Source organism: Clytia hemisphaerica, unplaced genomic scaffold, assembly GCF_902728285.1.
Source record: "Clytia hemisphaerica strain Z4C2 unplaced genomic scaffold, Clytia hemisphaerica genome assembly, whole genome shotgun sequence".
Taxonomy (NCBI): Eukaryota; Metazoa; Cnidaria; class Hydrozoa; order Leptothecata; family Clytiidae; genus Clytia; species Clytia hemisphaerica.
The window spans coordinates 1,103,169-1,247,347 of record NW_027103553.1 but is presented as its reverse complement, the minus strand read 5'-3'; the positions used below and the strand labels follow the sequence as shown (position 1 = coordinate 1,247,347).

At 36.4% G+C, this 144,179-nt stretch overlaps 5 protein-coding genes across 5 annotated transcripts; 2 read left to right on the top strand and 3 right to left on the bottom strand.

The window, feature by feature from the left end:
* Nucleotides 1–10,710: 10,710 nt before the first annotated feature.
* Nucleotides 10,711–13,827, bottom strand: LOC136800420 (52 kDa repressor of the inhibitor of the protein kinase-like). The gene has a single exon (XM_067057080.1). The coding sequence runs from the start codon at nt 13,825–13,827 to the stop codon at nt 10,711–10,713; it is 3,117 nt and encodes a 1,038-aa protein (XP_066913181.1).
* Nucleotides 13,828–38,395: 24,568 nt separating this feature from the next.
* Nucleotides 38,396–40,240, top strand: LOC136800419 (uncharacterized). The gene has a single exon (XM_067057079.1). It carries the CDS (start codon nt 38,396–38,398, stop codon nt 40,238–40,240), a length of 1,845 nt encoding a protein of 614 aa, XP_066913180.1.
* Nucleotides 40,241–54,144: 13,904 nt separating this feature from the next.
* LOC136800402 (uncharacterized) lies at nt 54,145–54,892 on the top strand. The gene has a single exon (XM_067057061.1). The coding sequence runs from the start codon at nt 54,208–54,210 to the stop codon at nt 54,877–54,879; it is 672 nt and encodes a 223-aa protein (XP_066913162.1). The 5' UTR covers nt 54,145–54,207; the 3' UTR covers nt 54,880–54,892.
* A 9,144-nt stretch (nt 54,893–64,036) lies between these two features.
* LOC136800418 (uncharacterized) lies at nt 64,037–64,909 on the bottom strand. The gene has a single exon (XM_067057078.1). It carries the CDS (start codon nt 64,907–64,909, stop codon nt 64,037–64,039), a length of 873 nt encoding a protein of 290 aa, XP_066913179.1.
* A 19,927-nt stretch (nt 64,910–84,836) lies between these two features.
* On the bottom strand, nt 84,837–88,589 carry LOC136800417 (uncharacterized). The gene has a single exon (XM_067057075.1). It carries the CDS (start codon nt 88,587–88,589, stop codon nt 84,837–84,839), a length of 3,753 nt encoding a protein of 1,250 aa, XP_066913176.1.
* Nucleotides 88,590–144,179: the final 55,590 nt, after the last annotated feature.

The window sequence follows — 144,179 nt, the reverse complement described above, 5'->3', positions numbered from 1 at the left end:
TATTTACCAGCACCATTGATTCCATCATTACATTGACCAGCACCATTGATTCCATCATTGCATTGACCAACACCATTGATTCCATCATTGCATTGACCAGCATCATTGATTCCAGCATTGTAATGACCAGCATCATTGATTCCAGCATTGTATTGACCAGCACCATTGATTCCATCATTGCATTGACCAGCACTATTTATTTTATCATTGCATTGACCAACACCATTGATTCACCAAAGCCGTCAAATCTTTCAGTTTATTCACAAACACCAATTTACAATAAAAACGATTGGATTTATTATCTCCACAGTCATATTCACCAGAACGATCAGATCCTGCTGTACAATCATCAGATTTCCAAAATTCTTGAATAGATTAACCAGAGTCGTTAGGTTCTCTCAAAATCACCGAAACCATTAGCTCTGGCGCAGAAATTTACAAATTTTGATAGTTTGACACCTCAGGGCCACCATTTTCAGCTTTTTCCCCATCGTTACTTCGTTACTTTTTCGTTACCCCTCGTTACTTGCGTTACTTCATCGTTACCGACCGTTACTTCATCGTTACATGTCGTTACCTATCGTTACTTGTCGTTACCTACCGTTACCACTTTTAGTAACAACGAAATTGCAACCGTTATAATTAGAAAACAAAAAGGGAGCCAAAACAAAGTTCGGCAATAATAAGACAATAGTCGTTTTCGAAGACTTTAAAATCAATAAACTTAAATTATGACAATGCATGGTAGAGGAAAATATCAATGGATAATAAATTTGTTTATTTAAGGTCGATCATTTGACTAGTAACTGGAAATACGAATTGACAAAAAATAAGGGTTCACTTAAAGTGAAAATAATCTGTTTAAATGTATTGAAAGTTTTTTTCATTTTCTTTCAATTCTTTGTTATCACGGTTAAAGTTATATATTAAATAAACTGATAAACTATATCAGAAAGTGTATTTAGCACAGTGTCCCTGATAGGTAAGGTGATACTGCCTAATATATTCTATCTCGATTCAAGTAAAACATAACTTAGAAAAAATATGTACATTATATGAAGCAGAAATAATAAACTTAATTAAAAAAAAACATTGCAAACTTTTATTGAAATAATACTTCTTTGGGAAAGCAATTCAAGAGAAAAACCAATGTGTAAGCTACGACATTGGTGTAAGGGAAAAACGGGGCGAAAGTGAAGTACATTGGAGTAATAAATACCTTAAAAAACGTTTAGTCTTGTTCAAATTATTCGACATAATACTTTGGAAAAATCATACAGAAGCAGCCGCCGGCGGAATTTTTCGATTTTATATCTGTTCTTTTTTTCCAGAAGAGAAAATTTAACAAATAAATCTAGGAACCATGTCCTTTCGGAACACCTGCTTAGAATCCAGGAGTCGGCTACAAAATATCTGTTCTCAAAATCCAGGATCATGTTCCAGAAAAACCAGCTCAAATTTTCCAGCACTCCCTCGAAAATCCAGGAGCAAGTAATCAAATAACACATCAAATTTTCCAGGAGCCTCAAAATACCGATTTTGTAAAAATTTCGCGGATTGGTAATTTTGGTGGGAACTTAATTTCGCATTTTTAGGTCCAGATCTACCTTAGGAGAAGAAATTTTGGCGAATTGCCTGAAAAATTCGCCAAAATTAGATAATTTTGTCATTCACCAAATTTGATTTACCTTCGGTAAAATAAAGTCTTTATTTTTCCTAAAAGTGCTATGTATTTACCCTTTTTCAGCTAAAATATTAAACAAAGTCATTCGCCCAAATTATTTCTCGCCAAATTTAGAAATATTCTTGAATCGCCAAAATAAATTCCGCTAAAATTTCTTTTCTCAAGCTAATACAGATTCAAGACTCGCGAATCTATCAAATCATGGACATATCAAATTGAAAGTTCCTGTCCTGGGCAGAAACTTTTTGCTTTATTCGGATTAAATTACGCGAGCCAAAAAAGTCGTGAAAGCTTTTGGTTTTAATTTCGCGAGTCAAGATTTTTTGAAAATTTTAGCGAATAAGCCTGAAGTGAAACTTAAAATGGCCATTTTTTGTCCCGTACGGACACTTTCATGGATTTTCTGCCGAAAATTACCCAAATTTAGCGGAAGTGCGAAAAAAGGTTAACTTAAACAGATTTTTTTAGTACGAAGAGCACTCGAAATACCGTAGAAAATAATCTTCAAATACCGTCACCGACAATATTTAGGTTTTATTTTAGGCCTATTTCGCATTATAATTCCTTTGAGAGTCCCTAGAAACCAGAATGCATTGCATTTATCTAAATCCGATATCGTCTATTGTTGATGAAATAAGGAGCAAGGAATACCCTGTTGAAAATTTCATTTTTCAACTGTTATTATTATCTCATTTTATCAGATGAACGTTCTAATTTCGATGTGCAATTAACATAGAGGAGGTGAAGTTTAGTGACTGAGGAGGGGCAACAATGGTTTGTGCCAACGGGAGCATGATAAAGAGATTTGACTGAACATTCAAAATTGGATAAAAACAGAGAACTGCCTTCTCTTCAAAGGCACAACACCTAAAAACTTCAAAGAAACCGAATACTTTTTTGAGAAGACCCCACTCACAGGGGTGGAGGGAATAAAGACAGAAAAGTACACATTGAGTTTTAATTATTTTTTCTTTTCCTTGAATTATTATTTGGGCGAGGTCGGGGTTTGGACAAACCAATCCCACGAACCCAGCAACCCAACGACTGGTCCGAGTTATCATTGGTCCCATGCTCCCTGACCTCATATAAGAATTCGCGATACGTACGTTCTGTAATAAAAAAAAGAGTATGATTAATCTAAATTTAGATCTCCAAAACCAGACATGTTCATATTTAGACCAATTCATTTTAGCACACATTCATGATATGTTAATACAAGTTATAAACCGTTTAGTGCAGGGGCTTATGTATCAAAAAAGCTTCTCGTGTGCACAGGTTTGTTACAAGCAAACTAACTTTTGATCTGATGCACTGACCCCTCAAGGATTAAAAAAATCTTGGGCTACAAAATTCTAACACCCCTGTTGCCATGGGAAATGACGTCATTGGTTACCTTAGCAACAAAAAATAAAAGTCGTCAAATTCAAAATTTTTTTTGTTCCATTCGAAAGAACATGAAAAACTGGTAAAGAAAAAGGTCACAACCTAAATGCATATACCGGGTGCGCCACAAAAAAGTTTCTCTCTTTAAAACTGATTTTTTCGAAATCTAAGAATTAAGAAACAACCATTCCTATTCCATCAGAAAGAAGAAAGATAAACTTAAATTTTGATGGGTCATTTAATAAAGTCGATTCATTAGACCAAAAGTTATGCTCAATCGAATAAAAAAGTTACTTTCAGAAAGTGCCCGAAACGTTAAAAATCGACCTGTCAAATTGGTAATCGCAAGTGGCTTTAAATGATTAAGACCATTTTTCAGTAATTAAACACATAAATTTTGAAACTGATGGAACGAAAGGGTTTAAAAGGTTCATCAAAATCATTTCAATTTACTTTCAAGGAAATTTTCCTCAGATTTTTGGTTCTAGACTGGATAAAGTATATACAAGGCTGGATGTACCTCGAAACCCGTATTTGATGTATTTTTATGAATTTTACCAGATTTTTTGGCTTTTTTCGACGAATTTTCTGCCTTTTATTGAAATTCAATCTTCCTTTATATAACAAACGGTCATTTAGACAGCTAATTATCATTTTTAATGACTGAAACGAAAATACTGATGCATTATGTTATTATTTTTCTGTTTAATTTGATAGGTCGATTTTTAACGTTTTTGAGCACTTTCAAAAAGTAACTTTTTTATTCAATAGAGCATAACTCTCGATCTAATCAACCGAATTTAATAAATGACCCATCAAAATTTAAGTTTATCTTTCTTCTTTCCAATGGAATAGGAATGGTTCTTTTAAAATTTTTAGATTTTGGGAAAATTAGTTTTAAAGAGAGAAACTTTTTTGTGGCGCACCCGGTACATGTTTTTTTTATAAGCATAACGCTTATAAGCATATGAAGGCTCAGATTTGCAGAATTCCTACGCGTAACATGAGCATATATGTCAGCCTAAAATATTTTTCAAGTGGTCATTTTTATCTGTTTAAAAAAGGTAGAGGTCAAGTAAAAAATAAGTCATTCCACGGCTAGCTACATTCCACTGCTCCCAAAATCTGAACAAATTTTTACAAAATTTCTGAAATTTCATCAAAAACTTGGCTCGGGGGTGAATCATAAGCATGATTCTTAAGCATATAATAAGCATAAACTATGCCTGGATGCTTGGAGAACTTAAGCATACACGAGCCTGACCAAGGAGCATACACTTGTTTATAAAAAAAAAACATGTATCTCGCGATGTTAAGAAAATAAGACAAAATGACGTCATAAATAATGACGTCATCGAAATATGAAAAAGGGTCCAAATTCAATTTTTTTCGCTCATTCGAGAGAAAACCTTCCAGGGAACAAAATTTATTACTACGAAAAAGCTTGAAAATCATTTGAAGAAGCCAAAATTGATTGACTTTTGCCTGTGAAAGGTTGGAGCTGGTTGGGCACGACCAGCCAGCAGATAACAGGCAAAAATTAAAAATATCAATATCAATTTTGGCTAATAGCCTCTTTTAAAATGATTTTGGAATGGTCCCTTAGCTTACGTAATTTTGAAAAACGAAATGTCCTGGAGCTTCCATATTTTCCTGTCATATTGGAGTATAAGTTTCACTTACCGATGCATTGCTCCACGGAATGAATCCTTGTTTTCTTTGCTTTCAACTCTGAAAAATAAAAACAAATTAAATTATCCTTTCTGTAGAGATGCAAATGTTTCAAATAATATTGGAAAAAGATTTCACTTGCAGAAGAAATTGTAAAATTTAGTTGATTGCAAATCTTGCAAAAATCTTCTTTTGACTTGCACAGCCGTAAATAAAAATACTCACCGGCTAATTGACCCTTTAGGCTTGAAATCTCTGCTTCCTGAGCCTCGATCGTCTCTTGGTCGGTGAGTTCGGCAGACATTTTTAATTTATTAGGAGATAAATCTAGACGAGAAAGAAAACAATTTCAATATTGGAACTCCGAGTGGTTTACAACAAACTTTCCCTTGATCTATCCGCAAAATATATTAACATGATTGCAATTCTCACGAAAGCTAATTCGGCGAAAAATTCTGAAAAGCTGATTCGCGAAAGTTCCTTCCCCTATAGCAATTGGATATATAGATAAACTACAGTTGACGCTCTCTAATTCGATTTTCAAGGGAGATTTATTTTCATCGAATAGGGGGGGGCTTATCGAATAATAGAGCGTCGTTTGAAAGTGACTTTTAATTTTATCGAAAAAGGGAACGTATCAAATAGTAGAACGTCGAATTAGAGAGCATCAACTGTAAAGTGAACAGCAGGAAAGGGGAGGCCCGGAGAACCCGAGTTACAAAAACCCAAGTTACGACGAATGTGAGGTCACAAGTCTCAAATCATGACGTCATTCGTCGTAACTCGGGTTTTTGTAACTCGTGTTTTCCGGGTCTCAGGAAAAGGAATTGACAACTGTAATATCTCATTCGCTACAACAATAAGGCTATCCAATAGACTACAATAGACTTTATAAAACATCCAATCTTCTGTGACATCTGATCTTTCTACCTGGAAAATCAGATTAAATAGTAAAACCAATATCAAATACATAAAACTTTACACAATACACAATCTTTCTTACTGTATCCTTACTGGTAATGAAAACTATGTGATACGCTAAGAGTAATGAAGGTTTGACAAGATTCCAGCCATTTTCATTTGGATAATAACTTTTTACGAGCTTTACTTGTGCGCTGTCCACTGTCAAAGCGCACACAATAATTTCATGAGAGGATTTGTTATAAATATATTTGTTATGATATATTATATAAAAATGCGTTCTGTTTCATGACCTTTATAACGTATCTGATAAAAATCGTCAACGATTATTCCAAATGAAAATGGACGGACTTTAAGACAAAACAGGAAGAATTCAATCAAAAAAAATACAAACCATCCCTTACATTGAAATAGGTTATGTGAAGTCTTGAATTTTCGATCCATTTGAGGTTACTTGAAGGGTAACAACCTGAAATAAAAAATAAAACCAAGAAGGAAAAAGGCACACAGAACCCAACAGCGTTACACTTGAGGCTGCGAAAGTGCTGGAAACATAGAACAGACCCCCCTGCTTAAAATTTGCTTCCATTTGCTGCTCTGGTTGTACCTTAAGTGGATTAATTTGCGTGAAGATTAGAGTTTTCCTCAAAATTCGCGAAATATAATCCTCGCGAAAAACTAATCGTAACTTTTGTCGAAACCCTTAGGAAAGAAAATAAAAGAAATTAGTTCAAAAAGGGGCCGATTCGCGAAATGTTATCCTCGCGTAAATATTTTTTGTGCTCGTGAAAACAAGTCCTTATTTATGAAAGAAATTGGCTCGCGAAAATCAATACAAAATTGGTGAAAACTTACATTCAATTTTCTCCATATCCGAGCCTGGAATATGCTAAGTGTTATGCTTATAAAAGCATAAAGAGTCTGGTCCACCCAACCACCCTTTCACATTGTGTTAAATTTCAAATGTATAGCAAGAACATGTAAAAAATCAAGGCGTAAAAGTAGTTTATATTTTAAAAAAATTTTCCGAAACAAGCCGTATATGTATAAAAGTTGCGAAGCGATCCAGAGCCACCTCGATTCGCAAGTTGCAAGCAAAACATTTAGTTCCAAATAATAGGAAAATTTCATATTTTCAAAAAAACAGAATAACTGAAAATGTTTAAAAGGAAAAAAACTTTCAAAACAAGAAGCAATTTCATATTATACTTAAGTTCAACAGATTAAAAGGAAGGAAAAATGTCTTGTATATTTGGAAAAAAAGTTTTTTATCTGAAAGAATGCCCTAAGGGAAAAAATTTTCTGAACACTGTAATACAGTAGCTATTTATTCAAAATTTTCGTTGGATTTGATTTCTGCCCAACACATAGTTTGAAAATCCAATTTTTCTGACGTTTCATCTGCCGACCAAACAATCAATTAATTTCTTAACCTAAAAACGACGCAAACCAGCGCAAAAACCAGTTATTAGTGATGGTGACCTATTTTCAGAAAGTATATCAAAAAGGTAAAAAAAAAAATTCATACTGTACCAGGAATTATATCCTTATTTTCAATTAGTACGTAAAAAAATTGCAATTGTAATCAACAAAAGTTTGTCACATTTTAAACGTGGAAGACAGTATTATATAGTTGACGACAAAGGTTTTCCATGTTTTAGATGCATATCAAAAAAAAAATTCTAAGCTCAGGCGAAAATTTAAAAACTGTAGTTTTACCGGAAACCGGTCCAGTGACAAAACTTTTTTTCTGACCCGGTCGCAAAAATATATACTTAAATGCGATAAACTTTTGTGGAGATTAAATTTTGCGGATTTCACGGATTTGCGTGTCATCCCCAAAAATCTGCATAATCAAATCCCATTGAAAATTTGAGTAGGCCTTATCAGCAAAATATTTCTAAACAAAACTCAAAAAATGTTAAATAAATACTTTTTGAATGTTTAATGGCATCAAAGAAGTGCTAATAATACGCATTTAAACGACCAATGTGATTTGACAGTACAGGCAAAAAAATTGTAAGAATATTGTTACACAATAGTGCCATCCACGAAATTAAGTCCCAGCGAAATGTTTCAATTTTGGGGATTGGCCAACCGCCCAACCGCGAAATTTAATTCCGCAAAAGTTTATCGCATTAAAGTACTATAAATATGAACCATCATAAAGAAAATCAAGTTGACCGTTCAAGGTATCAAACGTCGTTTTCTTACAGTAGATATTCTCACCCAGTTGTAATTAAAAGTTTGTGCATTAGTACTTGATACATACAGATTACTTCATACTGTTTGTGTACATAAAAGTTGTCTTTAAAGTTCTATTTCAATGATCTTAAGTTATCAAAAATAGCAAAACAAATTTTTTCCAGCAAGCTGCATGTTCTCATGACAAAAGTTTTCAAAATTTTGAACGCATGCAATGAAAAGTTCATGGTTCGCTACAAAAGTTTTCCATATTTTAAACCCATTCCGAAGCGAGGATAATTTCATATTTCACGACACGTTTTCCACATTATAATCAAAACGGAAGATAATTTCAAAGTTCAATGAAAGGTGATTTCCATTTGTTTACATCCATATTCAATGTCTTTACGATTAGCTTACTTTTTCAGAGGTTGACATAACATTATTATTCATCAGGCCGCCTGGGCTGCTGGCTGTGCATATATAAATCATGCAATGCACGAGGGACAAGCTCGAAATGCATATATAAATCATGCAATGCACGAGCGACAAGCTCAAAATGCATATATAAATCATACAATACACTTGGTTTGATTTTAAGTAAAGGGAACGACGAAACATTTTTGTCCAGATTGCCTCCCTGATGTAAAAATTTAAAAGCAAATTGCTCGATGTAGTTTTCTAAATTGTCATCCAATGAAGGGAATCTATGTAGAAACTGACATTGCTCAGTCAGCTACAGAAAATACAAAAGTGGGTACTTTTAATGGCATAAAATTTTGCGGATTTTGCAGAATTAAGTTGGAAAAGCCTTATCCCCAAAATACTTTAAAACAAAACATAAAAAATGTCATATAAACTACTTTTTAAATGTTTACTGGCATAAAAGAAGCGCTATTAATGTGTATTTCAACAGCCAACATGCATGATTTGGCTGTAAAAGATATAAAATATCGTGAAATATTGTCTCTCAATAGTGCCATCCGTGAAATTAAAAAAAACAGATTCTTTCTTTAAGGGTTGGAAAATTCACAATTGTGAGGAACCTAGTACCCACATGCTTTATCATCAATTTCAGCAAGTATAAGTTGCAAGTAGAAGCTGTTCGGTATAAAGTTTTAATTGGTAATAGAACTCCTACTTTTACTAAATCTGGTTTCAAAATGAAATATAGTGCTGTTTATAGCACCTGGTTGAAAATAAAGTAAAAAGTACATAAATGGATAAAAAATAGATAAGGGAAAATACTGATTAAAATGCTTAAAACGGTTTAAAAAATGAGGAATAAACCAACTTCACTCTAAAGGGATAAGACAGACTCTTTAAACAAGGCTCAAGGCTTAAGTATTTTGTAGATCTGACAAAAAACAAAGTTTAACACACTCAAAGTAGGTCCAAACCCTTCAAGACCCTTATTAACAAACTAAACAAAACTTTTAGACAAATTTCTTTTGGTTCTTCTTGAAACAGCAATCAAGAGCTTAACGATCTTTTACAGTTGTGACATTCAAACATTTCGTCATTGACATTAATATTATCAATATTTTTAAGGCACTCATAATGATATCTTTCATTATAAAAAAACATTTTATCATTTTATCAGTAGCTAGGCATTGACAATCACAAAAGACAGGGATTTTCTCTGTCGATTCTGCCTTAAATACAGAGTCTACAATATCAATATTATTTCTAGGAAACCTCTGTAAGTCATATGAATCAAGACAAGCTTCCATATGTTCTCTGAATTTATTTTGGATGTAACACTCGTTGTCTGGTAGTACCCCATTAGCAATATCAACTGCATAAGCTATGCAAAAATAACCACAGTCATTAGTTCTGTGTTGCTTCAAAACTTTAGGAAAATAAACATTGAGATAGCCATCTTCAACAAAAAACTTGTAAATTTGGCACAACTGCTTTTGTAATTTTATATCAGCTTTTGAGTAGATGCTATCATAAACATAGACCTTCCCAGGGGCGGATTTAGGATATTTCCGGACCATATGAAAGATCCGATTTTCCCGATTCGGATAACAAAAACCCCGATAATTTCCCCGAAAAAAAAAGAATGCTCCGTAGGAGCATTATCACGTCGAAGGCGTGAAAAAAGAGCAGGGGGTTAGGGGGCGCTCTAAGCCCCCCTACGGGTCCAGGGCTGGCCCTGGTGGGGGTTCAGGGGGCGAAGCCCCCGAGAGCTCTACGTTTTTTCAAGTTTCAAGTCCTTAAAATAGCTTAAAATCAAACCCTCGAACTAAATTTTTTAGCGTAAAATAAAACCCTCGAACTAAATGTTTTATCGGCTAGACTTTTTGTAAATTGTATCGATTTACCCGATGACTCAAAATATGTTTTACTTTGCTTTTATTCAGGGTAAAAAACAAAAATCTAGCAGTCAGCAGTAAAGATATTGACCTAAGTCATATGAAGCAAGATCAGGAATGCCAGGGCGAAGAAAATTGTTTTTTATAAAAAATCTTTCATTATATTGTAGAATATGGAAGTGTTAAATTTACTAGAAATAGAATATTTGGTTAAATTTTATATATAAACTATTATCTTAACTGTAATAAACACAGACTAAAAGGCAATAGATAATACCAATCTCAAATGCAAGATTTCCCACTTGAAAACTCAATTAAATAATAAAGCATGATTAGATTAGAATCATCGAGCAGATTAATTTTGAAAACAAATGTTAAGAAAATAGGTTAAGTCGAAATGGATAAAGACGAGTAGCAACGAGTGAGTGATTCTCAACCAACTTTTATAGTTCATTAAATTACTTGCCTTGAGAAAAATCAACAGTTTAATGATAAGAAAAATCAAACTGGAGTTTTCGGAGCAAAACTCTAAATAGCAAAAAAATGTCAATCTTCAGCGTCAACAAGAATATCACGGAATTCCATCCGATGTCGATTGTTTTTTGCAAATTCATCGACCACTTCCTCAGGGTCGAGTTCAATCTCACGATGAATGTACACAAGTGCAAGGGACGTTAACCTATCCTGTAGCATTCTAGAACGTAAGTAAGTTTTCAACAGTCTTAAGCGGGAAATCGAACGCTCACACGAGTTTGACGTCGCTGGAACGACAGCTATCAAACAGAGAATGCGATAGATATTTGGAAACCACTTTTTGACAGGATCGATACTCTTTAACGTTGATACGATTGTGTCAGGGAGGCGTGTTTGTTCCTTTTTGTTCTGTTGCCAATAATGCTCCCATTGCTCCATTTCCATTTCAATGTTCATTGGCTCTGGTAGATCTTTGCGATATTTCATGGCGAAAGCACGAATCTTGGTTTTCCAAATATCACCTTTGAGAACCGTCGTTGGGAGAATGTAATGACCTTCATAATGAATGCGATGCTCCTGACTGAAGCGGGATTCGAGCTCGGTAGAGACACGATCCAAGAGTGGGATTGTCAAGGAATTTCTGTAATATGTTTTGATATCATCGGTAGAGTAATTTTCACGGAAAGTCGATTGTCCAGCCACTCTCTTCACAGAGGGCTGAACATCAAACTTAGCAGCAAATTCTACAGCTTCGTCATACCATTCAGAGTGCTTTTCCTGGACATTTTTTCGACAGTTTTTCAATGTACCCAGAACAGTGTCTACAGCCTTGTAAACTTTGACAACATCCAGCTTTTTGTTTTGCAGCTCGTGCGTTAATGAATGAGTGTATGACATAACATATCTAACAACAATTAAGTGAAGAATAAAGTGAAACGACTTGAAAGTCCAGTATATACCTTGTGCGATGCTCCTGGCTTCTTTATTATAAGAGCCATCATGATTGCCTGCAATCAGATCGAGGGTTTCCAAAATGGGCACCATCATTTCATGAACACGTTCTAGTCCATCTATCCGCCTCAGCCATCTGGTTTTGCAGACATCTATGAGAGTGTCTCTCTGATCTTCTGGCATCAACTCTTGTATTTTTTCCTTCAGCAATTCCGTCTTCTTAGGTGAGAAATGAAATACCTCACTACACTTTCTGATCGAATCCATCATATTCCTGACTCCACGAATATTAGTTGACGCAGCCACAGCGAGATTGAGCCTGTGAGAGGCGCAATGAAAGTATAACGCTAATGGATAGAGCGATTTAATTCTTGCACTCAAGCCAGACTTCGCACCAGACATGTTGCCAGCGCCATCATATCCTTGACCACGTAAGCTGTTCATGTCGACATTTAGTCCTTTCAACGCTTCTGTAATTCGATCAGCAAGATACTCTGCTTTAGTGGAAGTGCAATCAAGAAAATCTATGAACTCTTCCCTCACTTCACTTTGTTTATCAATGAAGCGAATTACGAGTGCCATTTGTTCTGTGTTGCTCGTGTCAGACGCTTCGTCTGCCATCACTGCATAGAAGGGGGCATCCTTGATTTCTTCTGCGAGAGTTCTCCGGACAATGTTGCCTGCAGCCACAATAATTTGGTTTTGTATAGTTTTCGAGCGATAAGTTGCATTTTTATGACAGGTTTGAAAATGTGATTCAAGAACTTTATCCCCACTGTCAATTCTGAACTTAAGAAGTTCTTGAAAGTTACCAGGATTGTTAGTTTTAACGTCTAGATGTTTTCCATCATCTCTGTGTCCTCTAAATGGTATATTTTGCCGAGCACATAACAATGCTGTTTTCACGATTGGAATTAACTTTTCCCTGTTTTCGGCGACTTGCTTGGAAACTTGCTGATTAAGGATGGATTCGATCGGTTGCTGTTGCTTTGACTGTTGGTTCAAGAGGTTCTGCATGACAGAGATAGCCATTTTATGCACTGGGCTTTTTGATTGATGATCTCGGAACTTTGCAGCCATAGCATTCCACCGAGTAAGTGGCTCAGTAAGCAGTAATTTCATTTTTGTTTGGTCCTTTCTTCCAAATAGAACACACGGTAAACAGTAAACACCATCATGATGAGCGGAATATGCAAGCCAATTGAAATACTTTGATGAGTTGGAATCAAGATAATTGTTACTAAATCGCCATCGTCTTCCAAATTCCGAGCGAAAGGGGAAAGTAAAGTTAGAAGGTGGTTTCCACACATCATTTAAGAATGCTAACCTTTCACTGTCACTCATGTGATCTATTCTGGAAATAATAAGACCAATATCATTAGGGTGGCATTCAATTGCTGATTTGACAGGCTGACTTACCCCTGGAGTAGCTTTGGTTGACTGGGTAGGATTAATTGAAGTCCTGGTTGTCGAAAGGATGGACTGAACTGGTTTGGTAGCAGAGCTGGTAGGAGTGTGGGTTATCAAAAGGGTGGATTGAACTGGTGTTGTAGCAGAGCAGATCGGAGTGTGGGTTGTCGAAAGGGTGGACTGAACTGGTTTGGAATCAGAGCTGGTATTAGTGTGGGTTGTCGAAAGTGTGGACTGAACTGGTTTGGTAGCAGAGCTGGTTGGAGGGTGGGTTGTCAAAAGAGTGGACTGAACTGGTTTGGTAGCAGAGCTGGTTGGAGTGTGGGTTGACGAAAGGGTGGATTGAACTGGTTTGGTAGAAGAGCTGGTTGGCAAAAGAGTGGACTGAACTGGTTTGGTGGCAGAGTTGGTCAAATGGCTGGATGATACTGGAAGCATCTTTTGCTTTTTCTCTGGAACAGAAAAGCTAATTGTTGATTGCTTTCTCCTTTTACGACATTCCATGGTATCAATCTTAATTGACTGACTAAGAGCGCTGATTGATGTCAGTGAGGTTAAGTAATTGATATCAGTAGTACAAAAGACAAAATGGTTTGGTTTTGTATATTCAGGTTTTGTGTTAGACCACAATAGTTGTATAGTGTTTTTGTTAGGATGATGAGTGCCAACAACACGTGTATAGAGCGAAAATAAATTTGAATTTCTTGGAGTGTATACAGTTTTTATTTGACATCCTATCACATTACTGAGGGCAAATATAGCAGCCATGGAAGACAAGGCACCAGGTTTAGTGATAACTATTGCCTCTGCAGCAAATAAATTGATCATTTCGGTATCAATGTCTGCATCCTTAACAACAAAAAGTGTAGCATCATGGCAATGAAATCAATATCGGTCTTAAATCTTTCTTTGAAATTGTTTGCCAAGGAACGAAAGGTTTTCAAGTATTCCTCAAAGTTAAAGAATATCTCAATTGCTGTGAGAAGACGCAAAACAAGATTCAAGGCTTCATCTCCATGCAAGCTCAGTGAAATTGCGTTGAATAAACAATTACCATCAGCAGTTGTCCTGAATTAAGAGAAAAAAAAATTAGTAAATTTATGGTTAAAAATAGGAAAATCTTTCAAATAACAATTCCCTTTTGTTATGAATTTATAGAAAATAAAAGCTTAAAATAGAGCTGAATGAATTACTGTAAGATGCTCTAATGCTGTTGGATGAAAGCTTGTTGATAATTATTTTCTTCTTATTATTTTGTAATTGCTCATATTTTGAAATTTCTACTTCATGCTTCGAATTTCAAAATATATATTATTTGTAAAAATTTACAAAAAATTATCAGCATTCAGATTTAGAGCAGAGGGATCGGTATAGGGAAATCTTACGGTACTTAAAATACACTACCTAGTTAGATGCTGCCAGCAGTCATGTCCTGTCATGTCGTGTCAAAGTCAAGTACTGTCAGTTTTATCTGTCAATCAATAAAAAAAGCAAAACTAGCATTGTAAGTTAGGAAGTAGAATAGTAAATATACAGAAATGATCTGTTCAAAATTTTTTACATCCTTCACAATTGATGAAAGAAGTTACCTTATGGCCTTAATGGGCTGTAGTCCTTCGAGGAAAATCTGCTTCAAGTTGTTATCAGCTATAATTCTCGTTGCAACATGGTCGATTGTCACAGCTGTCAAAACCTTTTTCTTCCTTGCCTTTGATAAGACATTTTCATACCTTCAAAAAAAAAAAGTTGTCGACAATCATAATTTGACTTTACTTTTCATTTCAGGGTCAAAGATAATATAAGGAAGGAATTGAGGAATTGAGGAAGTTAAAAAAACAGTTTTACTATACGTGTTAGTTTGTTTCATTAGCCGTTAGTGCTCTTTCAACATATATAGGGCTATAATAGTTTGTTTTTTTGGTCTATTGTTAATGGGCAGTATTTTTCAGTAACGTATATTTTTAATCAAAAACGAAAGCTGTAAATATATATATATATTTTTAGATGTGTTTATATATACTCATAAAGAGTGATTAAAGAGACGGAAATAAAAAATAAAGTTGACGCTGACAACCCTTAAATCCATGTCAACTAACCAGACAGACTGGAAAATGATTCAATTTTACAAAATTTGCTCTTAGCTCCTCAATGAAAGCGATGGTATTGACATGAAGTTTGGAACCAAAGTAGTATTTAGGTTTAAATGAGGAAACTGTTATTAAAAGCAGTATTTTTTGAGAAATTTAGCCCAATTACCAGAAAAACGTGAAATCGTGACGAGGCCCACCCTGGAAAATGAGGTCAAAACTAAAGGAATTATGGGAATTTTTTTAATGTAGTCTTATTTTATTTGTAAAACTGAATTCTTGTCCTAAATTTCATGAGATTTACTGAAGTGGCTTTTACTTTTATGGCATTTTCAGTGTTTTAAAATCTTATGTGTTTTGACCGATACTAACTGCAGACAGCCACTTTTGTCTGTTGTCATAATAATAACATTTTTTGAAAAAACGATATATTAAAAAATAAATTGGTAGAGTCAAAAGAATTTGCAGTGAGATTGGGTAACTTGCATCAGTGGAGGCTAACATGCATAGCCCTCAAATGAAAGACCTGGCTGGTCATTAAAATACAACTACGCAGCTCTGCTCGCAGCTCTATACCCTACCATTTTTGCTTCGGTTTAACTTTGTATTTTAATGACCAGCCAGGTCTTTCATTTGAGGGCTATGCATGTTAGCCTCCACTGATGCAAGTTACCCAATCTTACGGTAGGTTAAAGATGATTTGGAAAACTCTGTGGGCGGGCGGGCTGGCTGCCGGGATTCCAGACTTAAAATTCCAGACTTAATGCGAGTGTGACTTAAGTTTTGAAAAAGAAAATTTATTCTTTGCTCAACTCAAAAAAGTAAACCAAACAACTAAACAGGTCTTGCTCGTACAAGAATTACAACGAACCTTCTAAAAATACATTGCTTATTGTGTTTAATTTTTGTTTGATGGCGACTATGGTTAGTCTCAATCCCCAGCTCAATCCCGAAAGCAAAAAAATAAAAAAAATCAAGGATAGTGTATAGTATGTACCTTTCCTTCAAGCGAAGTATCGATGAACAACTAGTGTTTTTGTCTTCGAGCAATAGTTCTAAACGATGCAAAATAGTTCTGACATCAATGTCACTTGGAATCAGTCTTTGATGTTTTTTCTTTTTAGTTGCAGTGGATTTCTTCAATGTGAAAGAAGCCATGTTTTTATTTGCGATTTGATACTCTACTGTTTTGATTTCATGTAAACATTCTCAAGCCTGTCTTCCTAGCAATTTTTGTAAACATTATGCCAGTACACGAAATTCCTCATGCATGAAAAGCTCTTTCATCGTTTGAAAAGATTACAATTCGTGAAAAGTATGCAAATCAAGTTAAGAAATCAAGACTGCAAACTCCTCCTTCTGTATTTTGTAAACAAAAAACAAACAGTTTCCAGAGAAAGCACCAACGGCGAAGAGCTGAGAACTGTGAATTTCCGCAGAGCGAAATCTTTGAAAGCAGAGAGAACGCTACCATTTTGGCGAAACGGCGAAACGCACTAACAACGCGCGCGATTGTGCGTACCCACCGCGCGTGCAAGTTTTGGGCGCTCAGTATCTCTCTCGCTCTGATTCTGGATGCATGAGAGACGGAATTCCTTGAGAGATTGTTGGACAAAGAATTATGAGATTCTCTCTAGGTCTAGCGCTCTAAAAATGATTATTTTGAAAACGTGTAATGTAAAGAAATATGTTACTCAAGAAAATCTGACCATATGAATTCATAACTTTCATATAGTATTCATCCGCCCCTGCTTCCCATTTCGACCAGTCGACAACACCCAATGGTTATTTCTGACATGGTGAATTTGAATACTTTCATCATAAATGTTGACTGGCATCAGGTTGTTCTTATCATTTTTAGAAATTTTAGCACCTTTAATAGGATCTTGAAGACCCTTAAGGGCTGGGTAACTTCTTTCTAACAATGTCATTACCTCTTTCAAGAAGTTATCATTTAGCCAATTAGTTTGACTCGAGGTGTAATTGAATTTATTCAAAATTGAAACAGTTTTAACTTTTGCTTTCTTATTTGAAGAGCTTGCTGGGTTTTGCTTCTTCGCAGGTTTAGTCAAGTCAATGGTTTCAGTGGAGGACTTGTTGCCTGTGCTTGTTCCAATGCAAGCTTCGCCGGCCCTCTTACGTTTTTTTATTTTCAATTTTTCATTCTGGGGAGTTTTGTCCTTTTCATCTTTTATTTTAGGAATTTTTTCAGGCCTATCAAGATATGCAACAACAGAAGCTTGTCTTTTCTTAGTTGAACACTTAGATACAGAATTTTCTTTCACTTCATTATCCATTTTAGAAACATCAGCAAATAGAGGGGTTGTTAGTCCAACTCGTCTACTGTAGCGGAAAGGGCGATCAAAGCATGAATAATTCAACCAAGCTGTTTCTTCTTTTCTGTTTTTGAATTTGACAAGATACAAGAATTCATGACTTTTCAGGTCTACTTTTCTTTCAACTATGCTTTCCACTTCTTGAAATTCTAGAGGAAGCAATGATTTGGAAACTTTTTTGACGATTTTTTTATTTTTTTCATCATTTAAGTCGCGACCGTAGTACAGTGGTAGAGCATCCGGCTACGGTTCGCAAGGTTGTGGGTTCAACCCCCAGCCGGGTCATACCAAAGATTCCCAAAATGGTACTTGATGCCTCTCTGCTTGATGCTCAGCAACTAAGAGAAGGATCAAGGGTAAGTGGAGAAATCCAGGGAGAAAGAGTGGCGCCCTCCCCTACCTTCGGGTAGATAGCTATCGAAAGAGGAGCCTTCGGGTCGCCTCCGACTGCGGTCGCAGACTTACTTAAGTCATTTCTACGATCAGTCAGATTTTTAAATGGGGCAAAATCGTAAAGTATGTTTTAGAATCATCTTCTGGCTTCATAGCAATCTCTTCAAGGATGCGAGATGCTTTTAATTCTTTTGTCATTGTAAGAGATTCAGGAAAAACAAAGATAAAAGTGCTCATTCCTGTTTCCTTTAAAGGAATAAGTCTGCATCGAATAGATTCATCTTCACTGGAAGCACTAGGAATGGAAGTTTCATTTCGAGTGATGGATGCTACTTTGTAAACAACCATTTCATCTGCCAAATTAGCAAGCACAAAACGAAAGGCTATAATATTGTGTGTTTTATCGATAGTACCTCTGCCCGGAAGAAAATTGCTAGCAATATGACGACGAGATCGATCACGTGACACATGCTCACGAGGTGTTAGAATCTTCAGAGCAGCTCTTAAATGAATTTTTTCTATTTTACCTCTCTGCTTTCGCGTTAAGTTCCACTTGGCAGAATCGGGCTACTTACTGGTACTAGAATATTCAGAGCCTGGAGTTTTATCAAGAAGGTGAGTTTCAGTATCATTTGCCTGCTCTTTCTTTTGCTGTCCCTCTTCTAGCGTGTCGAGGAGTACAGAACCATTCTCGTCTTTTTGGGCAACAAAGAATTCTGATATTTTCTTTTCCTTTTCAGTTGTTTTGTCAGACAGATATTCTGATGATTTTATTTCTTTCAAAACCCTAATACTGTAATGATCACTAACAAAACCCTCAAATTGATTTTCCTTTGGAACTTTTTCATCACAATAAAGGAAAGAAAACTTTTTATACTTTTCATTTGATTCTAGAAAGGCAATTCCTTTTGAACACAATTGCCTGTACATTTCAATCCCTGCTTTTTCGACTTCTTTGTGCGCTGAGATTAAGGAATCTCGAAATTCGTTAAACGTGGCAGGATATTTGTAAGACCCCAAGACAACTTTTGACAATTTTTCTTGGAATCTCCTACGATAAGTTGTATTTTGTTTTGAAGCTCCCGCCGCCTTTAACCTATCTTCAGTAATATGATTGCTTTGTACTTTTGAAAGCTTATCAACAAGATCTGATAACACAGGCTGGGCATCCAAGGATTGAAGTGCATTGGTTTTACCTTGTATATCACTAATCAGGCGTTCAGTTGTTTTTGTGCTAGATTTGAATGGAGACAAAACTGATGGACCTAGGTCCTTGAAATGAGCAAACATAGTAAGCATGTAGTTTGTTGCTGCAGCAAAAAGAATTTCTGCGGTTTGATTACAACCATAAGTCAGAAACATCCCCGTTTACTTGGATCAATTGCAGCAGAGCGCACTGCGTGCACCCTTTTGCCCTTCACTTGTAGAATCTTTTTCCATATTTGAAGGACTGTAATACCCTTACTTATACTGAATTGCATCTCAATGGGATTTGAGCTAGGCTCTAAGTAAGGTTGGAATAATGCAGCTACAGAACGTATATACAATTCAGTTCCTTTTGAAACCAGTACATGTTCATGTAGTTGATCAGCAACAGATAGTTTGAAAATTTTTAGTGCAGCATCGACATTTTGGTCAAAGTAAGCAGAAAACAAAAGATCATTATTGGAAAATCCTAATTTATGACCAGATCCGTCACAAATTTCTTTCAACTCTTTTAAATGGTCAATAGAAGCTCTACCTGAAGAATTGGTAGATGGAAAGAAATCTATGTCCAATGTATGATATTTCAAACATTTTAAAAAGAGTCTAAGACAATGATCGTAATCCAAAAACGAAATCGAAGGTAAAGGACCAAAATAGGGTGCAGCAAATCTAGTTGTCCCAATGCCAAGAGTCAAATACTTTATCTTTAAGTCCAACAACTTTGAGTTAGGAGACATAAGAGCAACTGACGCTGCAAGTTGAAAACCTGCAGAGTCAGTTGCATGACCAATCAATTGGACAGGACGATCTTTAAGATTTCCTGTGTCTTCGTCAAAAAAACAATTTGACCTAACAATGTCCCATAATTTTAACAAATGTTTTCCTTGATAACCTTTATTAGGAGTAGGCCAAACAAGGTAGACAAGATGTTTGCTGTAAACCCCAGATAAGGCAGATAGATTATGTACGGCACAATCTTTTGCCAAACGATTAGAGGCTATTGCATTTTTAACATAAGCCTCTAAAGCTGAAAATTCATCTTGAAAAGATTCATTTGAAACAATGTTTTCAAGAAGAACTATACTTTCACTCCATTTGGTATAATCAGGGTCAAAACCTTCCCCTACAAGTTCAATTTTGTTGTCCTTATTCAAGACTGGTGTAATGAATCTCAGAATACAAGTTTCATCTGTTGAGTCAATCACTGGACCTCCTTCATAAAGTAGTTCAGCACTATCAAAAAAATCATTAAAGCCAATTTTCAAAGCATTTCCTTTAACATGCCCCTTTGCACATGTTTTTCCAGGAAGTCCAAAAATGCTTTGAAAAAGGCTATACTGATTTTGGCCAACATGGTTTATCAAATTTGAGCCAAGATCTTTCACTATGTCAGAAAATTTGTGATTATTTTTGGATTTTAACTTCCCAATCAAATTTTTGCAAACATGATACTGAATTGAAAATTTTGCATCATGTTGTTGAAAAAGACTAACCATATCTACAGATAATTTGGTTATATCATTATCGTCACAGGCCTGAAACAAAATATCCTCCCATGACTTTTTTTCAAAATTTGTTCTTTTGTTCATGGCTTTAATTCGCTACCTTAATTCAAAAGGGGCCTAAGTCCTTATAGGCTTAATTCAAAATGGGCCTAAGTCCTTGGAGGCTTAATTCAAAAGGGGCCTAAGTCCATTTTGGTCATTTTGAGAAAAATGAGTTTAAAGCTTTTTCTCGATTCCGAAGATAATCTCCATGTATGAGTGTTGAAGTAAACTTTTTCTGATAGCCACAACTATTGCTTAGTTAGTAGTAAGAATGAATTCTATTTGGAAAATAGATATTTGACTGGGGGGTTGATAGAACCACCTGAAAGGACTTAGGCCCCTTTTGAATTTAATGCTTTTTTTCTTTATGGACTTAGCACCAATGTTAAATTTTCGTGCAAAGGGCCTAAGTCCATCATTTTCAAATTATTTTTGATAAAAAAGGCCTAAGTCCATACTACAGGTTGTTTTTAGAAAAACAGTTTAAAAAATGAACATTCTGAAATTGCAGGGAAAACGTAATAATGGACTTAGGCCCTTTAGACTAAGTAATCATGATTTATGGTAAATTAGAGGAAAGGTCATTATTTTAAGGGGTAAAAATACTCAATAAAGATGAGACTTAACAATGGAAAGAACATTCTTACAATCGTTAACATATTCATTCATACCTATGAAAACAAGCATTTTTAAATAATAATGGAAAACATGAAAGTGAAATTATCATTGAAATGTAATAGAAAAAAATTCAATCGATCAATACTATCAACCTTATTATAATAACAATAATGATAATAATAATATCAAAATGTCATCTCTTAGACACAAAATTGAAAAAAATGATGCAAAACGACTCTTATGATTCATTAGTGACAACAGAATTGGAATTTGGAGAGCTGAAAAAGCTTTGATGCCTATTCTGATTTTGTTCCTTTGGATAGGATTTGTCTAAAGAAGTATTATTATTGAAATACGATACTGATAAGATTAAACATAGCTAAATTTTGACAAATCTTAGCTGTTATGTGCCTTTATGTCATTAGTCACTTAATCAGGCATGCTTAGAGTTTTATAACATAGCCTTGAAAGTGAGTGGTATGTAACTAGTGTCTAAAGACAGATCCGTATTGACATTTAGCTAGGCTAATGCAAGTTACTGCAACCTAGAGGCTACTCTAAGGCAACGTAGATTTACATGAATTAAGATTGTTTAGATCGTCAATGGTAAGTTTATGGAAGTTGATATTATTTTACTCGTAATGTCTATCAAAAACTATTTGAAGTTTGTTTTAGTAAAAAAATACCTAAATAAAGATGCAAGACGCGTTTTAGACGTTAACTGGAAATTTTGAATGAGAAAAAAAATAGAAAATTCCCTTCATAAAGGTGATTTGTAAAATTGAATAAAAATATTGAAAATATAATATGAAAATACAACATAAAACTTTTAACAAAATTATTTTGGACATCTTATTCTATTGAAACTCTTTACAAGTTTTTTTCATTTTTATTCGTTTTACATTGATCGTGAGCTTCAAAAAGATTTGAAATGTCAATTAAAAATTTTTAAAAATATTTTTGAAAGTCTAACTGAAAACTCGATGAAATTTGAAAATTAAATTTTATGTCTACCAAAAATTAATTGAAAAATTAAGTAAATTAGATTGAATTGAATTAAATATATAAAATATGAAGAGTGTACTTTCTAGTTTAGTCTAACAAGTTTTCAATAAGATCTGAGTTATGAGCTCTCAATGTGTTTGTTGTTTGGATCAGATTCACCTGAAAATTCTTAGCAAAACATGTAACTAATTCTAAAAGCTTTTCACAGGTTTGAAAGGTCTGAAATTTACGGAGAATAATCAAAAATTATTTAAAAATGAAGTTTTTCCAAACAATCATTAATCTAACATTTTATTATCATCAAAACATACCACTGAACATTCTTAATAATATGAAAATTTTAACAAAACTCTTCCATAAAACCTTTCTCTTAAAATCATTTTGGAAAATATTACTGGAAACTCTATGAAGATTGAAATTGTAACAAATTCACTTTGTAATCCCTACTAATAATGAAAATAGACTTGGGTACCTAAGTTTTGAACTGGGATAAAATTAAAACTACATTGAAACTACTCCTCGTCAGATTCATCTACTTCAGTTGACTGTAAGTCTTCGTAATACTGATGATATTGTGGTAAGATTGCATTGCTTGCACACAATGCAAGTAAATCCTGAAAGAAATGATAGATAGTTTTATTACTGTAGTGCCATTATCGTTTGCATCTAAGATTCTAAACTATGATTATGGAAAAAATACTTTCTGACAGAATTCAGCAAACTGCAAAAACTCATTCACTGTCAAGAATATGAAAGCACTTGAAATTTCTTATACCTCTTATTAAAACTCTCATTATAGGCGGAATACTATTTAATAGACTTTATTTTTCAACAAACTTACTTTCAACAGTGCTTTCGACACAGGCAGCCTTTGCTCGTTGAGTTAGTTTTTATTTGACGTCAATTAGATCAGACGCTTTTGCAACGCTCTTCGAAAAAATGGCTGAAAACAAATAAAAACATCAAAATTCAAGAAAATAACATCAAAATGGATAAAGATCAGCCTTTCGAAGCAGCCTCACCACCTCAAGCTTGCACGCCGTCAAGATGTACTGAAGACGAAGACCTGGATCGCTTAACATGCAAAAAATGTAAAAGATCAGTTCATTATGAGTGCACACAGTTACCCCTGTATCAACTACAAATATTCGTGACATCCTACAACGATCATTACTTATGTTCAAACTGCGTACGAATAACGAAAAACCTAAGAAATAAAGTGGGAAAAAACACCCAACATATGATGCAAAATGAACTTAAAAAGAAAGACGACGTCATACAAAAACTGAACAATGAGGTCAACACCAACACCAAAACCCGTGATTCCATCAAAAATGACTTAAAAACTTTTCTGGCAGGGAAACTACAAGAGATGGAGGAAAAGACAAGAAGCATGATAAAGGAGGAAATAAAGCACACCGCAGAAATAATGACGGAAACATCAAAGAAAACATACGCCGAGATTACCAAGAAACAAAAAGAAGACTTAAAATCTGTCGAAGAACAAAAACGGAAGGAAGAAAGTGAAAAGAGAGACATAGAATCTAGAAAACTGAATATGATCGTTCACGGCTTTCTCGAATATTCAGGCCCAGATAAGGAAGATGAAGAAAATGGGAAAAAATATGACAAATTTCGGTTCCGAGAACTCCTAGATGACATCAATGTTCCAGAGATCAATGTTACTCACCACAGATTAGGAGACAGAAAAACTAAGAATGGCCGTCCTCTGAAAGTCACCCTGCAAAGTCAACATGACAAAGATCTTATCATGAAGAATTTACACATGCTAAAAGAAACTTGTTTCTTTCAGGTAAGTATAACGGAAGATTTCACAATCGACGAACGGAAAAAGATCAAGGAGATGCACGAACAAGCAAAGAAACTCAACAAGAACAATAACAATAAAGGATTCAACTGGCGCGTAAGAGGAAGCCCAAGAACAAAACTACGCCTCGTTAAAAAATTACAAAACCAAACAAAAATATCTTCAAATTACAAACCAAAATGCTCTACAGAAGAAATCGTCAGCGATTGGGCATTGACAGATGATGATGAATGATTCATTTTGTAAAATAGGCAGTCGAACTCTATTAGCTTTCAAGCTAGTACAGATTTGTACACATTTTTCGACTTTAAAGAATATATACATTAACATTAACATACACAGGGCGGTGTTAAATCTTTTCGGCCAGCTCGTGTTCCCTTCGGCAGGTTACCAATAATCACATTTGTGAAGGGTGATAAAACATCATATCTGACACCTATGGAAATATGACCATTGTTGCTTGGAACTGATTGAATATGCCGCATCTTGAGCCAATGAACCTTGGTCTTCTTATTTGTTTCTGTGCATGGTGTCGAATCTTTTAGTAACGGGTTGTAGACGCCTGCCAAATCTGTCTGGAAGTTGAAAAAGTCGGTTAGTCCCATAGGAACCACCTTGTACGGGTTTTTTCGTGAAGCTTTTTCGATCAATGTATTCCACTGTGAAGGATGGTGAATGTTAACCCCTGATTTCGCTCGATCAATAACGGAATGGGCCGTATCGTTAATGTTTTGGGTGTGTCCCTTCTCTAAATAAACAAGATTTACTGTAATATTTCTATTGTTGGCCATTAGAGTCAGCATTTGGATAATGAAACGATTCTTATTTTGGCCCGGGCAGTTATCAGCGAATAAATAAATTGTTTTGACTTGAGGTGGTAGGCTTTCGATATACAGCTTAAGACAACTGGAAATTTCGTTCGAGCCACGTTTGGCAACAGTTTGGTTCCAAACATAACATGTTGTGGTCCGTGTGACCAAATCTGTTACTGTTAAATTATAAACCGCGAGTTTCCTCTTATAAAAAAAGTCAGAGTGCTCCCCAAAGGGAACTTGAAGAACCTTCTGCAAATCGAAAGCTGAGACACAGATGGTTTCGTCTTTTGATGCTTTCTCTTTCATTTTATTCTTAAAATCTCTTGCCTGGTCCTTGTTTTTTAAGTGGTTTTCGTATTTCTCTTTAAGATTGGATTTATCAACAGCGTTGCGATATTCTAAACATACATCACATTGATCTTTTTTTGGTATGTGGAACCCCAGATTAAAGTTTTCTGTAAATACTTTTCTATAGAAATGTTCCTCTATATTTGAATGCGGATGTTTGATTTTAAACAACTCAAACATTTTTCTGATGTTCAAGTTTGATGCAAGATATTGTCTTTCTGTTCCTTCGCGGCAAAAATGGCTTTCCATAACAGGGAACAGCTTGATGTGATTTTTTCACTAAATTTAATGCATCTTCACCATATTTGATATTAGTTTTACTCTTTCCCCTCTTGTCGTCAGCAACGAGATCGCCCTCTTCCTTTTTCGAGATTGCATTTCGCACAAATTTTCGTGTAATGTCAAATGTTGATAGAAACATTGTCTGACATACCTGTTGACCCTTCCAAAGATATTTAAATGGGTTACTTCTATTATTGTGGATTTCGTTTCTTGGGCGCTTTCGTACAGGAGCTTCGATTTCCAGTGAATTTAAAATATACTGTCTCTGTTTGTTGATTTCTCCCAGAGTCCAATAATTGTCAAATAAGTTTTTTCTAGCCTCCTCAGATGTTTTGGCATTGCAATCGAGCCTACAGTTACTGCAAGGCTTACCCATTGACCTTGCTTTTGCATTTGTTTTTCTGTTTGGAAAACTTTTGTAAGGGCTGTATGTTTCACCAGTGGCTCTAAGTTTCTTCTTTTTACTTCTTTCCCAGTTTTCCTCCTGCCTTTTTCGTTTTCGACCACGTTCAAACTCTTTGATGTTAGTTAATGATGGATCACTGGCTGGAGTTACATCGTAGTTTGAGTTCTTCTTAGATTTTCTAACGTTTTTTGAATCCCACATAACAAAAGCTCCTTTACAGTGTTTGTCCTCATCAAATTTCTCCCATAATTTTGTTCTCTGGGCATAAATTGATACAATCACAAATTTCTCATAGCCTTTTTTCATTTTCTCATTGTGGACATATTCAGTGTTAGGTACCTTTTTGGCTACAAACAACGTCTTTCCTCCAACGGATAGATGGTAGGTGGGACCTGAGATAAATAAAGAGAGAATCATAAACATTTTTGCTATTCACCAAGTTCCCCAGCGAAATAATATTTTATATCCTTATCAAATAGTCAATGTGTGTCATAGGAAGGAAGGAAATACTGTGTTTTGTGTGTCATAGCAAGATATTTATTTATTCCATTTATTTCAAGTTAGTTTACCATAGATAAATATCTAATTTACACCAACAACAACAAAAAAATTGAAAAAATAGAGTTCAGTAAATTTTGCAAATATTACAAGTACAGAGATCTAAAAGTTTAAGCTTAAGCAAACTAGATTTAAACGTGGAAATATCTTTGGAATTCTTAAGGTCATCCGAAAGTTTATTCCACAAGATACTAGCTCGAAATGGGAAAGAGTTAAAGCCAGGGCGTACCGTCAAGACTTTTTTACGGACTGAAAGAAGATTTTTGGAACGAAGGTGACGTTCGATCTTCCGGGACGGAAAGAAGATTTTTGGAACGAAGGTGACGTTCGATCTTCCGGGACGGAAACAGCCATGACATGAAGACAGGATTTCCAAGATTCTGAGATTTGAAGACTTCAGAAAGTAATTGGCGAAGGTGTAATTCATGAATAGTCGTAGGATTTCGTAAAGGCACATCCTCTGTTTCAGGAGGGATTAAATTGAGAATTTTTGCTCCACGCTCAAAAACCTTCTGAATTTTTAGGTAAAGTGTTTTCATACAAAACATCCAAACAATAGGGACATACATAAACTTTGAAATGATAAAAGCATTAAATAATAAAATAGATTGTTTGTAGCTGATTAACTTTCTGATTCTGTTGAATCTGATGACATTGTAGTTTGCTGAATGGCAAAGACTAGAAATATGAGATTCAAAGGATAACTTGGAGTCAAACACAATACCAAGCAGCTTAACTGAATCAGAGTTTTTGATAATAAAATTGTCAATCTTTATTTCAATAGATCGATCAACGTTATGTCCTAGTAGCATCATCTGAAACTTTTAGATAAGAAATAATACAACAATATTGCTTAGAATAAGCAATGGTATATTATAATGTACCCCCCTTTATAATCAGCAATTTCCTTGGAGATGTTCAGATTATTAGAAACCATGATCTTTGTTTGACTCATCAACGGTGGACGGTTTATCTGCAGGGGGCTCAACGGTGGACGGTTTATCTGCAGCGGGCTCAACGGTGGACAGTTTATCTGCAGCGGGCTCAACGGTGGACGGTTTATCTGCAGCGGGTTCAACGGTGGACGGTTCATCTGCAGCGGGTTCAACGGTGGACGGTTTATCTACAGCGGGTTCAACGGTGGACGGTTTATCTGCAGCGGGCTCAACGATGGACGGTTTATCTGCAGCGGGCTCAACGGTGGACGGTTCATCTGCAGCGGGTTCAACGGTGGACGGTTTATCTGCAGGGGGCTCAACGGTGGACGGTTTATCTGTTCTAACAAATCTAGTTGGCCCAAAACTGGTTCCTGCTATTGAGAGGTCTTCATTTAAGTCTGAAAAACAAGAAAAAAGACAATAAGTTGCTGGGTTTAAGAACATATTTATGAAGGTGTAAAATAACCTGCCTACTCTTTTGTAGGGGGTTACTTTGCAATTTTGGAGAAAAAAATCACCCCAATTTCACTTTATAATGACCCCCCCCCCATTTTATGAATTTTTCCCCAAAGTACCCACCCTCCCCGCTTATTCCACCCCCTACAATTAAGCACAAAAGAGTACATGCCTACTATGCTGATAAAGATAGATAACACCTAAATAAACAAACCCTAATTTTCCACCCAAGATAACTTTCCAAAAAAATTCAAAAGATTGAAAGTTTTTGAGCTGTGACTTAAGGATTTCATTGATTTCTGAAAATATAAAACTTTTTTTTTTCAATATGTAGTCTAAGTGGCCTTGTTCCCCAGTGTTGAAGAATTATTAATACAGTATTCATACAATATTGTACTCACCAATCTTTGTACTTTGTCAAGGAATTCCTTGTCGATTTCGAACGATGAATCTATAAAAAATTGTTATAAAATTGCAGAAAAAAATGTCATTCAAATAAATTTTTTGTGTTGCCCGCTAGAAAGAAAATACTAAGTAGGTGTCAAATAATTCCTACCTGATTCCAAAATAGCAGCACCCTCACCATTTTCAAACGCATCAGTAACTAGAAAATGAAAGATTTGGTGTTTATACTTTTTTCAAGAAAGTTTTGACTGTGTCAAAATTTATTTTCATACAAAAAAGAGGTATATAATATTGGGAGGTTTTACGTCCCTGCCAATTCCAATTCACAATATATTACTATTAGGTATCCAAGAGTATGACTTAGTTAATATACTGCAAAATTACCTATTTTTTCCAATGACAAATTTGATGTTTGGTTTCCAAGAAAAACATCACGGAGGAACACTGGCGAGTTTTCATAATCTAAGAAGCAAATTGCAAATTATTATTTTAAAAAGAAGTGCATTTCAAAATCCAACATTGAAATGGGGGTTCGTTCTGAAACAAGCCTGTGCATTAAATCCTGCCTATCAGATTAAATTTTATTGTGCTTAAACTCCACTAATAATTGTCTCCCTTAGAGAGACCAAATTTTAGTGAAAAAGTGACCCTTAGAGAGACATTTTTGGGAAATTTTCTTCGATTTTCGAAAAATTTCCTACCCTTAGAGACTTTTTAGAGAAAATTTTCCTAAAACTCTTAGACCCTTAGAGAGACTAATAGGAAATTTTCTGATTTTTGTAACCCTTAGAGAGACTTTGAAAGGTGAAAAAAACGACCCATATACACACATACCCGCACATACCCAGCACCCATTTTTGCCTAAGTACCCCCCAGGCTTTATACTCTGTCTCCTTTTTGTCTTATTCACCCACTCCCTAAACTGGGTTTAGAAAAAATGCAATATAGAATTTCAGTACAAAACACCATCGATTCTATTTCAAAAACATTCCACCATTATATTCCAGTTCAAAACATTTCCTACCATTCATCCCAGCTCAAAATTGATTTCACCATAATTAACTACAGCTCATAAATTCTGCCATCATAATAAAAACATTTGGATTAGGTTTGCAATGCAATGACATCAATGTTTTGAAAAAATTAGCAATGCAATGTTAATAAATCTATAGGAAAATAGCTAAAAGCTAAAAAACAGTCATATACCACAGAATATGCATCCTAAATTTAATCCCAGTGTATCCTTTACAGCTTATTTATATGGACTTAGGCCCTTTTCATTTAAGTAGAATCTATCAAAATTTGGACTTAGGCCCTGTTTATGGACTTAGGCCTTTTTAAAATTTAGCAATTTTATCATTTTGGACTTAGGCCCTAACATTGATAAGCAGTGATGGACTTAGGCCTTTTTAAAATTTAGCAATTTGATAATTGTGGACTTAGGCCCTAACGTCCATAAACATTGATGGACTTAGGCCCTTTTAAAATTAAACGTGGTTTTTATCAAAACTAAAAGTCAAAACTTTTAGCCTTTTAAACCTCAAAATTTTCATGTCAGATACATCAAAAGAAAGCTAGTGAGCCAGAGATTCAGAAAAACCAAAAATCTCAATTTTCATAAAAATGGACCCCTTTTGAATTGGGGGGTACTTGGACTTAGGCCCCTTTTGAATTAAGGTAGCGAATTGTTTCTTTCAATTCTTTATTTTCTGCTTTAACATCAGTTAAGTGTTCTTCATTTCAGTTTTGGTTGCATAACCTGTTCGAAATCCTGGTCTACCAATTCTTGTCTCTGAAACCAAGAGGGCTGCCCCTTCGTTTTTTGTCTTCAACTGACCCAGGTACTGTTTATGGGATGCACAATTTTTGCAAGTGTAAGGATGCTCCCCAAAAGGATCTGAAAATTGGAGACAGGGGGGATTAATACTTTTTAAAGATCCATCTGTCTCAATTGGGGTTGTTGTTTTCCCGGGGATAAAAACAAGTCTTGAGGATTCACTTGATTCGTCACATAGCTTTCTCCATTCTTCATGGTGTTTCAGCTTCCAATTCTTGAAAACTGGACAGTATTCATGTCCTTTTAAGTTCACACAATTTTTCCAGAACTTTTTCTCACAAAACAGTGTTAGAGTACTTTTTGTGCGAATCGTATTGTTATCCCTGTATTTGTCAACAATATCTTTGTCCCAAATATGAAAGCAGGGTTGTTTAGAAATCTTCCCACTTAATGTTTCTTTGTAAAACTTTTTCAAAGTTGGGTCATCTTCCATAGAACTTATTTCGAGACTAGAAGTTTCATTTTGTTTAGCTAACCAGTTTAAAGGAGTTTTATGATGGTTTGTAATACTATGTTCATAAATTTGATGAAAGCCAGAAGGTTTACCCATACCTTTCATTGTGACACGTTTCCCAGAAATTTTCAAAATCTCATAATAAATTTCACAAATCTCACATTTAAGATTAAGGTTTAAAGTTTTGGACTTTGGATCATTTAAATGAGTAAATTGAGGAAATTTATCACCTTCTGTTAAATATTCAAGCGTTGAGGCAGCAACATTTCCAACTGGCACAGGGACAAAAGAAGAACACAAAAATGCTTTTAGTTTTGGAAGAAAGATGTTGGATGATGTCTCTGTTGCCCTTCGGATGCATTCTTTCATTTCTCTACTTTGGTTATGAATAACTTTGAAGGTTTTCTACCAATAGAGTCTCAAGCGAATCATGCTTAGTAGGTAAGTTAACAGTTGTAACAGTTTTGTAATTTTGAAAATGGCGTGAAAAAATCAAGTTTTCATAAAAAGGCAACTCTTTATTTTCCTGACAAAACGGGAAAGATTTTGCAGTGTAAGAAATAACCTCCTTTGATGCATCACAAATATTTTCAGTTGCTGTAAAATAGCCAAACAAATTTTTAGAATTTGCTTTAACTGTTTGCCTTGTTTTTGGAGGAATACACCGATTAGTGGGAGAACTAGTTCTGTACTTGTCCACAGAAATGGTTTCAAAATTGCCCTCTATATCAGAAATGTCATTTTCGTTTACACCTGTGCTTTTTTCAATAATACTTTTGTCATTTTTTTGACTTGATTGTTCTTGGTTAATAAAATCAGTACTAGACAACATAACTGACTGATGGCCTATTGCACTATTTTTAGTATTGTCTGCATTAAATGACTCCAAAGATTTGGAGTGTGTAATAACTGACACACGATGTAGATCAAAAGTAGCAACCCTCGTGTTGTCATCTTTCAAATTTTGTTCGTCATATGAAGTTTTTAAATTGGTAGATTCCTTGTTCATTAGGCCGATGACAGCTGCCTTGTCTTTAAAGTCAAACTGGTCTAAAACAAGGCAGCGTTTACCCCTACATTTTTTCTTGACAAATCTGGGATTGAAGCTCAGGGCTTTCAATAAATCCTTTAGAGCATCAAAGAAAAGGGATTTATCAACAAAATCTAACCTGGCATAGTCCTTATAAGAGTCTATTAAATCATCTACACGAATCCCTTTGTCTTGTCTTGCAACAAGACAACTTTTAAACCAATCGCCTAAATTTTCAAACATTGAATTCATTGCCTAAAATATAGATAAGTGAGTGGGTTAGTGAAAATTCTATTAAAATGAATTCTAGCAGTGGTGGATGTGAGGGGCTTAAAAAATTGTTGGTTTGCCGTCACCCGACCCTAGATTTCGGAAGTGGGTCGGTCGGTCGGAATTTTTTTTATTTTGGCAATTTTTGAAATTTTTCGTTCATGGAATGGTTGACAGTTTGTTTACATTTAGGTAATTTTGAATAAAAAAAGAAGTGCTAGCAGGGAATTTACGATTCTTATGCTTGAGACAAACAAGATACGAGTTTTGATTTTTTATTGTTTGAAAAGTTTTTGAAGGAAAAAAATCTTCTTTAAAATGGTAATAAATTTTTTTGGGTCGACAGGTTTCGAGGAAGGGTCGGTCGGGTGACGGCAAAACAACAATTTTTTAAGTCCAGTCTAACCGATAATTGATATGGCTTGTAGTTAACTCTTGAGAATAGCAAGAAACAGAAAAGTTTTTATTCTGCTATCCTACCTTACTTTCTCTATGAAAGATATTAATTTAATTGTTTTCTGAAAGTTTGAAACATTCTATTCTGTTTTGATGGGCGATCACATAGAACTTTTATCACACAGAGTTGAGTACAAAAGGCACATGGCTGCATAATGCTACCACGGAATCAAATGTATTCAACTCTGTGTGAAGTAGCATGGGATCTAAAATTATGAAGTAGTTCAGACCAGTGCAATCTGTCTTGGTTCTATTTTAGATTGGCGATCACATAGAACTTTTACCACACAGAGTTGAGTACAAAAGGCACATGGCCGCATAATGCTACTACGGAACCAATTGTATTCAACTCTGTGTGAAGTAGCATGGGATCTAATATTATGAAGTAGTTCAGACCAGTGCAATCTGTCTTGGTTCTATTTTAGATTGGCGATCACATAGAACTTTTACCACACAGAGTTGAGTACAAAAGGCACATGGCAGCATAATGCTACCACGGAACCAATTGTATTCAACTCTGTGTGAAGTAGTATGGGATCTAAAATTATAAAGTAGTTCAGACCAGTGCAATCTGTCTTGGTTCTATTTTGGATGGGCGATCACATAGAACTTTTACCACACAGAGTTGAGTACAAAAGGCACATGGCCGCATAACGCTACCACGGAACCAATTGTATTCCACTCTGTGTGAAGTAGTATGGGATCTAAAATTATAAAGTAGTTCAGACCAATGCAATTTGTCTTGGATCTATTTTAGCTGGGCGATCACATGGAACTCTTACCACACAGAGTTGAGTACAAAAGGCACATGGCCGCATAATGCTACCACGGAACCAATTGTATTCCACTCTGTGTGAAGTAGTATGGGATCTAAAATTATGAAGTAGTTCAGACCAGTGCGATTTGTGTTGGTTCTATTTTAGATTGGCGATCACATAGAACTTTTACCACACAGAGTTGAGTACAAAAGGCACATGGCCGCATAATGCTACCACGGAACCAATTGTATTCAATTCTGTGTGAAGTAGTATGTGTTAAAGGACTCTCAAATGACTTCAAAAGTCATTAGTATATCATTAATAAAATCAATTATTTCATATACGCAACATTAATACATATTTCATTACGTCATCGTCCCTTGAGACTATTTTCGCCCATAGTCACATTTTCTGTTTTGTCACTCTCACTTCAGTTGCACGAGAGCTTTTAGAGAGATAAGACGTATGGTGTTGAGACATGTTTTTGAGTTTGACATTTTGATATCGTTTTACTTTGATTTCAATTCACATTCAAGTACATTTTTCATGGCAATTTTCACACAGTGACTACACTTGGGCAATCTGGTAAGCATTTATTCTAGTTATTTGACATTTATAAATTCAGAAAATTTACAAAAATATTTATTCAAAACTTAGATTTTCATTTACTTTCTTCTTTTCATTGGACTTTCATTTCACTCACGCACGTTCGTGCTCAGGCTCTCTGGATCGTTTAGTCCTTTTCCTTATCATTGGCCTTGCCTTGTTTTCATTTTGGCTCAGCTCAGTTCATTTTCTGGCCTTCATTTTTCATTTGCATTGCACGTTCGTGCCCTGGTTTCATGGTCTTCTCAGCTGTGTACTCGTTTCGCCATTCTCATTCGCACGTTCGTGCTCAGGCTTCTTGGCGGTCACAGCTGTGGTTCTACCTTGTTCACGTTTCGTGCCTTTTTTGTTTGATTATTAGTCATTTTTTCATTAATTAGACATTTTTTTTCACTAATTAGTCATTTTTCACTAATTAGCCATTTTCATTAATTAGTCATTTTTTCACTAATTAGTCATTTTCACTAATTAGCATCATCATTCCTAGTTTTCATTTATTTAGTCAAATTGTCCATTTTTCTAAATTATTTTCTTTGTATTCATTTCAGTTTGAACACTTCAATTACATATCACAATAATCACGTGTTACAAACATCCCTAGCGGTCCTGCCCTGCTACATTCAAACAGATACTCGAATCACAGACTCTCAATTCAATCAGAAACTCATTCAAACCAATCATGTCGCACCATTAACAATCTTCATGCTGTTACGATCCAAGAAACGTATCGATTACAAAATGTTCAGTGAGGACGGTACAAAGCATCTCAAACCTGATCTCACCGGAGCCACTGCAGGAGTCGTGGCTGATGAGCTTCAACATGTGATCAACTCAATCACCCTCATCCTGGAGGAAATCAAAGACTTCATCATCGAATCTGCTATTGACGGTTTAACACCACCAGAGGAGATCGATGACAACATTTCAAAAATTGGATCAATGAGATCAACTCTACGTCACCTCTTCATCAAAGTGCCGAATGACTCCATCGACAAAACGCTTTTCGAAACCTACGACTCAGCAATCTCTAGCAAATGTACATCACTGATGCAAAGCAAACCAAACGTGATCAACGAGAATTCGTCGAGAATTCATCTAAAGAGGCGAAATCGAAATCGATCGAGTTTTCCATCAAAAATGTCGATCACTCCCAAAAATTAATAGAATCCCAACTTTACATCAATTTCAATGAAGTAACAGACACTGTCGTCCAATCTGCAAGCAAAGATATTCCCGATATCAAGAAGTCAATGGAGAAGATAGCAATCGAACTCAAAGTCCTTATCAGAGACACAACTGGGACAACTAAGGAGCCATCAGTCACAATGCTACAGCAGAAGTATTCACGTTTGATTACTTCTCTTCAAACCTTCTCAACCAACGTCAAAAAGCAGCTTGCCGACAGAGAGATCGATAAACACTCGACATTCAAAGATTCGATCCTGAAAATCAAACTGCAGAAATTCAGTGGATTCGACTCAAAACTAGACATTTACTCATTCCAAACCGAGTTTGAGAAGCTCCACAAACGCCATACTCCAAGATGCTACATGCCAGACCTTCTTCGCAACAATTATTTAGAGGATCCAGCCCTGTCAATCGTGAAAGCTGAAACGAACATTGACGAAATCTGGAAACGTCTAAAGTCATCATTCGGTAACACAAACATTTTATTGAACAATAAACTGCAAGAGCTATCCAGTCTCGAAAATATCTATTTGCAGTCTATTTGCGACCAAGATTTAGAGGGTAAAGAACTTTGGTTTCAACTGATAGAATTTTTAGAGAGAGACTTAAAAGTTCAACAGCAAAAGCAACTCCTGACATCGCTAGACACTGACAAGCTACCAAGAGGTCAGCATTCGCATCCAAGCATTCGAGATCCTTCAATTCCAATTCCAGACGATCAAACTCAGTGCGCCATTTGTGGTTCAAGGGATCATCCAACAACCATTGGACCAAAAGGAAACAAGCTGATCCAATACTTTGTCTGCAAGGAATTTGCAGATATGTCACCTTCTGGACGCTTTTCCATCCTAAAACGTAAACATTTGTGTCACCAATGTCTCTTCCCTGGTGCCCACGTCGATACTGGCAAGCATCAGGAAGGTAAATGTCAACGTCAATTCATATGCAGACACAAAGATCATGACAACTTCACCATCAAGAAACACGTGCTTGTATGTGAAGAGCACAAGAGGGATCAAGAAAATGTCAACCAACTCGAGCGATTCAAGCTGAGGTGCATCAGCAAACGTAATAACATGCCAGAGTTCTCCAAAAACATCTCCAACTTCATTGCAATTTCATCGTTCCAAACCAGATCCCCAAAGGATTCTGTGGACGAATCAGCCATCTTCCAGTTTTAAGAAGTCACCATCAACCATAAACCGTATCTGATTTTCTACGATTCTGGATGTGACGATTTCATCGTTCGTACGTCATCAGTCAAATCACTGGGTGCCGAATTGCAGTGCCAAATTCCTATCAACTTGGGTGGAGTCGGAGGTGTTACAACTCCAATACGAACAAACGTTTATTCAGTCAAGATCCCAACCCATGACGGATCTGATGCAACATTTGTTGGAATATCACTGGACAAAATCACCTCAACATTTCCAACCTACTATTTGAACGGCCAAGTCGAGCATGACGTCCACGAAGCCTACAAGAAAGTTGGAGGTGATCCATCGCAACTTCCAAAGCTACCACCTACCATTGGAAGAGACGTCGATTTAATGATTGGAATCAGATATCTCCGTTATTTCCCAAAGTTCGTGTTCCAGATGCCTTCAGGATTAACAATTTACCAATCCATATTTCGCAGCTCATGTGGCAGTCGTGGAGTTATTGGTGGTCCTCGTCAATTGTTCACCATGATCAACAATGAATTCCACAGGACTGGTAAGAGTGATTTCATTTCTAAACAATTCAGACTTTATCAAACTGGTTACCAACTCAACCCAGACGTTCCACTTCTGTGCACAACTCGCACCTACCAAGTCTCCAACAACTCGTATCCTGGCCAACAATCAACGTTCGACATTGCTGAAAGTGCCGGCAGTGAAGTTACCTATCGTTGCACCAAATGTCGTTCTTGTGTCGATTGTAAGTCCAATGGATCAATAGAGGCAACAAGCATTCGTGAAGAGGTCGAACAAGAACTCATCAATAAATCAATCATCGTAAAATCCGACGAGCAAGTGACGATCGCAACACTACCATTCATCCAAGATCCCATCACTCGTTTGGTGCCCAACCGTTCTAGGGCACTGAAAGTCTACAATCAACAAGTTTCAAAGCTTAATCGTCATCCAGAGGACAAGTCAGATGTATTAGAATCCGAACGTAAGCTTCAAAGACTTGGACACGTTGATTACGTCAATAATCTTCCAAAGGACCAGCAAGATCAACTGTCATCAAACGCTATCCAAAACTACATTCCATGGCGGGCTGTATGGAAACTCAGCTCGCTAACAACGCCATGCAGAATTGTGTTCGATGCATCACAGCCAACAAGTAGTGGATATAGCTTAAACTCAATCCTCGCCAAAGGAACCAATGGAATGAACAAATTGGTGGAAATCCTCATCAGGTGGTACACTCACAGATCCGCCTTCCATACCGATGTCACCAAAATGTATAATTCCGTCAAGCTACGCTCTGATCACTGGTGCTACCAACGATACTTATGGCACGACACACTCGACATCAACCAGCCACCTGAAGAGAAAGTGATAAAGACGTTGATATACGGTGTGCGATCAAGTGGCAATCAATCCGAAAGAGGCATTCGTCAAACCTCATCCTTGTCGAAAGAGGAATTCCCAGAAGTTGACCAAATCGTAAACGAAGACTTGTACGTCGACGATTGCATGTCTGGTGAAGTTGATGATCAAACCTCAAAACAACGAGCCGACCAAATGGAAATCGCTCTCAGTCGGGGAGGGTTCGGTTTGAAAGGTTTCACATTCAGTGGTGATGATCCTCCAGCATCCTTGACCAAAGATGGAGAATCAATCGGCGTTGGTGGTCTCATTTGGTATCCGAAATCAGATCAAATTGCCATCGACGTAACCGAATTAAATTTTGCCAAAAAGCATCGTGGTAAAAAGCCAACCATTCAAGTCGGCGTAATACCATCAAAGCTCACTCGACGTCATTGCGTTTCGAAAGTTGGTGAAATATTCGACATCACTGGCAAATTGACACCCATCACCGCTTCATTCAAGCTTGATCTTCGCAACCTTGTCGATCTTGGACTCAGTTGGGACGATGCCATTCCTGACAATCTCAGACCGATCTGGGAAGATGACTTTACCATGATGCAAGAAATCAAGAATATCCGGTATCAAAGAACCATCGTTCCTCCAGATGCAGTCAATCTGAACATCAACACTGTCGATTTTGGGGGTGCTAGCAAACAAATGGCAGCTGTCGCTATCTACGCACGAATGCTCCGTAAAAATGGCGAATATTCCTCGCAACTCATCTTCTCGAGATCCAAAGTCATCTCACCGACAACACAACCACGTGCAGAGCTCATTGCTGCTGTGCTCAATGCCCATACTGTTGAGGTCGTCAGACGTGCACTCAAATCAAAACATGATTGATCAATCAAACTAACTGATAGTACAATCAATCTGCACTGGATCAGCAACGACGAGATCACTCTAAAGCCATTTGTACGTAATCGAATCATTGAAATCAAACGCTTCACGTCATCCGAAAATTGGTACTACATCAACACAAAGCAAATGTTGGCCGACCTTCCAACACGTCGTGGTTGCAAGCTGTTCGACATCAACAACAGTTCGAGATGGATCAACGGTGATTCCTGGATGTCAACTGATGTCAAGGACTTCCCCATCAAAAAGGTGAGTCAGATTACTCTTAACTCTTCTGACCTTACCCAAATGAAGAAAGAGGCTACCTTCGAGAGCAACCAACATCATTCATTCACGAAGACTTCTGGACATTCGTCACTTCCTGCCGAAGTGAGCGAACGCTACTCATTCTCGAAATACTTGATAGACCCCAACAGATTTCGTTTCACCAAAGTTATCAGAATCCTTGCTCTCGTATTTAAATATCTGCAAAAACTTAGATATTTAGCTCAACAAAGACGTGCGTCCAATACCAACAGTCATCAGCTTATCATCAAATTGGACGATATGGAAGTTCACATCAAATCAGCGGAAGCTTACTTCTGGCACAAGGGAACCAATGAGATCAAACGATTCGTCAGCCCTAACAAATACAAACGTATCTCAACTGAAGTGGACGGTATACTCATTTACACCGGTCGCATTCTTCCAAACGAAAGCATCAACATCGTTACACCAATGACTCGTGTCATGAAAGATCTCCATCAAACTGTCTTTTGTGTACCGATCCTGGAAAAGCATTCACCACTTTCCTACGCCATTTTACAAGAGGTTCACTGGTTTAACAAGACCGTCAAGCACTCGGGAATCGAATCGACATTACGTTATGCATCCAAAGTCGCCCACATCATTGAAGGTCGTGAGGTCACAAAGAAGATCAAACGAGCCTGCAAACTGTGTCGTTATCTCGAAAAACAACGCATGGTTTCGATGGGGAAGATTCCAAACTCCTGCATGACGATTGCACCAGCATTCTACAACAATCAATGTGATCTAGCCGGACCATTTCAAGCATACAGTTCATTCAACAAACGCAAAACGATCAAAATTTGGTTGACGATCTTTTGTTGCTCCACAACTTCCACCATTTCGATCAAGACAATGGACGACTACATCACGCCATCTTTTCTACTTTCCCTTACTCGCTTCGCTTGTGATAACGGTTATCCAATGAATATGTTCATCGATCAAGGCAGCCAAATGGTCAAAGGCTGTGACGATTCAAGGATTTCGTTCAAAGATCTCAAAAACCGCCTTCACGTCGACGTCAAGATGAATTTCGAAGTTTGCCCTGTCGGCGGACATAATTATAACGGAAAGGTTGAACGTAAGATACGAGAAGTGAAATCATCAATCAACAAATCATTCCAAGGAAGGAGACTATCGATCCTGCAATGGGAGACACTATCATCGGAAGTAGCAAACTCCATGAACGACCTGCCTTTGGCACTCAATGGCATTGTATCCGATTACGAATCAATGGATCTCATCACACCGAACCGTCTCAAGCTTGGGCGTAACAATGATCGTAGTCCTACCGAACCACTCATCGTTTCCAAGAATCCATCGAAAATCCTTCAAACCAACACCGAAATCTTCGACACTTGGTTTGACAACTGGCTGATCAACCATGTTCCAAAAATCACTCACCAGCCCAAATGGTTCATCAACAACAGAGACATCATGGTGGGCGACATCGTGTTGTTCCTCAAGAATGACTCCCTCATCAACTCCACATATCAGTACGGTATCGTTCGAGAGTTATTCCCAAGACGAGATTCAAAAGTTCGGAAAGTCAAAGTCGCGTACAAGAATCACAACGAAAGCGTGTTCCGCGAGACGAATCGTGCAGTTCGTGAGTTAGTAGTTATCCATGAAGTGGATGAAGTTGATCTGGTGGATGGTTTAAATGAAATGTTTAACTTGACTAAGTGACTTTTGCATCTGCCCGGGGGCAGTGTTAAAGGACTCTCAAATGACTTCAAAAGTCATTAGTATATCATTAATAAAATCAATTATTTCATATACGCAACATTAATACATATTTCATTACGTCATCGTCCCTTGAGACTCTTTTCGCCCATAGTCACATTTTCTGTTTTGTCACTCTCACTTCAGTTACACGAGAGCTTTTAGAGAGATAAGACGTATGGTGTTGAGACATGTTTTTGAGTTTGACATTTTGATATCGTTTTACTTTGATTTCAATTCACATTCAAGTACATTTTTCATGGCAGTTTTCACACAGTGACTACACTTGGGCAATCTGGTAAGCATTTATTCTAGTTATTTGACATTTATAAATTCAGAAAATTTACAAAAATATTTATTCAAAACTTAGATTTTCATTTACTTTCTTCTTTTCATTGGACTTTCATTGCACTCACGCACGTTCGTGCTCAGGCTCTCTGGATCGTTTAGTCCTTTTCCTTATCATTGGCCTTGCCTTGTTTTCATTTTGGCTCAGTTCAGTTCATTTGCTGGCCTTCATTTTTCATTTGCATTGCACGTTCGTGCCCTGGTTTCATGGTCTTCTCAGCTGTGTACTCGTTTCGCCATTCTCATTCGCACGTTCGTGCTCAGGCTTCTTGGCGGTCACAGCTGTGGTTCTACCTTGTTCACGTTTCGTGCCTTTTTTGTTTGATTATTAGTCATTTTTTCATTAATTAGACATTTTTTTTCACTAATTAGTCATTTTTCACTAATTAGCCATTTTCACTAATTAGCATCATCATTCCTAGTTTTCATTTATTTAGTCAAATTGTCAATTTTTCTAAATTATTTTCTTTGTATTCATTTCAGTTTGAACACTTCAATTACATATCACAATAATCACGTGTTACAAACATCCCTAGCGGTCCTGCCCTGCTACAGTATGGGATCTAAAATTATGAAGTAGTTCAGACCAGTGCGATTTGTGTTGGTTATATTTTATGTGTAATTTATTGTGAGTTTTTTTGCCAAGTCTTATATTTTTAATGGGCAATGACATAGAACTTTTACCACAGTTGAGTACAAAAGGCACATGGCCGCATAATGCTACCACGGAACCAATTGTATTCCACTCTGTGTGAAGTAGCATGGGATCTAATATTATGAAGTAGTTCAGACCAGTGCAATCTGTCTTGGTTTTATTTTAGATTGGCGATCACATAGAACTTTTACCACACAGAGTTGAGAACAAAAGGCACATGGCCGCATAATGCTACCACGGAACCAATTGTATTCAACTCTGTGTGAAGTAGTATGGGATCTAAAATTATGAAGTAGTTCAGACCGGTGCAATTTGAGTTTGTAATTCCTTTAATACTGGCTTACTATTGTTTTAACTGAAAGCTATATTCTGAATGCTCACAACAAAATAAAGAGTATATGAACTCTCCCAACTAGATGACAATATGAACTTGCTCAATGCTGTAAAAGAAAAGTTAATTTCTAACTAATAGTAGTTAGTTGATTGTGATTGAAACTCATTGATTGATTTTATTGATCATTCAAGCAAACTATCAATGATGGAGTCAGAAGCTTTTGTTCTTTGATTTTCATCACACACTTCTTGACCATTTTGGAAGTTTTGTCTTCGAAAAAATCAAAAGATTTCTCAAAAAAGTAAAAAAAAAAATTCAAATCAAAAAAATTAATATTTGAAAAAAGTCAAAATATTACAACAGACAATCGTGAGATTGGGTAAAATCAACAGTTACCAAACTTAGAAATTCAGGAAAAGTTTGATTTGTATAGTTCACAAATGGTATTCGGCTTCTATGTATTTGTTAAAAAATCTGGGATGTGTCCGTAAATATTTTTCTTCCTCAGAAGATCACACAGAAATCAGGGGTCAAACTTAACTGAAAAAGTTGAAAATTAAATAGCCAACCAATAAAATCATTCAAATTTGAAGGCAATTGAATCAAGACGTCGTCGACAAATGACTTTCCTTTTTTTAAACGGCCTGAGGCTGTTAGGGTTCAGACCCCTCCCCCCTTGCCTTAGCAGCCAAAAAAAATCTTCAAAAGTAAAAAACTTTCACTGGTCCATGGCCGCCATGTTCTTGCGATTTGTAATCCTCAAAGTTCTTCTTTTCGCACGGAATAGACATGTGGTTTCGAGTCGTGACCTTTCAATTTTGAAACTCCAAGCCCCGCTGCAAGTCAGGGTGGGATGGGTGGAGCAAGGAGTCAACTGAGGCGGAGGAAAAAATTGACGACTTTAGTCATGTGATCAGTCATTTTTCTCGTTAAAGCATTAATTGGTGATCGGGAATAAGGTGAATGTCGTGTGGTTTCTTTGGTCTTAGCCTTTCTTCACATGTTTCTACTTTTTGGACTGATGAAATTTGTAAGTGAGACTTTCCCTTTTTTTCAAACTTTTTTTAACGGGATTGCAGTGACCCCCCTCCCACCCCTTACGGCCAAAAGCCATTAAAAAAAAGGAAAATCGTTTGTCGACGGCCCCCACCACCACAAATCGAAAAACAAGACTTAAAACAAATGCCAGGGAAAAAATCAAAGTTACAGTCTCAAGACAAGCAGTCAAGAACCCAGATAAAGTCCCATTCCTAATCAGCTGAACAAATATTTCTAAACTAATCATTATTTTACACCTTACCAATAATGCTTTCTATAGCCAAACATCTTCATCTTATGTTTTAACTTTGGTAGCCTTCAAACCTATAATTTATATCTTTGAGGAGAGATTGACGAGTAGGCTAAGGCATTAGTGTCATAATCCAGGAGGGAGGGGTCCAAGTTTCGAACCACTTCTCCTTGTCTCCTCCCCTCATCCCCCATGGTCCATGTTCCGCTAAGGTTTGTTCATTAGATAGTCAAGTTGTCAGGCTGTTGACACCATGAAAAAATTGAAAGTCTGTCTTAAAGTCTTAGATTACTGGGCTATCCACGTAGAATATCGACTCTATATGTTTCCTTCCTTTTCAAGACTTTTTAGCAAAGGCTAGTCCTCTATAACCTTAATACTTCTATTTTACTCCCATATCCTAGAAACAGCACGAAAGGCAAGGATCAAGTTGTAAGAAAAGATAGTACCTGATAATCTGATGTTCAATCCTTTGAAACTTTCCACATGAGCTTGTTCATTTTTAATTAATTTTTAAAACAAGAAAAAATTCCAAAAATTCTTTCAACAGCTCTTCTCTCTTCACGTGGAATTGAAAAGAAGGAAAGTTACGGCACCCGTAGAGTTTATGATGTAAAAAAGATTACGTAATGAAAAATGGCGGATTATTCCATGAAACTTTTTGTTGGCGCGCAGCCGAAAAAACCAGTCGGGTTCAACTGCCACGTATGTTTCTGGATAATGTGCTTATAATTGATTTGTTTTGGTTGTGACGTATGAGCTCGATAATGACAAGATGATAATTATCTTTAATCAATTGTAAAAGGGGTTACGCACGATACGAAAATCTCGTGTTCGCAAGCGAAAGGTTTTTTACACTACATACCGTAGGATTGCTAAACTTCCTTATATTCCCAGCGAAACTTTCCGATTACTAGTGTACAACGGAAAAGAACCAAAACGCAACAAAAGTAGATTTAACACGATTTTTGCCGGAGACGCCTAGAAGCGAAAAGATCCCGGAGATGGGGCAGGTATGTTTTCCCGGGAATGAGAAAGTTAGCCATTTTTTACGATACAATTTTAAAAAGTAGTACCCAGCCGTTTGCGTGATGCGTGATCGGGAAATAATTCGAGGCATGATTTGGGTTATTTTCGCGATACTTGCGTGGTGAACAAACCTTCTTTGGTAATTTTCATGATTGTCACGAGAGCAAGGAAAACTTCTATCAATGCATTTTAAACATGTAAAAACTCTGGTGAACCAAAAGAAAGTTGATATTCTATTTTCAAAACAAACTGCTTTTTTGAAGTTTTTTCAACTCAAATATCTTAAAATTTCGACTTAAAATGAGATCATAAGGATTTTTTGAGAAAAAAAATGTCTTAACTTATGATACTTTGTGCAAAGTAACGGAATTTCGTTTCGTCTTTTTCTCTTTTCTCTTTTTCTTAAATCAGGGGCAATGTATATCTACAAAAATTGATCTTGTTTATCAAAAATTGAGAATATTTTACAATAAGAAAACCAAAGGAAAATTTATATTTTCAAAATAGATGAAATATTTTGCATATACTCCCATATATAAAATATTAGAAAAAAGGTTTAATATATATATAAAATATTGGAGAAAAGGTAAAATATATAAAATATTGAAAAAAAGGTAAAAAATTATAGCATCCAAAAGTTATATTTTTTGAAATGCATGCCAAAAAGTAAAAAACTTTCAAAACAGGGAAACAATTTCATAATTTCCAACATACACTTTGTTAAATATAAGAACAATTTTATAAGAACAACGAGGCTCAAAATCGCCAAAAAATAAGAACAATTTAAGAACAATGCTGAGCCTGAAAACTACTCAATTTCAAGCAATTTAGGGGTCAAAGTAATAAAAATTGGGTATAATGCCTAAAATACCTCACTTACATCCTATTAATAAGAATATGATATGATAGAGGCTCAAAAGTGCAAAAAAAAAAAAAAAAGAACAGTCGAGGCTCAGAAAAATTTTACTGGTTCTTATATTAAAAAAAGTGTAATGCAAAAGAAGAAAAAACAAATCTCATATATACTGGGAAACATTTTCATAATCTGAAAGAACGTCGAAAGGAAAAAATTCCCCTAGCAGAAGGCATTTTATAATTTTCAAAAGCATGCTGCAAAAGCAAAAAATGTCACATAATTGGCAATCATAAATTCCAAAAATATGAAAAAGAAAAAAAGTCGTCATGTCAGGATATTGCTTGAAAAAATTTTCAATTGAGGCGCAAATAAAAAAAAGTAGTGTTTTCGGAAACCAGCCAGGTGAAAATTAATAATTTTCTGATCCGTCCGCAGACTATGGGTTCATCAATATAGTTCATTATAAAAAAAATCAAGTTGGATTTGTCAAGATTTGTTTGTTAGTAGTTGATACATTATAGTATATTCAGGGCTTACTTCTTACTGTTTGTACATAAAAGTTACCTTTAAAGTTCTATTTCAATGATCTTATTACTTAAAAAAGTTATCAAAAAAATCAAATAAAAATTTTTTTTCTGGCCGGCCGCATGAAAGCTTTTTTCCTTCACCCGCATTCCGACACTACATTTTTTTATTTTTGCCTTACAGCAACATTTTTCTACATTTTTAAATGCATGGAAGAGAATGTCAAGTTCAAAACAAAAGTTTTCCACATTTTAAACTCACGGGGAAGAAAATGTCCAAATTCACAGGAAAAATTTCCACGTTTTAAACGCACGTGGAAGAAATTTCCAAATTCACAGCAAAAGTTTTCCTCGTTTTATATGCACGTGGAAGAAAATGTCCAAATTCACAGCAAAAATTTCCACGTTTTAAACGCACGTGGAAGTTAATGTCCAACTTCACAACAAAAAGTTTTCAACATTTTAAACGCACGTGGAAGAAGATGTCCACAGCAATAATTTCCACGTTTTAAACGCACGTGCAAGAAAATGTCCAAATTCACAACCAAAAGTTTTCCACGTTTAAAATGCATTTTAAAACACAAAGGGAAATTCAATCATCAATGTACTGTATCAATTAGTAAATTTTGCTCTGGGTTTAAATTTTAAATCCAACCACAACCATTTCCTTGGCTTTGGGTGCCACATCTAGATATCTACCATCTGTCTGACCATCATAAACGATATATAAAAAAGTGAGTTCAAACTTTTTCGATGTTAAGTAGGTTTTAATTTTTCAAATATAACATGGTCAGATTTATCGACAAATATTCAGTCCCCTGCCTTGTTAGAATTTGTGTAAATATACGGGCAAAATTGAAGTTAGTTTGTTGTGTTGTGAAAGTTGATAAGATGTCCTGTTTTTCAAGAGATTGCACAATCTCGCATGCCAAACCAAACGAAACATCGCAAATCCAGGAAGGAATAATAAAGAACTTCATCATCAACCATTTCTTGTAACAATCATACAAAAATCATGATCCAATTCAACTCATTAAAGCATAAAAACCAAAGAAAAATAGCGAAAGACAGTAGCAACCAGTTGTTTATTTTTGCCACCATCTTTATTTTGACTGTTGGAGAGCAGTATGGTCCGATCAACAATACGCTTCCGAGCCGGGCGACGTTTCCCGATTGACAAGGAGGATGGAGCGCCGTGCCCATATTTTCTCGCGACGTTTCTTGAAGAAATGACGTCTTCATCCTACAATAAAAATACTCTACTGTTTTTGACGCCGGAGCTCGACTTAAAAAGAGATCTGGAAAAAATCCATTACGTAATGCTTCCAACAGACAGTCGGGTGCAGGCGACAATTCTCCATATTGGGACTTAAGACAGTTGCACACGACGACGAAAGTCTGAATGGAAACGAGGCTAAAAAAGCTGAAAAATCGATTTTATCACCCCGCATATCAGCTTTTTTCCCGCGATTTTGCCAAAAGAATCGCACTCGCTCGCTGCGCTCGCTCGTGCGTAATTAATTAATTTTTATCACGTTTTTCTATAAAGTATCATTTTTTCTACGCCTTTTTCACGCACTCAAATCAGATCAGAATTACTTTTACAAGAGACGTGAGTGAGATTATCATTCTCGAGATGTGAGCAAAATACTTCTACTTTCATGAGATCTGAATTCATTACAGAGTTGATTTTACTTTTACTTGGAGTCACAAACATTTGGGGATAGTATTTGGACAATATTTTGTAAGTAATTTCATGTACATATCGTTCTTTCATATGGTGATATTTTTCCCTAGTTTATAAATACCTAAGTCAGATTAAGACATATTTTTATGAAGGGATTTCTTTACTTGTACATTATTTTACCTAGTCGGCATTTTTCTTTCTTATTGCCGACCCAAAAAAATATCAGCGTTTTGATTGGTCGAGAGCATCGAGATATTTGCGATATTTCATATTTCTCTAGTATGGAAATATGACCGCGTTGACTTTTGGGGGACTGGGTAAGCGGCGGGAGAAAAATCAAAACAAAACAGCCGAAAAGAACTGACTTTCGGAGAAACTGACTTGGGAGTCAAAGGGAAAACGCAACAAAAATATTTTCAGATTAACTTTTACTTTGGAGTTCTTCCATAAAAGACACTAAAATCAAATCTGATGAACTAAGAAATTATAAAACTACTTGAGACCACCCAAATATTTTCAGCTTTTCGTATAAAATTCGTTCGTGTGATAAAACCAAACAGTTTTTTATCCATGGACCATGCATACAAAAAAACTTGAGATTCTTGAATGTTTGCCAATAAAATTTCTCATAACATAGCAAGGGAAGTGAAATGTCTTGTATTAAACCAAATGACGAGTGATTTTTATAAAAGTTCTCTCCTAATTCTCGTTCTCGACGAGGTACGTCCTTGAATTTTCAACTCAACAATCATTATTACATCTTCCTTCTAAAATTCAAAACATTTAAAGCTTGATGATAATCAAGAAAGTATCCAAATTGTATTACTCTTGAAAAAATGTTGTTCTTTAACCATTATTACAAGCATACATTTCCATCATGGGACTCCTTTCCTCCTCTGCTATTCTTTTCCATGCATCGAAACAAAAACATAGAAAAAGACTGAATGTTATCAATCTGATTAATCCAATGATGAAGGGTTTCTTGTCTATCGAAACAATACTGTACACCATCTGCATTTTGAATTATCAATCTAGAAACTTTACATCTCTGAAAAATCTGCAACTCTTCAAAACAAAACTTCTGGATCGAAAATGATCGAAAAATGCTTTTCTGTTTTGTTTTTGTGTGAATATTTTCTGCGGGAACATATCGAATTTTTTTGTTCGAATCTAACGTTCGAATTAGATTTTCGAATAAAAACATTCGAAACTACACAGAAGAAAGAAGCAAGGCGGAAGTAAGTTTTAAAACAAAAACAAAAAGAGATTTATATCAGGACAATTTTTTTGAGTCGACAATAAATTAGTTATCACATGACTTCTCGTGCAATACTCGATATTTTACTCGTTCCGAGATTTTACCGATATTTTTCCTCGCCTAAAGGCTCGGAAAAATATTACGGAAAAATCTCGGCACTCGTAAAATATTTCTCGTATTGCACTCGAAGTCATGCGATAACTAGTACATAGGCCTATGTACATATTTTTAGTTTTTGAACTTTGTGTTTTTAGCTTGAACAACAATCAACAAGATTCCCACGTTCCAAGATTTTTGACTCAACTATCCCTAACATCTTCAAGAAAATATTTGGGAATCAAGTGGACAACAATCAAGTTTTGGAGTATCAAGTTTTGGTGGGACAATCAAGTCGAGAACTGGGACAAATGCTGAGAGGTAGAGACACATGTCAGAGGTATAACTTAAACTTTGGCTTGGAAATTTGAAGATAGCTCACAATCTTCTTTGTGTCTCAAGTCCTATCGTCTGGAAAATAGCCTATCGTTTGGAACATACTCTCTCTGATACCCTCCATATTGTTTCCGCTACCCCCTCATTCGGAAAAGGCCGCCCGAATATCATCCTCCAATCGCACTTTCGGAAATCGTCCATCCAACGTCCGTTGTCCTCCCAAATTTATCGTTTCCGGGATTCACTCTATCCGGAATTCTCTCCTACCGTATCGTCACAGATACTCCATTTCGTTCAGATACCGCACCCAGCGTCGTATCGTTTTATCGGTATATACACCAATTGTATACAATCCAAAAATCCATCATTTCGTTGTCGATTCTCCCGTTGCAAAAAGCCACTTCCGCCCCGCCTCGTTCTCATACGCGGTTCGCCCTCAACTGTGGTCCACCCCGCCACCAATAGTGGTCCACCCTCATCCTCAATAGTGGTCTACTTTATCAATCGCAGTTCACTTTCGTTTGAATTGTCCTCAGCCCTCGATTATTAATTGCTACTGGCCGTCGTTCATTTCGCAGCCTGTTCTTGTTTCCAATCGTGATCCGCCCCGTTGTAATTCTTGGTCCGCCCTCATTTGCAATCGTTGTTTGTTCTCGTTATCAATCGTGGTTCAGTCTTGTTATCAATCGTCGGCCGCCCTTATCATTAGTGGTCTACCCTCGTTCCTAATCGGGACCGCCCTTGTGTCCAATCGAGCGTTTATTCAATACCACCCATCGTATTCGTCTGTGGTACACGCAACTACCACATCATTTGACTAATCCGTGGACTACCTGTTCTTGATTCAACCTTGTTTCATCACCGTCCAGACCATCATGTCAATACGGAGATCTCAAAGAATTGCAGGACAAGGGCCTGATCATTCCACTGATCTAGCCAAACTGATATTTCTAAGGAACACTCGAAGAGGCCTTCTAGGATATTCTTACACGGGTGGCAAATCAAATCTTATCCTACCTGAATGAATCAAGATGCATCGAGTGCGTCTACGTTGAATAACACTCTTGTGGAGACTTACTGAACTTAAAATCAGACACAACACAGAATATCTTACCTATGAACTGACGAAAGAAGGATACAAGAATGCACGAGACGAAGCTAGAGAGGCTAATCGCATCGCTGAAAGAGAGCATGAGAGATCGTACGAGATTGAGAACACCAAACCTTTCCAACACTACACCTGATACAAGTTCCGTAGGATGTAGATCCATCTGGAACTTCCAACATATCGGGTCAGGATAAACGTAACTAACGTATTCAATCCTCGTGTTCGTATACCTGTTTGGCTCCAGTGGAAACTCACCTACTGTTTATCATATCGAATCACCATCCTATTTTCAGCTATTTACCCTCACCTGTTATTCACAACCTCTTCAACGAATCTATCTCAGGTGAGATTTACTCCATGTCCACCTTCGGTGTCTTCTGTCACAGCAAAGCCACGAGCAACAGCTTCCGACCGTCTACGCCAAAAGGCCATCTACAAAAGCTCAGTTGATAATCGTTCAGCAGCCTCAACTGCCACTGTGACTCTTGCTAGCTAATTCTTACACAAAACCCAAACCTCCATACCTCATCTTCAGACCAGTCGACCAATTCATTGACGAATTGACAGAAGGAGAGGAAACATTACTCGCCGGCTTATCAAACCCATTAACAGCAAATTCTGCGCTGAGGTCCGAATTCGAGACAAAGGCTCTTCCAACCATTGAACTAGTTAAGTTCAGTGGCGACAGCTCCAAATGGCCAGACTTCGTCGAAAATTTTAGTCGCAGAGTCCATTATAAACTCTCCTCACTCACCGAAACGATCGAATGGAAAGACTCCTCAGTATTTTTGATTGGTGAAGCCAAAAAGAGCGTTGAATGTATCGGAACCTCTGGGATATTTTACGCAACTGCCTTGAAAACCGAAAGAGAGATTTCGTAATAAGACGGTGGTCACACATTCCAAGCTTAGGAACCTGCTTGACAAACCTCAGTTACCTTCTGATGATCGTTCCTCCTTGAAAAGATTTCACCAACACCTGAAATCAACAGTGACATGGCTAAAGATGATTGGTAATATGGGTGCAATTCACTCTGCCGAGAATTTGTCCAGAGCTGTCATTCGGTTGCCTGACAATTTGAGAAAGGCATTTTTATCGGACATCTAAAGATTACGAGGAACCAGTCTTTCACTGATGAAGCTGGAATCATGGCTTGACTCCAAGCTCAAGGAGTTTTATAATCCCATTGCAGACATAATCGCTCAAGAAGAACAGAAACAAAAGACAAAAGAAAGACAAACGCAAGAAGGACAATCAAATACTTGGGAGAAAAAGTGATTCAAAGACCCCAGTATGCTACGTATGCAATGAACCCCACAAGCTTTGGCGTTGTGAACGCTTTAAACAGAAATCAATTGCTGAAAGGAGAGGAGAAGCAAGAAAGTTAAATCTATGCTATAACTGTCTCTCAAAAGGTCATTCCATCAAAGATTGCAAGTGTCAAACAAGATGTAAAGAATGTCAACGAAAGCACCACACGTTACTCCATGATCCAAATTACAAAGCAAATCCACCTGCAGGAACTGAGGAAGGGGAATCTCATTATGCTAAATCCAAAAGGACAACCTTCCTTCAGATCGTGCCGGTCACCATTTCAAACGGTGATATATCAGAAAAGGTGAATGTTCTTCTAGATCCTGGTTCTGATACCACGTTAATCAGTGCCAGCCTTGTTGATCGATTGAAATTACCAAATATCAAAATAATCTGAAAGTTTCTATCAGCAACGTTCTAACAAAAAAGCAACCATGAGATCAAGATCAGTCAACTTTCTTCTTTCATCATGTGATTCCAGCGTTCATGTAGAGGAGACGCTTGGGTAGTCGAGTCTCTAAACATCAAGAAGAAACCCTACAACGTTTCGAAAAAGAAACAATACCAACATCTCAGAGATCTTCCTTACCAAACCACTCGATAAAGACGTTGAGATCTAATCGGTGCAGACGTACCAGAAGCGCTCTTGCATCTCGAATTTATTAAAGGTGAAAGCTCAAAAGAAACAATTGCTGTGAGGACTTTGCTAGGATGGACTATCTTCGGAGGGAAGTCTGGTAGCAATGATGGTTGCTCTAATTACATATCAGTTCAATCCCTTGACTCGAAGCTGAAAGATTCTGGAGTCAAGAAACCTATGCGACAACGCCTGATTCAGAAGCCTTGCTTACTCGGGATTAGAAGAGAGCCTTACATCTTCTAAAGAACAACACAAGACTCGTGAACAATCATTTTTGAAGTGGGCATGTTGTGGAAAAGTGACGATTTGGAGCTCGTGAATAATCGACCACTTGCTGTCACCAGACTTCTGTCTACTGAGCGAAGATTAGAGAAATTACCTGAAATCAAACAAATCTACAGTTCGAAGTTAGAAGATTATGTAAAGATTGGTCACGTCCAAGAATTGACCAAAGACGAAGCAGCAAAAACATCATCCACGACGAACTATATACCGCATCACTTTGTCTTAGAACCAAACAAACCGGGTAAAATTCGAATCGTCTGGGATGCATCTGCTAGGTTTAAAGGAACCTCACTGAATGATCAACTCAGTCACAGTCCTGTCGAAATTTCGAAGAGGAAAAATTGCAGTGATGAGTGACGTAGAAAAAATGTTCCACCAAGTTCTTGTACCTGAAGAGGATACAGATTCATTGCGCTTTTTGTGGAGGAAAAATGAGGAAGAGATATCAGAGTTTAAGATACTGGTCCACCCTTTCGGAAAAAAGGATTCACCGTGCTGTGCCAATTGGGCATTGAAGGGATGTGCTAATAAGATTCAAGAAGTACCAGAAGGAGAAGTGCTCAAATCGCTAACATCGGATGAAAGAGCAGCTGTCACAAAATCTGTTTCCGAAGAATTCTACATGGATGACTTGCTAGGATCATTCGATTCTACAAATGAAGCAGTCAACACCTGTTCAAACCTTTTCAGAATCACTGCTGAAAGAGGTTTTCGATTGACAAAGTGGATTTCAAATGATACTGAATTTTTTAAAGCAATTCCAAAGGAGGTTTTATCGCCAAAAATAACAAACCAACTTCAACAAGGTACTACCATCAGAAAGAACCCATGGAGTAAGGTGGAATCCAACCGACGATGTCTTCTTCTTCAATGTTCCAGTCAAGGAATGTAAAGAGACAAAGAGAGGCTTGCAGTTTTTCTTGTGTTCGATATTCGACCCTCTTGGATTCTTGGCACCCTACCTTATTGCACCAAAACTGATGCTTCAATCCCTTTGGAAAGAAGAGGTTGGATGGGATGACACTCTTCCAGAACGGATCCTGAAACAGTTCAAAGAATGGCAAGAAGGACTTTCGTCACTGACAGAAATCTCCATACCAAGATGGTTCAACTTTGCAAAGATTACAGCTACCGAAATCGAGTTACACGTCTTTTCAGATACTGCGATGAAGGCATTTGGAGCAGTTGCTTACTTTCGGACAATGAATGATGATGAGGTCAACTGTAGTTTCATCATCGGTAAATCAAGGTAGGACCTATTAAGGAAGTACAACACCACGTTTAAGCTGCAAGCTGCTGTCCTCGCATCCAGGATTAAAAATTGTGTCGTCAAAGAAATGGATCTTCCCATGAACAAGACCTTCATGTGGACTGATTCAAAGGTCACCCTCAGTTATATTCGGAAGGAGCAAAAGAGATTCTGAAATTGCGTAATGAACCGTACAAACGAAATCCGTAAAAAGACAGAAGTTAGAATTGGCGCTTCGTACCAGGAAAACTCAACATCGCAGACATTGGAACCAAATGTTTTGGTGTTGAAGAAACCAAGATATGGATCGATGGACCTGAATTCTTGAGGGAGAAGGTGGTCAGGCAATTTGAAGAACCTGAGGAGGACGAAGAACTCATGGAGATCATCACAGCCAATATCGAAATCGGAGAATCAACAAATGTCATCAGTTGGGAAAGACTTTCCAGTTGGACCAAGCTGAAACGATGCTACGCCTGGATCCTCAAGCTGAGAAGGAGATGGGTAGAGGTAAAACGTAATGGTGAATCGTCAATCAACAAAGAATTCCTTGATGTTGAGGACCTCAATGACGCTACCAAGGAATTATGTCGAATTGCCCAAGATGAATCGCAACATTCAATGGATGAAAAGAGAATTTCAAGTTTCACACCAATCATTCTACACAACCTCGTTTGTGTTGGAGGACGTATTTCCAAGTGTGACGTACCCAACCAGTCCAAGCATCAAGTCATTCTTTCCAACGAACATCCAATAAGCGAGCTCATCATACGCCATGTACATGAGATGAACCACCACTGTGGAAGAAATGCCACTCTTTCCCTTGTGCGAGAGAAGTATTGGATTTTGAAAGGAAAGGTCAGGAAAGTGCTAAATCAATGCTTTGTTTGCAGGAGAGAGACGATCAAAACCAAACATCCTACGATGGCAGACCTTCCAAAGGAGAGACTTTCAGTTGGATCACACGCTTTTGAGAATGTTGGAGTCGACTACTTTGGACCAATCAGTGTAAAACAAGGACGTAGAACTCGCAGAACTGCAGGCACCGCTAAAAGGTATGGTGCTCTCTTCACGTGTATGACTACACGAGCTTTACACCTCGAACTAGCTGGAGACCTATCAACTGACAGCTTCATCTTAGCACTCCGACGTTTTCGAGCCAGGAGAGGCAATCCAAAAACCATCAGGAGTGATAACGGAACCAACTTTGTAGGAGCTGAAAGAGAGATACGAGAAGCTCTTGCAAAATGGGACCAGAAACGAATCCAAGATGAGCTTTCACAGTATGACATTGTATGGAAGTTCAATCCACCTGTAGCTCCATGGATGGGTGGAGCTATGGAATCCATGGTTAAGCTCACAAAGAAATCATTACGATCAGTAATCAAAGACAGAATATTCACTGAGGAAGCACTTCACACGTTCCTCCTTGAAGTTGAATCAACTATCAATTCGCGACCACTCACACCACTGAGTGACAACATCAACGATTTTGAAGCTCTCACCCCTAACCACTTTCTATTAGGAAGAGCTTCACCCAATCTTCCAATCATTTATAACGCTCAACAAAACAACCTGAAGAGCAAGTGGAAGTAGGTCCAATCAACACTTGACGAATTTTGGAAGAGATGGGCAAAGGAGTACCTACCTACAATCAACGAACGAGCTAAATGGCGCCATCCAATACGGAACACTAAAGAAGGGGATTTAGTCGTCATCAGCGAAAAGGACATCCCAAGAAACAAATGGCCATTGGCACGCGTTGTTAGTGTCATCACATCAGATGATGGCATCACAAGGATTGCAAAGGTCAAGACGTCTGACGGTTCGATATACACTAGGCCAACCGGTAGCCTAGGCTTGTTGGAAGACGGAACCTCATCCAATTGACGATTGCCCTGTCACCGAGTTAAGCAAAAACATATGCTTATTATGTTGTGTTAATAATTATCACCAATGGTACACCTTACGTTGCTAAGGTACTATCAACAGAAGTTCGTCCCTGAACTTGAAGGCATCAATTGTACACCTTACGTTGCTAAGGTACTATCAACAGAAGTTCCTCCCTGAACTTGAAGTCATCAATTGTACACCTTACGTTGCTAAGGTATTATCAACAGAAGTTCGTTCCTGAACTTGAAGTCATCAATGGTACACCTTGCGTTGCTAAGGTACTATCAACAGAAGTTCGTCCCTGAACTTGAAGTCGTCAATTGTGCACCTTACTTGCTAAGGTACTATCCACAAAAGTTCGCCCTTGAACTTGAAGTCATCAATGAAACGCCTTGCTTTGCTAGGGCACTATCATCAGAAGTTCGCCCCTGAACTTTGAAGCTACCACCAATGAAACAAGACCCTATTGGGGTACCAATTGTTCGCCTTGTTCCTACCGAAGTGCTATCACTAGAAGTTCATTGAACGTGACGCAATCATCAGCCGTTCGCCTGAAACCAGGCATTATCATCAGAAGTTCGTCTTGAACTTGAGGGAATCATCAGATGTTCACCCTACATCAAATCATCAACTGTTCGACGGTCATCTTCACAGTTCACCACGAATTTTGGTAACTATTACCACCGTGTTGTACATCATGAGCTGAATAGTCCGATTGATAGACTGAATGAACTCTTGGTTCTTCCCCTTTTGGGTGGGAGTGTTTTGGATAATGTGCTTATAATTGAATTGTTTTGGTTGTGACGTATGAGCTCGATAATGACAAGATGATAATTATCTTTAATTACCTTTTATCATGTTTTTCTATAAAGTATCATTTTTTCTACGCCTTTTTCACGCACTCAAATCAGACCAGAATTACTTTTACAAGAGACGTGAGTGAGATTATCATTCTCGAGATGTGAGCAAAATACTTCTACTTTCATGAGATCTGAATTCATTACAGAGTTGATTCTACTTTTACTTGGAGTCACGAACATTTGGGGATAGTATTTGGACAATATTTTGTAAGTAATTTCATGTACATATCGTTCTTTCTTGTCTGTACACAAACCCAATATCTACGGCTAATTTCAAAATTCATTGCCGTAGAGGGTCTGTTGTCATTGTCTTTTCTGGTTTGAGATTTTTCAAACCAACCGCTACGATGGAGTGCTGTTGGAGTTTGGCGAGAAATCGGAGGCGATATGACCAAATGGCCGTCAGAGTTGTCGGAGAAAGTATATAGAAGTTTGTCGAAAAAAAGTGTTTTCATAACAAAACTGACTTCTTTATTTTTTAATAATTGGAATAAAAGAGAGCTCTAAATGAAGACATTCTATTGCAAAATAACTCTTTTTGTACAAATCGAATGTTTTTTTTTTGATCTTTGAGTTCACGAACATGAGAGAGAAGTTGTTTGATTGGAATCTTGTTTTTAAAGTGGTTTCAACTTTTATGTTCAAATTCAGTATTACTTTTACGGCATTTGATCTATGTAGAGTGGCTATAGTTTGTTTTGTTGGCATAACTTTTGTAATTAAAATGTTTGTATTTTTCTTTGGCCGACTACATGGAAAAATAGGGTAATTGGAAAATAATTTTCTGTTACACAGTTTTGAATATGTCTTCGTTACTTTTCAGCTTTTAGTTTGGCTCAAAAACATTAAAAAGGCAGCCAAAACATGCTTAGAAAGTGACCCTCAATGCAATGGACCCCATCCCTTTGTTTACAATTTTCGTACTTGGGGGCCATTTTATTTCAAAATTATACTTCATCGCAGAGGTCTCCGTACGGAAAAACTTTTATCAAACAGACAATGCGCACAGAGTGAACTACGCTACGATAATCGTGAGATACACTCTGGTACAGAGTACGTTCTTTCATATGGTGATATTTTTCCCTAGTTTATAAATACCTAAGTCAGATTAAGACATATTTTTATGAAGCGATTTCTTTACTTGTACATTATTTTACCTAGTCGACATTTTTCTTTCATAGGCCTATGTACATATTTTTAGTTTTTGAACTTTGTGTTTTTAGCTTGAACAACAATCAACAAGATTCCCACGTCCAAGATTTTTGACTCAACTATCCCTAACAGGGGGTACTAGGGTTGGTGAATGAGGGGTATGTGCGGACGGGACCTCCGAAAATTTTTCTCATTTTCTTCGTCTGGGATTCCGTGAATTTCTACGTTATTTCGCCTTACATATTGCTGTAGGTTTATATTCTCAATTGCAATCTTTGTCAGTCTACTTTTTGTCTCTTTCAATTCCTCTTTTAATAATTCATTCTCACTTTTAGTTGCTTGATAATTTCTGCAGTAGCATTATTGATTTCTTCTGAGAAGAGAAGTATGTAGTTTAGCGATCTTGAGTAAACATTTCCTGGGTGATTGCTAACTGTGAACGATCGACGAAAACATCACTCTCATTGTTACCATTCTTTTCATCATGGCTTTCTTCAATGTTATTCTCGTGTTCTGTAGATGTTGAGCTTTTCTTATTTGGTTTTCTTCCTCTACGACCCATTGTTGGTTGAAGAAGAATAAGTTCAGAAAAAGTTCGACTTGCTAAAGATAGGTAGGTGTGTGTTCTTAAGTCATGCGTCTAGAGACACGTCCGTACTCTTTGATGAACTTGCGAAGAAGTTGTTCTTCAAATTAGTTTTCAAGGTTGGCTCGGCTGAAATTTTTTCATCTATGGCTCAAAATTTGGTAATTTCTTATAAAAATTTTAATTTCTCATAAAAATGTTAATTTCATTAAAAAGTTTATTTTTTCATGAATCATATTACAAGTTTTGCCACACATTTTTTTGCTTCAAGTAACCGATATAGTGCAATGGCAGCATCAATCTTTGATACGCATTTCGGTGGGATGCTAATGTGGCTAACTGTTTGTGGGAAATCTTTTGACTACCTTTCTTAATACACTATTAATTGAAATCTTAAACAAAACTAGAATGCCATTCTTTTTTGTGAATTTTGTCCAAATTTTCAACATAGAAATATCTCAGTAGATATGTGAGATCATCGTCTAATAAATGTTGGCTATTTTCAACAATTAAAACAATATAATTAAGATTTAATGAAAAATTAAAGTTTATTATGGTGCGTTTTGTAACTTTAATTCAATTTTTATTCAATTTCAGTTTTTTGAAGCGTAGTTTATGCAGCTGTATATATGTAGTATAATTTTTTTGGATTGTCAGTTCTATGAGTTCCCTTGTTAAAGATGAGATTTAAACTCCAAACACTCTCATACAAATGGCTTATGATACTTTGCGCAAAGTAGCGGAATTTCGTTCTGTCTTTTTCTGTTTTCTCTTTTTCTTAAATCAGGGGTAATGTATATCTGCAAAAATTGATCTTGTTTATCAAAAATTGTTAAATAACTTTAAAATAATTTTTCTTATAAGAAAATCAATGGATTAAGATTCAACACTTATCCTGTAAGATTTCTTTTCTGCTCTATTTATCAAAAAATCAAAAAATATTTTATTGAAAAAAACTATAAATTTTCAAGTTACAGATTATAGTCAAGCTTTGCGCTATTTCACAGAATGAGACAAAGAAGTTAGACTTTCGTTTACAACTTGATATTTAGCGAAATTCCGTCGTATATCAATAAACTCTGAAGCCATTTTACTATTTGATCGCAAGAGACAGGGATGTAAGACTTTGTTTACAACTTGATATTTAGCGAAATTCCTTCTTATATCAGTAAACTCTGAAGCCATTTTACTATTTGATTGCAGGAGACAGGGATGTAAGACTAATGAACCTTCGTTTACAACTTGATATTTAGCGAAATTCCGTCTTGTATCAAAAAACTTTGAGCCCAGCCCCACTGGAAAATTTGGCAAAAATTTCGTCTCTAGTGGGAAAATACCCTGAAAATTTAGCCCCACTGTGAAATTGACTTTGATTTCATACACATTCGAAATTCATGTTTAAAAATTGCACTCCAAACCCATCCCCAGTGGATTTTTTAACCTTGGAACAATAGATTTTCTATCCCCATTGGGGTTTCAATAGGAATTTTTATCCTCACCGAGGAAAAAAGTTCCACCGGGGCTGTGAGACAGGGGTGTTCTAAATATCAAGTTCTAAACGAAGGTTACTTGGCCTTAGCTTTTATATCTGTTTCCTTATATGAAAAAGTAAAATGACTTCAAGTTTATTGATATAAGACGGAATTTTACTAAATATCAAGTTGTAAATGGAAGTGCTAGTTAGTCTTACATCCCTGTCTCATTCTTTGTAGAAGTAAAATGACTTCAAGTTTATTGATATAAAACGGAATTTCGCTAAATATCAGGTTCTGAATGAAGGTTCCAAAGTGTTTCTTCATCTTTCTCATTTGAAACAAATATGCAAGATGTCTTTAAAACTTTATTGATAGGATAGGAAGTAATTTTATGAATCTCCAAAGCCTATAAAACGTTGGTAATGATATATTATTTAGTTATTGGCTGCATCATTGGTAGCTATATCAAAACGCTTTGCTTACAAAAGTGCAAACAACTATAAGCACGAAGAGAAAAAAATCATACACATAGTTTTCTATACAACGTACGACTATACAACAATGGGATTAATTCACTTGAGAAAATTCTCTCGAAAGAGCGAATCTCGTTTTTTGTGGGTTAGGACCCCCATGTTGAAGAAAAGTGAAGTTTAGTGCATGAAATGGGTTTTTAATAAAAGTGTACCTTTTCCACCATTTTTGAACGAATTTTAAACTTAAAATGTGTATTTATGCAAAAGAATACTTCTATGTGTCATTTGGGAATAAACTTTCTAGGATTTGTCCAATTAGAAGAAGGTTTTAATTTTTAACGGAATTCCGTTACTTTGCGCAAAGTATCATAAGCCCATACAAATATAATATATCTCTTCAAAGGAAAGACATTATTTTAGTAGTTTATTTCCCTGTTTATACCAAACTAGCAAAATAATTGAATCCCTTTTATAAGTGCCTAATCAATTAGTTCAAATTTTAAACCTCTCTATATATGGTAGTTGTAACAGGAAAAATAGTACAAAACGCGTCCAATATTAGATTCAGACAAAAAGAAAATGTACCTCGAAATTATTAATTTATAAATTAAACACAGGCAGATAAAAAATTTACAAACGTTTTTCGCATAAGCGTAAACAACATGGAATAAGAAGACAATCGCTGGGACTTAACGACGCTAAGGCGTCTTGTGTAGTTTCAGACAATCACCCATATCTTTTAAAAGGGCCCGTACAGCTAAAGCGACAGAAAGTAGAATGAATAACAGCAGGCAGATGAGTGAGGCGGAAGATGGTGATAGCGGAGAAGATTCACCAGCAAAGAGAGGTAGGAGAGAAAAGGTCAAGTTAGACGAGATATCGGTTTATGAAATTATAATAACTAGGTGCAATATTAAAATTGAGGACGATCTATTATTGGAAGCCAGGCTTCAGTATGATTAAGGTAAAAATGATCTATTGAGTTTTGTTATGAGACAGACCTCTTCCAAGAAGAAAGAATTGATCAAGACTGCTAGGGGCGTCAAAGATTCAAAGAGAAAGGCAAATAGAAAGAAAATGAGTAGGATGGAGATCTTGAGAGAGGCCAGGGACATGGAGTGTGTTTGCAATGATCAATACAGGCTTTGCGCAGTCGAAGTTTTGAAAAGAAATGAAGCAGACATTGCCTAATTCAAAGCGGCAATTTTGCAGGTTAATGAGCTTGGGCGGGACAAAGTGAACAAGGTTATGCTAACTGGGCTTTCCAATTGAGGGATAACCTTGAAAATTTCCTCAACCTTCTGGAAGGATGGCCCTGGCAACCTGCCAACTTAAGATGTTCATTTGGCGTGAGATAAAAATTTCGAAGGAAAATCCGAAATCTTAGCCCGATATTTCCGATTTTCCGACTTCAGAAAACGGAAAAATTTTTCCAAAAAATCGGAAAATCGGGGAAATTTTTTTCCAAAAATCGGAAAATCGGGGAAATTTATTCCGAAAATCGGAAAATCGGGGAAATTTCTTTCAAATATAAAAAATGCGTGAGAAATCAAACTTTTGAAAAATTGCGTGAGACAGTGTTGGAATGCGTGAGTCTCACGTCCAATGCGTGAGAGTTGGCACCTATGAGTCTATCGTGTGGTCAATGATTTCTGGGCTGTATGATAAGATCGTGTTTCGAACTCTTCGACAAAACTCCTCAAAGGTCTCGTGTTTAATTTTTCCTTTTAATGCGTCTTCGTTCAACTTTCTCCAGATGTTATGGAATGCATTTTCGATAGGATTGAGATCTGGACTTTTGAAAAGACGACAGCCTACAGCATCCATGGCCAAGTGAGCTGCTGCTGAATTTTGACTGGGTTCACCATCTTGCAAAAAGATTTTCTTCATGGGTTTGCCGAAGATTGAAACATTTAAGGGAAGTGTTCTTTAATGTAGCCCTTGCAGAACTGGCCATTTACTTTTCCTGTAAAATGGTGGCATTCCATGAGTCCTTTTCCATATGCTATAGCGCAGAAATATTTGGCAGTGCGGGAACCAACTCCTTCCTTTTCCCCCCTTGGCGGTGTTGTGCAGATTTAATTCTTTGCCTCTCTTCATGTATGTCCAGGTCCGGCAGGTTTTGGCATAATCACAAGGGTTAGTTTTGTGTACGAAGGAAGTTTTTTGCACCTTTTAGCAAATTTCATTCTTTTTTTTAGGTCCCCCTTCAATAGGATGCCTTTCTTCCTACACTGTTTATACTTGTAGCCTGCCGCGTTCAAAACAAAGTGCACAGTTCTTGGAGCAAGGTGATAAACCCCTACTCTATGCTGTATGTGTGTTGCATTAAAAGTAACGTACTCCTCTTTTATTTTTCTCATTGCAGCAAATATTTTTCTGCGATCTCAGTCAGTCACTTTAGGCGGTCTTCCCGTTCGTTTTTTGGGCTCACTCTCAGTGTCATTGAGTGTTTTTTTTCATGTGCCGATTAATAGTTGTACGTTTGTATTGCGGATACGCCTCTTGTAATTGTTTTAACGTTTCGCCTTTCCCCTGGTAGAGATTTCTAGGGAATTACTAGGAAATTCCAGTGAAATATAAACTCAATTTCCTAGGATTCCCTAGAGTTTTAGGAAGCAAATTTACCAGGAATTTACTAGGAATTTTCTAGGGGATTTCTAGGCCCATGTTGTTGAAATATTTATACAATTTCTCGGAATTTTTTAGGGTGTGCGATTCTTATAAAAAAGGAGAACCTCTCAGTTCTAGGATTTTCTGGAAAATTCCTGGGAAAACCTTGAAAATACCTGGAATACATCATTTTTTATAAGAAAAATCAAAAGAGTGTATAATGCTAATAATTACCATCACATAAAGAAGGTCTGCTTTGTAAAAATGGATAAGCCTGAATTTCTAGGTATAATATACAGGAATCTTGTAGTGTTGAGAAAATGAAATATTATGGAGTATAGATCATGCTTTTGTTTATAGTTTTTAAGTTAACATTATGCTTATGACAAATTGGTCCAGAAATGTACACCAGAAGATTAAGGACAGAAACATTGCTAACCATAATAAAACATGAAAAATACCTTTCTACATGGGGAATATTGGTAAATTTGAAGAATTTTCGTTACCATCCAACATTTTAGCCAACCGCAGCAAACATGCGCCCCCAATTTCCAAAATCAAAATTTACCAAAATACAGAAATATGTTACACAGAAGAAGAAGAAAGACAAGTTATTCTATTTGGCATAAATTTTGAATTTTTTTATGATGATGATATATCTTTCTTTTTTCAGGTCTATGTACAGTCAAAAATCTCCTAAAGGAAGTTTACAATGTGTCATAATGAATACAATGAATAAGCAACAATAACATTACAACAACAGCAACAGATTAAACCAAGAAAGAAACAATACTTTATTAAATGACGAACAGTCTTGATTTAAGTTTTTTAGTGAAAATCGAAAAGCTACTGGTGGATAAATCTAGGCAAAAATTGTTCCAGCAATGAGGGTGTTTAGGGGATTGACAAAGTTCTTGTAACGATTTTGTTTGTTCGTTATATTCGTTCAAGCTAAAAACACGAGAAAAAATTATACAAAGTAACTTGACATATTTACATACATAGGCCTATGTTAGTAGTCGTTTAGTCAGTCAAAAAATATACAAGTCAAAATTGTACAAGCTATAGTCAAAGTCTGAGCCAAAATCTAAGTCAAAATAGGATAAAAATGGCACAAAATAGCATGGAAAATATGTACAAGACAGAAATATACTTACAAAATATTGTCGGCAAACTATCCCAAAAACAAATAAAAGACTTGACTTGATAACTAGTCAGACGCTATCAAAGTTGCAGTTTGTCAAAGTCAGACATGACATTTTCTTACTAAAAAGTCGTCTTTTCTCTCACAGCTTTCTTGTGTCTTGTCAAAGAGAAAATTGTGTCAAAAAAGGCGTTCAAAGTTTTCTATATAAAAAGGCAATAAAAAACACTAATTACTCCGGCAGGAGAGCCATCATACCAAACCACTCCGATGGAGAGCAAATTCAATGACGTTATGCACTTGGGAGTTTTAACCAAAACACTCCACCCAACAGAGATTGCGTCTCTCCAACAACCAGTGCATCCAACAAGCATTTGCCATTTGACCAACAAATCATACAAACGCAGACTGCGTTTCATGTAAAAGTTCTTTGAGTTACCAATGCGATTAACTCATATCAAAGTTCATTTAGTAGAATTTAACACAACAATACCATAATTACAACCAAGCTGGATTTCGAACCACGCTCGTTAAGACCATTTCATCGAAGACAACGATCACTGGACAGCTTCCAGTAATCCTAACCTCCCAACGGCTCGTTTAAAAGTGCTCCCGTCCTTCGTCCTGACGATTGCCACTCGCGTTCTGCCATCCTCTGATGGAATTACGCTTTGGATTCGTGCCAACGGCCACTTGTGTCTGGCGATTGAGGTGTCCTTGATGACCACAAGGTCTCCTGGCTTCATGTTTCTCGTTTCGCTCGTCCATTTTGACCTTTCGTTAAGCGAGGGCAGGTATTCTTTCACCCATCTTGACCAAAACGTTGCGAGTGCCTTTTGGACTTGCTTCCATTTGCTCCTTAGTCCGGATGCCTCGCTCATGATTGGATAATTTGGTGCAGATCGACCAAGAAGAAAGTGATTTGTAGTCAGGGCTTCATAATCGTTTATGTCGTCACTAACAGGTGTAATTGGTCGGGAATTGAGGGTTGACTCTACCTCAAGTAATAAGGTGTGTAAAGCCTCCTCATTAAACATTCTGTCACCCACCGTTGCCCTCAGTGCTCTTTTTGTCAGCTTGACCATGGACTCCATGGCACCACCCATCCATGGCGCGACGGGTGGGTTGAACTTCCATTCGATGTTGTTTGCTGAAAGTTCATTAGTAATCCTTTTCTGGTCTAATTTCTCGAGTGCCTCCCTTAATTCTCTCTCTGCCCCCACAAAATTAGTCCCGTTGTCACTTCGGATAACCCTGGGGTTACCCCTTCTTGCCCTGAATCTTCTAAGTGTTAGGATAAAACAATCAGTGGACATGTCACCTGCTAGCTCGAGATGTATACTTCGTGTCGTCATGCAAGTGAACAATGCACCGTATCTCTTTGCTGCACCAGTGGTTCTTCTGGTTCGTCTTCCTTGTTTGATTAGCATTGGACCAAAGTAGTCCACTCCGACATTTTGGAATGCGTGACATCTGGAATCAACTCTCACGGCGATTTGACTTTGGAACTATCAATCGCGGAAGAAGCGAAAAAATATAGTGTTCGGCAAAGTAAACACCACGGAAATTTTATAATTACGTCATTTTTTAACCGGCGGGAAAGCAAAGAACCTTCGAGAAATCTTACAAAAGGTAAACAAAATGGCAGGCATCAACTACCACAACTTTTTCCAAAGAGCTCTTCTTCATCATAAATACCATGTTCATCAAAAGCTTCGAGACAATAACATTGCACGAACCAACTATGTAAACCCTCATTATAAAACTTTAACATTTTCTACTGCAAAAGAGGTATACGACACTCTTTATTCCTCCAAACTTTCTCTGTTACAGACACTGAAGGGAATGGTTTCTGTTTTTCCTTGCGATTCTATCCTTAGAATTAATTCAAATGGGGATGCAAATCTCATTTGCCCATTCCTCAAACTTTCTGAGCATATGAGTATCAAATTTTTTAAAAATGATGGTACTGTTGTGTATCAGACATTTGAGGAAGGCAAGTTATGTCTACCGATCGACGTCTCACAAGATGGTGGTAAGATATTGTTTTTTTTTTGTGGTGGGCTTGACGATGATGATGAGGTTCCAGCATGGGTGAAAGATCATGTCCCATCTGATTTTCTTTTGCCTGTTCACCCTGAAAAATTTAATTGTGAAAGGGGAGTGGATACTATCACCTGCCGCAAGGAGAATTTGGGCACAGTTAATGTTCCGTATGCCCAAGTTGTCAATGATGGTGATATAATTAAAGTTCGTAATCAATTCTATGAAGTTCTTGGTTGGACAAGAGATTCATTTATTCCTACCACCAAACTTGTTAGATTTACAACAGATTTCCAAAGAAATGCAAACAGTTCAAAATATTTTGTATGTTCTCCTCCTTTGTTCAAAGGCAATATGCAGTGGTTGAGTAAAAGTGCTGTTGAGGAGTATCGCCCAGTTGCTATGTGTTTTGACAAAGAAGACAGTCTTGGTTTTGGCAGGCATAGTATTTTATTTCAAAATGCCTATTTTAATAGATTAGGTTTTTTGACACATGACACTTCAGTTTGATCAGGCCTAAATTAATCGAACAATATCAAAAACTGATTTCCTTACTTTGTTGAATCTACCCTTCATGCTTTCACAGTGAAAGGGATTTTAATAATACCCCAAGGTTTTTTGAAATTAATTGGTATAAAACTGATGCTTTCTAAGACTTTCGCAGCTGCAATTTTAATACCGAAAGCCTATTTTTGTAAACATTAAATTCATTAGAATCTTTTAGAATAATGAATTCACAAAAAAGTGCACATAAGAATTGAATCTTAATTTGTGAGAAAGTCCTTATTCCATGCCATTTTGTATTATAAATCTCGTTCGATTAATTACCGTGGGATCTTCTAATATCAGATGGTAGCTTGTTCTAATTTCATCACCCCTTTTTTACCGAAGCCTTGAGTGTGGTCAATTTATTTTAGCTTATCAGTTAGAAAAGAACAAAAAGGGTGACAAAATTAAAACAGAGTGTCCGGCATTAGGCAATCCTATGGTATGTCCAGCTTTGAGAGTTCTTGTGTGGCCAGAGTATCAGATATGATGTATAATCTCCGTTCAATAAGTTTTTTATTTATACTCGATGATCTGATTGCAAACAGATTTGACAGCGGCTTGTTTTATCGTATTCTTATTTAGGAGTCATGTAATAAGATTGAATTCATTCATTATTTAGGAGTCATGTAATAAGATTGAATTCAGGTTCATAAATTTATGAGATTGATAGGATAGTCCTTTTTTTAGAAAAGCAAACTACTATTTTTATTATTTTGATATTAATCCAGCTCATTTTTTCTGTTGATTATTTCTGTTGATTATTTCTGTTGAGTATTTAGGAGTCATGTAATAAGATTGAATTCAGGCTCATAAATTTATGAGATTGATAGGATAGTCCTTTTTTTAGAAAAGCAAACTACTATTTTTATTATTTTGATATTAATCCAGCTCATTTTTTCTGTTGATTTCACTGATTATGACAGATTTTAGAGTATTTAGATTTTTAGATATTCTGCGTTTCTAGATATTTTTCAAAAGAAAGATAGTTATTAAAAAATCACTTTAAATCAGATGGGATAAAATTTCTTCTATTTTGTAACTTTCAGCATTTCCACATAAATAAAACCAGGGGAAAAGTTTGAAATTTCACTTAACAAAGAAAACTGTCAAAACCCTTAAATATTAATTCTTTTACAAAATTAAATTCACATGAAATTTAATCTGATTTTAAAGTAATTATTGTTTTTATGAGAATTTCAAGAAGAAATTTCTGTATTTTAGCTATTTCAAAAAGCTATTTTTAGAATGATATCAAGTCTGCTTAACATTTGTAAAGTTTAAAAGAAAAAGTGTTATTTTTCAATGTCAACATATTATTCTAATACTTAACTTCCTTCAATCGGGGTTACTCTTATAGGTGAGGGGTAGCTTCAATCACCTCTAGAATTGGTCCTTAATATATTTAAAAGTCAAAAGTCAAGGCATGACTTGTTTATGTAATTTCAGTAAAATTTTTAATTTGCAGACCGGTGTTCTTTTTGGGGGTGATAAAAGTATTCTTTATTTCGGCCACAGTGAAACATTTTGCTTATTTTTAACTGAAGGTGTCAGAGAGCTTATTTAGAAGACGTGCTTGGGTCAGCCTTGCGTGGATGGTTTCACACCCATATCTCTCTTCAGTTATTAATTATTTAGTGAAGGTTTCCTTTTTAAACTGAAAATGTTTTCATCAACACTTGAAAGTATGATTTAAAAAAAAATTTAAAGTATTTTTGACTTTTCGACCAACTTTTTTAGAAACCTGGTTTGTATGGTAGGAGGTTTTGTACTTTTATTGTGTGACGGGATCTGCCCTTTTTTAGTACGGTATTACGAGATTTGACGGAAAAAAATACGGGAAAACGGTATTTTAAAAATCAGACGGCCTTATTTTTTTCATTAATCCGGTATTTGAACCAGTATTTAAATATATGATACAAATAATACAAAATATAGCTACTTGAATAAAGGAATTTGCATTTCCCCAGCACAGGGATCGAACCTGTGATGTCAGCTTGAAAAAAACTGATGCCTTATCTAGTAAGGCAACTGGGGTATTGTGGTTCAAATCCTAGCCAGCCTTTAATAAATGATATAAATAATACAAAATAGCTATTTAATGCATTTGCACATTCCCAGCGCAGGTTTTGCACCTGCGATTTTCAGCTTTAAGAGCTGCTGTCTTCACTAATTAGACGACTGGGATTTTTTCATTATTCTCAAAACATCAGAAACTGTATAACATAATTATAACATAAAAATAATTCAACCACAACATTATAGAAAAGAAATGAATACTAACAATTACATTATATTCTCAGTTGAGCAAAATCTAACGCGTCTAATTGTGGATGGCTTGAGTGCAACGGGCAACTTTTGTTTTTACGATTATGTCCCTCCTCGTGGCATGCAGAACAAGTGATAACTTTTTGAGACGGTATAATAGTCTTTGTGAAAAACAATTGCTTCGACCGCATCAAATGAATAACTGTTTTAAAGCGCACGTCTGAAAGGTTGGTTTCATTGATTTCGTAATATTTTATTCTTTTGTTCAAGTGTTCTCCTGCATTTGTAGTGTAACAACCATAACCCCATCCAAAAAGATCATAGAGTGTTTCCATTAACTCTGCCAGGTGATTCCTCAAATAATGAAGGTAGGGCATTGCATTAGTGCAACAACCACCGGCATTTGCTAAAAAATTCTGGAAGAATGTTTCCGCTCTTTTTCCAAATGTTTTGATTCGCTCAACATCTGCATGGACACTTCGTATGTCTCTATGAAAATACAAATTATAAAATATCGAAATTAAACAATAGCCATTAAAAAACCTATAAAGCCAATTTCCTTCATTAAAAACTATAAAAAAGATAAAACAAATTGTGCTGTATGTATACCTTGCTAAATCTTTGAAACATTTGTACAAGTCTAATGCATGGCGGAATTTTTCTGCTTTGTCGGATTTCCATGTAATACCAGAAGCTTCGATGAATACATTCAAAAACGTATCAATGTTGTCTTCCAAAATCTTACAATCATTTCCTATCATCTTTAATGTTTCTGAACCATCGTAAAACTTCTTTTTACTAAGATTGAGAAATAAATTTAATCAAATATAAAACAGATGAGAAAAATTTCCTTCAACTAAGGAAATAAAGGCACAAAGCCAATCTCAGCTAATATGAATATGTCGAATGTCCAATAACTCAAATTTGAAATGCTAGCTCAGAATTTAAAAAATGATACCTCTTGAAATAGGAATCCAACTGAAAAGCTAAGTAGGTACAACCAATTTTTCTCAGGGCAACTGGAAACAACTCTTCTTGAGAACGTTTACTTATTATAAAATGAAGAAATTTCCACATGTATCGGTGATGAGCCAGAATTAGGTGAAGCCCACATGGTGGTATGAATTCCAAAATAGTGGCATCAAATAAAACCGTAGTCTGAAAGTAAATAGTACCAATCAAAAATTTTCAACAACCAACCAATCAATCAATTTTCATATAAATTACCCCTTTTCCTTCTGAAACTGAAAACATTTTACGAAAAAATTATTATTTGATCTACCACGTGTAACTTTCGTAAAGAATGAGCACATTTCCCTCTGCAAAAATATTTAACGAGAAAAATACTGAGATTCTATCAAACATAATTTTCATTAAAGTTTTCAGAAAAAAACCTCCTTTTCTTCTGAAAAATAATATTTTCGAGAATATCAACATCAGTACAGACTTACCCATTGTCCAAACAAACTCTTTGTGAGCTTTTTATAAGCAGCTGAATCTTTGTTTGGTTTACAACCAAGCTCTTTCAATGCAACTTCACCACGTGACTTCATTTTTGCGATACTTTGCTTTTCCCCAACTGACTTTTTCTTTGTATTCCACTTCGAACTTTCAAGCTCACAATGAAAACATCCAAATTGATGTGTACATTGGCATCTCCCGAGAATTTCTTTGGTGAAACACAAATCGGCGACAAGAAGAACAATAACATTAAACCGCTCATCCTGACCGTTAACATTAAGCACAACACCATTATGAACCAATTGTGAGAGTTCAAGATAATGATCCTTGCCATGATTTTCTAATATTTCACGTGACTCACCACCACGCCATAAATTAGAGATGAATTAACCGTAAGGGCTGTTTACCATCTTTTCCATATTCAGTACAGAAAATGACAACTGCTCTGTTGGGTAGCGGCTAGAAGCACGAAAATTATCACCTGTGTCTCGAACAACGATAGTTCAACGATATTCAAAGCTTTAAATAGGTTATGATCACGCTTTTTCAAAAAATCAAAAAGTTTTGACTGTTGTGTATCTGTCAAAAATTTGAACATGTCTAATAGATCTGGACATGACACTATGTGTTGAAGAGTATCACGCAAATTAGTCTGATAACCCATGCATTTGCAACGTGTAATGTCTTTGTGAATGTTTTCAATTTTACCTGTATCCAATCTATTGCAATACTCCCTGACATCTTCATATGAGGGTATTTTTATATTTTTAAGAGCAAACAAAGTTTAAGATTTTTGTATGATCTTTGAGAAAGTTCACACTTCCCCATTATGAGTTCTGCAGTTTCTTTACAGTCAAGTTGATTTGGGCAAGTTCTAATCTTGAAATTTTTCACTAAATGAGACAAATAATTGTCAGTATGCTCCAGTGCATCATCAACAATACCGGGGTACTTTTCCATGAGATATGTAACAAAGCCTAAAAGACAATAGAAGGACCATAATAAAGAAATTTCTTTAGTGGAACAAATAGCTGAGAATATGCAAAAGTTTTAAGGCGTAGATCACAAATGAGGTGTGTTCGCATCAACCGACTGACTCGCTTTCTATCTTAAAAATGCAACACGTAATATGTAACAAAGATCATAACGCAGCTAGCTCGTGCTTGATAATTTTTTTCACGCAAACAAACCTTTGCATTTTCCGATGATTTCAACAACAACTGACCGCCTATGTTCAGAGCGCATTTTCAAGCTATTTTAATGCCGACCGACCGACTCACTTTTTGGGGCTTGAAATGACGCGAACACAACTTATATGTAATTGACGTTAAAGTAATGCACCTTACAAAGAATAACCAGTATAAAGCAGGAATTAGATTCAGCACCAGTGAATAACTGTATAGAAAAAACCTTGAAATGTAGCAAAAATCCACTTGACTTAGAAATGTAATTGTAATTTTCATCAATGAAAAGTTCAGTTTTTGAAGATCACAAAAATAATTAACTCGCAGTCACATAAAAAAGCCGCACAAAGTAATATCCAGAGAAAATTCATCCTGTTTAATGAAAAAATAAGAAGATACTTGAAATGTCACCAAATGACACATGCTCTACAATTTCATGGATGGCTTGGTTACGTGAGTTCTGTGCTTTCTTGGACTTCAGACCACTTGTTTCTCCCGCGTTTCTATGTCTTATATCCAAAACAGACTTGGCAACCGTATCAGTAATTTGCTTCTTGATCATCTTAGCATCACTCCCCGTTTCATCATCACTTTCTGAACTGTCATAATCAGTATTAACATCACGTTCAGTACACAACTCAATTATCTCAGGCCTGTCGAGGCCAAACAATGAAAACCCAGTCCAATTTCTAACTTTCCCAGAGATTTTGAGATTCTCAAACACCATGTTTTTAACTTCAGATAGTTTTTTTGAACTACACATGATTAATGGGTTCTCAAGAGTAAACACTCTGAATAAGGGCACACCATCTTGATCCTCAATTTTCATATGGAGATTAATTTCCTTCTTATCAACTGTTTTCCACTTACGAATCGACTCAAAACCACGTCTAAATTTGAAAGTTAATCTGCCAAGATTTTGTGATAAGAGGGATTATTGGATTCCTCACTTCCAAAATTTTTGACACAAACCCAACTTAGGTTACCTCTTTGGTGGGTTGAAACTAAATGTTCATCGTCATTCTCCAATAATTCTACTTCTGCATCATCCAAATCATTATCAAAATCAATAACTTTCAGCCCACCTGTTTCAAGTCCTCTGTCCATGTCATGCACCTCATCTGTTTCCATATTTCTTTCACTCTTTGCAGCCAGTTCAAAGTCTTTAGTAGTTAAACCAAAAAATCGACCACCATTTAACTTCCCCTTCACTTGATATTCAAGAAATTTCAGAATTTCACGATAAGCAGTGGTTGGATTGTTGGAAGATACACGTTTCTCGATTGTTTTATTTGATATTACTGTAGCAGTATATGATGGCTTACCAAGTGCAGATTTTCCAATATCAAGCACAATGTCACTCATTAACCCATCTTCATAGACGACTTTCCGTTTAGCCAGATATCCATCGTGTACATTATGTGGCCAATCCAGAACCATCTTGCCAATATCAACAATACCAATCCAATCTATACTGCTTACTTTTTTCTTCATTGTTTATCTTTATCACTTAAAAGTGCAAAAAAATATGAAATGGTGGGTTTTTAAAAGCTATGATTTTGCTACAAACAGATCACTTCAAAAAATTGCTTTTGAAAATCAGCCATTTTGAATTTAAATTTCAAGGTTATCAGAAAATACAGAACGAAAAAAGGGGGAATTCACTCAAACTATAGTGTTTGTTTCTAGAGGCTTATAACTTGAAAAAACGTGAATATAATGTGAATAAAATAATTTATTTAGGTCATCATTTAGTTGAAAAAACAGAATTTAACAATCTTTCAACCCTAGATATTGTCAGCTGGAGCTTAATACCAGCTGGCCACCCCATCGGAAAATGGCTCTACCAAGACCAATATCACATAACGATCGATGATTAAAACTTACGAAAATGCTGAAACATGCTGAAATTATACCTTACATAACGATCGATGATTAAACCTACGCAAATGCTGAAACATGCTCGAACCGCAACAAACATACAAATGAGATTCATGCGGCCCAAGATCAATATCTGTTACTTTATTTAAATCTAACGACATTCCATTGACATTCCGTTGACAGCTATAAAAGCTGCAACTCAAACGATGAAAGACGGGGAGATTGAAAGAGACACGAATAGTGTATAACCTATTTTATAAGATGTTTCATTTAAACTAAACGCTGTCAAATTATTATAAGTTGAAATTGAGAATATAAGTTAATCGATGGTACGAAACCATATACAGTCTTAAATTACTGATCTCTCCGCTGAGCCGTCTCCCCCTTTGTTAGCCCAGTCTACATATGGCGCCCGATGAAAATACCCGCAGACAGCGTTTAGTTTTAAGAAAAATGAAATAGGGCTATCAAATTTAATATTAGTGTATCGATGTTGTATCGATGTTAAAGAGGTAAATTACAAAGAAGAAAATTAGTGTATTGATGTTAAAGAGGTTATTATAAATTACGAAGAAGAAATTAAGAAGAAGAAGTTACAAAAGAAGAATTGTCGACAAAAGACGTGCATTGGACGCTCCAGACTCAGCGACACTGTTGTGAACCCAGCCGTCAAAGTAAACATAAGGACGCTTACGTCGTGAGTATATTTTTGTTTTTATTTGAATTCATTTAGCGCGCGTGTATATATATAGCTCAACATATAATCCTTGTATATAAGTAAGAAGCAATTAAGTTGTTCTTTCGTTAGGCAATTATTTCGCTGATAGATACGTCATTGAGAAAACTATTTCCGGTAGAGAAAACTAATTTACTATAATTGATTGAAACGAAACAAAAATTTTTATATAGAAACTAATTAACCGCCAAGATTCAAGCGAATAACAGCCTTAAGTGTAGTTGTAGGACCGCTACGCGCAACAGTTCAGCCCCTGGGCGCTGTCCTGTTCATTCGTTTGAGACCCAGGAAAATTTTAATAGAGGCGCCAAAACTAGACATTCGTCTTCAGTACTAATGTCGTTCGACGAAGAGCCTGCATCCGACGAGATGCTTCGTCGAATTACGCTGCAGCTAGCAGACAATAGTTCTCGTCAGGACAAGACCTTGCAAGAACTAATGAAAACTATCGCGGGTCAAAAGACCAAAACGGCCATGCGACAACCGAAGTTTAAGGGCACCGAGGAACCCTTTGTCACAGATTTTTTCAATTATTTTGATCAATACGCAAAATACTATAGTCTTACTGATGACGATAAACTTCTAGTGTTTCCTTCTTGCCTCGAGGAAAACGCTTTATTTTTCTTCGGAACTCTTCAACCCGGAGAAATCGATACTTTTAAAAAGATAAAAGATATTTTCAAAGAAAAATATTATCCAAAAAAACTGGAAATGCTAAAAATAGCCCAATTACACGGCAGGAAAATGACAAAGACGGAGTCCCTGGAAACATACTCCCTTTCCATCCAAAACGAGGCCCGCAAGCTTGAGTTGTCGGATAAGGAAGCCAAAAATATTTTTGTCCAGGGTCTTCAACCCGACCTAAAAGAATACGTCATGCTACACTATCCAGATACGTACGCGGAGGCACGTGCTTTAGCCGAAAATAAATACGCTGTTTTACAAACATTAAAAGGATCTAAGGAGGCCGAGTTGAACTCCTTAATTCCAAGAATTCAGACTCTAATGGAAGGTGAAGAGGGTTGTTCAAACAACAAATTGAACGAACTTAATCAGTTAAGGGCACGGGTTAACCAGCTTGAACATTCAAGGGAACCTCGAAAATCTTCGATAAAGTGTTATTCATGTGGGCGGCACGGTCACATTGCTAGGGACTGCTATGCTAAAAGAACTAGTTTTGGTCGCGGACATGACTCCAGGGCCCCTAGACCCCCTCAAAGAAGACCTGATCATTCTAATTCTTACCGTCATCCCCCAAGGGCTACTTTTCAAGGGAATGCTTACGGTACCCAACCTAGAAACTCAAGGAAGGAATCTTTTCCACCACGAAACCAGGACCCCAGGAGCCCCAGCAGTTTTCCAGTTAATCAACCAGAATACTATAGATATCAAAAGGGTAACCAGTCCGTTCGGTTCGGCAAACCGACTTACGCCAAGCCGGGAGTCAACGTCGTGGGCCCCAAGAAAAAGGAAACTAAAGCCCCAAAGCCAAAAGGAACCCCATTTTTGAAGCCTGAAGTTAACCCTGTGAGACCTAGCCCTTTGGTCTACATAGAAGGACAAATATTCAACCAGGACTGTAAACTTCTTATTGACACTGGCGCGACAGTGTCCTGTATCGACAAAAGTTTTCTTGCCAAGGTATGCCCCAAGAATTACCCAAAACAAAAGCCTTCCTTTAATTCTGTCCAGACATTTTCAGGGGAATCCAGCGCAGAAGTAGAAGGAGAGTTGACACTCCCACTACAGTTCGATAATGTGGTGCTAACGCAAAATTTTTTGATCTTTCCGAGTAGCTTTGACGTTATACTCGGCCAAGACTTTTTGACTGCCAACAAGGCGGTAATTTATTTAGTCGAAGGGAAATTGGTTCTAAACGAAAAGCTTTGTCTCCCTATGGTCAATACATGTAGCCTTCCTCCAGAGAATGAAAACGTAGAGGACGATTCTAACGAACCTATCTTGACCATAGGTAAAAAACTAACAATTCCACCAAAGTCTATGGCTGTTTGCCAACTTTTGAATCCTACAAAGGCCTCAAATGGCCATGAGTACTTTTTAGAAGCAATAGAGTCAGAGACTTATGAACTGACCTTAGTTACTCCGATCACCCACGAACTGAACGTAAACGTTTTAGAAGTTGTTTTACAAAATCCTTCTGACAGGCCACTTTGTATTCCGGCCCACTCGCCACTGGTGCAAGCATCAATAATAGATTCCTACGTTGACCTCGATACTGTCACAAAACCAGTTGTCTCTATTTTAACTCATCCTCCGAAAAACAGATCTCAATTGACACCAATCGATTTCAGTTTTGACGGGACCTCCTTGGCCCCAAAACAGGAGAAAAAGCTTCGTGATTTACTTTACGTTTACCGAGGTGTCTTTGCGGTTTCTGATGATGAGTTAGGACGAACAGATGCCGTACAACATCGCATCGATCTTAAGGATAAGACACCGGTCCGTTCGAAGCCTTACCGCGCAACTAATGAGAACAGAACGAAAATCAGAGAAATTGTGGAGCACATGCTCAAGCATGATATCATTGAGCCCTCTAGTAGTAGCTATGCGTCTCCAGTGGTTTTAGCAAAGAAAAAGGACGGTGGCGACAGTTTTTGTGTTGATTTTCGTAAGCTTAACGCCATTACGCATAAGGATTCTCATCCTATTCCTCGCATCCAAGATACGCTTGATGCGCTTTACGGTGCCACTTTCATGACCTCATTGGACATGAGAGCTGGGTACTGGCAAATAGGTATGGACCCAGATTCAAAGCATTTAACCGCCTTTATCACGTATGAGGGTTTGTATCAATTTAACGTTCTTCCTTTCGGACTGTCAAATGCCGTAGGTAGTTTCCAGAGACTAATAGAATGTGTTTTGCGTGGCCTCACTTACGTTAAATGCCTGATTTATATTGATGATATTGTTGTGTACAGTCGCTCTTTTGAAGACCACTTGAAGGATTTAGCCGAAGTTTTTGATAGATTACTTGCCGCGAATATCAAGTTGAAACCAACGAAGTGCCACTTTGTCAGAGACGAACTGAATTTTCTAGGCCACATCGTTTCTAAAGACGGTGTAAGGCCAGACCCAGACAAGACTAAACTTCTCGTCGATTATCCGGTCCCCAAAAACCAAAAGCAAATTAAACAATTTCTCGGCCTTACAGGGTATTATCGCCGTTTTGTCGAGGGTACGCCCGCCTGGCGGCCCCACTAACAAATCTATTGCGAAAAGATTGTATTTTTAATTGGGACGAAAATTGTCAAGAATCTTTTGAAACCTTGCGTAAAAAGTTAATAGAACCTCCCATTCTGGCACTTCCTGATTTCAACTCGAAATTCGAACTTTACGTGGACGCCAGCAACTTTGCTTTAGGAATGATTTTGGGCCAGTTCCAAAATAATAAAGAAAGGGTCATCTCTTATGGTGGACGCGCTCTAAATAAAGCCGAACGAAACTATTCCACGACAGAGCAAGAAGCGTTAGCAGTAGTCGCCGGTGTTAAGAAATACCTTCCGTATTTGCACGGACGGCCATTTACGGTCCACACGGACCATAGCTCTTTGCGTTGGCTACTTAGCCTTAAAGAACCACGAGCCCGTCTAGCACGCTGGATTTTGACCTTGCAGCAGCACGACTTTGACATTAAGCACAGGCCAGGCCGAGTCCATGATAACGCAGATGTAATGTCTAGACATCCTAACTTTGTGTGCGCCTTATCCTCGGGATATTTACCAGAAACCATTAAGGAAATGCAATATGAGGATCCTGCCCTCAAGTTTTTGATTTTTTACATCTTGAATGAACGCCTTCACTCAAAAGATCAACGCCAAAAAGAGACTTTATCAATAGCTCCTTCTTACTTAGTCAATGATTACGGTATTCTTCATCACGTAACAATACCTTCAAGCGGTCGAAAAGCCGAAGCAAATATAGAACTAGTAGTTCCAAAGCGATTACAACAGAAAGTTTTAATTGATCACCACGATTCCGTGACAGGTGGTCATTTTGATGCCGATAAGACTTACAAGAAAATTCGAAGCCGCTACTTTTGGAAAAACATGTACGCCGATTGCCAACTCAAGTGAGTTACGGCATGTCCAAAGAAAAAGTGAACCAGTTCCACTCACTTTCAAAATGTCAAACATAGCTGGAAAGAAGCGCTTTGTGATGTAGATCAACGTGATAGGTGTTATAAAAATTTAACTTGAGGCTATAAGAAGTTATAGCCCAAAAACCTGTATTATGACGTCATAAACATTACATACATTACGTCATAAAATTAAAAATTTGAATATCTTGTGAACTAATAGTCATATAAACGTCAAATTTTGACCACAAATAGATATTGATGTAAGAAAATTTCTGAGTTAAAAACATTTTGAAAAAAATGATGACGTCATTTTTTATAGCCAAAAATCGAAAATGGCTTAAAAATGCTGACGTCATCATTTTTCAGGAGATTTTGAAAATTACACTTCTAGAGAATTACGATATATTTGTTCTGTCAAAATTTCATATTGATATCATTAATAGTTTATGAGTTATTTAAATTCTAAGTTTCGTGACGTAATGTTACGTAATGTTTATGACGTCATAATACAGGGTTTTGGGCTATAACTTCTTATAGCCTGAAGTTAAATTTTTATAACACCCATCACGTTGATCTACATCATATGGGGCTTCTTTCCAGCTATGTTTGACATTTTGAAAGTGAGTGGAACTGGTTCACTTTTACCTTGGACATGCCGTAACTCACTTGAGAAAGATGGGTTAAGTCTTGCCCAGAATGCGCCTCCTATAAGCTCGGTGTAGGTACAAAAAGAGCACCATTAAAACCATTACCTATTCCGGCCCCATTTGATCGTTTAGCCGTAGATATTACCGGCCCATTTCCAGTTTCTGATAACGGAAATAAGTATATTTTAGTCGCAACTGATCATTTCACTAGATGGCCAGAAGCTTTTCCAATTCCAACAGCCGAAGCGCCTGTTATTGCTCGCATTTTTTTTAACGAAATAGTCTGCCGCCACGGAGCTCCGTCGGAACTGCTGTCCGACCGGGGTACTAACTTTTTATCGAAGCTTTTGCGAGAGGTTTGCCGCATCACAAACACGCAGAAAATAAATACAAGCTCTTACCATCCCCAAACCAATGGGATGTGCGAAAGACTCAACGGTACCCTTGTAAAGAGATTAGGAATTTACTGCGGGGATTCGCAAAAGGATTGGGATACCTATATTCCCGGAGTTTTATTAGCTATAAGGACTACGGCTTCTAATGACACAAAGAAAACCCCCTTCTTTCTAACTCACGGACGAGAAGCTAGGTTACCCGGGGATATAGCGTTGTTACCCCCTACTAAACTTGCGGAACCCCTATCATCTTTTCGCGAAAATATCGTTGAGACACTGCAAATAGCGCAAGATGAAGCAAAACAGCAAATGGAAAAGTCGCAAAAGTCCATGAAAAAGAATTACGACAAAAAGGCTAGCGTCTCGAAATTTTCGGTTGGTGACAAGATCTTACTTAAGAAGGAAGCAAGAAAAAAAGGACTGAGTCCAAAATTGCAAGAGAAATATATTGGACCTTTTATTTTGAAACAAAAACTGTCCGATGTGTTGTTCTTTATCTCAGACATGTCAGGTAAAGTCCTCAAAGCGCCAACCCATGTTAACCGCATGAAACCATTTGAAGACCCTGACGATGCGCCAATCAGACAAAACGCGAACCAAAATGATGATAGCGAAGATGAAATTCCTTTAGCCACCCTTCGAAAGAGATTACGTCATCAGCCTAAAGTAAACGCGCTTACAGCCACAAACAAGCCAAAACTAACCATTTATAGTAGCAAGCCAGGCCTCGCCAGTCGCTCACTCTTAGCACTCCTCGTTTTTGTGTCTTTGTTTAGTAACTGCACATCGTTAAACCTAGGACCTATCTTTGACTGCACGAAGGTCAAGCCAGCAGGTATTTATAGATTTCCTACGCTGAGAAATTGCACAGTTCCAAACTCAGACGAAAAATTGGGTATTCAAAAATATGAAGGCGAAGTTTTCCTTGACTCACCAAAATATACGCCAATTAAACTTTACCACTGCGAAAAATCTCAAGCAACACTATCATGTGAAGAAAATTTCTTTGGGGAAAGGCATAAAAAAATTAGGAGAATTAAAGTTTCTACAACGCCTAAAGAATGCAGAAGGGTTTGGAGAGCTAAGACATTAAAGAACGATTTTGTACTAAAACAGACAAGCGACGAAAGTAAATGGGAACTAGACGTTACAGAACGCTATGACTGTACGTGGATGCGCACAAAGACACGAAAATTTTTCCACTACTCAATAAACATTTACAAAGCCTTCGTTGTTGGTGGAGACGTTAATCTTCACCAATCTCTTACGACTACGTCTTGCCCCTATAATAAGACATATTGTAGGCCTCAGGAAGCGCATGGTAGCATTATAGTTTGGACTTTGCCAAAAAATCTCGACACAAAAGTTTTTCACTCCTTAGGAAAACATATAGCAGAAAGAACAGGATCTCTAATCTTAATACGCTCACTCAAAATAGGTGGTTCAATTCAACTGGAAAAGAAATTCCCAGGTATGGGTAGGGCTTTTGTTCTCGATAATGGTTACTTATTTAAAGCCAAACATTTTCTAAAAGGGCATTTCGAACTTATAAAAGCGTCGGCGCGACGCTTAAGTATGCGGAAACCCGAGTGGTTTGCCGCTTCCCTTTTAGAAGCACAATTAGCTGCAGTAGATCAACAACAGCGTCTAAACTTAATACATGCGTGGAATGCTATTTGTCAGGACGAAATGAGGATACAGAAGTTAGAGCGTTGGGTTCTGTCCACTTTTCCAGGCTCCTCCAATAATTTCTTAGGAACAATTGGTCAGCACTTTGATCTAGTAGGTGACGGACTCTCTATAGGAAATTGTTTCCCTGTTACGTCATATTCAATCTATTGGGATAGACAGTGGAATGGAACATGCTACTCTCACTTCCCCGTGAGAATTCCATACTCCACAAAATTGTTATTTTTGGACGTCCCGTCCCGCTCCTTACTTCACACGAGCCAAAAAATTAACTGCGATGATAGACCTGAAATGACTTACGTCGTCGACGTAAATCAAAGAGCATTTGTTGTGGGCACCAAAGGAACAGTCACTCCAGCGGTTTTATCAAATTTAGTGAATAGAAAGGAATTCCAAATACTCGACCTAGTCATTGGTTTTGATTCAAAAGCTTTTGCTCGGAAACCCCCAAGATTAGATCAATATAGCATTCTTCAGCTACTAACCCTTACTAGTCAATCGCTTAATGATATGCATGAAGTCGCAACGACAGACTCAGACTCTGATTTCATTTCGAATTTCGGTATGGCATTAGGTTACACTATTGAGAAGATAGGCGATGGTTCCTCGAAAATTATTCGCTCTATAGGTTCAGCTCTTAAGGACGGACTTCAAGGGGCTGGCGATTTGGATAAAGCTGTAGTAGGTTCAATAGCAGATGCTAGTAAAGTAATTTTACCGGCCACAGGTGAATTACTTAAGGACGCCGGAACAGGCGCCGGAAACATGATCTCAGGAATTTTCGGTGGACCATTAGGCTTGGTCCAGGTCATTGTGCTAATCTTGCTATTTTTGTTTACCTTATATTTGTACTACACGAAACAAACGAACTATCCTTTAGCGACTAACGTTCTCAGAAGATTTTTTCCAGCAAAACAGCCCGAAAATATTTACGCTGAGGTTTGTACTAGAAGTGGCCCACTACCTTCCGCCCCAGCCCCAGTTAAAGATTTAGAATCGGGTAGCCAAGTGGATGATTCTCCAAAATATTCTAGACCTCCACTCCCACCGAGAATGAAATCACTTAAAGCACTATATCCCAACTTGCGTTTCCGTGACACAAGTGAGGATACTACACACCAGTACAACGTTTAACCGTAAGCCAGATATTGAAAATTACTGCGATTTCAATTTTGACATTTTTTATAAAAAGTTAGTCACGATAAAAATTTACAAAAAAAAAAAAAACGTATATATTAATCCTATGTTACAATTATAATCTATCGTCGGGTTCTGCCCAGTAACGCCTCTTCCTGAAAGTAATTAAAGGAATTGTATTTAACATATTGTAACCACACTGTATAACCGATAACCTATAATCTCTTACTGTATTTAGAAATGAATTTTGTTTTCTTACCTCGTGGATATTCTGGATTATATCCACCAGCCACCTGTTCCTGGGAGGCGGATTGAAGCCTCCAGCACCCGCAGCTACATTAAACAGGTTCCCCTCCATGTACCACGAGACCTCCGGGTGCTCGCGGTCCAGGGTGGCTGATGTAAACTCGTACAATTCGAGGTGGGCTGCCCCCATCGCTGTACGTGCAGCATGGTCGCTCACATCATTGACACGTTTTATCAAGTTAACCGCAACGGCCTTCACCAATCTAGACGGTAAACAATAGAAAATTTAATCCATTACCTGGTGAGTATATACAGTATTTTTACATTTTAATTGATTGTTGTTGCGAAACGTACGTAAAAATACTGGATAAGCTTTAGCAAGATTATTAATAACAGCGAATTCATTTAAAATTGAACTTGGTTACTCACCTTAACTCTGACCTCAGAGTATATTCGCGGACAATTTGGTCTCCGCCCACTCGCGGGAAGTTCCTCCACATTTCGGTCAAATCCTTTAGCTCGACGGCATATCGATAATTGCTTGCGTGAGATGACATTGTATGTTTCAAAACAAGATTGTAAGTTTCAATAGCTAAACTTCTTCGGTTTGTCGAGCTCAAAATTTCATTTCTATTTATACCGTTCGCTAATCTAACCATTTGCTAGTCTAAATTGAGTCTTTAACCCGTGGAGATTTCAGTGTTTACCAATAATTTACGGAATTTGGAAATCTCAGTATTGTTTTTAACCATAATTTCATGTTTTAATTTTTAGATTGCAATAACAGTATCTCCCACTGCCCGAAAATAGAGTATCTGATTATTTTAATTGATTGTTTGTCAAACACTCATTAATATTACAATAATCGTGTTTTCGAGCCAATTTAGCCTCACGAAATACAGTAATCTTCGGGCACTTAACGTCATTCTTGCAATGCCCCATGCAATCAGGATAGCTTCTTTGTTTTTGAATGATTGCAAAATGTAGCCACTATCATCCTATCGATACGAGACTGAGCCTTTCGCTTTAATCAGAAAACCTGTAGTCCATAATATTTTACCTAATATTTACACATATTTTAATCGTATTTACCGTACCTTATATATAAAATGAAGAAAAAAAAAAAAAGAAAAAAAAAAAAAAAAGATAAGAAAGAAAATGAAAATACAAAAGAAAAATAAATAATCGTGCGAAAAAGAAAAAGAAAAGACAGAATCAAAATACAAAAAATAAAATATAAAAACACGAAAAAAAGAAATAAAATAGAATTTTGAGAAAACATTTTACTAGGATTTTTTTTTTTACTTGTAATTATCGCCAAGTATCTTGATTTTACTTAGGATTACTTTTGTTATTTTTATATAACTTTAAAATCCAGTCTGGCTGATTCCAAATGATGATTGCATTGTATGTATATTGGAAATAATGGTGTTGTAGCATTACCAATTGACAAACTTATATTCTTATACGAGCGCATGAACTTTTCGCACTCGCTTCCCGTAATTCCGTGTAACAGATTTGGCCTCGGATCGTATTCATCGCATTGCTTCCGTTACAAGCAACCTTCTCTACATAGACGGAGTGTATGAACTTTTCACACTTGTATTCCGTTATTATATAGTTTCCAGAAGACGATTTTTAATTTCATCACGTTACTTACGTTACGAGCAGCCTTCTCTAGCTGAACGAAGTGTATGAACTTTTCACACTCGTATTCCGTTATATCACGAGCAACCTCTCCGGTCCAACACTTTCTTACGACTACTACGTTCGATTACGCCGTGGAGAATGTCATGGGACACTTCCTTGAGAAGAACCTGACACTTTCTTGGGACAAGAAAAATTCAACCCGTGGAGAATGTCAGCTGGAGCTTAATACCAGCTGGCCACCCCATCGGAAAATGGCTCTACCAAGACCAATATCACATAACGATCGATGATTAAAACTTACGAAAATGCTGAAACATGCTGAAATTATACCTTACATAACGATCGATGATTAAACCTACGCAAATGCTGAAACATGCTCGAACCGCAACAAACATACAAATGAGATTCATGCGGCCCAAGATCAATATCTGTTACTTTATTTAAATCTAACGACATTCCATTGACATTCCGTTGACAGCTATAAAAGCTGCAACTCAAACGATGAAAGACGGGGAGATTGAAAGAGACACGAATAGTGTATAACCTATTTTATAAGATGTTTCATTTAAACTAAACGCTGTCAAATTATTATAAGTTGAAATTGAGAATATAAGTTAATCGATGGTACGAAACCATATACAGTCTTAAATTACTGATCTCTCCGCTGAGCCGTCTCCCCCTTTGTTAGCCCAGTCTACAATATAGTTTATACTTGCATAAATCAGCCAATCTGAAAAATCCCCGAAGGGATACACGAAATCCCCGAAGGGATACACGACTCTTTGAATGCCAATTTCTTCTCAAAGGAAAGACTTAGAGACCTAATTTTTTCCACAACTGCTTCTACCATCTTTCTTCCTTGGTTATAAACAAAAACATTGGTCATGATGTAATTTAAGGAACGTTTTTTTAGTGATAATAATTGCCCGCCATCAAAATTCCTTGCCGGTTCGGCAATTTATAGTTCCCGCTCACAATGGAAAAGCCAAACCCAGCGAATCGCCGTGTCTTTCAAGTGGTAAGTCAGCCATCAGTGGATTTGCAGAAGAAGCATTTCGTTAATATCTGTCTCACCTTTGATTTTGCGGCTGTGATCCAAAATTTCTCCCTCAGGATGGACAATGTTGCGTTTCTTCCGATGTGATGATGTTTCTCATGTGTATGTTGGATGATGAGTGTGCTGATCGGATGTTCTTTAGATAATATGATTTGATGCTTCGCTTGGGTAGGTAACAGTGCTTTTGAAAGTCTGCCTCCTACACACAGAAGTCTTTCCATCTTTGTTGGCTGAAGATTCGTCAGTCTTTGTGCGGACAAACTTGCTCTGGATTCTTCTTGAGAAATTCTGCATAGTTCTCGGCTGGCTCTTTGAAGATCATTGGCGGTCAGAATTGACATAATCTGTTTCCGAGCTACCGTGTCGTTTGAATTCTACCCATCTCCTTTTCAGTTTCATGATCCATGCGTGAGCTCGTTTGATTTTGTCCCATTCTGAAAACTTCTCCCATCTGATGACATCTGTCGTTTGATCCTCTAATCTCTGGATGCTAGCTGTCGATGTCTCTTTCATGATTTCTTCTGGTAGGGGGTCAATTTTTGCCTCCTCTTCGAATTTGATTAGATCAGGATGTCTCAGAAAATCAGGACCATTGACCCACTTGTCGATTGGCTTGTCTTCTGGTTTTTCTGTGATTGGTCTTGTCCCAAGATCGGCAGGATTCAACTTGCCAGGTACGAAATTCCAGTCTTGAACATTTGTCTTTTCTCGGATCTCGTTTGTCCTGTTCATCACGTAGGTTGAGAACCTCTTCTCTTCATTACGTATGTATGATAGTACCACCATTGAGTCTGACCACAAGAATGATTTGTCGATTGGAAGTCTCATCTCATTGTTGATACAGTGTTTTATCCTTGAGGCAAGGACTGCAGCTTGAAGTTCTAGTCTTGGAATGGTGTTTCCTTTGATTGGCGAGAGTCTCGATTTTCCAACGATGAGTGAACATGTAACATCTTCGTCCTTGACCGCTCTGAAGTAAGCACAAGAGCTGAATGCCTTCAATGATGCATCTGCAAAAACATGAAGTTCTACACCATCCCTTTCAATTGGAAAACCAAACCATCTTGGTACCTTGACATTTCCAAATTCAGGCAATGTAGACAACCATTCGGTATAGGTATCTAGCAAGCTCTCTGGAATAGGGTCATCCCAACCAACTTTTTCCTTCCACATTGATTGGAGAGTGATCTTTGGTGCAATCAGCAATGGAGCCAAGAATCCTAAAGGGTCGTAAATTGAGCTAAGAAAACTCAAGAGCCCTCGTTTGGTTTTTTGATGTTCCTTCATCTTGATTTTGAAAAAGAATTCGTCCTTGTATGGATCCCACCATACCCCAAGAGTTCTTTCATGAGGTAAATGTTCCAATTCTCGACTGGTGATCTTTGGGGATACGTCCTCCGTAGGCATAGCTTGCAGCAATTTTGGTTCATTTGATAGCCATTTCGTCAACCTAAACTTCCTTCCTTTCACAACTTCTGCGACATTAAAACAAGTCTCTACTGCATCCTCGGTGTTGTCAAACGAGCTAAGGAAATCGTCCATGTAAAATTCCTCAGTCACTGCTTCTGTTACTCTATTTTTATTCTCCTCTGATAGATCTTTGAATGCTTGAACCTCTTTACCTTCCACCCGGGTGATGCTGCTTCGTAACGCCCAATTGGCACAACATGGAGAGTCGATCTTACCGAAAAGATGAACCTTCATTTTATATTCCGTGATAGGGTCTGGAGGTTTATCCCTCCAGAGAAAGCGGAGTGCATCTTGATCCTCTTTTGGAACTAAGACTTGGTGATACATTTTCTCAATATCACTGATGACTGCTACTTGACCTCTTCTGAACCTCGAAAGTACGGTGACAAGATTATTGAGCAGGTTCGGACCAGGTAGCAAACTTTTGTTCAGGGAAGTGCCTTTGAAATTTGAGGAAGCATCGAAGACGATTCTAATTTTTCCTGGTTTCCTTGGTTCCAGGACAAAGTGATGCGGGATGTAGTTAATTTTGTTCGAAACTGACTTCGCCTCTGTATCTGACAATTTCTTTACATGTCCCAAAGTGATGTTTGTTAAGTTGTAAGGTCGCATTCTTACATTCAGGTTGTCGACTACCCAGGCATCTTGAATTGGGATGGCTGAATTGAGATTTTGGGAAGCTGGTGAAATTGTGAAATTGACGGACTTTGATTTGAACGACTGCTTCTTTGTTAGGACGTTTGAAATCCTCATAGTTTGACTTTTTCCAGACAGATTCAGTTTTGAAGCGAGACTCGACTTTATCAAAGTTGTATCCGAACCAGTGTCGAGAAGAGCATTGACTTTGATTGTTATTTCACCATTTGAAACAGCAATTGGAATGACTTGAAGATAAGTATGGACGTTTGATTTTCCATAGTTGGATTCAATAACTTCTGGTGTGTCATTTGAATCGACGAAGTTGGGGTCATGTAGTGAGGAATGATGGCGTTTCTTGCAATGTCGACAGGAAACTTTTGACTTGCACTCCCGGACAGAGTGTTTTGGTGATAGGCAATTATAACAGCATCGCTTTTCGTTGATTAGCTTCCTTCTATCAGGGATTGTTTTCTTTTGGAACTCGTCGCATTGCCATATCTTGTGTGGTTTTTGGCAAACCCAACAGCTCAATTTCTTGTCGTTGCCAGAATCAATGTAGTTGTTTTGGCTTTCCTTGTTGCCACCTTTCTTATCTCTCCTCTTGTTTTCTTGAGTTGCAATTATATCTGCTATTGGATTGTAGAATTCCTTTAACGTGGCATCTAAGAATGTTTCAAGCTTAAACAGACTTAGATCAGTGTCATCGAAGTCCTTTGATTTCTTGTAAAAGTTCTTCCTCAGGTTGTCTGGCAACCTAATGACCGCCTTCGACAAGTTTTCCGTTGAGTGAATGGCGGAAATATTGCCAATCCTTTTTAACCAAGTCAAGGTGGATTTTAATTGTTGGTGGAACCTTTTCAAAGCTGCTCTATCATTTGACACCAGTTGAGGTTTATCCAGCAGAAGTTTTAGTTTGGCATGGGTTACCACTGTAGCATTGCCAAAGTCTCTCTTTAATGACTTCAAAGCGGTGGCGTAGAATATTCCTGATGTCCCAATGCACTCAACACCTTTTCTTGCTTCTCCTGTGAGGACACTCAGCAGCCTCTCTATCCGATCATTGTCCGTGAATGACAACTTGAAGTGAACTCTTCGACTGAAGTTTTCGATGAATTCAGGCCATTTAGCACTATCTCCATTGAATTTAGTTAGCTCGATAATTGGTAACGTCTTACTTTCAAACTCATAGCGAAGTGCTGCGCTAGCAGTGACAGGGTTGGATAGACCAGCAAGACAAGTCTCTTCTCCCTCAACCAAATCATCAATGAAGTTATGAATAGACTGCAAGAACGTTTTTTGAGGTTTTGTAGCAGCAGTTGGATTTTGGGTGACATATGTACCAGAAGATTGACTCAAGCTATCTGAAAAGGCTACTTTTGATGGTATCTGCCTTAATCGGCGAAAGCTGCTGCGGGACTTCGCTGTCACAGAAGATACCGATGGTGGGGATGGGTTGGGAAATCTGAAATTCTGGATATTCTCTGATCTTGGACTGGAACTTCTTCCATTGAAGTAGCTTGGTGAATGATAACCAGATCCACCACTACCACAACTTCCAGCGTATTCACTTTGAGCACTGTTTCCACTGGATCCTTGACTGCTTGAATAAACACTTGATGCTCGTGTTCTGCCACGAATTTCCCTTTCAACTTCAGCTATCCGGTTTGACTCCCTTCTTTCGCTTTCTTCACACTCCTGGATCTTCTTTGGATCAGTTTCCATTGACATGTATTCTGTGTTTGTAGCTCTAAACTTGAGGTACGTTGTCAAAATAGTCTCTTGTAACACAAACGCATTTTGAACATCTCCTTCGTTGAGACAAATGAGAATTTGGTTAATGACTCTTGTGAGGCTAGAAAGCTGGGCTCTTCTGGAATTTCGTAATGATACGAGTTTGTTTAGCTCATACATCTGTGGATCTTCAGCTGGTTGTTGACCTGCAATTCTATTTGATCTCCTCATTGTAACAGTCTTTGATGCAAACAGAATCAGTAGTCAGAGTAGATATGAAATGGAAACAGACGAACGGTTTTGGAACTGGACCGGAAACAGGCGAACGGTTTTGGAACTGGACCGGAAACAGACGAACGGTTTTGGAACTGGACCGGAAACAGACGAACGGTTTTGGAACTGAACCGGAAACAGACGGAACGGTTTTGAAACTGGACCGGAAACAGCGAACGGTTTTAGAACTGGACCGGAAACAGGCGAACGGTTTTGAACTGGACCGGAAACAGACGAACGGTTTTGGAACTGGACCGGAAACAGACGGAACGGTTTTGGAACTGGACCGGAAACAGACGGAACGGTTTTAGAACTGGACCGGAAACAGGCGAACGGTTTTAGAACTGGACCGGAAACAGGCGAACTGTTTTGGAACTGGACCGGAAACAGACGAACGGTTTTGGAACTGGACCGGAAACAGACGGAACGGTTTTGGAACTGGACCGGAAACAGAAGGAACGGTTTTGGAACTGGACCGGAAACAGGTGAAACGGTTTTGGAACTGGACCGGAAACAGACGGAACGGAACAGACAATGTCCGGAACAGACGATGGCCGGAACAGACGATGACCGGAACAGACAATGACCGGAACAGACGATGACCGGAACAGACAATGACCGGAACAGACGATGACTGGAACAGACGATGCCCGGAACAGACGGTGCCCGGAACAGACGGTGCCCGGAACAGACGGTGCCCGGAACAGACGATTCCCGGAACAGGCGATGCCCGGGACAGGCGATGCCCGGAAAGGACGATGACCGGAACAGACGATGACCGGAACAGACGATGTCCAGATCTGATGAAGCCCGGAAATAACTCAGACTTCACCTTCAAATCTTGTTGTTGAGGGGCCCATAGGAACTAAGAGAGGCAGAGAGAGAGGGAGACGAATGCTGTAAGGTATACCTGAACCACACTCCAGTCCAACAATCTCCACCGCTTATCTCCTCGGCGCATCAGAATATTTTCTTGAAATTTTGTTTAGGGGATTGACAAAGTTCTTGTAAGGATTTTGTTTGTTCGTTATATTCGTTCAAGCTAAAAACACGAGAAAAAATTATACAAAGTAACTTGACATATTTACATACATAGGCCTATGTTAGTAGTCGTTTAGTCAGTCAAAAAATATACAAGTCAAAATTGTACAAGCTATAGTCAAAGTCTGAGCCAAAATCTAAGTCAAATAGGATAAAAATGGCACAAAATAGCATGGAAAATATGTACAAGACAGAAATATACTTACAAAATATTGTCGGCAAACTATCCCAAAAACAAATAAAAGACTTGACTTGATAACTAATCAGACGCTATCAAAGTTGCAGTTTGTCAAAGTCAGACATGACATTTTCTTACTAAAAAGTCGTCTTTTCTCTCACAGCTTTCTTGTGTCTTGTCAAAGAGAAAATTGTGTCAAAAAAGGCTTTCAAAGTTTTCTATATAAAAAGGCAATAAAAAACACTAATTACTCCGGCAGGAGAGCCATCATACCAAACCACTCCGATGGAGAGCAAATTCAATGACGTTATGCACTTGGGAGTTTTAACCAAAACAGAGGGCTATGAAATCGAATGGGAGAAGGAGAGTCAGCAAAAACTAAAGTCGTCAGTGAATTGGATGCCAGTTGACGCGTGCCAAGATTATGTATTGGTTTACTGAATAACATGTTTAGACTTTAAGGTGATATTTTAAGGATGACTTTGTAGACGAGTTTATTATTGCATTCTAGTTTATAAAGGGAATTGATGTTGTTCTTTATTCTATTCTATTCTTTCTATTCTATTATACCTATTTTTTCTAAATCTTTTTTAAGTTTCTTAAATTATTATGTGTTGGGATCTTGTTTCCGTAAATGTTTCAAGGTCTCAGTCATTCTTCTGTTGATCTCCGTTTCATGATTTGGGTAGTTCCTGACTTGTTCTTGATTGGAGTACAGCAGTCCTAAAAGATATTGAAACAATAATGCTTATAGAATTTCTATAGTAGTTAAAGAGGTTTTACATTGGCTCAAAATTTACTCTGAGTGAGGGATGTTGTGTTTACTCTTTTTATGAATTATTATTTGCTATCATTGTCACAAAATATTAGTCTTACTATAAATCAGGTTGCGATGGTTTTTATCAAGACCTTTTTTTCGAACGTATTGTTTTTTCCCAACTGTAGAGAGCATGTCTGCAAGTCTTCCAGAGATAAACAAAATTGTCATCATCTCTCTCAATGCATTCACCCAGTCTTTTCTTTAGGCAAGTTCTTTCAGTGTTTTCTAAATAAAAGTTATTATTATGTATAATGCTCTTCAAATATCAGATAAAACTAGAATCAAACAGCTGAATGAAAAAGTAGGTATGTCCAAGATAAATATTATATGAACTGGAAGAATTTTTCATATCTTATCATTGTTTCCTTTGATACTTGCTCTTCGTTGTCTGCTGCTTCACTTGCTTCACCCGTGTCTGTGTTCTGTAGGAGATAAAATACATATATCATACAATATGAAATATTAGACATATATTATGAATATGAATACATTTATTTCAACATCATGTTGCAACGTGCTGCGTATAGATTTTTGTTTGTGTAAGTTTATGTTACAGATTTGTCCTTCAACTCATCCTAATTTATCAACAATGAAAGTCAAAATAACTTATATAGGCATGCTGATGTTTTTTACAATTGGTCCTTAATCAGAAAGTTTCATTAAAAATGACATACCTTGTCCTGCATCAGCAAGTTGATAAGATTTGATTGCCTAGTAACCATTCTTTCTAACTTCTCCACCCGTTCAGTTAGTGAAGATCAATTACAATTGGGTTGTTGTTGGTGTGGTTGTTGTTACTGTTGATACGGTTGCTGTTGCTGACATGGTTGCTGTTGTTGGTCTGATTGTTGTTTTTGCTGTCGATGTTGATCTTGCATCATTCAGGAATTCACTTTAGCTTGAAAACCCAAATGATGAAGCCGATGATAAATCAGACATAGCTCCACCAGGAACGCTTCCACCACTTTTTGGTGTGAGAAGGGAGCCTTCGGGTTGCTCTGGACTGTGGTCACAAACCTCTTTTTGGGGGATATTGTTTCAATGCCTCAACCTCAATGCCAATAAGTGGGGATCTTGGGGTTGTAGTGAGTGAGTTTTCATTATCCGAATGTGGAATATGATCATCTAAAAAGTATGGTTGAAATATTTGTAGGTTTAAAGTATAAAATATACCTTGTTTGTTTGTTTCTTGGCTGAATCTTTTTCAGCCTGAAATGTATGAAAGAATTTTCATTGTAATAAACAAAACTTAACTTTCAAAAAAAAATTGATCTTAAAAGAAATAATAACTAACAATTTGCAAAACTTCTTTCGCAAAATCAATATGGGCTTTTGTTGCTGACTTTTGAATCGAAATTATGAAAAATAGACAACATGACATAATCAAAGAAAACATGTATGTCAATATGATACTGCATTGTAGGAAAAGATAAACCATAAAAATGCTTGAAAGATTGACCAGGTGGTAGCGGTCAAAATCAATTACCAGATAACGTAACAACTGAAGCATCATATCATTTGATCTTTTCCCATGAGGAGCGTTTACATAATCATTGATGAATCATTGGGAAAATTCAAGTACAGTTTTAAAATTAATTGACAATAATATAACAAGTTTAGCTAATTTAAATTTATGTTGCAGAATCTTACTTCTTTTTTTTTGCTGTTTGACTGCAGATGATGCTGCCATTGGCTTTTTCTGTTGTTTTTCCTTTAATAATAAAACATTTTTAAAGGTTCTTGCACAGATTTGGCCCAATGTGCCAACCTGTACCAAATTAATTTTTTTTTATTTATTTAATTAATTAACAATATTTTGATCATTTTCTAGATGGGTTTTATAATACTCGACAAATATGGTATTTTCACACCTGTTTGTACTCATTTTCACAATTAAGCCTCTCAAAAGTCATTTGAAGATGCACATTGTAAATTGTGACGTAGATACCGGAGCAAAAACTTAAGTTATAACAAGTCCAATTGATTTTGATAAAATATTGCAGAATCTTACTTTTTTTTTTTTTTGCTGTTTGGCTGCAGATGCTGCTGCCATTGGCTTTTTCTGTTGTTTCATGTTAAAAAATGAAAGGGGGTTTTTGATACTGCAAACAAATTTACAGAAAAGAAATATTCAAAAACACATATCACAATGGTCATTTGGGAGAATGCGACGAGTCTTTTGAATATAATTACTCCAGCAGATTTATTTTAATCTAATTGATTTGTTTTTTACAACACAGCAGTGAGATAATTTATCCCATTTGTACTGGCTGAGAGAAAGTAATGTGGAAGAGTTTGTTATTCAAAAAATCGTCACGTGGTATAATAAAGTTCTACTTAGTGCTACCAAGAATGCTTTGCCTTTTTTTGTTTGTTATCAATTTTTGTTTTACTTTTTGTATCATTTTTGTCTTATGGTGTCCTTTCTGCCGCTTTTGACTTTTTCGGAATTGATTCCTCTTCCCCATCAGATTCTGTAAAAAAAATTAATTTTTGCAAGGTTAATATCCTGTTTACACTGAAGCTAATAATTCTGATTTCCTTGATGAAGACAGGAAAATTTTTAGGGTACCGTAAAGTGGCCATTTTGCAACACAGACTTAACCTTTTACAAAAATGAAAAATTATATTGATATAGCATAATAAGTATTTATACCGTATACTTTCTTTTTTGGAACATGTTTCCCAGTTGGTAGGTCCAAAAATGTATCTTTTTTGGAAGTGATTTCTTTCAAAGCCTTGTCTGCATCCTTCTTTTTTTCTGGAAGTATAAGATTAATAGGTTATTATAATAAAACAAAACCTCCAAGTTATCTGAAGATTCCACCCTTTGCTTTTAAGAAAGAATGAACCTTATGGCTTAACCCTACCTACTGAGAGGGGGCACAAAGTGCCCCCCTGTTAGAAAATTGGCTGGCATTTTTTAACTAGTAAGGCTATGAAGCTGAAATTTTATGACTTTTCATCAAATTATATGGGAAATGTTTTGGTTAAATTTTTCTTTTCATTTTTCAAGTATTTTAGTCCCAATGACAGGTTTGTCGGTGACCACTACCATCCCACAACTGCAGCACAGGCTATTTTGCTCTTTTTTCTGTGCTTACTCCAAGATACTCTAACATGTTACCAGGTATATTTTAACTGTCCATTTCATTTGTATTGCTTCTATCTCATTTTACATAAGAATTAGCAGCAAAAAATAGATATAAATATGACAAAAAAAAGTATCACCGACTTGAAAAAGTTGAAATGTTTTGATTTTACGCGGTTTTGAAAGTTTATAACATTTTTTTCGGTTTTTGCGCGCCATAATAGAACGTTACGACAAAATTGTTGATTTAGATTTTAATTTCCATTTAGTACATTGTAAAAGCTTTATAAAAGAAAAATGAAGGAGAATGTGTTTCTCCATCTGTTTCAATAGCAATTTTAAGAAACATCATTTTTTGGAGTTTTTTGGGTGATTTTTGTCAATTGTTGATACAATTGATGACGTCATCAAAAATTACATTCAATTTTCAAAAAAAAATTTTGATAAATTTGTTTGTTATATGTTTAAGCATTGCTGCACCAAATCTCATGACAAAATAATGTTCCTATCCTAAGTTATCCACGGGGGGCACTAGTGCCCCCCCTTTCAGTTCTAAGGGACCCAAATAGCTCTCAGTAGGTAGGGTTAAGTAGGAAACTCCATACTCCGTATGAGCCGGGGGCATACTCCATGTAAACCACCAATCGTACAGCCCTTAAAAAGAGTCCTTTTCAAAACTTCTCAACGTGCAAGGGTCGAAATGAGCAAAGAAAGATGATGGAGAAAAAGTGCACTCTAAAGGATGAAAAATCTGATACCATAAAAACCAAAACATAAAAATGTACCAACCGTGTAGGCTATGTATAGTTCCACTATAGTGTTCTCCTTAGCTGCAGCTCTGTCATTGTTTAGAAAGTGCTTCTGTACCACGTTTCCCACTTGTTTGTTGTCTCCCAAAAGATGTTCTAAACTGTTAAACCATCAGTCCAATTTACTACGGCAAACATAATTAATCGAGACAAGTGACAATAGAAATGTGAATGAAATGAAAAATAATGATTATGACAACAACGTCACACAACTACACTAAACTAGCAAGTAGCTTTCGCTATGAATGCCCCGCGGAGCATCAATCTCCAAATCACGAAGAGAAAAACGTAAAATTCTCGCCGAACTTCGTCTAAATCTTTATAATTAGAGTATTTAAGAAAATGTGGCGGTGATTCTAATACACTAGTAGACTAGAGTCTACTTCTGGCTGAACTTTGCTTTTTGATAATTCTTGATGACGCTGAGTCCAGTGAAGTAGACTAGGAGCGTTTGGCGAGGTTGCCATTTTGAAAAAGAATGTTTAAAATCAAAATAACAAAAAAAACTACTTGGAGTTGAAAGTTGTAATAAAAAATGAGAAACAAACATCGATATCAGATTGTCAATCACTTAAGAACTTTAACCTTCCAAAAACAACTAAAATCTGGCTTAATCGCGCCATCCAGTCTATCATATAATACACTAGTTGTTCTTTTGAGCAATGGATTCGAGTTATCGTCTTCAAAACATTAAAATTGAAGATGGCGGTGGATTAACTGATTGCAAAACTTTAAGTATTGATCAAGGTCTGGCGTACTTTTTCAATGGTACCTTTTAGTAGTTCTGATATTGATTATAATTGGGAAGAATAGCTGAAACAATGCATGTTAGAGATTTTTATTGCCGACCCAAAAAAATATCAGCGTTTTGATTGGTCGAGAGCATCGAGATATTTGCGATATTTCATATTTCTTTAGTCTGGAAATATGACCGCGTTGACTTTTGGGGGACTGGGTAAGCGGCGGGAGAAAAATCAAAACAAAACAGCCGAAAAGAACTGACTTGGGAGTCAAAGGGAAAAACGTAACAAAAATATTTTCAGATTAACTTTTACTTTGGAGTTCTTCCATAAAAGACACTAAAATCAAATCTGATGAACTAAAAAATTATAAAACTACTTGAGACCACCCAAATATTTTCAGCTTTTGGTATAAAATTCGTCCGTGTGTAACCAAACAGTTTTTTATCAATGCATACAAAAAACTTGAGATTCTTGAATGTTTGCCAATAAGATTTCTCATAACATAGCAAGGGAAGCGGTGATTTTTAAAAAAGTTCTCTCCCAATTCTTTCTCGACGAGGTACGTCCTTGAATTGTAAACTCAACAATCATTTTTATACATCTTCCTTCTAAAATTCGAAACAATTATAAAGCTTGACAATAATCAAGAAAGTATCCAAATTGTTTTGCTCTTGGAAAAATGTTGTTCTTTAACCATTATTACAAGCATACATTTCCATCATGGAACTCCTTTCCTCTGCTATTCTTTTCCATGCATCGAAACAAAAACATAGAAAAAGACTGAATGTTATCAATCTGATTAATCCAACGATGAAGGGTTTCTTCTCCATCGAAACAATACTGTACACCATCTGCATTTTGAATTATCAATCTAGAAACTTTCAAATACATCTCTGAAAAATCTGCAACTCTTCAAAACAAAACTTCTGGATCCAAAATGATCGAAAAAGGCTCCTCTGTTTTGTTTTTGTGTGAATAGTTTCGGCGGGAACATATCGAATGTTTTATTGTTCGAATCTAACGTTCGAATTAGATTTTCGAATCAAAACATTCGAAACTACACAGAAGAAAGAAGCAAGGCGGAAGTAAGTTTTAAAACAAAAAAAAAAGAAATTTATATCAGGACAATTTTTTTGAGTCGACAATAAATTAGTTATCACATGACTTCTCGTGCAATACTCGATATTTTACTCGTTCCGAGATTTTACCGATATTTTTCCTCGCCTAAAGGCTCGGAAAAATATTACGGGAAAATCTCGGAACTCGTAAAATATTTCTCGTATTGCACTCGAAGTCATGCGATAACTAGTACAAATCCAACAAATGATCTGTTTTGAAATAACAAAATATCAACTTTATTAAACAAAATGATAGAAAAATGATAAAAAGTCTATACACTAAAATGGCCAATGAATGAGGCCCACGCTTTATTTTCAAATACTGAATTTGCTTTTCAGACTGTAAAAAAAGAGTAAAATGTTGAGCTACACAGGATGATAAAAATATACAAGAAAAGAGGTTTTAAAATATAAATATACCAAAAATAAAATCTTTCTTAAGTAGTAACCACATAATGGCAAAACCCTATTTTGATGAGACCAGATCAAAAGTACATGTAAACACAGCAAAAACAATTCCCAGGTTGAATAGATAATATGGAATATGTGGAACTTTTTGACTTAAAATGGCCAACACTTTTTAGTATTCAGTTTGAAACATTAAGTAGAACTACCCTAGGTCATAAAAAACAAAGGAAATTAAAAGGAAAAGAATCAAATAGAATCACAAAACAAACTTCAACAGCAGATAAGGTAAGTAAGATCATATCTGGGATTCAAATTTTACCATCTTATCTTCTTCAGGCATCAAAAATCAAAAGAAATCACAGGTTAAAAAATGTAAATCAAGTTAACACAATAAATTTCAACAGCATATATCCACGAAATAAAAAATGGACTAAGCAAGATCATCTCTGTGGGATCTTTTTCTTATCATATACAACATGAAATGGCTGGGATTGAAGTGCACAATCCTCTGTAGGCTCATCAAAAAACTCCAGCACATCAGTAAAAGCAGTCAACTTTATTTGCTGACCATTTAAATCAATTATAACCTCAAAGTCGAAGGTGGCAACACATTTGGATACCAGCATCTTTCTTTTACAGGATGAACAATATGCGATTTGTGAATTGTTTAGAACAACTATCTTCTTTCTGCAATCAATATTTCGGCAAGAGACATATTCTCTTTTCTTGACAGACACAAGATCCGGACAGCAGACATTTGTTGTAGCGGATAGAGGTGTACCGGCCCATTGTAACTGCTCCTTGGAGTCAATTCTGGTGATTTCTGTCGCCATAGTCGTACACAGTCGTATTTGGTTTTTGTAAAAATAGGTTGCCATGTTTGTTAGAGAATAGAAGTTGTTTTCGTTAATAATACTGTACAAATCCTGTGACCAAATTGTTATGTCGATAGGTACGTTCGATGCATCAAGAAACTTTCCCTCTGTCAATTTTCTCTCCCTTCCATTGACATTCACACAGCGTGGGTATTCAACAAATTTGATTTGACCTTCAGTATCAAAAACACCATCTGGTGGTGATTCAATGATAGAAGCAACGCCAAGAGCCTTATTCTCATCAGTGTGGAATTCAAGTAGGCTAATCGGTCTAAATGAAGCACCAAGCTTTGGATTAAAAAATCTCTTACCAACTTTCAATGGTGATACATTGAATAATGCAACTGCTTTACCTTGGTCTTTTATTGAGACAAAGTTTTCTCGGTCGGAAGTGTGGTCAGCCATCACACGAACTCTGCACCTTGCTACTGGCAAAGTTTTGATGTCAACATCAAAGTATGAGTTATTGTTTTTTGATGTCTATTCTGGAGTTACCATATGGACATAGCCCGTCAATCCTAAAAATAAATTCAAAATCATCATTATAATTTTATAGTAATCGTTATTGACATTTCCCTTTTATCCACATTTCCATTTTTAAGATATCTTTAATTATAGCTAGCTTTGCAATAATCAGGCAATTTAAAAAAAACACAGGTTTATTATTCTTAGTTGGATTTCTGGTGCAGCTACTGTATACCAGAATTTAATTTTTGAAAATTGCAAATTAAATAGTTATAAATACCTGAACTTTGATGAGTGCTACTGGATGTATCATCACAAGTTTCCGCATTCTCAGATGAGATCCTTTTTAATGCCTCTTCTGACTCTGACAAACATGAGTCATCCCTAGATGAAAAGATGAAAATAAATGTCTTATTAGAAGTGTAAGGTTCCAGATACCCTTTACTTCTGACTCTTTCGGGCAGTTACGTGGACTAAGAAGTTTTCAGTTATTATGTGAGGCACGTAAGGGTTGGTTTGTTCAAGCTTAAGTCTCCCTAAAGTAAAAAAAAAACAAAAACAGAAACACCTAAAAATGAACATTTTGACATTTCTTTCAATGACAAAAACAAATTCTAAAGATTTGGAAAAAGTTAACAAAACTTTCGTCACAGGAATATCAGAAATTTTGTCAAAATTATCTCCCTGTAAAGTAAGGACCAGGGCCTTTCTGTATTCATAGTTTTCAAAAACTCTGAAAAATTTACCAAGTATACTTTGGTTTGGCAATTAAAAAATAGTTATTAGTTTTTAATCTGATTTAATTTTTAAAAATACCTATACCATAGACACGAGGAAGTAGCAATTAAAATAAATAAAAACTTATAAGTATTTTTCTGATGAAGGTTTCATAATTATTGTAGTAGATGTTCTCACTCTGGTTTCAAGTTGAAAATGAAGAAAAGGTACGGCGTGTATTGCCCTTAATTCCTTTTCCCACAATCCTTTTAGGTATTGCGGTTACACTCACAAACCTAAATTGCTGTTTCTTTATTTTTGAAAGGGACGTCCGTGTTAAGACATGGATTCGTACAAATCTCCTTTCTCCTCCGCGGATACGATTCGAACGATGCTTTTATCGAACTATTATTATTATTTCTTTTTTATCTAGAGGGCGGGAGGGAGCGAGGCGTATTTGAACGAGCGCGGAACGCTGACCGCTCATAACAATATATGGAAACTTGTAAATCAGCCAGGCGAATTTGGCTTTTCGAACGTATATCGAAAAATGGAGCTTCGTTTATGAGTTTCTTCATAGACTATGGTTTCTTAAAGCAAGTCTAACGATGACTTTGATTTTGATCGAATACCAGAATTTATCGGATAAGGATATCAATACTTTATTGAAAGAAAATTTTTACATATACAGTAGACTCTATAACTCCAAATCTTATCGACCCAAAATCAAATATTTCATTTGCATCAACTCATTCCATGAATTAGAGAAAAAATTGCAAAAATTTCAACTCGCTACTACTCGAACGATTTTCGATTCCACTTTGGGTGTTCGAGTTATGAAGAGTCTACTGTACCATTCAAAAGCTCTCAAGTATATAGAAAACTTTCAAATGGATATTGCCGATTTCTATACCTGAATTTAGATTTTAGACTCCAAAGTTATTATGACGTGTTTGTAGTCTTTTGATCATTTTTAGATACTATGATACATACATGCCAATTAGACAGGTACGAGCCGGGAAGTATCTTATCCATTTGGTGGACTAACCTTATGGTAATAAGAATATTTTCAGCTTCTGGGCCACCTGGATTTCTCACCCGGGTATCCATAATGGCGGATTTTTGGTCATGTGACCCCTGTAGACAAAACTGAAAATTCTTCCAACCAAAATATAGGCTTATCATATATCAATCGATCGGAAATTTGATACTGATTAATTTTGAGATACAAAGTTGGGTCTGAAAATTTTCCTATCTCCGGATATAAATCACTTTCGTTTTCTCAGGTTTGGCTGCAGTTGTAAGCGGGCTTTCATGGAGTGATGCAATTCTTTTAGTCATATCTCAAGAAATATGCTTTTAAACATTAAAAATAGTTTTTGCAAGTTTTCGATGTGTTTTCAGTAAAAATGTGTATTTTACAAACCAGAGTACAATTTCCCTACTGTCGAAAAAATATCTTTTTCTCTTAAAATTGGCCTTTTTCTCTGAAATGAATGAGTGAAATGTTTCCCAATAGGGTTTAGAGCCAATCACTTCTTCGTAATCTCACTCAGAGGGGTACTTTGCAACAAAAGGGCTAAAATGTGTCCGGTCAGCACTTTACAAGTATGATTTACGGTAAGACATGATCCCGAAAACGGTGAAATTTCCAAACAATCAATGAAAAATTCTCTCATTGAATCTTAACATTAAACGAGAACCTTCCGTTCTTTAGATTGACTAATGCAAAGAATTATGAATAATGTAAATCGCTACTGTGTGTATTTTACAGACCAGATTTAAGTGCTTCTAGGAGCTTGTCTTGTCCTAAAACGCTTTGGTTTACCACAGAAATACCCGAACGTACTGAGTTTAATCCGTCAAAATGCGCCAATTCCTTTATCTTTATTATTCATGCATGTAACGAGATTTAGAGGGCTTAGAATCTGTGTTGTCTGTAGGGCCACAAAACTTCGGCATAATATGGCTTGTAGAGGCGACAAGCCTAGGCCATTGTAATGGAAGCCTAGTGATAGAGCTGTATTTGTGAACCTGTCTGGGGCTATGCTGGTTACTGTTACAAGGCGTATAAGGGTCCAATGCATTATTGTATATCCGCTTTAACTACAGGAATGCAACACAACACCTTCAGCTAGTTGAAAAAGTCAGACTATAGGAATTTTAACTAAAAGCGCTTTCAAGAAGTTATTGCCACATAAAATAATGCTTCCCTTTTCCTCTTAAGCTACATGTCAAAATTATCCTCGTTTTCTTACAAAAATCTAAGTATAATATTAAGAAATCTTGATTTTAAAATTCTTATTTGTTTCGGGCATGGCTTGCTGATGGTGATTCCATTTTCCTTTCCCCTCATCAGGTTTTAAGGTTTTAAGGTTTTATTTTTAATCATCTGGTTTCTGTGGCTTCATCAGAACATAAACATATAAACGACTGGACATCCTTCTCCTTCGTATTTTCGTAGAAAGCACTGCTACCTTCGTAGCCACCTCGTTAAAACATAGAATGAAACAATAAATTTTGATGATCTACCTTGGGAATACCTTGCTAACAACGTCAAAACTTCGACAAAAGTCTCTGTTGTTCTACTCTTCTCAAGTCTTTTATTTATATCATAACAAAGATAACAGATGCGAGATCATCGTCATTTGTCAAAACTCCAACTAATATTTCTAAATTTTGACTCAAAAATATGAAAATAAAATTGAGTATATGGGATCGAGAGTATAGGATTCAAATTATGATATTCTTATGACACAGGCTCTTAACTTTGGCATACTTTTTTTTTCAAGTCAATAAAAAAACTAATTGGAGTGACAAAAGTGATTCAAAAGTATACACGCAGTTGAAATTCTCCATTTTGTGATTTAAGGGCTCTGACCATACAGGGTGTCCCTAATAAAACGAGTTTGAACATGCGATTGAGTAAAAAAGTTTGTGTGTGTTATCGCTAAAATATAAGAACGTTCTCCATCACATAGGCTCATTACAAAAGGTAGTTACAACGTATAAATTAATCGTTATGACAAAGAAAAAAGAGGGAGAGCTTAAAATACAATTTTGTGAATACACACTTAAAACTTTCTACTCAATCGCATGTTCAAACTCGATACTTTTATTAGGGACACCCTGTAGTGAATTTTTCATAATTGCCGTGTTTAAAATGTGTTTTCTGACTGATGTAACAAACAAAACTATGGCATGTTATACATTTTCTGTTAGACAAACTATTCCTGAATCTGAAAATTCAAAAATTGTATTGAAAATATTTGATGAAGAAGAAAATGAAGACTTTTGCGAGGAAGAGTATTTCAACTTTGAAGAGCTTAGTTTCGGCGAAAAAAAAACATTTTGAAAATTTTATCTTTTACCGAACAATAAAAATGTTTGCGGAAAATTTTTGTAAATGCTTCTTTGTCTCGAAATCTTCAAAATAGTGGGTTTTCATCAATTTTTCATCTGGATTTTGCTTAAAAAACAGTCATAACTTTTGACACATCTTTTTAGAAAAATTTTCCGCAAAATTTAAAATACAGGGTTTCCCTAATTAAAGTATCGAGTCGAAACACAACTATGAGTAGAAAGTTTTATGTGCGTGTTCACAAAATTGTATTTTAAGCTCTCCCTCTTTTTTCTTTGTCATTACGATTAATTTATACGTTGTAACTAAGTTTTGTAATAAGCCTGTGTGATGGAGAACGTTCTTATATTTTAGCGATAGCACACACAAACTTTTCTACTCAATCGCATGTTCAAACTCGATACTTTAATTAGGGACACCCTGTAGTTCAATTCTTTGCGGACAGTGTAAAGAAATTTTGAAACAAAAAAGTTGATTACCCATTAAAACTAAGCACTTTTTGTAAAAGAGGGTGATGCAACATATTATTAACATCTGTTTAAAGTTCAAAACGTCATTTTGCAATTAAATTCTTGATTCCTCTTAAGGGATTCGATTAAAAAGAAATTTATAAAGGCAATTCTTTGTTAAAAGTGTTAAGGAACCTGAAATATAACTTTTATGTTCAAATACCAAAATCAATTTTTGGACTATGGTCAGAGCCCTTAAGAGTAACTAGCCGTATGCGCAGCGTCGCACGCTCCGTGTCCCAATCCAGCAAATCGCTATACATCTAAAGAACCCTAATGGAAGAAAGATAGCTACCGATTGATGATAAGATTCTGATTTTATAAAAGAAAGGAGAAAAAAGTTCAACGTCATGAAGAGGAGGCTTTGTAGAGCTTTGTTAGATTTTGGAAAATAAATTTCCAAGTTTATCCGATCTCAGTCAAGAAATGTTTTAAAAAGACATGTGAATGCATTGGAAAGGATGAAAATTTTTTCAGGGAAACATTTCGTGCATTGACTTTTTCTCCAAAATCATTGCCCTAACCAAAATTAATCCACGCAGAATTTTTCTCAGAGGAGTATTCGCTAAAATTTATCTACGCGAAATTTTTTGAAATCGTGATTCGCTAAAATAAATCCAAAAAAATCAAGATTTTCCTGACTCGCTAATACACGCTAAAATTAGTCTCGCTAAAATTTCTACGATTTAAAGTATATATTTTCAAGCTATCAAGCTATCTATCAATCATTTTACCTGTAATTCAAAGAAATAGCATTGTGACGGAATATTGTCGGATTCTTTATACCAATTTTAAAATACAGACGGCAACGAAGCTCACTTCAAAGACACAATGGAAGATAGACGTCCAGTTATGATTTATCCTCTGTGAAGGCGCAGTAGTGTACCAAGTATTGACCGTCGTCTAGGAGATCAGGACTCCAACTCGGTGCTGTGTTTCACTTAATGAAAAGTAAATGCTACTTTTCTAGGACTAACCCATACCACGTGAGGGTCGTTGGGTGGACAGAAACTCTACAAGCCGTTCAGCGACTGTGCGACAAATCTGTGCTATAGTGTCTAGCAAGCATGCAAGAAATAAAAACTTTTGGGCTTTGTTCTTTTTTAGAAAAATAATTCAAAGTCTGACGTCTTGCGCATAAAAGGTTATCCAGGCTTAGTTAGCTCAAAGCCAGACTAATTTCATCAAAATTTTATGCTTTGGTAGCTACGCAGTTCTGGAAGTTTTAAGTACTTCTCGAAGTCTCAAAGACAGGCTACACAGATTTCTCGTTACATGCATGAATAATAAAGATATAGGAATTAGAGGATTTTGACGGACTATACTCAGTAAAATTCTCCAGCTCGGGTTTTCCGTGGTAAGTCTAAACATTTTAGGGCAATATAACCACTTAGAAGCACTTAATTCTGGTCTGTAAAATACACACAACGATTTACATGTATTCTTAATTCTTAGCATGTGTCAAACTAAGGAATAAGGTTCAACTTTGTTTAATGTCGAGATACAATGAGAGACTTTGTCAAATCTTTGAGTAATAGCTTGGAAATTTCACCGTCTTTGGGATCAAATCTTACCAAAAAACATGCTTATAAAGTGCTGACCAGACACATTTATCCCTTATATATTCCCCAAGTACCTCTCTGAGCATAATATAAAGAATCGAGTGGCTCTAAACCTTATCAAGAATCATTTCACTCATTCATTTCAGACAAAAAGGCCAATTTTGAGAGAAAAAGGTAAGGTAAGGAAATTGTACTCTGGTCTGTAAAATACACATTTTTACTGCTAACTTATTGAAAATTTGTAAATACAATTTTTAATGCCTTTTCTAAGAGCACATAAAGTTTTGATATGTTTAAAAGCATATTTTTTGAGATATGACTAAAAAAATTGCATCACTCCATGAAAACCCGCCTACAACTGCAGCCAAACCTGAGAAAACGAAAGTGATTTATATCCCGAGATAGGAAAGTTTTCAGATCCAACTTTGTATCTCAAAATTAATCAGTATCAAATTTCCGATCGATTGATATATGATAAGCCTATATTTGGGTTGGAAGAATTTTCAGTTTTGTCTACGGGGGTCACATGAACAAAAATCAGCCATTATGGATACCCAGGTGAGAAATCCAGGTGGCCCAGAAGCTTAAATATTCTTATTGCCATAAGGAAAAAGAAAAACCCTAAGAAAGTTAGTCCACCAAATGGATAAGATACTTCCCGGCTCGTACCTGTCTAAATTCAATTATAGAAATTCTTCCACAAACTCCATCTAGTCTCGTTTATTTGGCACCTGATTAATTATTCAGGGAAAATCAGTTATAAAGATATTTCTCATTGTGAGTAAAAGAATTGGCAAAGGAAGTCAATAAAACCAATGTTTTCAAAACTTTTAAGTTGTTATGAAGAGTAAAAATCTTGAATATCTTTAGTACTTCTGAAACCCAAAAATAAGGTAAAATTAGGCTAAAATCAGGCTATTTAGAGCAAAATAAGGGGCCTTCTCTTTGACAGCTGAAAATATTCTTAGAGATTGATAAACGGGGGGGGGGGTCCTAATAAGGTCCGGGGGGGTTGGAAAATTTTCGAAAAATTAACAAGTGGGGGGGGGGCGTTTATTTAGAACTTAAGAGTAGGCATGTATTGTATTAAAATTAGTATTTTTCGTGTAAAAATATTATCGTTTAAAATGGAAAGAAGTCTTTATAAAAATATGCTTCCTGCTTTAAAATATTGGTAAGTCCGTCTCAACACAATTCAATTTCCAACTACCACGTTGTATGGTATGACATTTAAAATAGTTAAAGACCAAAAGCACCAGTCTACTATCAGGGAAATAAGCATCATTGTATCAGCAACTTTGTGTATATCCGAAGTCAACAACATTTATAACGTTTAGGTTTTGTTGAATCTAACCTATTCGTAATATGTTGTAGATAGAAATACAGCATTCATGTAGTCAATATATAACTACTGTGAATTGATAACGTTAAGGTTTATTTGTTGAATGTAAATTATTCATAACCCGTTGTACTTGTTATCATGTAGTCGATATAAATAACTGATCTGAATTAATACACGCATCAGGAACATCAAGGAAAATGGTTGAACAAATAGCATCGAATTGACGGAACATGCTAGAGGTCAAATTGTGAAATAACGATACGAAGGTTGATTATTGAAATCAAGCTTGAAAATGACCTAAAAACGAGAAAAAAATCAAATCATTTAAAATTGTTAAAAATGAGCCATTATGTCACTATAAACCTTTCTGCTAGATTAAGCCTGTTCAAAGGGATGTTTTGATTGATTCTGGTTCTTCACCTAAAAAGGCTCGAAATTTGAGAGGTGTAGCTTTGGTCGACTTCTGTTGCCATGTAACGTGAAAAAGTAGTACCACTATAACATAAGACATAACTCTACAAATTATACTGTTGCACTGAAAAACACTCAAGACAACTAAAATACCACTCTTACCTTTAGGAAGTGTCATGTAGAAGCATCATTGAATTGTGTTTGTGACATGTATTTCAAATCGAGCTTTAAATAGAAAAAAATCATTATTTACAATTTTGAAAATGTATTACCACCCACCCAGTCATTAAAAACGTTTAGTTCTCATCAATGTACACCCTTATCAAATCAATCTCGCCTCAGTTTCTAGTGCCAAACCGTTAATTTTCTGTTCTTCTAATTCTCTGAATTTAAAATTTTTCCTTTTCTTAATATCTTGTAATCGCTCTAATGTCATTGGCTCGATTATCATATCTTTTAGCTTTCTCACTCTTGAGATCCCAACATACGCTAAACCAATAAATCTTTCTGTATTTCCTAAATCAATCCATGCTTTATTCAAAGTTAATCCTTGAGACTTGTGAATAGTTATTGCCCAAGACAATCTCAAAGGTAGTTGTTGTCGCTCATGCGATGTACCGCGAAGGTCTGAAGAATTTGTTAAAGGAATAATCGGAACACAGCGAGGCTGGTCTTCGCATACACTTGGTCCTTTATAAAAAGAGTCAAATTGAACAATAACAGCTATAGGTAGATTTGGAGGAGAATCTCCTTCTTGATAAATAATATCTTTAACTATTCCCCTTGACCCATTACAAAGTCCTTGGTCTGTCCAAAGGTTTCTAGTCAACATTACTCTTGCACCGATGCTTAAAAATACCTTAGGTTCTAATCCACCCATGTCGTCTGAAGAAAGTTTAGCTGATTCTTTATTACTGTGTCTTGCATTAATTTGTGCCACTGGGACATTTAAGCTCATCAATGCTTCATGGTTATCGGAAGCAACTTTCTCATTTGAAAAAGATAATTTCACAAAGTCTTTTAAATTTAAATTATCAGTCAAATTGGCAGGTGTCCTAGATAAGAACATCTGCCAATCTTCCTCAGTTGAATCACCGTTTCTTAATCTCAATAAGGCAGCTTTGAATTTTTCCTGCTCAAAATCATCACCTTTAGATCTTTCATTTACTGTAAGCTTTATCACAGTCGTAAACCTTCTATACATGCAAAAACCCAATGTACCAATTTCACTTCTAGATTTCTTATGATACAATACTTCATCTCCAACAGGGGGTAATTGAGCAATATCTCCTGCCAAGATTATAGATATTCCACCAAAAGCTTTGTCTGATTCACCTGTTCCTTGTCTACACCGTTTATCTATCCATCCTAGCATATATCTAATTCCACTGAGTCTTTCTTGTAGTCGTAAGAGTGCAGGACCCTTCAAATCGTTTCGGTTTTTTCCTCTTATTGGAAGATTCAATAAAGAATGCAAAGTCTTACCATTAATATTAAATGCAGGTATTCTAAAGTAGGCTGATACAATACATTTCTCTTTCAGTAAAGCTCTAATGTTATCAATTAAGTAACTTTTTCCACTCCCTGCTAACCCGGTAATCATCATGAATAGCTGATCTCTCTGATTCATATCATGATCTAATAATATATCAAATGCTTTTTTTTGTGACTCATTAAGGGAGTCTACTTTTAGTTCAAACACTTGTTCAACTGGGTTCTCAGACATTTCGGCTTTTCTTTTGTCAAGCCAAGAAACCATATTTCCGATCTGCTCTTCAGTGTAATTATTTCTACAAGACTGCCAATATTCTAAATCGTTATGAGATGGCTCATCTCGATTAATTTCGTTGTTATTCGCACATAAATTAGCTAAGTGCATCCATTCTTCACGTTCCCCTTCAACATTCTCTTCAAACTCATCAGTTTCTGACCTTTCAAAATATAATTCAGCATTATTAAATTCTCTTCTCCAATTAGGGACAACACTTTGACCTAAATCAGTTTGCAAAAACTCATTCCATTTTTGGCAAAACATATCAGTATCATTCTCACTTAAACCATCCCAAGCATCACTAATCCTGGTCCTCCATGGTTTGTATTTTAGCAGTTGGTATTTGCAAAATACACAAAAATTAGGTCCTTTTGGATCAAATGATGATGTTGGGAAGGCTCTAACAATAACTGGCTTCTTACGTTTTTTCAAAACATCTTTTTGCACTGAATAGTTTGAAACAAATTGCATAAAATTGCTATCTAAAACGAATGCATCACATCCTTCAAGGTTAGCTCTGTTAGCATAATTATCAACAGTTGAAGCTTCAGTAAGGACATCCTCATTATTGATTTCAACCTTTCGAGATCCGTCAACCGAAACATTAACAACTTGAAAAGATGAACTGACCAGTTTTAATGATAATATATGGTGCATTATCTCTTTCCCCGACAGCTCTAATCATTAATTTCTGAATAACAGATCTCATTTGTTCAGTTCCTTTTAAATTCTCAACAACAGAAACAAAAGCGTCTCGAGCAACATCTGATATTTTTTCTGCCTTTGAGGCATACTTAGCAAGATATTCTAAACATGCATTGTAGTCACGAAGAATAACTGAAAGTGTAGAGGTGAAAAAGGAAACTGCTATTAAAGAGACAAGAAAATCTTCTAGAAACATCAAATTTTCACAACAGGAAGATGAAGAGCCTTTAAAAGGGATACAAAAACATGGTGAGAAGAACTGGGCAGCCATTATAAAAGACAAAACATTTGATTTTCATCCCTCAAGGACAAGAGACTCGTTGAGGGTACGAGCAGATTCAGCAAAATTTAAAAAGCTTTTGAAAATGTAAATTGACTATGAATTTTGAAGTGTTATTTAAATAGTTAATTAAATATTTGATGGAAATTTATAATAGGCCAGTGTCATTTAAGATATTTATTTTGTTCTGAAATGCAATTCTCTACTTGTATAGTTGCACTTAATACATTCCCACTCTTCATTTTCAAATCTTGAAATTTTGAATTTATTCCCTGAAAAGAACTACTCTAACTGTAGACCACTGGTAGCAAAAAGAAAGCTTGTCGATTTTAGCCTACAATTTATATGATAGCCAAGTAGCTAAATGATTTTTGAAAGACGAAAGTTATTTTTATGAATGACGTAACTGAAAATGGAAAAGGACAGAATAAAATTGTAATTTTTTGACATGCGCACTTGATATAAAGTAAGACTTTGTAAATTTGTGATACTTTTTAATCAAAATGAACTACTTGAATGAAGACCACTGGTAGGACATATATAGCCTTGCGATTTTAATACGAGCTTGCTTTGATAGCCCATTAGCCAATAGATTTTGTGGCAATTCATCGTTCTTGAATAAGAAAAGGGAATGGGAAGGAATTTTTACTTTGTGACATGCGCACTTGATATAAAGTGAGACTTTGTCAATTTTTGATACTTTTTAATGGAAATGAACTACTTGAATGAAGACCACTGCTAGCACATAGATAGCCTTTCGATTTTAGTACGAGTTTGCTTTAATTGCCCAATAGCCAATAAATTTTATGGCAATACATCGTCCTTGAATAAGAAAGGGAATGGGAAGGAATTTTTACTTGGTGACATGCGCACTTGATATAAAGTGAGACTTTGTCAATTTTTGATACCTTTTAATGGAAATGAACTACTTGAATGGAGACCACTGCTAGCACATAGATAGCCTTTCGATTTTAGTACGAGCTTGCTTTAATAGCCCAATAGCCAATAGATTTATCAGAGTACAACGTTCATCAAGTGACGTCACTGACAACGTAATAGAAAATAGGACGGAGATAGGTCTTTCAAGATGACATCATTGTCAATTAAAGTGGAATACAGAAAGAAGCTTTCAATCCGTGTCATGCGCATTAGAAACTTCAAAAGAATGGAATACATTTTTTTGAATATGAAATTTTTTGGGCTACCGGGCTACTAAAGCAATTTCAACCAAAATTTGATTGGCTACCAAGGGGCTGCCCATAGGCTACCATCAACTGTATCCCATTCTATGAAATATTATCAAAAATGACAAAGTCTTGTGATGTAGCTAATGCGCATGTCACAAATGGAAAGCTTTGTTCTATTCCCTTTAATTCTCAAATAATTTAGAAATCCCTTAATAAAAAGTAGAACTCTGCCATTATTTGATTTTTTTAGATCGATGAACTATTTCCATTCAAGTAGTTCATTTCCATTAAAAAGTATCAAAAATTGACAAAGTCTCAATTTATATCAAGTGCGCATGTCACAAAGTAAAAATTGCTTCCCATTCCCTTTCTTATTCAAGGACGATGTATTGCCATAAAATTTATAGCTCGTACTAAAATCGAAAGGCTATCTATGTGCTAGCAGTGGTCTCCATTCAAGTAGTTCATTTCCATTAAAAAGTATCAAAAATTGACAAAGTCTCACTTTATATCAAGTGCGCATGTCACAAAGTAAAAATTCCTTCCCATTCCCTTTTCTTATTCAAGAACGATGAATTGCCACAAAATTTATTGGCTAATGGGCTATCAAAGCAAGCTCGTATTAAAATCGCAAGGCTATATATGTCCTACCAGTGGTCTTCATTCAAGTAGTTCATTTTGATTAAAAAGTATCAAAAATTTACAAAGTCTTACTTTATATCAAGTGCGCATGTCAAAAAATTACAATTTTATTCTGTCCTTTTCCATTTTCAGTTACGTCATTCATAAAAATAACTTTCGTCTTTCAAAAATCATTTAGCTACTTGGCTATCATATAAATTGTAGGCTAAAATCGACAAGCTTTCTTTTTGCTACCAGTGGTCTACAGTTAGAGTAGTTCTTTTCAGGGAATAAATTCAAAATTTCAAGATTTGAAAATGAAGAGTGGGAATGTATTAAGTGCAACTATACAAGGAGAGAATTGCATTTCAGAACAAAATAAATATCTTAAATGACACTAGCCTATTATAAATTTCCATCAAATATTTAATTAACTATTTAAATAACACTTCAAAATTCATAGTCAATTTACATTTTCAAAAGCTTTTTAAATTTTGCTGAATCTGCTCGTACCCTCAACGAGTCTCTTGTCCTTGAGGGATGAAAATCAAATGTTTTGTCTTTTATAATGGCTGCCCAGTTCTTCTCACCATGTTTTTGTATCCCTTTTAAAAGCTCTTCATCTTCCTCTTGTGAAAATTTGATGTTTCTAGAAGATTTTCTTGTCTCTTTAATAGCAGTTTCCTTTTTCACCTCTACACTTTCAGTTATTCTTCGTTTGTCGTAACTCTTAGAGTTTTGAGGACGTTTTGGTGTAGATGATACAGTTGACCTTACGACTTCCATTTGTACGTCTCTTGACTCGTTTAGATTTAGATTTGTGAGAGGTGAAGTCGAGCACATTGATTGCACACGTTGCATGATGTTGTTCACTTCAGTGCATTGAGCCTCGATATTACTTGGTTCGAATGCGTCATCGTCTGAATCTACTATCATTGGAATGTGATTATTTGTTGAGGTTGAAGAAGCTGAACTAGCAACTGCGTCTTGAATTGGTTGTGATTCAATTGTATTTCTTGACATGGCAGCTAAATCTCTCAGCACGTGCAGAACATGCTTCTTGGTGATCCTTTCGTGTAGTACCAAGCATTTTCTCCATGCATTGACGACCTTGTGTGGCGACTATTCTCGATTGTTTCTTTTTGTAGTGAACCTTTGCAACATCAGAGCTATGTTTTTGATCCTCTGATATTATCTCCTGCTCGGATCGAGATAATCTATCCGCACTTGTTGTTTCAACTATTTGTCGATATCTTGTTGGATGGATATACTTTCCTATGGCTTGATGTACAATTAAAGTCATTGCAGTTGTTAAAGATTGATATTGATTGCCTGTTGTCGATACTAACAGATAGTCACAACTTGGTTTCATAAGAGGTCTAACAAAGTCTGTGTATGTGTCCAAGACAGTAAATACTTCTTCAGTTAAGATGAGAGTATCAAAAAGATATTTACCTGTCGTTTTGAACTCCCTCTGGTCGATGAAACCATCAGCCTGCTTTGCTTTTTCGATCATTGTTAGAGTCAAGTATTGAAATGTCATTGGTCTACTGCACTTTACACGTAAAAATAAAAAGGTTGTGATGAAACGAGTACAGAATGTAAGCTCTTGTTTATTGGGTAATGGTTGTTGTACTTTGCACTTGTTAACGATTTCTTTGAATTTGAAGATATGATAAGGAATGACTCCCTCCATTTCTTCTAAAGTGGCCCAGCTGTCTCGACCAATGAGAGTTTCTAGGTCAAAGTTTCTCGTGCCGTCTTCTTTCTCAGATTTTCCTTTGCTCTCCTCAAATAAACTTCTGTGATTGTAAAACATCTCAATTTATTATCATTGATTCCAAATGATTTTCTATAATCCATTAAATCAGAAATAGCTTTAACATAATTAAGTGCCCCTGAAGAAGATAGTTTCCATTGTTCGTCTAAAACAGTCAAAAATGTCAAAATTATTGTTGTAGACCCTAAACAACAATCAATCAGTTCATAAGTTAAGGGTGTTTGAGATTCGTTATCCCCAGTACTGCTCATCAAAAACTTCAAAGCTCGTTTAGCGACTTGTTTAGCTTCTCTGTCATTTTTACCTCCACCGCAGGTAGTGGTCAACCACCTATAAAACGATTTTCCGATCCCTTCATCGATTGAATAGTAAGGTTTGGAACTTGTAGAGGCTTTCTTTTGGATAATAGGCTGGTTAAGTTCGACTTCTTCCCTTTTAATTTCTGGCTGGTCATCAAAATAGTAATACCAAGGGTGCTTGTTATCGATGTGTTTTCTTAAACCTCTTTTGCTTTCAAAGTCCGAATGTAAGCACAATTTAGCTGGACATGTAAATTTACCTTTATCATTTTCATTGAACGATAACTTTCGTTTTCCATTAGCTGATCCATTGACAGAATGCCAGTCGACGAAGAGGACCCTCCGGCGGGCCATATTGGCCTTCCTTGATCAGTGAGTGTTCAAACTGTGTCATTTATACTGTTTGAAAACAGTAAACATATCCTCACTAGGGGGTCCTATTGTCATGAATGTCATATTGTTCTTTGTTTTCTTAGGGAAAATTGATAGGTGATTGGATTGTTACTTGCAAGAGGGTTTCGTATTTTGATGAACGAGTCAAATCTTATCATCAATTGCCCATGTCTCATGTGTATTGTTCATATTATGTTCTTTTTTTTAGATGTAATTATCAATTGACTAAATATTCCCATGAAGATTGTTAATTTTTTATTCTTTTTTGAGATGTTCATCGTTCAAATTTACTCAAATATATAATATGAAAATATTTACGATCTGAAGGTAATGATAATATCATCATATCATTTATTAAAAATAATATGATTTAAATATTATAATGATTTACTTATTTTATTATAACATACAATCATATCATATTATTTTATATTATATATGATATTCATGATAGGATTTGAATAAGATGATAATTTATTCATTGTTTTATATGTTATCATAAACTTATAATAATAATATGGTCGAAATATTATGATTGTTTTATCATAACCTATGAAAATAAAAATATAGTATAATATTTATGATAGTTTTGAATAATATGATAATATAATCATAATATTATATTTATATCTATCATATTATCATGAATATATCACAATATGGTTAATAAGGTATCTATACTATACTACCATATTATAATATATCATAAATGTGATGACCTTCTTTGGTCATTTGACAGGTACAGATTCTTCTTATCAATTATGAGAAAGTGAACAATAATCAGCACTATTATGACGAAGATTAATTGTTCCCTTGAAAACTGATTTTACTGTTCTTAGTGATTAGAGAACATTTTTTTCGTTTATTTGAATAATTAAATGAGCATCTATATTGTTCCCATATCACAAGGGAATAGAATATACCTCCAATGAATGGAACAAATTATTCTTCGCGGTATATTGAAATTGTTCCTTCATATAAAGGAACAAATAATTCCCCGCGGTATATCGAAATTGTTCCGTTAAATGAAGGAATAAATAATTCCCCCCGGTATATTAAATTTGTTCCATTATATCAAAGAACAAATAATTCCCCTCAGTTTATTAAAATTGTTCTTTCATATAATGGAACATCTTTGAGTCCACAAGAAAAGAACAAAAAAGGGTCATTGTTGTGACCCGATTTGTTCTATTCAAACAAAACAATTTATTCTCTGCAAAGAGAACAAAAGGGAATAAAATGGAATTCTCAAGAGTAGAGTTTCTTAGAATGTTCCATAAGGAACAAAAAAGAGACTTAATTGATGTTCCTTCACTGTACATCGCAGCGCGACATTAAATGTATCAATTTGGGAATCGTTCTCTATAGAAAAATCCCTAGAAACCGAAAAAAGAATAGCGCCTTTGTTAGTAATCCTTTCAGGAGTGATAAAAATCCTTTGTTATAACAATTGCTAGTTGTTACATAACTTGGGTTTTTGTCTGACGAGATGGTATAAAATCAACTACATTAAGGTATTGTGTTTATGAATAGGACGCCGTATTAGTTTTTGACTTTCTGGCGCACAACAAGATTCTTGTTGTAAAATTTTCCGCGGGAGGACTATTTTACTCAGATGTATAATTTTCAAGTGTCTTCAGAGGTTTACCGTGCACGTAAGAAAATTATGAACAGCTGTTATCAGGTTATGTTAACCTGGCTTTGCGTAACAAAACAATTTAAAACAATTTTCATTTTTTGACGGTACTTTACTCTTGTTAATTTTTTGAAAATTTTCCAACACGGGGGTCCCCCCCGGACCTTATTAGGACTCCCGTTTATTAATTTTTAAGAATATTTTCAGCTGTCAAAGAAAAGGTCCCTCATATCGTTCGTGTAATATATTATTATGATATTACGATATAACATAGTTGTATATTATACTAGGTCATAGTTTGCACTAACTGCCATAGGCTACGTCATATCTTCCTATGAGCTATGAGCACTGCTCTTGTTTTGAATATTGAAATTCTCCAGATAAATCGCATGCGCACTGAGATTTTAATGAAACAATAGAAAGTTTCGAAACCTAATCCAATCAGCTGTGTTTTAAACATTCAATTATTCAAAATCTCTATTGATAAACATCTTTTGTGAATGTTGTCTATTATGTTTAAACATATTAATAAGCAATTCCCGGTGGGGGTCACTAGTGGCCGCCTATAGCAGTGCATATAGACCGAGAGTAAGGCCTAAAAGCCTGGATCTGTCTATTGTGTAGACTATAACTGCCACCGCTCTCATAAAGGTCACGTATTTAAAACAAAGCTTAACAAAACGACTTAAAGTCGAAAATTTCGCCAATTGTATGATGAGTTTTGAGATGAAGCAAATGTATTCGAATCTCCGAAAAAAGCTAAAAAAGAAATAGATATACCTTTTTTAATTCATTAATTCTAATAATCATAGAATCTTTTGTTAATCTATTCTAAAGAAGTACAAGCAATGCATTGGAGAGACTGTCGATATTGAGTAAGTTACGGATTACGCATTTTGATTTTGACTGGTTGAAAAATTTTAAGTTGGTAAATTAAGAATTGAAACCTTAGCTTACAGTACACGATTTGCAAAAATAGATATGCTCATCTTCTTCGCCATCCATTGTTTATTTCGTAAGAACTAATTGTCGAAAGGTATATAACCCTCAATAAAGAGTTATTGATTTGATTCTTATAAAGAAGATGCTTATAAGAAAAATAAATATAATCATCTTCTTCGCCATCAATTGTTTACTTTGTGAGAACTAATTACCGAAAGATGTATTGCCTTCAATAAAGAGTTATTGATTTGATCCTTAAAAAGTAGATGCTTATAAGAAAAATAAATATAATCATCTTCTTCGCCATCCATTGTTTATTTTGTAAGAACTAATTACCGAAAGTTAATAGTTAAAGCAAGGAAAAGCGTCCGCCGTGCATGTTAAAAGGGAAAAGCTATGAAACTTTACCGGGAAGCCAACTTTACGGGATATCATTTCAGTCGGAACATACGATACTAACAAACGCAAACAAATAAAAACGCGCGTGCAAAAAATCGAGATGCGTGTCCAATATCCTAGCGTGAAGCAATGACTGCCATCTTCGCTCGCCCTCAGGCTCGCTGCGGTGGCAAAAACGTAATATATTGCGCGGCGGAAAATAGAGTCTCTGTTTAAGACATTGAGCCCCTCCGACTATTTTTCGCCTGCGCGGACAAAATTTCCGCCCGACTGCTAATTTGCGTGTTTGATTTGAGGTTATTCTTTATTTTTTGAATTTGTCTTTGACTATAGCATAGTCTAAGTCCGCCCTTATTTTGCTCTAAATAGCCTGATTTTAGCCTATATTTTTATTTACCTTATTTTGGGGATTTCAGAAGTACAATTTCCAACCCCCCGGCCGGCAATTAGGTCCTCCCCCGTTTATTAAAATTTTGATTTCTAGTTTTATTTGAGTTGAAAATTTTCCCAACTCCCCCGGTTTATATTATTAATTCGTTTACCCTCCCCCCCCCCCGCACGAGTAAGCGTACAAACTTTCACGAGCATTTTTTTTCGCGAATTTTGACCCCTTTCGCGAAAGTAAATGTCTTATAAAATTCTTAACAGGACAATTCGCGAAAGTTTATGTATTTGAATGAAAACCTATAAAACTTCGAAATCGTAACAAATGTCAAATTTTCATCATATTTTTAAGCATTTAACTGTCAAAGAACAGCCGTTTTTATCGGATTCAAGGAATATTTGTCACTTGTTAGTAGATTATTTTTTTTGAAAATTCACATTTTTATTTAAGGATTCGCGAAAGTTTATATCCTCGTGAAAACAAATTTTTCCCCAAACTCGCGAGAAAAAAATGTCTTGAATTTGGCGATTTTTTACCTCGCGAAAGTTTGTACGCTTAAAGTACCCTAAAGTTGAGGTGGAACGCATAAAACCTCGCAACCTGGAACTTGGGACCTGTACCACCAACGTTCTATTTTTCTTTTGCCTACGCCGTCTGTTAAATCAAGCCTAACTAACCAATTCGAAATTCGTAAAAATTTAAGATATCTTTTTCAGTCAGCGAAGAAGAATTTGGTACAGGCTAGTGTTAATGAAAAGTTTGTTTTCTCTATTGTTTTTTTGTTAACAATGATGACTCTTTCAGTAAGTTCATTGACTACATATAGGTCGTGTTCACACTACAGACCTTCCTTAATAAAAATGTAGTTAGGAGAATCTTTTGTTGACTACAATACAGAACGTGCATTTAACAAAGAGTCGAACGCGTAGTATTGTAATTTTTAATCGATCTTCCTTAATTAAGAGTCGTAAGCTCTATTGTCTTAAGGGTAGGGTAGAGGCTTCCCTTAAAACAAAATATTTTATTAAGGAAGCATAAACAAAGAATGCGTGCAGTGAACAAAAAGTATTTTCGCGCGCTAAGTAATCCCGAAATCCTGTTTCCCGAAAATAATCCGAAATCGGGATTAAAATTGAAAGTCTTGACGACGACCACCGGGAAAAGAATCGTCGGACCGATTTGAAGAGTCACCTGGGCTGACTAATTATAAGAATTAAATTCAAACGGACAACTTTTCTGCAGTTTGAATGAATAATTTAGAAGTTGTTAGCTTGAAATTTTCACAGTATTATCTTGAAGTATTTTTTCATTGATTTCTAAAAATATTTCACTAAAATAGTAATCAAATACGACAGAGATCTACAATCACGGTCGAAATCTGTGCCGTAGCAAGGGGGGGGGGCTATGCCCCCAATGATTTTTGCAAAAAATGGTTATTTTGCAAAATCCAAAGTTTTTCTTTTTTAATTTGTCATAATTGTCTTTTATGTGCATGTTTTGAGTGTATTTTTAAGCAATCTAGAGCTCAAATCTTCAAAATCCCCCCCACCTCGGGACAAACCATGGTTGGCCCTCGCAGTGTCACTAAACTTCAGCCCCCCCCAATATGAAAATACTGCCTACGGCACTGTCGAAATAGAATGAGAATTCCGGTTATTTTAACGTTTTTCAAGATTTAAAGTTCTGGTGAGAAAGTCGATTTTGGGCTATCTCTTTAATTTAATCGAATATTTCAATTTGGGAGGGGTTGGCAGACTTCCAGGCTATATTCAGAGCCTTATTGGACTATTTTTGAACTTTTGGATCCTCAGATCCTAAGGTCCTAAGTCTTAAGTCTAGCGTTAAAGAGAGTTGAAACTCTACCCTTCAAACCTACTTTAGAGCACTTACAAATCGATTGTGGTTTCAAAACTTCCCGGTGGATTTCCCTTTTTTCTCAAATATTACGACCATGATTGTAATCCCTAATCGTTTGAAAATTGTTCATCTTTATTTCAGATGAGAAATTTGAACTTTATTTCAGATGAGGAATTTGAAATTTGTTCGAAGCGGTCATTTCTAGTGCAGTCGTTTATACTAGCAGTAGACTAGAGTCACTAGAGTCTACTTTTGACTGAACTTTGCTTTTTGATAGTCCAGTGAAGTAGACTAGGAGCATTTGATGAGGTTGCCATTTTGAAAAAAAAATGTTAAAAATCCAAACAATAATAAAACTACGTTGACAGATATAATCATAAATGAGAAACAAACATCAATAACAGATTTGCAATCCCTTATTCTCAAACAAAAACATTGCTTTATACTATTTTTACCTTCCAAAAACAACTAAAATCTGGCCGACTATTTTACAGTCCGCCTAAGCAAAAGCATATTACCATATACTACCGGGCCACTTAATCGTGCCATCCAGTCTATAAAAAAAGCTTTAAGTGGACCCCGGGCTATACTAGCAGTAGACTTCAACCAGTTGTGATTTCCCCTTTTACTCATATTGCACATGCACTAGACTAGTAAACCACGTCGTTGTATTTCGCTGCAGATTAAACTTTACAATAATAGGATCTATTTTTCTATATGTTCACTGAAATTTCTTTCCAAACCACTCTCCCGCGGCAATTTCTATTTTTTATAAGAACTCTTTATTATAAGCACTATTCCCGCGTTCCTGTGTCCAAAGAAAGACATACGCTTGCTAGTCTACACATGCACAGGTGATTTTTGAGCGCGCGGTCAGTTTTTAAATTTTTAAATTTTCGAGTTATTTTCCTTCCTGTAGATTCTCGGATTCTCGAGTTATTCTGGCGTTTACAGCAGAAGACTCAAAACACACCCACACACTTTCTAGCTTTCATGCACTAGATAGGGTGGTCCAATGGCGGAAAATGCTAGCGGCGTGGAGGCAAATAAACAAAGTTGATATTTGTTCACTTTTTGCTTCTCTGAATTTTGCCACTCGGGGGGGGGAGGATTTTGTTGACCAGCACTTAACTCAGAAATTTTAACCTGTAACTCTTGATATGAACAACTCGGAAATGTTAACTCATTTTGCGTAACTCGACATTAATTTTAAAGACCGAAAAAAATTTCATCGCTGGGCCGCTTGGAAATTTCCCGCCCTGATAGAGGAATGAGAAAATGAGTGGAAACAAATAATTGTCTAACTATGGAGAGTTAGATCGCCGCCAAAATTCGACCCTTCAAGTCGTCCCGTCGTACTAGAAGTTGTCCCGTCGCACTAGAAGTCCGCAGGTCGCATTAGAAGTTCGCAAGGCGGAATCTTTTGAAAGTCGAAACATTCCAAATTTTAAGTCGAGTCGTTGCCTCAGAAGTTGACTCGTCGCAAATTTCGGCAGTCGACTCATCCCAAAGAGTTGGACTCTAGACTATTCCGAAAAAAGACTTTATTGTTTCATATATCAAAAATCAAAATATTGTGGAGATAATGTTATGTTCGTGTGGTGTGCAATGTGAATTTATATTTATCTTTTTATCTCCATAATATACCTGATGGATGACATGAACACTTATGAAAACAGTTAAAGGTACATGATTGGAACATGTACCAAGTTCCGACGAGTTAACTTCTGATAGGAACCACTAGAAACTTGATATGGTTCGACTTAAAAGAATTACGACCTGCGAACTTTTAGTGCAACGGGACGACTTGAAACTTGGGATGATTCGACTACCGAAAATTGCGACGACGGGACGACTTATAGTACGACGGGACGACTTGAAGGATCGAATTTTGGCGGCGATCTAACTTCATATCTAACAACTGTATCGTCTAAGTCTAACAACTGAGATGTCGAACAAGTGAGCGTCAAGTTGTCCGACATGTCAGTTGTTCGACAATTTCGACCAAGCGAGCTGTCGAACTACTATACTGTCGAACAACTGACATGTCGGACAACTTGACGCTCACTTTTTCGACATCCCAGTTGTTCGACTTTTATGTCGATATATTGTCGAACAACTGAGATTTCGAACAAGTAAGCGTCGACTAACTGGGAAGTCTAACAACAGATCTTCCCAGTTAGTCGACAATACAGTTTTTCGACAATTTTGCTAAAATGTCGAACAACTGAGCTGTCGCACAAGTGTACTGTCGAACAAGTGACCTAGGACCGTTGGGACGCCTTTTAACTTCGATGTACCTTCAGAGGCGGGAAGAAAGGTTGCCCGAGAACCTTCTCGTAGAACAAATTAACCGGAACCTGAAATCTTTATCAATCCTTTTGATCAGCAAGCTGCAGGAAACTCAGTCCAACCTATTCAACAAGCTGCAGTAAACTCAATCCAACCTGTTCAACAAGCTTCAGGAAACTCCATTGCACCTGGGCAAGGGGTATGTATGAACAGACGTACTGATGTATTTATTCTTGAGACTGTTTTAAATTCTTAATTACGTAGCCTGGTAAGTGCAAGAGTATCTGTTTTTCGAAAAATATTCTTTCACCAAGCTCTCAAAACTGTCTAAACATCGTCTTTGTTGTTCAATATTTCACACGCAAACAGGGGAATGTCACTTTGAACACTGAACACATGAGATGACCTGCTAAAACCTCAAAAGCTCAAAATAGAGAAATTTTAAAATTACCCCTTTTGTGATTCTTTCGTAATCGCTTTTGCTTCATTTGCTACCTCAAATTTGTCATTATAATATACCTTTTTTTTAAAGGTAAAAGATGGGAATAAAACCCAATACTCCAACCAATAACGATTCGAATCCGGAGGGGTACTAGGGCAAAGTGGGTTACGGGGATAAAATAGAAAAATCAGTCCCTCGTAGGGTGCCTATTTTTGGAAAATTTGGGGAAAAAGTAGAAAATTTGAGAACATTTTGGAAATTTCAGTCCCATTCAGGGTCACTTTTTTTCGCAAATTTCGAGTCCTACGTAGGGTCCATTTTTCGAAACTCAGCGGAGCACCCCCGTCGGTTGACAAGGCTAGTACCCCCCTCGGGCGATTCGAATCTCACAACAACTAATCAAAACAACATACCAGAAGAACTTGCTTTCCTTGACCCTGACAGGGAACAAAATGGGCAGTACATGCTGGTGTTGAGGAGTGAGCATAAGCTTTGTCCGAAGAACGTTTCTCGTTGCCAACAGTGTCAAATTTCTTTTACAGACGCATCTGATAAATTCGTTGCGAAAACAAGAGGAATAAGAAAGAGACCACCCGACAAAAGAGGGAAAAAAGTGTATGAAGGGAATTTTTACCTACTTTAAATATCATCCCAAAATCGACAAAAGAAAAAACCCATGATAAATGGAAGCCCCATTTGCCCAAGAAGGGTATCAAAATCTAACTGTATAATACAGACTTATAGCATAGACAAACAAAACATTCTTTTGATAAATTTAGAACCTAATTGGCCCAGAGCTTTAGCGTACTAGGCCTTTAAAGAGAGTCGTGCTCGTGTGTAACGCTAAGCTATTAGCCGCATTCCGTCATTAAGTAAAAAACCATCCAGGCTGTCTGGCTATAATGGAGAGGCTTGAACAGATAAATAAAACAATAATTGAGATCTACAGCTTTGCGCTATTTTTTTTGTTCGGGAAAGACTATCAGTTTGGTTTAGAACTTAGATTTTCGTTCAGACCGCAATGTTCGTTATTTATAATCAAATCAGCCTATGCCCAGGCTAGCTCTCAACAAGCTGGTTGGATTTCTGCGAAACTTTCTTTTAAAATCTTATTGAGAAAGAAGAAGGATGCTTTTATACAATTTCTGTTTAATTTCTTTTTGGCATTCAACCGTATTGTGGCAACATCTCTCCTGCTTCCAAGTGCTATGAACAATAAGGATTAACTTTTGAAAGGTATGTTGCTCAAAATAGATTTACCTCACTCGCAGACAAACATAAAAAAACTCAAAAAGTGAGGAACTAAAAAAGTTTGTTTACATGCATCCAACTTTACAGGCACATGTTCAACTTTTTCGCACTTAGACCTTTTTATTTAAACTTTGTCATCTTTACCCCTGCGGACGACATTTTCGTAAAAATTAGGGCCTTGGTTTGGAATTTCCTTCCCAGACCCCCGCGCTCAATACAATAGGATCTATCATCGGGACAGATTGCTGACAGATCGAGATGTGATTGATGGATTACTTATCGATTCGGAGATTGATCAAAGATTGATACTCAAGATTTTATAAGCTTATGATTAATTATCGATTATGCATTCGATTTATCATCAATAATCTTTTTCGATCATATTGATTTTATCCATTCTTTCTAATGATCGAGCTCTATCGATTTACAATCGATATACTTGATTGAACTAATACTAGCTCGATAAATAATCAGCAAAGGATCAATACTCAAGACTTTTTTATGGCTGAATCCTCTATCAATCTCCTAGGTGGCAATCACAAAATATTTTCATTTCGCGTCCTCGTTGGATTTAAAAAGTGAGTCTGTCGGACGGTCGGTAGTAAAAATTTTCGGGTTTTCTTAAAATTGGTCTGTGAGGCGGTATAAAGGTAAAAGGGCGTTAACTGAGGCGGCAGGAGGCCCAATCGCGTGTATGTTTGCGTGGTTTTAGATTATGAGATTTAAACAATGTTCCCTTTGACACCTACCGTAACTTGGTGTAATGTCAACATCCCTCCTCTAAATTCGACACCCTTTTCTAGAGCTGAAAAATTAAGAAAAGGTCGAAATTATTTTATTTGCTTAGTGGTAAGGGAGGATAAATCTTTTTTCAATCACCAATTCCGACTTTTAAATTATTCCTATCTCTAAAGAAGGGTGTCGAGATTAGAATACGGATGTCGAGATTAGACCAACATACGGTAATGGCACACGTGTAATGATAAACAAAGTTAAAAAACTCGTTGGCAGTGATAAAATTAATTAAATTTTTCTTTGTAGGGGGCTCAATTGCATAGGATCACATCAACAGATCAATGTTGTTTAATTTTAAAACACCCCTTTTAATTGAAGATCTTGAGATGTATACATTTAATATATAGAATTATTTCTGTTTTAGGTATCATTGCATCATCATCAGGTGGAGTGCAACAATAGTTATAAATCAGCGAACTTGCATCTATTCATCTTTCACGGATTTACTTTGAAAACTCAGCTAATCTGGAATCTATTCAGTTTATACGGATTTACTCGGCAAACTCGTTTAACTCTGTTACACTGATTTATTCGGAAAACTCGGCGAAACTTGAATCTACTCGGCTTATATTGATATACTCGGCATCTACTCGGTTTACTCGGCTCAGATTTATATAGCGAATTCGACCCATCTTACAGCTTACTCAACCAATTCGAATTCCTTGAGTTTGCTCGGTTTAAAAGAAATAAATACATTGTTATTGTTATTTAACTCTCATTTCTTGTACCTGTTCCCTTCTAAATTTTTCAAAGAATGATTTTTGCGATCCCACCGTGCAAAATTTGTGCGAGTAAGGACTAAAACCCGGCCTTTGGAAGCAAAAACAAACTAGATATGTTTTTAGACTCTGGGCCTTCATGCCCTTGGGCCTCTTGTTATGCCTAGACTTGGCTTTACACAGTGTCATTTTCAGCACTGAAGAAGGGCCAATGTACTAAAGTTTATATTTTAATGATCTCTTTTTGTTCAGCTACAAAAAATCTGTTGTGAAATATCTGTCGGAGAGCATACACATATGGGTGTAAAACAACTATATTTGAGAAGAAAGTCCGTTACGATCTCTCGTGTCAATTTTCATTAACTTTTATGTAAAACTAACTTTTGGTAGTTCTATTTCTCTTGCAAAGTACTTTTTTAGTCAAAACAGAACTCAAATGATCGATTTGATGGTGATAACTAAAATTTAGTCAAATATTAGATAAGTATTTTTTTTAGAGTTTACATAACATTTAAACCATTTTTCTAGTCATTTTATGCTGCTTTAACCAGAATAAGCAGAAATGTTTAACGAAAAGTATTCCTGATTCCAAAGGATAATCTTCTTTTGTTACTGTAGTAATCAAGCTTCCTATACATGCACATATGTGTGCACTTTTCATTCCACCAATAAGATGGAAAAAATCACTCAAGAAATAATCAGTCAATTTGTCATTTCAGTACCAAAAAGGGCCCAAATGACGTCATCACCGAAATTGAGAAAAAACTTATTGGGTTAATTTCAAGGTATTATTGCAGCGGCGGATCTGAGGGGGTTCAAATGGTTCAGCTGAACCACCCCAACCCTTTTAGTACATAAAAAACAAAGACCCTTTCTTCAAGTGAAATGTAGTTTTCTGATCGGAACTGATTTTTCTTTTTGGTCATACCTCGATATTATTTAACCAGGGGTTGTATGCATGTGGCGTGCGTTTCCTTGGTGTGCGCGCGACAAACTTAGCTTTTTCCGCGCTAAAAAATCTTTAGGTTATGTGTGTACGGCGTAGCTAGCTTTCCCGCGCTGTAGAAAATCTTTGTTATGACTTTTTTTTGCAGGATTAATATCTAGCTGTGTTCTGTGCTAGGAAAATCTTTGATTTTGAACCTGGTTCAGAAAACGCATCCAGTGAAATGGAAAATTTGAGGTGGTCAAGGAAATTTCTCGAAAATACGAGACCGACCGTTTTGAGCGTAAAAGATTCTCCTACAAAAATAACTTTCAGTCGCATGCCGTCGCCGGCAAAATATTGAAATGATTTGAAGAATAGCCATTCGTACGGCAAACGACCTCACTTCTTTGCAAGCGTTCAATGCAGTGTTTTAAAGAAAGGAATTGAAGTCCTGAAAAGTGGTAATAATCAGGCAATTACTTATCTTTTTGAGGACATTTTTGGTTCAATTTAATCAGTAAATTTGAGAATTTATTTATGGGAAAGGACTTATTTGTGAATATTTGGTGGAAGTTTATCGTGTCTTGAATATTATAATCACGAATTTACGTTTGACTCTCCTCCCATCATCGGGCATCAGGAATATCACGGGGAAAAATCTACCTAGCTACATATGGATCACGAGATTTGCGATTGGCTACGTTTCGAGAGATTCTTCTCCCATCATTGGACATTGATAAATTAAATTTCACATTGCTACGTTTCGAGAGATTCTTCTCCCATCATTGGACATTGATGAATTTCACATGGAAAAAAAGCTAGCTAGCTTTATTTTTGAAAACTATTATAGAAAAACAAAACAAAATTTGTTTTATAACAGAGACTGGAAGAAAGGTTAGGGAACAACATTTTAGCAATTTGATTGAATTTGGTCGAAGAATGAAATTTCTGGAAAGGTGAACCTTCATGCATGCTTCAAGATAATGTGATGCGAGGAAATATTTTGGTAAGAAGAGAGAGAGTTCATACCACTTTATACTTGTAAAACAAAACTAAGATTACTTTTACGTGATCATATGGAAATATGGTGTACGTTTATACAAAAAGAGACATTGGTGACCTCTGAAAAAATTACCCTCTTTTGCTTAATTGTAGGTGGACATTTTGCAATTTTTTGGAAAAAATCACCCAATTAGCATTTTGTAATGACCTCTAATATATCAAATTTTCCTGATAAAGTGCCAAACCTTCATTTTCCTTGAGTTTTTTGGGAAAATCACCCTAAATCAGTTAATAATGTTCCCCTATTTTATGAATTTTCTCTGAGAGTACTGCCCCTGCATCTTCCACCCCCTACATATAAGCATAAAAGAGTACGATTGAATGCAGAATTTATGAAATGATATATAACATATAATTTATGAAATGATATATAACAACAATCTCTACCAAAAGAATTATAAACAACACTCCATACAATTGTGAAAGTTGAAAAAGTGCTTTCCTACAGATTGTTGATGATTACTGTTAGTACCTTTAATAATGCTTAAAACATCAAACTTTTTACTTTGAATGTAAAAAGTACTTTTTTATGAGATTATTCATCTAATTTTAGAGCTAGAATTTCTTGAGTCTATTTGCACATAAAACACATTATATCAGTACTCATGGTGTACTCCACGTTTTGGTAATCTTTTATTTTTCCATCTTAAGAATATTGTATTCCCTTGCATGTATTATATAAATGTGACCCCCCAAGCGATTTGGAGTACATTAAAAATGAGACCGGTCTTGGTGCGGACAGATCGGTAATATGTGCGGCAAAAAAGCGGCGAAAGGATTTACGGTGCGGCCAGAAATCATCCAAAAATCTTTTCTAAAATCCATTCAAACGCACTCGATCGGTCACTAAAGAGCACCATTTGAATAAGTGCGGTATTCAGTGCGGTCATGGTGCGGACATTTTGCCGTTCGAAACGTTTGCCGGTAAACGAGAAATCATAACAAACAGCATACAGCATACATACAAACGGCGGGGACCGCACCATCGTCCGCTTTAGTCGACGGGGACCGCACCATCGTCCGCTTTAGCCAACGTTTTGTACGCACAGACCATACGGTACTGTGCGGTCTTCTGGCCGCTTTTTTCAACTTTTACTCGCACAATTAACCAGTCGGAAAGCGGCACGAGCACAACCACACCAAGACCGGTCTCGTTTTTAATGTACTCCAAATCGTTTGGAGGGTCACAAATAATCTCCTTTATTTTTTAACGTGATCACTGTTTTCAAAATATTATCCATTTCTTAATGTAAAGATACTCAACATGAAAAGTTTTTGCTTGATTGTCAGCGAATTAATTCGCTACAAAGAAATTCCATAAAAAATGGTTATAAGAATAAATTATTGAACTTTTTTACTATGTTTTAAATATTCACGAAATGAAACTGAAATGTGTAAAGTATTTAATATTATAAATTGTCTTATTTTTTCTTCAAACTTTTCTTCAAAACCATTTATTTGCTCTTTTATCTATGGCTTTCTCAAAAATATTTTCTGCAAGAACCATGAATATATAAAAGAATATACATCAAACAAGCAGTTCTGAGCATGCTCTGGGTGTCTGTTTTATCAAAATAAAAGGTTAAACCAAAGAAATATAAGAAATATAATACTAACTATATTTGCGTTTTATGAACGTTTTGTGTGATAAGATTGAAAAGAAAAAACTAGATGTGCGCAACTGCAGTTAGGGAATTTCCCAATGTATATATGTGAATATCACCACAAACGATTATTACACGTTCAGCATCTGGCTGTTCAAGCCGGGTCAAAAAAAATCGCTACCGCCCTCCTTTCAACGCATGAGACCATTCAAAAAGTACGTACGCTCGAGAGGGGGGTACTCCCAAAAACGTACGAGGGTGAAGGGGGTCCTTGAGGAGAAGTACGCTCGTAATTTTTCCTAAACTGTCTTTTTTGAGAGAAAAACGCAATATTTTCACATCGAAAAATGGTTTTTGCGATTGTTAATTTTCATTTCTCCTTTTACTATTTACTTTTTGCCAGAATTGTAGAACGGCACGAAAAGCTTTTTACAAATTGAATTCAATACAAAAATTATTAGAAATTTCCATCCAATGAAGCTTTTGACCTCAAATTTTCAGGAGCTCCTCAACTATTTCACCTGTATATTTTTTTGTAATCAATCCCTATTCAAAGCATATTTAAAGTGCATAAAGTATGGAACAATGAGTTTAATTATTCAAAAATTAATGCAAAAAATCACAATTTTTTGTATAAATTTTCAGAGATGCTTCACATACCTAAAAGGTTTCTCACAGAAACATTTTCACACAAATAATCACCATTAACGCAAAACGACATTCTAGGAGATAATTTATGCGAGAAATAAAAAAATGAAGGTAATTTCAGTTCTGCTGCCCGCTTTACACATTTTCAGAGATGCTTCACTTACCTAAAAGGTTTTTACATAAAAATCTATCCTTAATTTATGCAAAACAACATTCTAGGAGATTTATGCAAGACAAAAAAAGAATTACCATAATTCCTGTCCTGGTAATAGTTTTTCTCTCAAATTCCTCTCAAACTTTCAGGTTTGCTTTACCACAATAAAAGGAATAAAACTGGAGTATTCTTTGTGAAAGATCTTTGTTAAATCATGCGTAATTTAGGCAAAAAAACAAAAAATTACCAAAACCTTTGCTCTAGTGGCTCCTTTTCTCTTAAAATTCTAGAATAGCTCTACAAAAGCAAAATGAATGAAACAAACATCTTGTGTAAGAAAGCTCCAGTTAATTTGTATTTTCTATATTCTAATCACCTCTTTATTTAATTTTCAGGATCCTGATCCAGCACAATAATAGGAATACTAAGTGTTCATGCAATACTGATGAACCATTTCTCCAGCAATGATTGAATGAATTTAATTCAACACATCCATCATGTATTTCATTAGCCTGGAAATCCAAGCCGATAATCTTGACAAAAAATACCTCACCTCACAAAGTTTTAAGATTATAGAGCTTGGTGCAGGTAGATTAATCTGACACAGAATGTCATAAACAGTCTGTGTGTGTGTGAACCCTTGTTGACAGACTTTCTGAACTTTGGAAACCCAGGCAAACACACATAATCAACTTACCATAAAAACTCTTTCACAAGCTCTAAAGACTTTTAAAACTACTAAAAACCACATCAAAACATCACCCACATGTATTTAGACTTCAAGTCAACAGTCATTTTGATTCTAAATCTATATATGTTTTCATTTTTATTTGTCTTCCTTTTTTCTGCAGAGTCAGCTTTTTCCATAATTTATGCGCGCACATCGAAATTATCAAAATGAACGCGAAAGTACTGCTAAGTAATACGCAGAAAGCTGGCCAATCAGGCCGAACCTGCATTGCAGGGAAAATTTCCCTGCAGGCGAGTTACCTGCGCCAAGCGTTAAACAAGCAGCAAAAATATCATGAACAAGACTGTAAAAGAAGTTTAACGCTTGGATTCCCAGGCTAGTATTCCATCTCAGTTATATTTTTTCTCTAAAAACAAATTATGAAAAAAGTGCATTATAACATATCAATAAAGAACTTGTAGAATTAATTGTTTATTCTTGTGAAAAATCGAAACGAAGGTCAAAATGTTTTAGCTTTGTGTTCAAAATAATCACTCTAGTATATTAACTTTTTAAATCACTCTAGTATAATAACTTTTTAAATCAAGGTTTCAATTTGTGAAGTGTTCAAAAATTACCCCATAAAAGAGCATAAGCATTTTTTCCCATTCAAAAAGCACCTTAAGAGTAAAAGACAGAAAGAAACATTAGTATTACGATATGTTTTTGCTGCAAAAAATATGATTTTCTAAAAATCTCTTGAAAAATCAATGAATAATATAACAAAATATAAGAAAATATAAAATCTAAAACTTAATGTTTTATAGTAAAATGACTCAAGTGTCAAGTAGGCTAAGGCATAATGCATAACTTTTATGATATTCATTTTTAAACTGTACTAGTAGAGGCCACTATGTCTTCCCGTGTGCAGCAGCTTGTGCAAAGGGATTTTGATCATTGAATATTGTTCCTTGAATGTAGAAGATCAAAATTTGAGAGGTTGACCCATTGCCGTTTTCATTCGAAAGAGCATGAAAAACCGATAAAAAAAAGGTCACAACCTATATCTGAAAATGAATATATCAGGAGATATCAAGGAAATAAGGCAAAATGGCGTCATAAAACGATGACGTCATCGAAAAATAATTATTTTTTCAATTTTGACGACTTTTTATTTTGGTTGCCATAGAACCAATGACGTCAGTTTCCATGTCAAAAGTTTCGATGTTGCGTGCTTCCTGCGTTTGCAATACAAACAATTGAAGAAAATAGACTCTAAAAATTTATTTGTATCAATTGCGTTGAAGTCCCGACTAAGCTGCTCGAACTTGTCCCTAAGAAAGAAAAAGCCCAACCATCCCTTCAAACACAAAACGAAATGAAAAGACTTCGTAGAGAAATCGATGCATGCGAGGGAATAATAAAGAGCAGTAGAGAGTTCGAAGATCACCTAAAAAAACAGCTCGAGGACAAAGACGCCGATCTCCAACTTTTGAAAAATGATCTTAAAGCGGATCCTGGCCTGCATACACTTGAGTTTGCGGAAAAGAAATTTGAAAGAAAACTTGATGAATTCAAATACAGTATCCTATTAACGATAAAAGATGAATGCCAGCAAGCTTTGAAGTCCTATTCAGAATTCACCAAATCTGGTCTTTCTCAACAGACGAGTGATACAAACAGAATCAAGATTGCGATAAAACAAGCAAGAGACGAAGAGATAGCCCACGAGATGGAGAAGAGAAGAAGATATACAAACATCATTGTGCATGGAATGAAAGAGCAAGAGCAGGTATGTGATAATAGTGACACACCCAATCATACTAGGGACTGCGAATGGAGTGAACAATTAGTAAAAGATCTTCATGTCACCTCTAAGATAAAGAAAGTTTTTAGAATAGGGAAGAAGCCCAACCGTCCACTATTGATATGCCTCAATAGTGAGGAAGATAAAGAAAGCTAATGGGAAATCTCCCGTCACTAAAGGGAAACGAAAAGTATAAGGGCATGAGCATCACGGAAGACCTCTGTAGATCCGACCGTGAATGCTATAAAGAACTGTCCCAGCAGGCTAAAGACCGAAATCGTAATCTCACCACGAATGAGTTCATTTGGAGAGTCCGAGGATCCTCAAAAAACGGATTCGACCTAAAGAAGGTTTACAAAAAAACGACACTAAACAACAGCCAAACCAACGTAACAGACAACAACCCAACCAGCCAATAAGGCCAAACAAAAATGATAACGACGATAGCTCAAATGAAAACCCATCAAACCAAAACATGAACAAACCTACAGAAACAACCACAACAATTAGAGAACTTAGGATAATTTACACAAACGCTGACCAAATGACAAGTAAAAAGAAAAATGAACTGTTAAAAACGGTAATCGCAGAACAACCACATATATTTGCCATCACTGAGGTAAACACCAAATGAGTCTCCGAGAGAAAAGATCAAGACTACTCTTTCGAAAATTACTCCACACCATATAAAACAAATATTGGAATGAAAAAAAGAAGAGGAATTATAATACTAGTTCACAACTCCATTGAACACCTTATCCTACAAATAGAAGCAAAAATTCGATTTGAAGAGGTCTGCCTGATAGAAATAGCAATGCAGAACAAAAACACAATGTTATTTGGCTGCTTTTATAGAAGCCCGACCAAAACCAAAACAAACGAGTACGATGAAAATAACAAAAACATGAACAAGCTCATAAAAGATCTCTGCTTAAACCCAAAATACACTCACCTATGTCTTGTAGGAGACTTTAACTACGGAAAGATCGATTGGAAACATTGGTCTTCCCCATTACAGCCATTGAAATCATTCTGAGCTTATTGACATGGGAGTGGCCATATCGGTTGCGTCTAACCGATATGGACAATTCCCTGTAAACAGACACCAATATTTGTTATGATGTTTTTAATCAATAGACACACTTCTTGGAAGGATGTATCAGACAAACTACAGTCATTGAAATCATCCTGAGCTTATTGACATGGTAGTGGCCATATAGGTTGCGTCTAACCGATATGGACAATTCACTGTAAAAAGACACCAATATTTGTTTCGATGTTTTTAATCAATAGACACACTTCTTGGAAGGATGTTTCAGCCAAACTACAGTCATTGAAATCATCCTGAGCTTATTGACATGGTAGTGGCCATATCAGTTGCGTCTAACCGATATGGACGTTTCACTGTAAAAAGGCACTGATCTTTGTTTTGGAGTTTTTATTCAATAGACAGACTTCTTGGAAGGATGTTTCAGCCTAACTACTGTCATTGAAATTATTCTGAGCTTATTGACATGGTAGTTTCCATATCGGTTGCGTCTAACCGATATAGACGTTTCGCTGTAAAAAGGAACTGATCTTTGTTTTGATGTATCTAATCAATAAACAGAATTCTTTGAAAGATATTTCAGCCAAACTAAGGTCATTGAATTCATTCTGAGCTTATTGACATGGTAGTGGCCATATTGGTTGCGTCTAACCGATATTGACGTTTCCCAGTAAAAAGGCACTGATCTTTGTTTTGATGTTTTTAATCAATAGACAAACTTCTTGGAAGAATGTTTCAGCCAAACTACAGTCATTGAAATTGTTTTGAGCTTATTGACATGGTAGTGGCCATAACGTTTGCGTCTAACTGATATGGTCGTTTTCCTTAAAAAAGGCACTGATCTTTGTTTTGATGTTTTTAATCAAAAGAAAGAGTTCTTGAAAGGATCTTTCAGCTAAATTACAGCCATTGAAATCATTCTGAGCTTATTGACATGGGAGTGGCCATATCGGTTGTGTCTAACGGATATGGACAATTCCCTGTTAACAGACACCAATATTTGTTTTGATGTTTTTAATCAATAGACACACTTCTTGGAAGGATGTTTCAGCCAAACAACAGTCATTGAAATCATCCTGAGCTTATTGACATGGTAGGGGCCATATAGGTTGCATCTAACCGATATGGACAATTCCCTGTAAAACGACACCAATATTTGTTTTGATGTTTTTGATCAATAGACACACTTCTTGGAAGGATGTTTCAGCCAAACTACAGTCATTGAAATCATCCTGAGCTTATTGACATGGTAGTGGCCATATAGGTTGCGTCTAACCGATATGGACGTTTCCCTTGAAAAAGGCACTGATCTTTGTATTGATGTTTTTAATCAATAGACAGACTATTCGGAAGGATGTTTCAGCCTAGCTACAGTCATTGAAATCATTCTGAGCTTATTGACATGGTAGTGGCCATATCGGTTGCGTCTAAACGATACGGACGTTTCACTGTAAAAAGGCACTGATCTTTGTTTTAGTGTTTTTATTCAATAGACAGACTTCTTGGAAGGATGTTTCAGCCTAACTACTGTCATTGAAATTATTCTGAGCTTATTGACATGGTAGTTGCCATATCGGTTGCGTCTAACCGATATGGACGTTTCCCTGTAAAAAGGAACTGATCTTTGTTTTGATGTATCTAATCAATAAACAGAATTCTTTGAAAGATATTTCAGCCAAACTACAGTCATTGAAATTATTCTGAGCTTATTGACATGGCAGTGGCCATATCGGTTGCGTCTAACCGCTATGCAAGTTTCCCTTTAAAATGGCACTGATCTTTGTTTTGATGTTTTTAATCAATAGACAGACTTCTTGGAAGGATGTTTCAGCCAAACTACAGTCATTGAAATCATTCTGAGCTTATTGACATGGTAGTGGCCATATAGGTTGCGTCTAACCGATATGGACGTTTCCCTTGAAAAAGGCACTGATCTTTGTTTTGATGTTTTTAATCAATAGACAAACTTCTTGAAAGAATGTTTCAGCCAAACTACAGTCATTGAAATTATTTTGAGCTTATTGACATGGTAGTGGCCATAACGTTTGCGTCTAACTGATATGGTCGTTTTCCTTAAAAAAGGCACTGATCTTTGTTTTGATGTTTTTAATCAAAAGAAAGAGTTCTTTGAAGGATATTTCAGCTAAATTACAGCCATTGAAATCATTCTGAGCTTATTGACATGGGAGTGGCCATATCGGTTGCGTCTAACCGATATGGACAATTCCCTGTAAACAGACACCAATATTTGTTTTGATGTTTTAATCAATAGACACACTTCTTGGAAGGATGTTTCAGCCAAACTACAGTCATTGAAATCATCCTGAGCTTATTGACATGGTAGTGGCCATATTGGTTGCGTCTAACCGATATTGACGTTTCCCAGTAAAAAGTCACTGATGTTTGTTTTCATGTTTTTAATCAATAGACAAACTTCTTGGAAGGATGCTTCGGCCTAACTACAGTTATTGAAATTATTCTGAGCTTATTGACATGGTAGTGGCCATATTGGTTGCGTCTAACCGATATTGACGTTTCCCAGTAAAAAGGCACTGATCTTTGTTTTGATGTTTTTAATCAATAGACAGACTTCTTGGAAGGATGTTTCAGCCTAACTAATGTCATTGAAATTATTCTGAGCTTATTGACATGGTAGTGGCCATAACGTTTACGTCTAACTGATATGGTCGTTTTCCTTAAAAAAGGCACTGATCTTATTTTTGATGTCTTTAATCAAAAGATAGAGTTCTTGGAAGGATCTTTCAGCTAAATTAGAGCCATTGAAATCATTCTGAGCTTATCACGGTGATCTGGTGTTGGAAGTATGAAAAATCGGGGAAACTTTGACTCGTTTTTTTTAATAACTCGAGTTTTAATAGCCGAATGGAGATGGAAATTTGTGTATATAGTGCAATTGATGTACGAAATAGACTAAAATCTAAAATTTCCGAAAACTATAATCAGGTTTCTTGAAACAGAGCACTTTCGTTTTCTCAGATCCCTCGAAATCCCTAGAAATCCCCTCTAAGATCCCGCAAATCGGAATTCACATAATTCCGACTGTAGTGGTGCTAAATACCTAAAATTTTGACCGTAGGACCAGATCATAAATACAATAAGGATAAATTAAAAAGTTTTTGTTGATTGATAAATTTTTCGACAAAAATTAAAATTAATTGATATTTTGAATCCGATAGCAGATCGCTGTGTATTGACATGGTAGTGGCCATAACGTTTACGTCTAACTGATATGGTCGTTTTCCTTAAAAAAGGGAGTGATCTTTGTTTTGATGTTTTTAATCAAAAGAAAGAGTTCTTTGAAGGATCTTTCAGCTAAATTACAGCCATTGAAATCATTCTGAGCTTATTGACATGGGAGTGGCCATATCGGTTGCGTCTAACCGATATGGACAATTCCCTGTAAACAGACACCAATATTTGTTTTGATGTTTTTAATCAATAGACACACTTCTTGGAAGGATGTTTCAGCCAAACTACAGTCATTGAAATCATCCTGAGCTTATTGACATGGTAGTGGCCATATCGGTTGCGTCTAACCGATATGGAAGTTTCCCTTTAAAAAGGCACTGATCTTTGTTTTGATGTTTTTAATCAATAGACAGACTTCTTGGAAGGATGTTTCAGCCAAACTACAGTCATTGAAATCATTCTGAGCTTATTGACATGGTAGTGGCCATAACGTTTGCGTCTAACTGATATGGTCGTTTTCCTTAAAAAAGGCACTGATCTTTTTTTGATGTTTTAATCAAAAGAAAGAGTTCTTGGAAGGATCTTTCAGCTAAATTACAGCCATTGAAATCATTCTGAGCTTATTGACATGGGAGTGGCCATATCGGTTGCGTCTAACCGATATGGACAATTCCCTGTAAACAGACACCAATATTTGTTTTGATGTTTTTAATCAATAGACACACTTCTTGGAAGGATGTTTCAGCCAAACTACAGTCATTGAAATCATCTGAGCTTATTGACATGGTAGTGGCCATATAGGTTGCGTCCAACCGATATGGACAATTCCCTGTAAAAAGACACCAATATTTGTTTTGATGTTTTTAATCAATAGACACACTTCTTGGAAGGATGTTTCAGCCAAACTACAGTCATTGAAATCATCCTGAGCTTATTGACATGGTAGTGGCCATATAGGTTGCGTCTAACCGATATGGACGTTTCCCTTGAAAAAGGCACTGATCTTTGTTTTGATGTTTTTAATCAATAGGCAGACTTCTTGGAAGGATGTTTCAGCCTAGCTACAGTCATTGAAATCATTCTGAGCTTATTGACATGGTAGCGGCCATATCGGTTGCGTCTAACCGATATGGACGTTTCACTGTAAAAAGGCACTGATCTTTGTTTTGGAGTTTTTATTCAATAGACAGACTTCTTGGAAGGATGTTTCAGCCTAACTACTGTCATTGAAATTATTCTGAGCTTATTGACATGGTAGTGGCCATATCGGTTGCGTCTAACCGATATGGACGTTTCCCTTTAAAAAGGAACTGATCTTTGTTTTGATGTATCTAATCAATAAACAGAATTCTTTGAAAGATATTTCAGCCAAACTACAGTCATTGAAATCATTCTGAGCTTATTGACATGGTAGTGGCCATATCGGTTGCGTCTAACCGATATTGACGTTTCCCAGTAAAAAGGCACTGATCTTTGTTTTGATGTTTTTTTAATCAATAGACAAACTTCTTGGAAGAATGTTTCAGCCAAACTACAGTCATTGAAATTATTTTGAGCTTATTGACATGGTAGTGGCCATAACGTTTGCGTCTAACTGATATGGTCGTTTTCCTTAAAAAAGGCACTGATCTTTGTTTTGATGTTTTCAATCAAAAGAAAGAGTTCTTGGAAGGATCTTTCAGCTAAATTACAGCCATTGAAATCATTCTGAGCTTATTGACATGGAGTGGCCATATCGGTTGCGTCTAACCGATATGGACAATTCCCTGTAAACAGACACCAATATTTGTTATGATGTTTTTAATCAATAGACACACTTCTTGGAAGGATGTTTCAGCCAAACTACAGTCATTGAAATCATCCTGAGCTTATTGACATGGTAGTGGCCATATAGGTTGCGTCTAACCGATATGGACGTTTCCCTGTAAAAAGACACCAATAGTTGTTTTGATGTTTTTAATCAATAGACACACTTCTTGGAAGGATGTTTCAGCCAAACTACAGTCATTGAAATCATTCTGAGCTTATTGACATGGTAGTGGCCATATCGGTTGCGTCTAACCGATATGGACGTTTCCCTTTAAAATGGCACTGATCTTTGTTTTGATGTTTTTAATCAATAGACAGACTTCTTGGAAGGATGTTTCAGCCAAACTACAGTCATTGAAATCATTCTGAGCTTATTGACATGGTAGTGGCCATAACGTTTGCGTCTAACTGATATGGTCGTTTTCTTAAAAAAAGGCACTGATCTTATTTTTGATGTCTTTAATCAAATGAAAGAGTTCTTGGAAGGATCTTTCAGCTAAATTACAGCCATTGAAATCATTCTGAGCTTATTGACATGGGAGTGGCCATATCGGTTGCGTCTAACCGATATGGACAATTCCCTGTAAACAGACACCAATATTTGTTTTGATGTTTTTAATCAATAGACACACTTCTTGGAAGGATGTTTCAGCCAAACTACAGTCATTGAAATCATCTTGAGCTTATTGACATGGTAGTGGCCATATAGGTTGCGTCTAACCGATATGGACAATTCCCTGTAAAAAGACACCAATATTTGTTTTGATGTTTTTAATCAATAGACACACTTCTTGGAAGGATGTTTCAGCCAAACTACAGTCATTGAAATCATCCTGAGCTTATTGACATGGTAGTGGCCATATAGGTTGCGTCTAACCGATATGGACGTTTCCCTTGAAAAAGGCACTGATCTTTGTTTTGATGTTTTTAATCAATAGGCAGACTTCTTGGAAGGATGTTTCAGCCTAGCTACAGTCATTGAAATCATTCTGAGCTTATTGACATGGTAGTGGCCATATCGGTTGCGTCTAACCGATATGGACGTTTCACTGTAAAAAGGCACTGATCTTTGTTTTGAGTTTTTATTCAATAGACAGACTTCTTGGAAGGATGTTTCAGCCTAACTACAGTCATTGAAATTATTCTGAGCTTATTGACATGGTAGTGGCCATATCGGTTGCGTCTAACCGATATGGACGTTTCCCTTTAAAAAGGAACTGATCTTTGTTTTGATGTATCTAATCAATAAACAGAATTCTTTGAAAGATATTTCAGCCAAACTACAGTCATTGAAATCATTCTGAGCTTATTGACATGGTAGTGGCCATATCGGTTGCGTCTAACCGATATTGACGTTTCCCAGTAAAAAGGCACTGATCTTTGTTTTGATGTTTTTTTAATCAATAGACAAACTTCTTGGAAGAATGTTTCAGCCAAACTACAGTCATTGAAATTATTTTGAGCTTATTGACATGGTAGTGGCCATAACGTTTGCGTCTAACTGATATGGTCGTTTCCTTAAAAAAGGCACTGATCTTTGTTTTGATGTTTTTAATCAAAAGAAAGAGTTCTTGGAAGGATCTTTCAGCTAAATTACAGCCATTGAAATCATTCTGAGCTTATTGACATGGGAGTGGCCATATCGGTTGCGTCTAACCGATATGGACAATTCCCTGTAAACAGACACCAATATTTGTTTTGATGTTTTTAATCAATAGACACACTTCTTGGAAGGATGTTTCAGCCAAACTACAGTCATTGAAATCATCCTGAGCTTATTGACATGGTAGTGGCCATATAGGTTGCGTCTAACCGATATGGACGTTTCCCTGAAAAAGGCACTGATCTTTGTTTTGATGTTTTTAATCAATAGACAGACTTCTTGGAAGGATGTTTCAGCCTAGCTACAGTCATTGAAATCATTCTGAGCTTATTGACATGGTAGTGGCCATATCGGTTGCGTCTAACCGATATGGACGTTTCCCTGTAAAAAGGCACTGATCTTTGTTTTGGAGTTTTTATTCAATAGACAGACTTCTTGGAAGGATCTTTCAGCTTAATTACTGTCATTGAAATTATTCTGAGCTTATTGACATGGTAGTGGCCATATCGGTTGCGTCTAACCGATATGGACGTTTCCCTGTAAAAAGGAACTGATCTTTGTTTTGATGTATCTAATCAATAAACAGAATTCTTTGAAAGATATTTCAGCCAAACTACAGTCATTGAATTCATTCTGAGCTTATTGACATGGTAGTGGCCATATTGGTTGCGTCTAACTGATATTGACGTTTCCCAGTAAAAAAGCACTGATCTTTGTTTTGATGTTTTTAATCAAAAGAAAGAGTTCTTGGAAGGATCTTTCAGCTAAATTACAGCCATTGAAATCATTCTGAGCTTATTGACATGGGAGTGGCCATATCGGTTGCGTCTAACCGATATGGACAATTCCCTGTAAACAGACACCAATATTTGTTTTGATGTTTTTAATCAATAGACAGACTTCTTGGAAGGATGTTTCAGCCAAACTACAGTCATTGAAATCATTCTGAGCTTATTGACATGGTAGTGGCCATATAGGTTGCGTCTAACCGATATGGACGTTTCCCTTGAAAAAGACACTGATCTTTGTTTTGATGTTTTTAATCAATAGACAGACTTCTTGGAAGGATGTTTCAGCCTAACTACAGTCATTGAAATCATTCTGAGCTTATTGACATGGTAGTGGCCATATCGGTTGCATCTAAACGATATGGACGTTTCACTGTAAAAAGGCACTGATCTTTGTTTTAGTCACAGTGATCTTTCATTGGAACTTTTAAAAAATCGGGATTATTTTGGCTAGTATCCCTTGTATCTCCTTAATTATGCTCATAAGGAGATGAAATTTGGTATATAAAGTCTCCTTATAGCAATTTAAAAGTAGGAAAAGAAGTTTTTTGATACATCAAACTGTTGACCAGTTATTGGGCACCTTCGCTTTCGAGAGATCCCTCTATCCCGTCCTCATCCCGGTTGAGATCCCTCTAAATCGGAATCAAGATAATTCCAGACAGGAAAGTGCTAAAGACTTGAACTTTTCACAAAATGTACTTATAATTGTCCTCTAAAGGATAAAAGAAAAAGAAACCCTTTTGTCTCAGTTAATTTCCTAATATTTGGCTAAAACAAGAAAATTTGAATCTGATTAATCCAATCAAAGATCGCCGTGAGTGTTTTTATTCAATAGACAGACTTCTTGGAAGGATGTTTCAGCCTAACTAATGTCATTGAAATTATTCTGAGCTTATTGACATGGTAGTGGCCATAACGTTTGCGTCTAACTGATATGGTCGTTTTCCTTAAAAAAGGCACTGATCTTATTTTTGATGTCTTTAATCAAAAGATAGAGTTCTTGGAAGGATCTTTCAGCTAAATTACAGCCATTGAAATCATTCTGAGCTTATTGACATGGTAGTGGCCATAACGTTTGCGTCTAACTGATATGGTCGTTTTCCTTAAAAAAGGGAGTGATCTTTGTTTTGATGTTTTTAATCAAAAGAAAGAGTTCTTTGAAGGATCTTTCAGCTAAATTACAGCCATTGAAATCATTCTGAGCTTATTGACATGGGAGTGGCCATATCGGTTGCGTCTAACCGATATGGACAATTCCCTGTAAAAAGACACCAATATTTGTTTTGATGTTTTTAATCAATAGACACACTTCTTGGAAGGATGTTTCAGCCAAACTACAGTCATTGAAATCATCCTGAGCTTATTGACATGGTAGTGGCCATATAGGTTGCGTCTAACCGATATGGACAATTCCCTGTAAAAAGACACCAATATTTGTTTTGATGTTTTTAATCAATAGACACACTTCTTGGAAGGATGTTTCAGCCAAACTACAGTCATTGAAATCATCCTGAGCTTATTGACATGGTAGTGGCCATATAGGTTGCGTCTAACCGATATGGACGTTTCCCTTGAAAAAGGCACTGATCTTTGTTTTGATGTTTTTAATCAATAGGCAGACTTCTTGGAAGGATGTTTCAGCCTAACTACAGTCATTGAAATTATTCTGAGCTTATTGACATGGTAGTGGCCATATCGGTTGCGTCTAACTGATATGGACGTTTCCCTTTAAAAAGGAACTGATCTTTGTTTTGATGTATCTAATCAATAAACAGAATTCTTTGAAAGATATTTCAGCCAAACTACAGTCATTGAAATCATTCTGAGCTTATTGACATGGTAGTTGCCATATCGGTTGCGTCTAACCGATTTTGACGTTTCCCACTAAAAGGCACTGATCTTTGTTTTGATGTTTTTTTAATCAATAGACAAACTTCTTGGAAGAATGTTTCAGCCAAACTACAGTCATTGAAATTATTTTGAGCTTATTGACATGGTAGTGGCCATAACGTTTGCGTCTAACTGATATGGTCGTTTTCCTTAAAAAAGGCACTGATCTTTGTTTTGATGTTTTTTAATCAAAAGAAAGAGTTCTTTGAAGGATCTTTCAGCTAAATTACAGCCATTGAAATCATTCTGAGCTTATTGACATGGGAGTGGCCATATCGGTTGCGTCTAACCGATATGGACAATTCCCTGTAAACAGACACCAGTATTTGTTTTGATGTTTTTAATCATTAGACACACTTCTTGGAAGGATGTTTCAGCCAAACTACAGTCATTGAAATCATCCTGAGCTTATTGACATGGTAGTGGCCATATAGGTTGCGTCTAACCGATATGGAAAATTCCCTGTAAAAAGACACCAATATTTGTTTTGATGTTTTTAATCAATAGACACACTTCTTGGAAGGATGTTTCAGCCAAACTACAGTCATTGAAATCATCCTGAGCTTATTGACATGGTAGTGGCCATATAGGTTGCGTCTAACCGATATGGACGTTTCCCTTGAAAAAGGCACTGATCTTTGTTTTGATGTTTTTAATCAATAGACACACTTCTTGGAAGGATGTTTCAGACAAACTACAGTCATTGAAATCATCCTGAGCTTATTGACATGGTAGTGGCCATATAGGTTGCGTCTAACCGATATGGACAATTCCCTGTAAAAAGACACCAATATTTGTTTTGATGTTTTTAATCAATAGACACACTTCTTGGAAGGATGTTTCAGCCAAACTACAGTCATTGAAATCATCTTGAGCTTATTGACATGGTAGTGGCCATATAGGTTGCGTCTAACCGATATGGACGTTTCCCTTGAAAAAGACACTGATCTTTGTTTTGATGTTTTTGATCAATAGACAGACTTCTTGGAAGGATGTTTCAGCCTAGCTACAGTCATTGAAATCATTCTGAGCTTATTGACATGGTAGTGGCCATATCGGTTGCGTCTAACCGATATGGACGTTTCACTGTAAAAAGGCACTGATCTTTGTTTTGATGTTTTTAATCAATAGACACACTTCTTGGAAGGATGTTTCAGCCAAACTACAGTCATTGAAATCATCCTGAGCTTATTGACATGGTAGTGGCCATATAGGTTGCGTCTAACCGATATGGACGTTTCCCTGTAAAAAGACACCAATATTTGTTTTGATGTTTTTAATCAATAGACACACTTCTTGGAAGGATGTTTCAGCCAAACTACAGTCATTGAAATCATCCTGAGCTTATTGACATGGTAGTGGCCATATAGGTTGCGTCTAACCGATATGGACGTTTCCCTTGAAAAAGACACTGATCTTTGTTTTGATGTTTTTAATCAATAGACAGACTTCTTGGAAGGATGTTTCAGCCTAGCTACAGTCATTGAAATCATTCTGAGCTTATTGACATGGTAGTGGCCATATCGGTTGCGTCTAACCGATATGGACGTTTCACTGTAAAAAGGCACTGATCTTTGTTTTGATGTTTTTTTAATCAATAGACAGACTTCTTGGAAGGATGTTTCAGCCAAACTACAGTCATTGAAATCATTCTGAGCTTATTGACATGGTAGTGGCCATATAGGTTGCGTCTAACCGATATGGACGTTTCCCTGTAAAAAGGCACTGATCTTTGTTTTGATGTTTTTAATCAATAGACAGACTTCTTGGAAGGATCTTTCAGCTAAATTACAGCCATTGAAATCATTCTGAGCTTATTGACATGGTAGTGGCCATATCGGTTGCGTCTAACCGATATGGACAATTCCCTGTAAAAAGACACCAATATTTGTTTTGATGTTTTTAATCAATAGACACACTTCTTGGAAGGATGTTTCAGCCAAACTACAGTCATTGAAATCATCCTGAGCTTATTGACATGGTAGTGGCCATATAGGTTGCGTCTAACCGATATGGAAAATTCCCTGTAAAAAGACACCAATATTTGTTTTGATGTTTTTAATCAATAGACACACTTCTTGGAAGGATGTTTCAGCCAAACTACAGTCATTGAAATCATCCTGAGCTTATTGACATGGTAGTGGCCATATAGGTTGCGTCTAACCGATATGGACGTTTCCCTTGAAAAAGGCACTGATCTTTGTTTTGATATAAGCAGACTTCTTGGAAGGATGTTTCAGCCTAGCTACAGTCATTGAAATCATTCTGAGCTTATTGACATGGTAGCGGCCATATCGGTTGCGTCTAACCGATATGGACGTTTCCCTGTAAAAAGGCACTGATCTTTGTTTTGGAGTTTTTATTCAATAGACAGACTTCTTGGAAGGATGTTTCAGCCTAACTACAGTCATTGAAATTATTCTGAGCTTATTGACATGGTAGTGGCCATATCGGTTGCGTCTAACCGATATGGACGTTTCCCTTTAAAAAGGAACTGATCTTTGTTTTGATGTATTTAATCAATAAACAGAATTCTTTGAAAGATATTTCAGCCAAACTACAGTCATTGAAATCATTCTGAGCTTATTGACATGGTAGCTGCCATATTGGTTGCGTCTAACCGATATTGACGTTTCCCAGTAAAAAGGCACTGATCTTTGTTTTGATGTTTTTTTAATCAATAGACAAACTTCTTGGAAGGATGTTTCAGCCAAACTACAGTCATTGAAATCATTTTGAGCTTATTGACATGGTAGTGGCCATAACGTTTGCGTCTAACTGATATGGTCGTTTTCCTTAAAAAGGCACTGATCTTTGTTTTGATGTTTTTAATCAAAAGAAAGATTTCTTGGAAGGATCTTTCAGCTAAATTACAGCCATTGAAATCATTCTGAGCTTATTGACATGGGAGTGGCCATATCGGTTGCGTCTAACCGATATGGACAATTCCCTGTAAACAGACACCAATATTTGTTTTGATGTTTTTAATCAATAGACACACTTCTTGGAAGGACGTTTCAGACAAACTACAGTCATTGAAATCATCCTGAGCTTATTGACATGGTAGTTGCCATATCGGTTGCGTCTAACCGATATGGACGTTTCACTGTAAAAAGGCAC

Excerpts from the sequence above, each read along its gene's own strand:
- LOC136800417 (XM_067057075.1), bottom strand. The coding sequence starts at position 88,589 with ATGAGGAGATCAAATAGAATTGCAGGTCAACAACCAGCTGAAGATCCA.
- LOC136800420 (XM_067057080.1), bottom strand. The coding sequence starts at position 13,827 with ATGATCAATTTATTTGCTGCAGAGGCAATAGTTATCACTAAACCTGGT.
- LOC136800402 (XM_067057061.1), top strand. The coding sequence starts at position 54,208 with ATGGCAGACCTTCCAAAGGAGAGACTTTCAGTTGGATCACACGCTTTT.
- LOC136800418 (XM_067057078.1), bottom strand. The coding sequence starts at position 64,909 with ATGCTAATCAAACAAGGAAGACGAACCAGAAGAACCACTGGTGCAGCA.
- LOC136800419 (XM_067057079.1), top strand. The coding sequence starts at position 38,396 with ATGTTGGCCGACCTTCCAACACGTCGTGGTTGCAAGCTGTTCGACATC.